Genomic DNA, 125,257 nt, shown 5'->3' with positions numbered 1-125,257 from the left:
TTTCATTTAATCCAGGATGTTTTATAGAAAATCAAACACTAAATTATTAAAACAAGTACTTCCAAATTAATGTAGTAGAGTATTTGTTGCATAAACGAGTCTATTGGTGAGAACGTAACTAAGGGAGTAATTTTTTAAGACGATTTATTCCTCCCTTTATACACATCGGACTCCAATACACTTTTAGCGCTTTTTAAAAGTTTGTATATACACACAAAAATTAATTAAAAATTTTATGAAATTTAAATGTATTTAGTTTAAATAATCGAAAGTCTTGAACGTAAAACAGAGTACTCGTATTTAACAATTATAAATGAAAAATAAATAATATATTTAGAAAACTCTTAAGTTAGTGTCTGTCTAAATTATTTCAATAATGTGGAATACAATTATAACCTTTTAATTAAGTAAGTATATATTTGAGTCGTTTTAACTATATACCTCCTTAAAACTACCACTGCTCTCTGATTCTCAGATATAATCGCTAGTAAAACTCTTACCATCTGAATTGTCGTGTGAGTTTGTTTTTGTTCCTCATTTCGTTTATATTCAGGTATGTGATGAAAATCGAACGATTTAAAAAAGTGTGATGAATTTCAATTGATTTTAAGAAAAGTTTTTGGACCATGTCTTCTAGGATATAGAAAAATCAAGGCTAGATAACAAATAGTAAATAATCTATATATATAAAAGAGTAACGTTACTGACTGAATGACTGACTGACTGATTCGTCATCCCACAGCCCAAACGACTGAAGCTAGAATCATGAAATTTTAACTGTGGGTTCTTCCCTCCCCAAAACGATCCACTAAAAAGGGATTTTTGGAAATTCGAACGTTTAGGGGGTAAAAAAGGGTAAAAACGGGTAAATCCGGTAATCTTATATCTTCAAAACTAATAAAGATACAAAAAAACTTGAAATTGCATGTTACTCCATTTAAAAAATAAGCTGACAGGTGTTTCGTACTTTTTCGAAATTCGAATCTTTTAGGTACTTTTTTGGCACCCTATGCATCTTTTAAACTAATAAGCATAGAAACAAAATTTAAATCGTATTCTTTACTTATTAAAAAATAAAAAATACAAGTTTGGTACTTTTTGGAAATTCGAACCCTTAAGGGATAAAAATTGTGTTTATTTTTGGTACTTTTTCATAAAATATGTTTTTCTATAATTTGACATAGACCTTCGAATATTTTACTATGAGCTCCCACCACGATACAGAAAATTATTTTAATAATATTTTTCCAACGCAATGGGGATAAAAAAGGTACCAAAAAGGGGATAAAATCAGGAAAATACATTTTATTATAAATTATTAAGCCGATTTTGATAATTTTTTTAACATTGGTTCCTGGATTCATACAAAATTTAACTAACAGGTTGTTATTTGGAACTCGAGTGCCAAGGTGTATATTGGGCCAAATCCGGGTAAACAATTTGGTACTTTTTTTAATACATATTTATTATTGGGTACATTAACACAGATTTTAATCGATTGAGACATGTCTGTAGCATAAACAACTTTTGCAAAATGGAATATTGGTATGGTTTAGGTTTAGGTTTATCGACATTAAAGTTAGCTGATATGTATCTGAGTGAAGTTAGTGTTAGAAATAAGGGATTATATTTAGGTACCAAAATCTGAGAACTGAACTATAAGTACTTTTTCATTCTTCTAATGGTACTTTTTGAATTTTCTATTACAATGGACTTAGAAACATGAAATTAAGCAAATATGGTCCTAAGTGAGTGAGAATTCTAGGGAGAGACTTTTTGGTACTTTTTCTTTATTCGAATGGTACTTTTTGTAATTTCTTCACCAATGAACCTAGAAACATGAAATAAAGCTTACATGGAACCGAGTGAGTGGGAAACCACAAGTGTGGACTTTGTGGTACTTTTTCTATATTCTAATGGTACTTTTTTGAAATTTCTATAACAATGGACTTAGAAACATGAAATTAAACATATATGGTCCTAAGTGAGTTAGGATTCTAGGGGTATACTTTTTGGTACTATTTCTTTTTTCGAATGGTACTTTTAGTAATTTCTTCACCAATGAATTTAGAAACATGAAATAAAGATTATATGGACCGGAGTGAGCGGGAGACTCAATAGTACTATTTCTTTCTTCTAATTGGGGTGGCGAAGCGCACCGGGTTAGCTAGTTTAATATAATTTAGGAAAGAAATCTTATATAAATTTGATCGAACTTACCAAAAATAAAGTTGAACAATTTACAAAACGAAATTAATTAACACATCACAACTCTTTTCGTTTTCAAATCGTTTCGTTTTCGAAATCAATTTCCATCACATACCTGATAGTCTTTTGAGATGGTGAAAACAGATCTTCTCATATATTGAAGATAAATCAGATCATTTTGACTTTTGAGAATATTACGACTTTTAACAATCAATTAAACTTCAAATTCAAAAATTAGTAGTGTCATCGTTTTCGATACTTTGAGGTCATTTATGATAGTTTTTGATAGTGGGAGAAATTCGAAAAAAAGTGGAAATCAATCTGTTACTTCTAAACGGACAGTCCTATTTTAATAAATCATTCAAATCGTATTGAGGGCAAAAATTTTTAATATTTCATAGGCCCATTTTGGGACCTTGATGCTCCTTCACCCTTGGTGTTTTAAGTCCAAATTTAAAACACTTATGGACAAATACACCTCCTCTATAGCCATGGGAAATTTTATTAAAATCGGACTATCCGTTTAGAAGTTAAACATTTTTTAACCACTCTACTCCAGTTTTTTGATAACATCGGGTCCAAATATTCCCGATTTTCTCCATTTCTCTTTTGTTGAACTAACAACAAATGTATATGACAAACAAAAAAGAATTGTTTATAAATCGTGACTATTTAAAAATTAAAAATGGCGATTTTTCCATAGTTTTTGGAAAAAAGTACTTTGTTTTCTTTTTAAGTTAACTTAAAAAATTTCTAAGAAATTCCTTATTTTTTTGCACTTTAACATAAGATATTTTTTTTGTATTTATTTTTCCGTTTCTATTCAAATTAAAATTAGTGAGTATAACAACTAGGTTCCTAATTTCGCGGACTTTTTTCATTCACGGGAGGAAATTAAAAAATCTTTTAATTCCCGGGAATTCCTGGGAATTTTTTAACAATAAATTAAACCAAAAACCAAAACATTTTTATCGAATAAATTGACTTATAATTTTACCAGGGTTTTAAAAGAAGTATAAAATAACTGTTTTTGGTTGTTGGTCCAGCCTTTATAAGGGTTTCTGATTTAATAGTGACATTTGATCGGTATTGCCACAGTCGTAGTTTTAATCAGTATAAAATCAATAAATTGTTTGTTTAATTAAAAAACTTAAGAATTTCGACCATGTTAAATCTACAAAACATGGGCAGTTAGAGAAATTTTTCAAATCTGATTGTAGATAAACTAATTTGAACCACTATTATTGTTATTATTTCTCTAAATATGAATAATGTGTCATTGAATATCCCTAAAAGATGTAATGTTAGGCATCTTAATAATTCGTTTAAGAGCATAAACTTTAAACTTGATTCATTCTTAATAACCAAATTTGTCTGCTATGGCTGGAGTTAAGTGAAAAAATTTGGTTATTTCATTTGGTATTACTTCTTTGCCAATATATAGAATAATTCAATTAGCAACAAATTGGGTCATCGAAACGTATCTGAATATAGTAACTTTTAGAAGAAAACTTATAAAGAAATTCCCAACAAACATTTCCCAAAAATTAACAAAAAAAAAGTATTCCGGAGAATTCCCGGGACATTTTTGCCGCGTAACAACTGACATATTTAATTTATATGTATTTGAAACTATGTTTGTGTTTACATATATAGACGAAACCTTTTTTTGAAATGAGTCTTTTGGTTATCAGAACTAAACTAAACTATTAAAAGTATTCAAAATCTAAAACAATCCAAAAAGGACTCCAATGGTATAACTAAGGATTTTATTCGCCAACATATACAATCAGCGAGGGAGTCGTTTTCCAAAAAAAATTTTATTAAATCTAAAGAAAAAAAATCGTTTAAAAGGAAAACATTTAAATCATATTCTTTATTTAAAAGATTTGTTCAGAAGATCACACTAAAACCCTAAAAAATACACATATCGTTCATTTGCTGCAACAACGTCATAATGTTTAAAAATGTTTTATGACATTTTTTGAATGTTTTATGACTTTTTACTATTTCTTAAATACATTTTCAACAAATCATGCGATTTTAGAAATATAAATAGTAGATGTTAATATTTTTCTAATTTGTATTTATCCCAAATTTTAACTTGTCAAATATGTATTTCATACAAAAAATAATATACTTTTTTGAAAACTGATAAAACTATATGAAAGACTATAGAACGGAGCATATTTTGTATTACTCAGTTCAAAAAACACGGATTTTGAGTTATGACGTTGTTGAAGCAAATGAGCGATATGTATGCAAAAATGATCTCAAATATCATATTTGCTGTTTTTTATGTTTTTGTACACAAAATTCGTTGTTGTATTTTCAATTTAAAATTAAAATAGAAATTATTCGGTTAATCGAATAATTTTAAATTAACCGATTATTAACCGAATAAATCTAAACCTCGATTAATTATTTGCTCGATTAACCGATTAAACCATAAATCCGATTAATTGAATACCCTAGTATCTACACAAGTTTTGCTCCAAATAAGTTTTATATATACGGAATTCATGTTAACAAATTTTATTATTATCGGTCCATAACACTATGCAACAAATGAAGACTTTTGGAAAAACACAAGATCATGACAGTATAGGTTCGACTCTACTACCAAAGGGTAGTAAAACCCTATACTCAGTTTGTCCATTTTGGTGACCGATTTTTTTTTATGGGCCTCCAAAGTTTCTGAAAATCAGTGGGGCCTCTAAAAAGGTGTCATCAGTTTTTGGTTAACAGCTAATTCAGACTTTGTGATACGGCTTAACTTTATATGGCAATAATATAGCTAAGAGTCCGCCAAATAAATTTTGTTAAAATTTGTTTCCAAAAAATAGCTTGTTCGTCCACTTTTGTTGAAAAAATATAGGAAGTTGTAGCTACGGTAAATCTGAATAACTCTTGTGAACATATCAATGTAATCCGAATATATCTAGGCATTCTAACTAGCTATCAAAAATCACTTTGTAGCTTAAAAATTTTAGTTTTTTACTATTTTTTGACTCTAAAACAAAAATTTTGTGTTAAAAATGTGTGTTCGAGTGTATACTTCTCTATTGTGCTGGAATAACGAAGAATGGGCAAATCGTTATTGGTATGATCCGGGCGCATCACTTTATACAATCTTGTTCACGCAAGACCGGCTTAATGCAAGATATGAAAAAACTTTAAAATTTTTGAAATTGGGCAAGGTTTGTGGAGCTTCTGAAGAGTAAATATAAGCTTTTCATATAAGTTTTTGATATCGGTGGAAACCTTATGACTTGGAGATTGACATTTTAGTGAAATGAATAAATTTTGTGTTTTTTCGGACGTATTTTACCTTAAAAACTAACTATATTATAAAAGAAAAATAAAAACTTTGAATTAATGTAAAATTTGAACAGTTACAGACATCACAATAAAATTTGGAAGTAATATAGATCTATATGTTCTTAAGTCAATGGCATCACTAATGTTGCCATTCTTTTTTTTTCAAACATCGAAATTCCTAAAACGTGGAAAATGTGTTCCAAAAACTGTGTTTTTTTTAGAAAATAGACCACTTTGACGTTATTTACAGCATGATAGTAAAAACGTTTTGTATGTAAATAAACAATATATTGGGCTATACAAATATGACCAGCTTTTGAGGATCGGTGCTTTGCGTTTTTAGAATTTTTTACTCAAACCTAAAATTTTGTTTAAAAATTGGACAAGTTTGGATAGGGCTTTACTTTATACGTTTTTGCATTAAGATCTCTTTCCAGATCATAAAAAAATGTATATAGCCACGAAGAAAATTAGTTTTTTATAAAAAAAAAAATATGGGGACTTTTTTGGGAAAAAATTCAGAGTATATTTATAATTATCTGGCATATAATATTCTGTATAGGTTTTACTTAAAATTCATAACACTAAGGAAATTCGACTCATTCGAGAAAATATGACCAATAAATTAGTTTTTCTCGAAAATCGAAAAATTTAAATCACAGGTACGGAAGAACTGTAGAAAATAATGACATATTTGTTTCATATTTTTATTGCCTATTATATTCTCAATAAATCTCAATGTGATGATTAAAAAATTCTGAAATATGTTTAACAAAATTTTAAAAAATTTAAAAATGGAGTTTTGAAACTGCCGTTAAAAAGAAATTAACGGTATCCTACGAAGACAAAAAGTCAAACCCATGAAATATGGATATATTTAAGTAAAACTTAGCTTTAATTTTAATATTTCTTAAAATATGTTCTAGTGCCCTGAGACACATTAATGGTCTGGGGAATTTTTAATAACTTTAACATTTTTTAACCAATTTTTGTCTTTGTATCTCATTTAAATTAAATTGCAAAATTAATTTTTTAATAGCAAAATGTTTACAAAAACTAAAAACAATTGCATTTTTCCCCGGCATGTCTTAGTCCCAGCCGATTAACCTGATATTTATCCAGAATGATTTTTTTTACCAAAATTCACCAAACTGGGACGTGAGAGTGCAAAGAATATGCAAAAAAATCCGCCATATAGCTAAGGGTCACGCTAATGTTCCTCAGTTTTCTCTTATTTTCTTATTATGGCCATATCTCATGATTTTTAGTCGATGTAATTGGTTTTTGCGCTAAAATATTAAAATTATACATTAGTATTTCATCTTGAATAAATGCTAAGCGATGTTAGTCAAACTCGATTCTAGCTCCCATCCAAATTTAAATGAAAGCTCTTATTTTCAGCTATAAGTTCTTTAACTTGGTTTTATCACAAAAAATCCTAGAAATTCCATTAATAAATTCAAACAATATACATTTCAAAGACACACATTTCAACAGCCAGTTTAAAGATTTTAATAATTCATTGTGTCTCAGCATTTGCATTGCAAAGATTTTCTTATGTCATCAAAGAAATCTATTCAATTTGTTAAGAAACGCTGGCATTCAAAGGATCAACCATAGTATCCTTTTTATGTGAACACAAATACACCACTAAATATGCATGTAGTTATTTCACTAGATACATATATGTATGTATATTTAAATGTGGTTTATGAATACATTTTATTCCATTTCAATAATTTAACCAAAATGTTTAATATTGTTGGAGATTTCATTCAAAAGGTAAAATTAAATTTCCTTAATAAATTATTGTCTTAAGTAATTGCAATAGAATTTTAGTTGTTTCTTGTTTCTTTTAAGGATTTAATATATTTGTTATTGTGGATCATTATTTATCCATTTGTACTCTAAGGATTAATTTCAATAAAATATATTTATTGTTTTATCACTTATAGTTGTATGTTTGTTGCACATTTTAGATAGAATAATGTTACTTGAGTGTTTATTGGAGTTGTAATGGATAAAGTTGCAATAAAATATTTCTAAAGTTCATTAAATCATTAATGAAATAAAGGAATTAAATTCTAGTTTAAGAAATAAATAAAATTAAGGTCATAGATGACAACTAGATATGTAGGAGTCAAAAATCGAAGCAGGGCACACTTAGAAAGGTGACTGCGATGAAACAGCTGATTATTTTTTTTATTCAGTTTGAACTGTCAATTCACTTGTGGTTGTTGTGGCGAAAAATACAACAAACCCAAAAGCAAAAACAACAACAGGCAACTTTGAAAGTTCACATACTTTTTAATAAAAACAAAGTACCTGTTGTTCTTGTATTGCTGTAGTGATGCAGTCACCTTACTAAGTGTGGCCTGAATCGAAGTATGTATTCAAAACCCTAATTCATGAGAATGTATAGCTATGCATGATTCAAATATACAAGGCTACTCCACTTCTCTCTCACAAAAATATTTTTGAAGTTTATTGGAATTATTTGAAATTAGTTTTTTTGTATTGATGCCACATATGGAAAAAGGGATATAACGTTTAAGAAATGTTTAATTTTAATGTGTAATTTATATTAATTCATAAAATATACATATTTAATGAAATTATTTGTTTCTTATGTTAACCATCCAGATTTTGTAAAATCAAATAGATTCGTCCATACATCTATGTCCATGTTGAAATAAACATTAAAAAATTAATTTTAACATATTGTTATGAAATTGTACTTGAATTCAAATATAACGATTTTAAGGGCTGATTTAAAAGTAGCATAATGCTTTCAAATAACAGTGCTGTAATAGCAAACTGTAACATATCTGTGGGCATTATTAAATAAAAGCTTTCAGTTGATTTGATCGTAAGTTGGCAACGCTGTATTCGAATTCGAATATTTAGTTAAAGAACATTGTAGAAAGTACACCACAGATGGCGTATGTATTAGTAAGATCTAGAATATTCGAATTTTGACAGTTAAAGAACAATCTAGAGTGCAGATGGCTGTGTTATAAATAGTGGCAGAGGTTGCAGTCGTGAGTGAGTTTATCAGAGACGCTTTTCGAATAAACATCAACTGAGTGCCTTAAAGTGTGTTGTGTTTTTTTTTTCAAGTAAATTCGTGTACATTATAAATTGTGTCTGTATTTCTGCGAATTTACAAACGTGTATAAAAAACATTGAGTGACTATTTAATTCTGTTGTTGTACATTTGAATAAATAAAGAGTTGTTACCATTTTCAAACTATTAAACGGCTTTTATTTGCAATCAAAAGTATACTTCAGAAAAAATGATACAAATTCATATATTAGAGATAATGTCATAAATAATGTGGTGCCAGCCCCACTAAAATTCCGGTTCTCTGCCGTGAGGACGACGGTCAAAGGTCTTAAGGCTGGAAAATCACCTGGTATAGATAAAATTACTACCACGATGATAAGTAATCTGCCCAACTCAGCACTGAGAATTATTTTGTTCATATTTAACTCAATACTACGTATTGGATATTTCCCATCCTCATGGAAAATATCTGATATAGTTATGATACCAAATTAGCCTATTGTCCCATTAGCCTATTGTCAATATTCTCAAAACTTTTTGAAAAGTTGTTACTTGAGAGACTTATAGTGCACCTTGACGAAAATTGCATTATTCCTGACCATCAATTTGGTTTCAGAAGGAAACATAGTACTATCGAAAAGGTACATCGGATAACTACACTTATTCGGAAAACCTTCGAGAGCAAGCAGTATTGTTCCGCATTATTTATTGACATATCTCAAGCCTTCGATAAAGTCTGGCACGATGGACTAATACGCAAAATTACTAGATTACTACCTGCGAACGTACATAAACTGCTTAAAAATTACATACAAGAAAGATCTTTCCAAATCAGATCAAAGGATGTGATCTCAACACGTCGAAAAATATCCGCTGGTGTACCACAGGGAAGTATTCTAGGGCCGTTCCTATATATTTTATATACTGCAGATATGCCCACGAGCGCACTGACTCACACATCTACATTTGCGGATGATACCGCTTTTTTAAGTACACATGAAAATCCCGTAATAGCTTCTGAACAACTCCAGTCTCACATCGGCGATTTGGAAAAATGGCTGGACAAATGGAAAATTAAGGTCAATGCAACAAAATGTATTCACGTTACATTTACTTTAAGACGAGAAAGTTGCCCTTCCATACAGATAAATAATATCAAAATCCCAGAACAGAGCCATGTGCGATATCTCGGTATCCATCTTGATCGCCGTTTAACATGGTCCCACCATATTGAAGCCAAGGTTACGCAAATAAAATTAAAGTCAGTCCAACTGTACTGGTTAATTGGCCCACGGTCTGCTCTAGACTTGGAATACAAAGTGCTTTTGTACAAAACAATTATAAAACCGATATGGCTATACGGCATTCAGCTATGGGGAACAGCCTCCTCATCTAACGTTGAAAAATTGCAAAGAAAGCAGTCAGCACTGTTAAGGACAATAACAGGTGCCCCATGGTACATTCGCAATAGTAATATCCATAGGGATCTCAATGTCCCCATAATACGCGAGGAGATCAAACTCTCCAGTCTAAAATACATTTCAAAACTAATGGATCATCCAAACCCCCTCGCCAGGGAGTTGCTGTCATTTGAGGGTCATAGACGACTGAGGCGATTGGAAACACTGGATCTGGCCAGATAATCATCGAGCACTCATGTTGGATATTGCAGCGGCAATAACAACTTTAGTTTTAGTTTAGGTTAAGATTTGAATACTTATTTGTAAATTTCTAAAAAGAAAGATTCAATAAAGAAAAAAGATACTGAAAAAAAAAAAAAAAAAAAAGTATACGGTTTATTTAAAGGAAATAAACTAACGTTTTGAAAAGGTTAAAACGTAACAATATCGTTAGCTTAGTACGCAAACGTGCCCATTTTTTGAATTTGACAGAAGAGACAAAAAACCTTCTATCTTTTTTTGCTTTCAATATTCATTAGATCTGTAAACGCAGTTCTCTACTATGATCTGTTGGCTTTAAGTATCAGTTGAACAAATAAAATAATTGAAATATCTTTAGAAACTGAAGCCATTTTTAGGGACTTAGCTCTTTTGATTTTTATGATTTTGTGTTTTTTGGCTGGCTGCACATTTTCTTATAATAAATTTTAATTTCTCGTTTTATTATTTTACAAATTGATTTTATTATTTTATGTTATTTAAATACATAACAAAAAAACAGTCTTATTTCATTGCTGTAAAACAAAATAACTCAAAATCTTAAATAAATTAGTTTTTTATTATTATTTCTTCAAAATTAAATTTTTTTTTATATTTTACAGTGAATTGTGTAACCATACTATAGTTATTACATCGAAAAATGATAATCTTCAAAGTATTATAGCATAGCATATAGTTTTCCTATTATTATTTTTTTTTGTGGAGTTAGCACTATTGCGTATCAATGAAAAATCATCAGTTAGAAACAAAATAACAAAATTTTTTATTGCAAAATATGTATCTTATGTTTTACTATCTTTCTGCATCAAAATCTTAATTTCAATCAAAAGTGGACTTGTTACGTTTGCGTACTAAGCTAACAATATACTTTTATAAATTTCAGTATACACTATATAAAAGTTTTATTGTACCCTTCACCATAAATAAGGTTTTACATAAGTTTGTTATTCGCTTGGTTATTTTATAATACATATTAATTTGTCTGAATAAGGGGAGGCGTATTCCGTCAGAGAGCTTGTACGTCCGTCTGTACAAATAAACTTGTATTTCTACAGTGAAAACGGGATTTCACCGAATCTTGCTGTCAGCTTTTTTGAGCCGTATTAGAACCAGAGAATGTATTCTTGGTCAAATCGCCGACGAACATTGTGATGGGGCATCCCACAGGCTTCGACGTGGTGATCTGTCCATAATTGGTCATAGCATCCATATAAGGCCCACTTCCGAAAATCACTCACAAATATTAATTTTTGATGTTTTTGAAACGAATTTTTTTTTCTCATTTACTTAGTGTAGGGTATTATGTGGTCGGGCTTTCTACAGTTTCCTATCCCTGTGAAAGTTCTAGTATATGTTTGCTAAAGAACCCATGAGAAAATGAACCAGGATCTCGATAGCTAAGTTCCAAAAGATGAATTAGTGGGCGTGATGTGTATTCAGTTGTACGCTTGGTTGTCGATTAATTTATTTTTTTATGACTGAAAGTAATGATGCGCCACTCCCATGTGAAAATATTCCTCAATCTAGGAGAATGTTAAGGTGAAATATTTTGATGTCGTTTAGTCGGGGCCTTCTTATAGTAGAAATTGGGGGTTAAGAGTTGTCATGAAATATATTATATCTCTGAACGAGCCATAATGAATGGAAATAGTGCTAGATACTGCATATGATGATGACACTGCACAGTGGGGTCAATCGCAAAAAAAATCTTAAAGCATACATATGTTCTCCTCTATGATTTGTCCATACATCATTTTGCAATCGGGCTAGTAGTTTAGAAGATCCAGATTTACTACCTCTTTTTTTGCGATTGATCTCACCCACAGGACGATTGTTTGGTCAACAGGGCCGCTCGACGTATCTTTGAAAGACCAGAACCAATCTTTGATATCTCTTATTGCTGTGATGGGGACAATTGCGGTTCCTGGGTTGAGTCAGAGTATGTTTGCCAGTCTTATTTGAACTCAGACAGATAAAATAAGAATGGCACCGTGTACTTTTTGATTGGCTCCCGTTGGTGTCTTGTAGAACGAGATTGATTTCCAACTCAAATAGATATTTTTAACACCTTACCGGACAGAATTTTAGGCTGCATTTATGAACTTTTAGGCTACATTGATTAACTTAACTAATTAGAAAATTTTGTGCAGTTCAGTGATATTTGCTCTTTTTAATAGATGATTAACGTACATACATATATGCATGAATTGTTTCCAAATTATTTTGATTCCGTAACAAAACGATAAATATTTAAATAAGGGGTTCCATTTTTCTACTCAAATAAAACAATGAACTTAATATTTAAATCAAATTTTATTGAATGAATATTTTTGCAATAAGAAAAATAAATTTATAAGATTATACTTAAAAACTAAATATGATATAATAAAAATAATACAAATTCAATAAATCTGTTAATGAATTTGTTTAAAAAATAATAATAATGAATACTTTACAAAATAAACTAAAAAAACTCTTTGTAAGCAGCATTTTGAAACAACTGCTCAACAGTAATGGAAGAACTTGGCTGGGATGTTTTTTTTTAAGATATAAAATCTATAATTAATTGGCACTTAATGGAAAATAAAGTCATTGTTTTGTTTAAAAAAAAAATAAAGGAGGATAAACTTGAACAACTGTTTAGATTCCAAGTAATAATACTTATTTAAAGATAAAATTTATACAAAACTAAAATGTTTTTTAACATTTAATGATACTTGTAAGTATGTGGTGTGTATTTTTAGCACTTAAAAATTAATTAGAATACACAATTTTTTCATGCATTTTAATTAAAATAGAAATGAAGAAAAAATGTGCATACATTTATAATGAAAAACGTTTAGTTATAAAATTTATAATTACGAATACGATTACAGTTACGAGTATATAATATTTACAGTCTTAATATATTCATGTCTATGAGCACAAGAATGGGTTTGTAGGTGCATCAGGGATTAATGCGTAAGTAGTTGTTTAATCATCAAAATGTCATGGGGTGGAACAGTGGAGTTAATTGAAATGTAAATGTTAATAGAGAACTTCTGAACTAATGATGATATTGTTGCTTAATTTGGTACATCAATAGATATGGTGTTAAATATTCAAAATATAGTGCAAAGTAAAGTTAAATTTAAATATTTGAAAATGCCAACCTAAAGTGAATTTCGAAATTCTAGAGAATTTTAATTCAATTTATTGATTGATTTTTTTCGTTTGTCCCTTCTAAGATTTTGTGTGACACTACAATTTGTGCCCACTGTGCACAGTGGGGCAGAATAAAAATTTGTTTGGAAATAAATCTGGGATTTCTAAATGCCTGTTCCGATGGGAATATCTCAATTAGTTTCAAAAATATACTTTAATACTCCGTTCTTCAAAAATATTGCATTTTCTTCATACTAATTTTTTTTTTTATAAATTTTCTTAATAATGTATTCAACATCAAATGAATGGTTGTGACTTTGTCACATTAAAATATAAAAAAGTGCAATATTTTTGAAGGACGGAGTTTTAAAGTGGCATATTTCCAATCCTATTAAAATTTTGATACAAATTTTAGTTTTAGAAACTGAATAAATATGTAATAAAATCTTTATTTATTAACAAAACTCAATGAAAATTTCAACTTTTTTATACCCTTCACCATCGTGAGAAGGGTATATATACGTTTGTCATTCCGTTTGTAATTTCCACAATATAAATCCGACCCTATAAAGTATATATATTCTGGAGATAGCGGAGTCGATTAAGCCATGTGCGTCTGTCTGTCTATCCATCTGTCTGTTGCAATCAATTTTCTGTAGACTCCAGATATCTTCTGGATCCAAACCTTAAATTCTGTCAGACATGCTTTCGAGAAGGACAACCTCGATTTTTGACCTATATCTGGATTACTAAGTCATTAATATAGACAATATGGATATCTAATGATAGATATTTCAAAGACCTTTGCAACGATGTATATAAAGCTATAGTATGTCGGACCTACAATGGATCAAAATTGGAAAAAATATTTTTTAACCCGAATTTTTTTTCACCAAAAAAAAAAAATTTAAATTTAAAAAGAAAAAATTTAAAATTTAAAAAAAAAATTTTAAATAACATTTCAAAAAAAAAAAAATTTTCCAAAAAATTAAAAAACAACTTTTGTTTACCTAAAAATATTTAAAATTTTTATTTTGAAGTATAATTTGGTGAAGGGTATATAAGATTCGGCACAGCCGAATATAGCTCTCTTACTTGTTTATATTTGCCATTCTAAATAATAATGTGTAAAAAAACATGACAAAAAGTCAAAAGGAATCCCGCAATTCCTAAAAATTGGAGCGAAAATTCCAAAAATGGGAATTTTTACAATTTTCCCCAGCTCCACGTTTCCCTCGGAGCTGGGAAAATACTTTAAGGATAAATAGGGAAGACATCAAGGTTTCAAAAGCTACTTTCCGTTTTCTGATCCCAGCTTTGGGATTTTAGAATATGTGGCCCAAATTTAAAATTTTGACAAAAAATAGGTCAAATTCTGAACTGCGTAGGGGCGACATATTCGAAAAATGGGACATGTTTTTTATAGCAAATTGTTTTCCATAAAGATACCTTACAGAAAAACACAAAATTGTTATATGTTCTTTAAGATAGTTTTTTTTAATAAAAAACAAGTAAGAAAGTATGGTCGGTCAAGCCCGACCATATAATACCATACACTAAGTAAAAGAGCAAAAAAAATTTTTCTTTTAAAATTTCATTCATTTATATTTTTGAGTGATTTTCGGAACTGGGCCTTATATGGGCGCTATGACCAATTATGGACCGATCACCATGAAATTAGGTCGTGTGATTTATGTCTATATTAAAGTTAACTATGATGAATTTTGTGTGTTTACCAACATTTTTAAGCGATTTATGCACGTTAAAGTGATTTTCGGAAGCGGGTCTATATGGGAGCTATGACTAATTATGGACCGATCGTAACAAAATTTGGTGACATGAGTTTTGTGTATATAAAACTTATTTGGAGCGGAATTTGTGGAGATACATATATAAATTAAACATTTATGACCGATAATGTCCAATTTCGGGAGGACATTTGTATGGGGGCTAGGTGAAATGATCAGCCAGTTTCAATAGGCTTGGTCCTTGAGCCGAAAAAATAATATGTGTCAAATTTCATCGAAATATCTTCAAAATTGCGACCTGTACTCTGCGCACAAGGTTTACATGGACAGCCAGCCAGCCAGCCGAATAGACGGACGGACATCGCTTAATCGACTCAGTGATTCTAAGTCGATCGGTATACTTTAAGGTGGGTGTTAGACTAATATTTTTGGACGTTACAAACATCTGCACAAACGCGTAATACCCTCCCCACTATGGTGGTGTAGGGTATAAAGAGTTAAGTCACCAATTCGCCAAAAAAAAACAGCAAAAATCTACTATGTTTGATATTTTTCATTGGAAATCTTTTTATTTTTTTATGATTTTCAGCTATAAAATGAAAAAATAGGCGCGAAATTGATTGCATGTAATACTTTAATATTAATGGATGTTTAATTATGTTTAATGACCTTTTTACCTTTCAGATTTTGTTGATTAATTTTGAAAGATTGGTCAATATATGTTTATAGGGCTATTACACTAAAATATTTGAACTAAATCATTACATAATGCAATTGCAATGCAATTTAATATAAAATATCATCAAATTTATGTAAAAAAGCAAAAAATTCCGTCATGTATAATTTTATAATATTTATGAACATGTTCAAATTCTGAATGAAAAAAGCTTGGGGAAAAAAAGTCATGTTCGAATAATATTTATGAAAAAATTCATTCCAATTATGAATTTTTTTTTCTGTGTATTTTTAGAAAAACGGACCAAGGCATAGAAAAATTTAAAAATTTAAATTTTGAAATGCTCAAAAATTATAAGAGTTAAGACCTAGCCAACTCTTGCAAGACCTAGCCAAGCTAGCCAATATAAAAATCTTTGAAATCAGATGGAAAACAAAAAAATGGCATGTGTTTAATTTTAAATATCGAAAATACGCCCCTGGAGCATTTATAGGGCCCATTTTAATAACTTAATCTCGAATACTCCTTGTCTACGCCCACATCAAATTTTATTCCGATCGAATCTGCCGTTTAGAAATGCCAGATTTATTTCCAAAAAATTTTGATTCTGCCCCACTGTGCTGTGGCACATATATTAAATGGTCAGATATTTCAGCTTCACATAGGCACACTCTCAAACAAAATCCATAAAAACAAAACAATATTCATGCCCTGTCATGTTATAGCATTCCCCTCATAGTCCTCTCTTCTTGTTTTCTCCCTTTTCTACTAATTTCTTGCATTTACTGGATATGGACTACTCATTGTCATAATGGTGTCGTTGGCGTTGTTGTTGTTACAATTGTTCCATTGTCCATTATATTTTGACAGCTGCACTTGTTGCAACATTATTACCATTGTTAGCACCATTATTGTTGGCGTTGTTGTTGTTGTTGCCACTGTTAACATTGTTATTATTGGCCAAATTGTTGCTGTTGCAATTGCTGCTGTTATTTGTATTTTGCTGTGTATTTGCATTCGCATTAGTGACATTAGCCGACTGATGATGGTGATGATGTTGCTGCTGCTGTTGCTGATGATGTCCCCTCACCAATTCCATGTACTGAAACGGTACATGGAAATTTTGTCCTTTGTGCTCGACTATCAAATGACCACGACATGTTGAGGCACCAACTACCGTTACACTTTCACCTTTTTTCAATTGTTCGGTGGGCGGATTTGTAATCGTGTCCTCAGGGAAATTCATTTTCATAATACGATTTTGTGGAAAACATAGTTTTGTATTGCCGGTGACAGTGTAGTTGCGTGACGGTGGCACAGGGGGTGGACGTTCCTGCAAATAGAGAACAAGTTTCAAGTTTATAAATAAAACAAATTTACATAACAAAGAAATTGTATTAAAATTGTATTAAATAGGAATATGAATTTGCAGAGTAAATTTTTTTGCAACTTTTATGATTAAATTTTAGTTGGCTGTATAAATTTGAGTGAAATAAATCGATTTCCTTAATATAAGACTTAATAAGCAGAGTGAGTCAATTAAGAGATGACAATTTGTCCAGGTTTTCAGTACCCTCACATATCATTATATCATATATAAATGGAGGAGACATAAGTAAAAATACGAATTTTTACCAAAAATGTTAACACAAAACTAAACTAAAATACACGAATCTGTCAGAAACATTTTCTGAATTGTCAGTGTTGAAAGAATTATCCAAAATAGATCCATAAATGGCCGAGAGATAAGGGAAACCCAGGTTTTAGGTTCTAGTAAATATTGTATGAAGTAATTGGTTATCATTAATACTACCATATTTATTTTTTAATATCTGGAGAATTGTCGTTGCGAGAGTCAACATTTTTATAAATCTTCACTACTTTATTATTGTAGGTAGTCGGTATCGATCTCTTATCGATGCCTCCAATAAAAATAAAAATTTAATATCTGTATTTTTCAAATAAATTTGTGGAAAATTCAGAGATCCGCTTGCATTGATATCGCGAGTCAACTACACATAAGTCCTTCACAGGCTCTGAACACTCTATTGATATATTGATCCTAAATGTAATAGGTATTCAGTTCGGCGAGACTTGCTACTTCTGGATACTAGAGATGTAGGATGTAAGATTGCTTATTCTTGAATCAAACATCTAACTCACTATTATGGACTTTGATAGGATGTTCAAAGTTATATCTTTTTTCAGGCGGGAATGGAAATAAATAGGTGAAAAGGTATACTCTCAAGGTTCTCCTGTGAGGAACTCTGGAGCCCTTATTCCGTCTTCCAGATAAAGCCAGTGCTTTTCAGGGTAAGATATTAGCGATCTGAAAGGCATGTATAATATGGCTCAGAATGGAAATGTGTAGGGTAGCCACAAAAATACAATAGAAAGCGCACTATAGGTATAAATAATCACTAGAAACTGGAAACACATATCTGTTATAATGGGATTACTCGTCAATTGGCTAACGGTAAACATTCGAACGGAAAGGAGACAATTGTTCATCTTGTCTGTGAATGCATACATTTCTTAAAGAGTACACTCGGAGAATATTAATGCCCTTTTTGAAAAATAATCGCGAATTTGTAACTCCTGTAGCATCCGTGAGACCCAACCAACTACTACTAAATTGTGTCAGACTAGTATGAAGAGATCTTTTTGACAGTCCAGTTCATAAAAGAGACTTGTATCAAGATATCTTAGCCTAGCTTGGGGCAGTCACATTGAAGATGTTGTTCCGATTCTTCCTTTTATTTAACTAAGCTTCTTCTGCAATATGTTCCATATATTCAATCTAAAGGACGCATTAATTCACTGTAAAAAGCCTAATCGAATTCCTACCAAGAGAGTCTTCGACCTTGCGCAATCATCAGCGGTTTTCTTTTACACAATGCCACCATGACCTAAAATTTTCAATCACGAAATCCCGGGAATTATTATACCCTTCACCTTCGTGAGAAGGGTATATATAAGTTTGTCATTCCGTTTGTAATTTGCACAATATAATTTTTCGACCCTATAAAGTATATATATTCTGGATCCTTATAGATAGCATAGTCGATTAAGCCATGTCCGTCCGTCTGTCTGTCTGTCTGTCCGACTGTCTGTTGAAATCAATTTTCTGAAGACCCCAGACATCTTCGGGATCCAAATCTTCAATAATTCTATCAGACATGCTTTCGAGAAGTTTTCAGTTTCAAGTTTTAATTAACATCTTTACTTAATTTTTGATTTAATAAGCAAAACATTGCCAATTCAGAATTAAAAAAATTAAAATAATTATTTTTTGCAAATTAACAGATTTAATTGGAATCAAAAGAGGTTAAAAAAAAATCTAATGGAAATTTAAGCCATTCCAATACTAATGACAAATGGTGACAGGATTGTATATAAACAAAATTAGCTTTTTAACGAAGTCTATATTCGTAAAATTTAATAATTTGTTCTAGGTGGGATTTCCTCGGAAATTTAAAAATTAATTCCGATATCCCGAGAATTGAAAAAGCGCGGAAAAAGTAAATCTCTACCTAGAACCCATATTAGCTATGCAAAGTGTTTTTTTAAATGGGCAAGTGAGTAAATGTAATCGAGAAGACATTTGGACCTTATTACGTTCAAATTGATTGCCTTGATGTAAGGTTGGCCACATTGATATTTATGTTTCAATTTTCGAGATTTAATTCTACAATTTTTATCGCGAATTTGTTAATGATGTAGGTCTGAGAGAGACCAATAGGGCAAGTTCATGCGTTGCCTTGAAGAATAGAGTTTCTTGACCAATCGTTCTTTGTCGGTATTCTAATCCTAAAGGCCCTAACAAAATTCAGAGTAGGTACTATATAATCGTTGCCCCATGATTGACTTGTATTAGTTGTTAGTACTAACTTAAATATTTTTTAAAAATTCCTTTATAATTATTAAAAAATAATACATAATTTTGATCACAATCACTTTATCCAATTACTAAAGTAATTTTGAAAGTCTATAAACCTTCACTAACCGTTCAATAAAAGAAAAATGTACATACATGCTCTACTTATAGTCCAACAAATTCTATGAACATAATTTAGTGGCGTATGTTTGCTTTAATATTTATTATCTCTTTAATCATCTTTAAATCCGTTGACATATTCACTGTTCTTTTATGATTATTAGTTATATTAAATGTCAATTTCTTACCATCATGGATTTAAGGCAACGTGCATCCATAGAATTCCAATGCAAGACATTTTTTTTTTTTTGTAAATAAATCATGAACTACATAAACTAAATATCAACTACACACAGTTTATATTAAAACAAAACAGTTGGGAAAAAAAGTAGATATACACTTGAATGATTAGATATTGTTACGAATTTACATTAACGATTCAAACGACTGCAACATTCATCATGTTTATAAACGTGTCCATCAGTAGAAGCTTCTAATTATCAACAATGTTGAAAGCTGCTAACATTAACAATGAATCTGCTAAAAGCAGCTATTCTAGTTTTGTCCGTTAAGATCATTCATGAAGCTACTAGAAGGAAGATGACGCTGTATAAATAGTCATAGCGGTTGTAGTCGATAGTCTGTTTATCATAGGCGCTGTAAGAGTTAACATCAACTACATTCTTGTACATTATAAAGTATAATTTAAGTGGGTGTAATATTGTGAATTATAAACGTGTATTTCTATAAAACACCTAGTGACTATTTAAACTGTTGTTGTGTAAATTTGAATAAATAAAGTTGTTACAATTTTAAACTATTAAACTGCTTTTATTTGCAATCAAAAGTATACGCTTTATTTAAAAGAAATAAACCACCGTTTTTAAAAGTTGAAAACGTAACAATATTTTAAACGAGCCTTAAATTTTCCAACTGACTGTTACTGTATAATACTCTAAATGTTTGCACATTGATGGAAAAATACTTCGCCTTTGTTAGCCGATGTTTGTAAAATACTAGCGCATACTAACAAACATATTTAGGGTAAACCCTAAGGCCAATAAGATAACAATTATACTCAAATTTTTTGGGATAATTGAACGATGAATTTATTAAAAATATTTAACTCAATTCCAAATTTAATTACTAGCCCATATTTTCTTAATGTATAACCTTACAGCACACCCTAATTAACTGTACAGTAAATTTACTTTCATTGGACTACAACCCACATCCCCTAAAACTGCTACTACTACTCCTACTTCAAACCATCATTACATTGTTGTACTTACCAAATCTAATCCAAAGAGGCTGCATGTTTGCTGTATTATCTTTGTGTCACATTTTTCATTGGGATCCGGTGGTGGAGTGCCCGCTATAGGCTGTGGTCTGGGCCTTGTAACTGTACCCAGATTTGTGGTTTTCGCCGACAAACGCGGTAGTGAAGTTGTTAAAGTAGCGGCGGCCGCCGCTGCTGCTGCAGCAGCAACAACTGCATTAGAAGCTGAAAATATACGTGCAACAGCAAAAGAGGAAACAGAAAGAACATTAAAAAAATAGAAAAATAATGAAAATTGAAGTTTTATTTCTTTTCGCTGCTTAAGCAATATATTACTTTTATGGCAAATGGAAATAATGAGTGAATAAATGAATGAATGAACGAACAAACGAAGAATGAAATTTAGCTAGGGATTAATAAAGAGTCCTCGGGGATTGAGTATGTTTTGTGTCTTTATTAAGTGACAATATGTGGCTAAATTTTCTATGATTAAGTGTGTTTTTGAATATTTATAGATAAGTAGATTATTAAGTATTAAGTAGGTAGAAGAGTTTATAGCAAAGTTGTTTGTTAAGGCTTGATTGTTTTCTAGTTATGATTAATATTCAAACATGAAACTGTGACACTAACTATATTTTTGAGAAATGTAGTTACATATGAATTTATAACCATACAAAAGTATATGAAAGTTGAAAATTTATTAAACGAATAATCATAAGAAAGTGTTTTTAAAGTCATATCTGTCATTTATTCTCACTTAGTTATTGAACATTATAGCGTAAACAATAGGGTATTCAATCGATTAACCGATTAATTTTGGAATAACCGATTAATCTTCGAATAATTTAAAATTGCCGATTTTCAAATATCAAATAAACCTATTAATTTGTGTCAATTAACCGATTAACCGAAATTCCTTATTTTGTCCCTTTAACATATCTTTTTGTATTTATTTTTCCATTTTAATTCAAATACAAATTTCAAATTAAAATTATTTATTTTTTCGAACATCCAAGAAAAATGTTTAGTGAGAATAACAACTGCCATATTTAATTTATATGTATTTGAAACTTTGTTTTCATTTACATGTACAGAACTTAACGAAACTATCAAAAGTATTCAATATCTAAAACAATCCAAAAATGACACCAATGGTATAACGAAAGATTTGATATGCTTAGAAAAAACTAAAAAAAAACTGAGATATTGGATATTCTTTATCATGCTTTCGATTTCTCCAACATCTACAATCAGCGAGAGAGTTTTTTTCCAAGTCAAGTTTTATTAAATCTAAAGAAAAAAATCGTTTAAAATGAAAAAGTAATTAAATTATATACTTTTTTTAAAGATCTCACTATAATCCTAAAAACTCAAATGTCTATACAAAAAGGATCTCAAATACGATATTTGCTATTATTTTTTGGTTGAATTGTTATGTTTTGCTTGTTTTTATGTTTTTGTACACAAAATTCGTGGTTGTATTCATAGAGAATAGACATAGAGCGGAAACTATCCTGTCAAAGACCTAACTAGTTGTCAGAAACCTAAGTGGTGAGAATGTATTAGTAGAAAAAAACTTTGTGAAAACAAAAACAACACTCGTATGTGTGATTATTTTGAGTAATTTTTTTGTTTGAGTTTTTTCTTAGTTTCCGCTCTATGTTTCTCTATGGTTGTATTTTCAATTTAAATTAGGTTAATCGAATAATTTTAAATTAACCGATTATTAACCGAATAAATCTAAACCCCGATTAATTATTTGCTCGGTTAACCGATTAAACCAGAAACCCGATTAATTGAATATCCCAGTAAACAACAAGGTTTTTTTGCTTTGAAAAAGTAAAATTTTTTCCCAACAAAGCGTCATATGTGGGAAGTTTTTCTTTACTTCTTTAACCCTCCGTTAGTCGCAATCATTTTCAATCGAGACTATTAGCAATGTATCAAATTGATATCAATAAAAAACGTGCGTTTCAAAAATAATCTCTTCACTTTTTATTTCGAAAACATAAAAACAATATTAAATGCAATTTATTTAAAAGAGTAATACAAAAAAAATTTCAGTAAAAATATTCATGGCTATTCCTGTTCTCACTTTCACCATTCACCGTATTTTTGGAAGCATATTACAACAATATTTATATTAAATAAAGTTTCTAAAATTATATAATTAAGGTTGGAACAATCGCGTCTAAACATTTATAATTAGAAATGCTGAAGAAATTACATAATATTGTTGTAATTATGCTTCCAAAAATACTTTGAATGGTGCAAGTGAGAACAGTAATAGCCATGATTGATTATTTTATCAAAAAATAGCTTAAAATGTAGGGTGTTTACAAAAATTTGCAATAAAAACGGAGCTTTAATTTGAAAAAAGTGCCGCTGAAGCACACCGATTGCTCACCAAAGCATCGGTGAGAGATGGTTTGTTCTGCTCGGAGTGGTGATTTTGATCCTGAAGACAAAGATCCCCTAGACCAGCCAAAAAAGTTTGAAGACCAAGAATGAGAGGCATTACTCCAAGAAGATTATTGTAAAACTCAACAAGAGCTTGCAATATTATTGGGAGCTACTCAATCAACAATTTCAAAACTTTTGCAAGCAGCAGAAATTCGGTACCATACGAATTCAAGCTGAGAGACCTTGAAAGACGATTTTGCAAGTCCGAAATGATGCTCGAACGCTATAAAACAAAATCATTTTTGCACCAAATAATCACATGCGATGAAAAATAGATCCATTACGAGATCGTATGTGAAGCCCGGCCAATCAGCCGAATCGACACAAAAGCCTATATCTATATTTGGTGGGAGCAAAAGGGTCCTATCTATTATGAGCTGCTGAAAGCTGGCCAGATCATCACAGGGAACCTGTACCGAACATAACTGATTCGTTTGAAGCGAACATTGGTCGAAATATGCCACGAATAGTCGGCCAGACATGAAACTGTAATATTTCATCATGACAAGACTCGGACAAATGTTGCAATATCTGTTAAAAAGTATAAAGAATAAAGTCGAGACCGCTTTGTAGTAAAGACATTGCTCGGACTACTATTTTCTTCGATCGATGCAGAACGCTCTATCTGGGATACTCTTCTCTTTAGTACATAATATACGATATTGGCTTGATTCGTTCTTGGCCTCAAAAGATGAGCAGTTAATTTGACTCGGAATCCATATGTTGCCAGAAAGATGGGAAAAGGTCATAGCTAATATTGTACGAGATAAATCCTACAAATCTTAAAAATCCCGCATTTATAAGTCATTCGGCCAATACATAAATTTCGAAAAACGCAAAACCATGTTGCACTATTAATTCTGCCAAAGAGCTATCTGAAGTAGAAGCCCAATAGAATAACAACAACAAATAAATATCTGGGGTTAAATTAAAAAAAGTCTTAAATTTGGAATGTCATGGTTTTCAATTCATAACATCACTTATGCAGTGGACAGTGGGGCAGAATCAAAATTGTTTGGAAATAAATCTGGCATTTCTAAACGGTTGGTCCGATCGGCATAAAATCTGAGCTGCTAGGTATTGAATATATAATTTCCGAGTTATAGGCATTTGAAAATTAAAATTTAAAAATTTCAATTACTTAATATACATTTTCGCCCAAAAAAACAGTAAAAATCTACTATTTTTTGAATTTTTATATTGAAAATCGTTTATTTTTGGATTCATAACTGATACTGCTCTGAAATCTTTTGTATATTAATGGTAATTTAGTTGTCTAACTAACAAAATAATTCGAGACAATTCCGTTCTTAAAAATGCACCATATTTTTAAAAAAGCGAACCAAGGTATGGAAAAATGTTTAAATTTCAACGCTTTTCAAAAATATAAAAATCTTTGAAATCGGATTGGAAAATTTTACGTGTTTAAAAATTGTACATATCTAAGGTACCCTACTTTGAGCCCCAATAGGGCCCCCTGGTCCCGATTGGACAAGCTGTTTAGAAATTTCAAATTTATTTCCAAAAGATTTTATTCTGTCCCAATGTGCAGTGGTGCAAAAGACTACAGATCTGTCTACCATTTTACTATTGCAAATGAGCTTTTTTCTGGATCATTATTATTTGATTAAGAGTTTTTTATGTTTTAATTCCATTCTCACTCTCAGTTAGACGGGCCATGATTCTTTTATATTTTACGAACAAACACTATAATTCTAACCATAGAGAAATATACATAGAGCGGAAACTCTTCTTTCAAAGACCTAACTCAGTTGGTGAGAATGTATTAGTAAAAAAACTATGTGAAAATAAAAACAACACTCATATATGTGATTATTTTGAGTAAAATTTTTGTTTGAGTTTTTTCTAGTTTCTGCTCTATGATTCCAACTTATTGTTAAACAATGGAGAAATAATAGTAAATCTTTTATTTTATTAAATACTTTGATAAAATAAACATATCATTAGGAATAAGGAGGTAAATTAATTGAATTAATTAATTAAATTGTTATGGCCAATCTCCATAAAAAATAATAATAAAATATATTTAAACTCACCTCCCACTCCAAGCGTGTTATTATTAGCATGTGCTTTTTGAAGTTTTGACGAGGACATCATTAATACTCCACCACCATTTGTACGCGTTCTCTGCTTAACTCCACCCATTTTCTTGCGCCACTGCCAACCACGCCAAGTGGCCTGTACCAAAGTGGCACTCTTATTACGAATCTCCGTGCGCAAATGTTCTAAATGCTGACGTATACCCTCGCTTAAGAACACATGACGTTTACCGGGAGCCCAAGCCAACGTAACGGAGCCCTCCACAACAGGCGGATTTTCCATGGCATATTGCAGAATGATATTGCAACATTCCTCCATTTTATCTTCATTACGGCGTATCAGATGGAAGGGAGCCAACATGCGATAACGAGCATTAAACTGTTTGAAACGCATGCGATGAGGAAAACCAGAAGCCATTAGATTTACAGTTTCCAGGACTTGTAAGGAGCGTATCTGTTTAACCACGGTCATACGCTCAAAACAGCCAGCCGCTTCGGAAGAATTACTGCGTATACAGCGCACAAAATGAGGACGAGCATGAACCAGTGTACGCAACAGATTATCCAAACGTGTATGGAAGTCTTGCGTCAAAGTAGAAACGGGTTCATCACCATTCAGCAGATCTGTATGAGAAGTGGGCGCAATGCGAAAACTCAAACCCCGCGGCACACTTTGTAGAGCATATAAAGCTTTTAATTCGGAACCAAATAGGTGTGTGGCAAAACCAAAATTGCAAGTATGTTTATAAAATACGGCCACTAAATCATCCGGCACCACATCACGATTGGTGTCCAAAAAATCAGTAGCATCATATTCCACACGACCAGCAAAATGGCGTATCATATACATGCGAGGATCATGAGGTTCGGTGGTATGTTTTATCTCCAAACGCGGTGAACTGCGATGTTGCACCTTGATTTTGGCCACATAACTTTCGGCGGTACCACGAGCTGCACATTCTGCATCCAGCATGCTAAGCAATCCCGTGCGCAGCGAGGATATTAAATCTATGCAGGGGACATTATCCACATAATCCACTTCGGTATCGCAGACAATGCCCTCATCACGACACGATTCCACCGAACTTTTAAATATATGAGTATTATAGAAATGCTGCATGGTTTCGGCACACAAATTAATGCATAAATGTTCCAATTGGGCATGCGGCGAAGGTTCCTCAAAGCCAAACATATCTAATATTCCAATGAAGCCATCTGTAGCATGACGCACGGCATTATTTAAGGCAGCCATGGATTTCGAGCCCGAGTTACCACCAATAGTAGAGGCATGCTGAGAAGCCACATCTCCTTGATTGTGTACCGATTCATTTGAGTCTGAACTCAATGTGCCCAACGTGGAACCCAAACGTTTTAAACTATTTGCTCGGCGCACAATTGTGGCCACTGTGCGACAGTACAAAGCTTTAGCCAAACAATCACGCGTCATATTTGACATGTTGGCATCACACACCGATTTAATTAATTGGCCACGAGCATTGTGTGTGCGTGTGGTTAGACCACGAAACAGTGCGGCTGGTGGTACACCAAGCAAACTGGCAACAGCATTTAATTCTGTTTCACCTTTAACATCCACTTCCAGGCTCTGTAAAGAAAATGAAATCGTTGTTTTAGTGAAGATAACAACCTTTTATGTAGTAGAAATTAATAGACTAGTTTAGACACTTTATAACAGGGTGATTGAGATACTACATATCATTGCTTGTACTGTAATAGGGTGACGTTTATTTAATGTAAACAAAATGTTAAATGAAAAGCTGTAATTTTATTAGGTTTGTGTCACTGATAACAAATGCAAAAATTATAAATTTTTCTTTTTATTATACTTTCAAATAGAAAAGATGTTGTGAAATATCAAACATGTGTACTATGCCTATGTTTACACCAATAAGAAACTACTGAATTTTTTTTAGTTTTTTCCATTCAAATCAAAAACATTTTTCAACTGGTTTTTAATAAAGCTAACAACTTTGTCTTTTCATAATATTGTATACACTTTAGCAGCCACAAACCTTCCCCCGACTACTCTCCAATAGATACCCTGCAGTTCATTGAACTAGTTCCGACACGTCGAATTAGTTAGCCACTGAGAACTACCACTAGTGAATTTTCAAACCACGCGTAATGTTATTAAGTGGTGAATTTAAATTGAGGATGTCATTGCAGGTGGCCGATTGACATAATCTGCATAAAACTTCACTATTAAATTCAATAGTACTAATTCTACTGCATTTGAGAAAAAATATAAAACAAATTTATCAGAGTGAGGTGTTGAACTCATAAACTCTTATTTTCTAGTCAAATGTTCTAACCACTAAGTAACAGAACTCTAATTTGTACTGCCCTATATTTGTTATTAAGAATTGCATGTGAGTCTACTCTCAATTTTTGCATTTTCTGCATCATCAGCGAGAACGAAAACACGATCGGCCACATTCAGCATTACATGTGGCCATCGAAGTATATTGTGGTGAATTTTATTTTTCTCAAATTTATTTTCAAAAACTTAAGACGAATATCTGACTATCAATTGATAATGAGAATTCTCATTTGAATTTCGGAAAAGAATAATTGATATTGAGAATTTTCATTAGAAAATCCGAAAACCCCAATTGATAATGGGAATTTCATTTATAATTCGGAAATGAAAAATTGAAAATGAGAATTTTCATTTAAAATTCGAAAAAGAACAATTGAAATTGAGAATTTTTACTTTAAATTCAGAGAAGCTCAATTGATAATGAGAATTTTCATTTATAATTCGAAAAATAAAAATTGAAAATGAGAATTTTCATTTGAAATTCGGAAAAGAACAATTGAAATTGAGAATTTTAATTTCAAATTCGGAAAAGAACAATTGATAATTAGAATATTCATTCACTTAATTGTGAATAAATTTGAAAAGAATGCATTGATTTTTATGATCGATATCTCATTTCAGTCCTATTACATGTGGCTTTGCGATAAAGCAATAAATCTGTACAATTTCTGTCGTTTTCTATTTTTTTAAAACAAAAAATTAGCTATTTTTACGTAAAAAATATATTTTTTGCTTCAATTTGTTATTATAACTCCGAAACTGAGCTGATTGAAACGCAAGATATATGTGAAAATTTGTATACAGCATGGTGAAAATGTTTTAACCCTTAAGTGCATGATTTTTATTTTTCTATAAAGTATCAAATATTTAGTTGATTTTTATTTATTATATTTCCTTTAGTTTTAGTTTGATTTAGAATATATTTAGCTGAAACTTTTCGTACTCCATTTGATTTTTCTGAATTAGAATCTGAATTAGTATCAAGCTTATATTCATCTAAAATTAAGTGGAACTGGAATGTAGACAATTGGCAACAATATGCATTAAAGGGTTAAATATTCCATCATTCGAAAGAAGAACATTAACTACTCAATTTAATATACATATATCAAACAAAAAACTAAAATTTTGTGAAAATGAGCGTATTCACTTAATTGTGAATAAATTCAAAAAAGAATCAATAGATTTTTATGATCGATATCTGGTTTTGTTGCTATTATATGTGGCTTTACGATTAAGCAATAGACTTGAAGAATTTCTGCCGTTTACGATTTTTCAAGAGTTTTTTAAAACAAAAAAAAATTTTATTTTCACGTAAAAAATTATGTTTTTCTTCAATTTGTTATTATAACTCCGAAACTACTAAGCGGATTGAAATGCAATATATTAAAGGATTAAAGGTGATGTAAAACTCTTTTTAATAAGAAAGGTCTAATACTTTTTGAGTTCTCATTAATTATGTGGTAAAATGCCTACCAAAGTTTATAATTTTACTTAAAATTTTTTTAAAAAAAATCTATCCATAGAATTGAAAAATTTTACTATTTATGTACTTAGGTAGCCATGATGCATTTAATCTATATAGTAGTTAGTCAAGCCTTGTTTTGCTGTTGACCTGTGTAATAAGCCAAATTAAAAATTTACTTCCAAATTATTTTACAAAAATACTTATTGTGTACATTTGAGAAATATTGAAAATGATTTTTTTCATTTTGAAATTTTCTTCTTTCGAATAAAGACAAAAACTATTAGTTTTTTGTCGGTGTAAACCGCATATTAAAATGAAAATATAAAACATGTGGTGCATACCTTTAGGAGCCTTAGATGAATATTTCTTCCATTGGCTGTGTATATTAAAAAATAGTTTAAAGTGGCTCCTTAAGGTATGCAAATTTTTTATTGCAGAACGTTTTAATGAGAATGTATTAAATCTGAAGAAGTTAAACCAAAATGTTACGAATTGGAACATACGATTAATTTCACTTTTCTACAGATTAAATGACCTGTTCCAATTGAACATAAAGCTCTTGATAAAACAAAAAATTTAAAAATAGTAAAACTAGCAAGCAAACGAATAGCTCAATTTTTATAAGATTTACAGTCTTTTTCTTATTCTTTTAAATAATGTTTTGGGAAATAAGTACCAAAAATATAAAAATAATCGTTTCGTTGATGGGCAGAAGTTTAATATTCCCAAATGCACATTGCTGGTGAATTGTTCTGCATTTAAATTACTATGTTAAAAGTGTATTTCATTACTGGTAAAGAGTCTAAGAGAGCTCAAAGTTTTATCAAAATTTCGTCGTTCCAAAGGTAATTTTTAAAATTTTTTTATTTGAAATTTCCCAAAAGAAAGTTTTTAATACTTAAAATTATAAGCAAGTAGATCATGTATTTCAAATGAAAACAATTTCCAATTTTTACTCTTTATTACTCTTACCCCCATTTTCTCAATAACTGGTTATCGTTTTTCGTAACGATAAACCATCAATTAACATTTTGTTTTGTATGAGAACTGTCAGTTTATCGTCACGATAAAAAATAACCAGAGATTGAGAAAGATTTATAAACAAATACTTTTTAATACAAGTTTTTTGTTCATTGCCTAAAGCTACAAAAGTACCAAATATGCAAAGGTTTAGTCTTTTTCACTCCTTTATGTTAGTTGTAGATGATGAACTTTTGTTGCCACAAACAAATTTATCTTAAACATTTTAGTTATGGAGATATTTTACTTAAAATAAAGTGATCATATTTTTCTTAAATGAATTTCTGTTACCATATAAATTTTATACGTTTTTTGTTTTGTAAACCTTTTGGTAAATTAATTTTTTTTTAATTTCTTTATATAAAACAGTCAAATTTTGGCCCGAATTATCGATCTATACAATTTCCATTTATATTTCCATTATAATATTATAAATTTTAATGACATTTGTTTCTTAAATACTTGTAAAAACTATCCTAAATTCTGCTCACTCACCTGCCCATCAATAAACTGTACATTTCCCAACAACAAAACGGCAGCCAAAACACGAACCACATCCAGAAAAGGTATGCCCAATATACCTAAACAAGTTTTCCAGGCCTGAAAACGAGCCGAATCTTCCTGATCGTTTTGTGAAATGTCACCATGTTGTAAGTAGCGTAAATTCAGGGGTGAATAACCCTCCAAATTCAATTTAACACGTTCTTCTCGACTCAAACCGGCCAACATTTGATAGAAAATATGATAGTTTTTCTCCTTGGGCAAAGGTCTTATAACACGCGTCTGATCCAGAAAATAACAATGGATTTTAGTGCGATATAGAGCACCATCGGTCACCTGGACCTCGATAAATTGGCCAATACGACTGGATTCCGAATTCGTAGAAGTTTTGGCCGAACCTAAGGAACGTAATACTGTAAAAGCGGCAGCTAAATGTTTAAAGGCATCTGTTTCAGGACCACCACCGGCCACAGCAAACAGTTGGCGCAACAACAGCATGGAGCAATGGGTTTTGCCAGCCCCCGAAGTGCCTGACAATATGATGGCCTGTGGATAACCCGTTTCGGCTTGTTGACGTACGGCTTCTTGAACGATTTTGCGCAGCTGAGGAGCCAAGGGAAATGAACGGGTGGATGATAATGTCAGGGGATTGCCCACATTTAGATATGGATTGATGGAGAGTAAAATGGGACCAACATTGGACTGTAAAAAGAACACAATAAGAAAAAACATGTTAAATTAACTAAATATGTAAACATTTATTAAATAAAATATGAAACACACTGTTAAAGACAAATTTCATAGGAAGCTGTTAGGAAAATAACAATTTATACTTAACAACTTCTTAGCATATTTGCATTAAACAGTACATTAGTAACACACCACTACTGTTCATACTTAAACTTGTACTGTTTCTAAAATTAAACAGAATGGATTTTATCATTATACAGTACTTTTAGTGTGGTGACTTGTTATCTCTGATTGGGTGTTGTCTCTGCTAAATTCTATTTATAGCCCTTGGTATTTGTTTATATTTTGTTAACATCTTCCGACCGCGTGTCGTGGCCGAATGCTTAGCGCGTTTGCTTGCTAAACGGAGGGTACCAAGTTCGATCCCACAGGCAACCAAAAACTTATAGTTTGAATTGTTTGTGTGAAGATCTTTCGTATCTTAATGATTAGACAAAAATAATTCTCGTGGTGATGGTCTAATGGGTAATTTACGCCTGAACTTTGAATGTTGAAAATTTGCAATGTTAGTGCTGAGCGAGAATTTTTTATTAGATTTGTTATTAAAAAAATGTATTAAAATGTTGCCATTTAAATATTGCGTTGTATTGATAATAAATTTTGTATATATGGATTTAAATATTTACTAATCAGCAGGGCAAGTCCAAATATGCACAAACATTAAAAAAAAACAGGTAATAGGGTCAACAAAACTGGAAAATATGCACGAGTGTTTAATTATGGTTACCAAGTCCACATTACTCCTGTACATGGCCAGTTCAACCTACTTCTATATAATTCAAAATTTTCACGATCAATACAGGAAATCATAATTGTGATTAAAATAGACTAAGGATTTTTTTAAATCTTCCTATATTGATTTCAAGAAAAAAATTGAATTTGAAATTATAAAATTTGAATTAAAAATTAAAAAATATAATTTTTTACTTTAAAAAATTTAGTTTGATTTGTAATTTGAACCAAAAAACCATTAATTTGAGCGTAAAACTTATTCGATGATTCGGTGTGAATAAAAAACTCAAAACTCATTGATTATAATTTAAGAAATTATAATCAATGATGTACGATCGAATCGTACAGGTGGACATACGATTTCAAAGAATAACCAACCTGTTAGAACTCAAGGTGTCAAAGTCTACCACCCACTGTTGGAACCACAGTCCGCTAGGTTTTGGAAAAACGAAGTTTTTTCGAAATTTGACAATCTGTTCTCCTCCAATAAAAATGGGTTTTTCAATTGGACATTTCGTTTTCTCTACAAAAAAATTTTGAATCATATTTTCGTTAGTTTATTTTTTATATTTTACTGCTTTACTAAATTACATATATCTCAATTGTTTTACCATATAGAAATTCATACTTCAAAACATAGATAAACATTGATATAGGCTTTTATTAAGTGTATATCTTATATTTATGGGCCTCTCCATTTTCCTGTTATAGTCCTTTAAACTTGGGTCTCAAATATACTGATATTCTTTTTTCTAAAAATGTTATATAGCTTGCAGAAAAAAATACCATCGAAGCCCGTCTAATGACTTATACATTATTTAAAGAAACTTTTAAACATTTTTTTTGGAATCGGAGAAACCAATTCTATATATAAAGAGCGCCAAATAATTTTGTCCACCTAGATTTTGATTTGGAACCACAGTACCACCGATGGTTTCAAAATATAACAAATCCTGTTTATCTATCTAAGTTATCTCTTATACCTTAAAAGATATTAAAGTTTAAATATTGCCACAAAATAACTTATGTAATAGTTGTCCAAAAATGTTTCTAAAAATACCATTTTGTATTAAATACAAAATCGGCTGAAAAATATATAACATTTTGCAATCTTTCCATGAGAAATTCCAAATATTGAAAAATTTGACATTTGGCCTTCACGATTTAAGGGTTAACGTTTTCCGATTTTAGTAAAACTTTCAGACTATATTTAAAATTACCTGGAATATAATATTCTGAATAGCTTTTGCTTAAAAATCATAACAGTAAAGAAATTCGGCTCATTCGCCAAAATATGGTCAAAAAAATAGTTTTTCTCGAAAATCTCAAAATTTAAATCGCAGGTTACGGAAAAACTTAGGTGGTATTTTCATAATTTTTTCATATTTTTATTCCTTATTATGTTCTCAATAAATCCCAATGTGTTGATCAAAAAATTTTGAAATTTGTTTAACAAAATTTTTAAAAATTAGAAATTGGAGTTTTGAAACTGCCGTAAAAAAAATAATTTTTTTTTCTTTTAAATCAAATTGCAAAAGTAATTATTTAATACCAAAATTTTTACAAAACTTCAGCGTCCTTGCGGCACCAGTTAACGTTAGCCTATCATCCTAATATTTTACACAACGAGTTTATACAATACATAGAACCAGTCTAGAGGGGGGGGGGGTTGTTGCACGGCCTGTACCTAGAACATTTTTTTCGTCCATACAATCTTGGAGCACTCTAATGTACACGCTAGTACGCATACACAATTTTCTGAAAATAAGCGAATTCACTTAATTGAGAATAAATTCGAAAATAATCCATCGATTTGTATGATCGATATCTCATATTGTTCCTATTACATGTGGCTCTGCCGTTTTCGATTTTTCTTGATTTTTTTAAAACAAAAAAATTGCTATTTTCATGTAAAAAATATATTTTTTGCTTAAATATGTTATTATAACTCCGAAACTACTGTGTCGATTAAAACGCAATATATAAACAGATTAAAGGTTATATAAATTTCAACTTTTCTAAGTTTACTTCAATAATATCGTACTAACCCTTTTTGAGTTATCATAAATTATGTGGAGAAACATATAAAAAAATTCACAATTTTAGAAAAAAAGATTTTAAAAAAATCTATCCGTAGAATTCAAAAATTTTACCATTTTTGTACTTAGGTAACCATGATGCATCAAATCTATATAGTGGTTTGTAATCAAAGTCACAATTTTGAAATGATTATGAAAAATGCTTAAATTTTTACGAAAAAATTGAGCTTAATTGATTTAAAGTGGTTTTAAAGGTGTTTAAAAATTTTTTAATATTTTTACATATTTGAAATTCAATTTTAATAAGGCTTACGTTTATTTATTATAATTACTCTGTAATAATTCAAATTACATAAAATAAAAAGTTCAAATAATTACCAAAAAATCTAGAAATTTGTACATATTTGTTAAGAATTAAAATTAATTAAGAACAATTTTTTTACAGATCAGCATCTTGATTTTCAAATAAAAAAAAAACAGTCAAGCATGTCGGTTCGATTCCAACACAGGGCTTCCAACATGGGTTTTAGCTACATAATCTTGTGAGTATTTTTTTGAAAGCATGATTTTTGTCAAACCGCGAACAAAAATAATTATAATTATTATATAGTGTTTCAGTCAAATAATCTCCAATATTACTTGCTTGCTTACTAGGTAAGTAAAGTTCTCCTAATTTATAATCTAATCTTCCAATTCTCTAAGATTATATTAAAATTTAAGTTGTATATTGTATAGTTTTTTTTTTTTTTAATATTTAAGAAGTAAATTGTTAAATTAAATAAACACTATGAATTTCATTTAAATCGGAAATTACAAAAAATTAGATAAAATTTTCTCTACATTTTGGGATGGATTCTTTCAAGAATTTTTTAATACATTATAGTTTAACGTGCAGCCAAAAAAAGTTGAATGCACGCTGGAATATGAAAAGTATTCCCATTTTCTGCCTTAAAACTAGTAACATTACATGAATCTTTCTTAATGAACAGTTCATTCATTCAATTAGTTACTGCGTGGTAATAAGTAGTTGTGAATTAATAACTGTTTTTTTTAATGAAACGTAAAAGTTTTATGAACAAATACAAAGTTATACACAATATATGCATTTTCAGCAGAGTTCAACAACTAAGGCGAATTTATGCAATATAAGGGGTCTTCCATTAGAGACTTCCGAACTTTGACAGTTGATAGCGACCATATTGTTGAAGATACATCTGTCGAATTGGCTGTCATTTATTCAGTTTGTTTTGCCAAATCTCTATGGATGGATATGGCGTTCAACGCCATGTATTCGTTGAATGAGCCTTGGAGCAGTTGGAAACAAAGTGTCACTGTTTGGTGTGAATTCTGGGTTGGCGTGGTCATTGGTCCATATTTCTTTGCGAATGACATTGACCGTCCACGGAGGTCGATGATTACCAACTTATTTTGGACTGAATTGGGTGATATGGACACCAACGATATGTGGTATCAACAGGACGGCGCTATGTGTCACACAGCTCATGTCACATTGGACAAGTGATTTGAGGGCATGGACATCTCACTTGGAGGTAATGTGAACTGGCTCCTGATATAGTAGATGGTTTAGATTGTATAAAAATGTATTTTAAAGGTATAGTAATGTTTTTTCCATGGTCCATGTTTTTTTTATGGTCTTAATGATGATCTATTCCTTTTAACTCTCGAAAAAATTACCCAAAAAAACCTACAGAAATTTCAAACTTTAGTCTTTTGTTTAATTCTCACAAGGTTCAAGTAAGCATGTGTAAAATAAAACTCAATTTTATCCCAAAAAATACATAAATAACAACGAAACAGAAATGTCCTCTAATTTATCCAAACTAACAATTTAAGGAAATTAAACTAACAAAATCGCCAAAACATGAAGTTGGTGGAGCTAAACTTCATCTAATATTTGTTGTTTAACCAGAGTTTAATGTAACAAACTTTTCAACATTTTGCACAATTATTTGAGATTGAAACAGAAAAACACATGCATCCATGATTCAAATGATTCAAGTTAAATATTGCTGACTGGTTGCGAGTGCTGGATGGAGTGTGTGTCTGCATAAGAAGTGGCTTAATTTTGGTTGGGTTAGTCGGTTGCTTGGTTTGTTGGCTAAAGTATGTAGTTGTAGTTATGATTTGTACGAGGGTGATATGATGATTGTGGTAAACAGTTTGTGTTTACTGTAAAGGTCGTTGCTTTTGCAGCCAATGAACAGTGGGAATCAACATTTTTTGGAAATATATCTGGCATTTCTAAACGGCTGGTATTTGAAGTGGACGTATCCAAGGAGTATTCGAGTTTAATTTATTAAAATGGACCCTACAACTGCTCAATCCAGGTGCGACGCTATGGGGGCGTTCAACATGGAAAATGTTGTTTCTCATCCGATTTCAAAGATTTTTATATTTTTGGAAAGCCGCCGGTAAGGGAAAGAAATGGAACATGGAGATGCAGTGAAAATTATAAGCTTCATATTTGCTGATGTAGTGCTTTTCAACTAAACCTCCCTATGAATGCGTTTGAATTGGAATAATCCTTTGAATGCCAACTAGGAACATTAAGCCACCGGTAAAGGAACAAAGTCCATTAAGGAAAGCCAATTGCATCTGGAAATGAAGTGCAATGGATGTATTTCAACCAAACCCCCATATGAAAGAGTTTGAATTGGAAGAACTGCTCATTCGTAAATTACCAGAATCTGAAATGATCACAGTCAGTCAAGTAGATGTTCAGAAAACTATAAATCAATCTTAGCGTATTAAATTAATTCAATTTGCCATACTATAGTGATACAAAGGACAGGAAATACTTTAACACTACCATCCTATAGCTATAGACCAATAAGCCTTCCAACTTGTTTGTGGAAACTATTTCAGAATGTAGTCCAAAGGATAACTTCATCGTTTTTGAATGTTAAAAACATTACTCAGTGAACCAATTTGATTTTTGTGAGCATCATAGAACTCTCGAGCAAGTAAACCGTTGGAACTTAACCATTTCAACATTTGCAATTTTTAGTTCAGTATAAATGGTGATACATTTACAGGGGACTGGTATCATACCCAGCAGCTAATTTCGCGTTCCGCACCAAGATTGTGTGTTATCACACCTTTGGATTTTTCACTTTGGCGTTGAGTAAAGTCAAATGTCTTTATCGATAAGCCAGCTACTATTCAAGACTTGGAAGCCAACATTACTAGAGTAAATCGTAAGCAGTGCTGGAAAGAGTAATCGAAAATTAATAGCGTAGTCACGGCCAACATTCGAAGGAAACTATCTTTAGAAAGGAAATTTCAGAGATTATTCTTTCGGGTCATAATAAAGATTCCAAATTCCAATTCTATTTTAATTGATTTGTATAAAATAAATAAAAAATAATTAAATGAATAACCTTTTAGCATATAAAGAGCTAGATAATTATCTCAGACGTGGTTGAAAACCTGAAGAATACGATTAAATTAACTCAAAAGTAATCATGATACGTTTACACTTAGGGGATAAAACTGTTCATCAGTCACACTTAACAACCTTAACATCCTTCAGTCTGATCATATCAAATACCTTGGATAGACGTTTTACTTGGCAAATCCATATCGAAATCATCAATCGAAATTAAACCTTGACTGCATAATCACCCTTTATAAAACTGGTTTAAAAACAATTTGGACGTACGGAATCAAGTTATGGAGAAAGCAAAGTGAAACCAGGCAAACTTCGGATGTGGGGCTTATATGGAAGCTATGATAGGTAACTGAGAGACAAAAACCTATGTTTGTTTTTTTAGTTTGTTATTAAAGGGTGTTTTTAATAAAAAAAGTGAATTTTAATCAAACAAATTCTTATAATAGAATGATGCATAGATGCCAATAACATTTGAAAATAATTTCGGGTATATAGCAACCACAACTGGCCTTGACGAAGCGCATTCTGGACGTCCAATTTTGAGCCACTTTTTCGAGCAATGTCACGAATAATACGAACAATGTTGGTTTCCAAGGCATCAATTGTTGTTGGTTTATCATCATAAAATAGTGACGTCTCGTGGCCCCACAGGAAATAATCGAGAGGTGTCAAATCGCACGACCTTAGAGGCCAATTCTCGAAATCAAATTTTGATTTCAGTAAATCGAAACGCTTACGGGTAGCGTATGGCTCGTAGCGCCATCCTATTGAAACCACATCTCTCCCGGAGCAATGTCATCCATATTTTCAGACAAAAAAATCATTGATCATGGTGCCTCACGATCTCCAATGACCGTAACGCGAGCTCCGGCTTCATGTTGGAAGAAATAAGGCCCGATAATGCCACCAGCGTGGAAACAGCACCAAAAGCATTTTTCTGGATATAATGGATCTGTTATGGATCGGTAGAGCGAAATGCAGCAATTTTCTTTACAAACAAACCCGTTAAGCCAAAAATGAGCCTTATCGCTGAACCATTTTTTCCGATAAAACATTGGGTCAGTTTCCAACTGCTCTATTGCCCAATCGGCGAAAGAACGTGGTTTTAATTTCTGCACCAGCTGGATCTTAAAGAGCGTACGGACAGAGCCACAATTCCTGCGACCGACGACGAATCGATAAATTTGGATCCTTCTACACACTTTCATTTACAACGACGATATTGGAATTTTTGCATCATTTATGAATGGTATGAAATCGATCCTTAAATATCACGAAGTCGTCTACAAGTTGCGTGAATCGATTACTGATTTTTATACCTTTCACCTTCGTGAGAAGGGTATATATAAGTTTGTCATTTGTAATTTTTAAATTTTTCATTTCCGACACTATAAAGTATATATATTTTGGATCCGTATAGATAGCGGAGTCGATTAAGCCATGTCCGTCTGTCTGTCTATTGAAATCAATTTTCTGAAGACCCCAGATATCTTCGGGATCCAAATCTTCAATAATTCTGTCAGACATGCTTTCGAAAAGTTTATTTAAAATCAGCAAAATCGGTCCACAAATGGCTGATATATGAGGAAAAAACCAGGACCTCGATTTTTGAGCTATATCTGGATTACTAATAACTTAATATAGACAATATGGATATCTAATGATGGATATTTCAAAGACATTTGCAACGACGTATATAAGACATAGTAAGTTGGACCTACAATGGGTCAAAATCGGAAAAATATTTTTTAACCCGAATTTTTTTTAGCAAAAAAAATAAAAAACAAAAAAAAATTTTTAGAATTTTAAAAAAAAAAAATTCTTTTAGAATTTAAAAAAAAAAAAATTAAATTTAAAAGAAAAATTTAAATAGCAATTTAAAAAAACATTTTTAACAAAAAATTATAAAAAACAACTGGAAAAAAAATTTGTTTACCTAAAAATAATTAAAATTTGTATTTTTAAGTATAATTTGGTGAAGGGTATATAAGATTCGGCACAGCCGAATATAGCTCTCTTACTTGTCAAAGAATATTTAGGATAATTTGGTAGGGTTGTTCAAGCGTCAATCTATTCAAAAGGTCAAAAAGTCAACTCTTTTTTCTATATTATCAATTTTTATACCCTTCACCTTCGTGAGAAGGGTATATATAAGTTTGTCATTCCGTTTGTAATTTCTACATTTTTCATTTCCGACCCTATAAAGTATATATATTCTGGATCCTTATAGATAGCGGAGTCGTCTGTCTGTCTGTTGAAATCAGTTTTCTGAAGACCCCAGATATCTTCGGGATCCAAATCTTCAATAATTCTGTCAGACATGCTTTCGAGAATTTTGCTATTTAAAATCAGCAAAATCGGTCCACAAATGGCTGAGATATGAGGAAAAAACCAAGACAACCTCGATTTTTGACCTATTTTTGACCTATATCTGGATTACTAAGACATTAATATAGACAATATGGATATATAATGATAGATATTTCAAAGACATTTGCAACGACGTATATAAGACCATAGTAAGTTGGACCTACAATGGGTCAAAATCGGGAGAAAAAAATTTTAACCCGAAAAAAAAATTTAAAAAACCAAAAAAAAATTTTTTAAAATAACAATCGAAAATTTTTTTTTCCAAAAAATGAAAAAAACAACTAAAGAAAATTAAATTTTGTTTACCTAAAAATATTAAAAATTTTGAAGTATAATTTGGTGAAGGCTATATAAGATTCGGCACAGCTGAATATATCACTCTCACTTGTTAAAATTGAAACTGCTGTTTTAAGTTCTTCGGTTATTTGGAAACTCTAACTTTAACCAATGCTAGAAGAAGTGTAGAAACAGAAATTTAAAAAAAAATTGCTGATAATGAAGCGTTGTAATATAATATGGTACCTTTTTCTTAGAGATTTACCAAACTTATTGCCCAACTCTCGTACTTCATTAATAACAAAACTCCAAACACGCTTTAAAAAATAAACAAAACAAACAAAAAAACACCACGCAAAAGGCGCCAAAACCTGTTTCCAAACAAAATTCAACGTTTAAAAACTTTAAAAATAACAAAAAGACACAAACGGACTGTGGGACGGACACGTGGAGAGGCCAAGAGACAGACATACGAAAACAAAAACAGCAAATAAATAATGAAAACAACAACGATAAATGCAACAAATACAACAACAACAACAAAAAATAAACGTACAACTCCAACTTTAATGGATTCTGTTTCGGTTTTTTCTTTGAAATTTGTGAATAAAAAAAAACAACAACAATAATAATAATAAACAACAGAATTTAAAGCTGCCTTACTAGGCCTGGCCTGGTACTATTAATGGCATGACTTGACTTCGCCTGAGACTGACTGGTCTGAACGGGCATTGTAAGTCTGTTTTCATGGCTGTTGGTTGGTTGGCTTGTGGCGGCTGCAGCAACAGACTCGTAACAAAATTTATTTTTCAAGTTTTTATTTTTGTGTTCGATTGGATTTCTCAGTGTATAGGTGAGTTTGTTGGTTTGTGGGTCTGACTGTTCCATTGTTTGATCCATCATAGTGTTTTGTTGTTGTTTTCGTCGTTTGTAAACATTGTGCCTTCGGGTTGCTGTTGGTTATTTTTTTTTGTTTTGTTTAGACGGAAAAAAATGAACTGTGCGTGTGGCACATACAAAACACTCTAAAATGCAACACTAAAGCTAAACAAGTTTGATTTTCAGTTTTATTTCTTTATTGTATTTCAGTTGTTTTCGTAGACAAAAAGCTTGACTTTTTTTATAACAGCCCGAGTTTAAAGTGACGATATGTCGATTGGTTTGTCTGATCTGACATTGTCTACATTTGGTTGGAGCTGTGATGTGAAGTTTTTTTTTGTTTGTTAGTCAGTTAATGGCAAATGCTACAGAGTTGACCAACATGGTATTTTTTTTTAACAGATTTAATTAAAATTTCAAAAGAAATTCGAGTACATACTATGAAACATTTGAATTGAAGCAGAGAACTGTGTGTTCGTTCTTAGTGTTTGAAATTTTGAACTTCAATAGATCCACGAAAAATATGGTAACAATAATACGACTATCCCCGAATTATTGATTTGGGTTACCATGTAGGATCATCACTGGTTAGCGTATAATTTGTTTGACTAATTATGTTAAATTGTGCTTGTTTAAGGAGGAACCTATATATATTACAAGAGTAAGTCTAGTAGACGATCCAAAATAGCCATTTTATGACAATACATTTTCTTGTTCCTAAGAGTTAGATAACTGACTAGCTCTCTAACATCCTATTACTTTTTTTTACATTAAACATCCCTAATAGTGATTATAAAGACGGCTCATGGTATTTCATATTTTAAAATATATCGAATTTCCAAGTGGTTTGCATGGTCTGACCGATCACCTTTTATTTATTTAATCTGTCTTATTTTCTTAGGCCTAACAATAAGTATTAAAATCATGGGAGCCTTGAGAGACAAATGGGCCACATCTTAGAGAGGTGGTAGATCGGCTCTACGAAGCCTTGATCGTGTTTGGCTCTGTGCGAGAAGTCTTGCAAGCGGGTTCGGGAAGTTTTGTAATTTTATTATGAATTTTTCGCGGACATTCTTGAACTCATGCTTAACTAAAGGTACGTGTAAGTCCCTATGGATGTTCTCATTTCATATGTACCATGTAGCATGGGGAAGTGATGAGCAATTCATAGCCACTCCTTCTCAACAGACAACCTCAGCCACTGTCTTCACAGACTTGGTGCTCCCTGTTATTCGCAAACGAGGCTATGTCGACCGACCACGGGCGGTATAACCCCTATAGCATGTCTGCGGTTGATTGGACCACTGCGTCCTAAACCCAACGATTATTGAAACCGAAACAAATATAACAAACTGAAGCATGAATCACGAATTGGAACATGGAATGTACGCACACTACGGGAAACATCAAAGTTAGAGCAGCTTAGCAACATATTCCACAAATACAGACTCCTACTTCTTGAAACAGCTGATGCTGAGGCCCGATACTAGTGAATTCTCTGCCCGAACGGTTTAAAATTGCTATTTTCAGGAAAACGAGAGGACCAAAGAAGAGATAGTGGTATTGAACTTCTACTATCAAACGAAGCATATGTATGGAGCTCTGACAGAATGGAAAGCACACACAGACCGTATCATATCGGCCAGATTTTGAACGCGTGAGGAACACAACAGTTATCCAATTCTACGCCCCTACGGACTCTGCGGAGTACGAACAGAAAGAGGAGTTTTACAACAGTCTCTCCCAAGCGCTTAATGATGTCAGAAGAGGCGACATTGTAATCCTTTTTGGTGACTTCAATGCTCAACTGGGCGATAACAACTCTGGCATAGAATCGATTCATTGGATTCTTTACCGAGAACGGCGAACTCCTGTCGGGCCTCTGTCTCAATCACAGTCTTGTTATTGGTGGCACTTTCTGCGGTTTAATAAGGAGACGTGGGTATCACCCGATCAGGTAACTGAAAATCAAATTGACCACATCGCCATCATCATAAAATTAAGTGGATCTCTGCTGGATGTGCGTATTAGACGTGGTGCCGATATACCGAGTGATCACCACCTCTTAATAGCCACCATACGCCCTAAAGTTGCTGCCATAAAGAATGATAAAAAAGGGTTTCCAAAAGAAATTTAACACCTACAGACTAGAAGACGTTTTACCAATGCCGTCAGGAACTCCTATCAAGAAGAACAAAACAGTAAGGGGATCACAATCCACCAGGATTCACACGAATGTTCAATGATAAGATGGAGCTTATCCAAACGGCAGTTTTGTATAAAGTTATGCACCTCCTCCTGAGATAAGCCTCAATGATTCGTCACATATTCAGTACTATCAGGAAGGGCAGAATGATCCATATGTAATTGGTGTGCTTGAAAGAGTCTTGAGTAGAAGGTTAAGGAGTGCAAGAATGCTTGTGATATCGGAAAGTCAGGCTTTGCTCATGTTCTTATTGTAGCATGTAAAAAAATCGAGAGTTATGAAGGACTGTATTACATCGCTGAACGAACTAGGGAGGCATAATGAATTCTCAGTGTACTGGATGATGCGTTTTGCCACCTGTCTTGGGAAAAATCCCCATTATCACTAGGATACTTAAGGATTGCTTATTGTTGTTGCATTCTACAGAGTCATGTAGAACAAAGTTTCTGGGTGGTGCCATACTGGATCCAGGGAATATTATTAACCTTTCACCCAACAGGATTTTAGACGTCATTCCCGCACTTGGCTTGCTATGTTGAACTGCACAGCTGCACAAAAAATACTTTCGGAACGTGGTGTTTGGAATCTTTTTAATCGTATATATACAATGTATGTTGAACCAGGGCAAGGCATTAAAATAATGGTATTTCCAAGATCTATTAATTAAGTCTATGAAAATATTTTTATTTTAAAGACCCGAAATATCCTAATGATTGAAAAAATTATTCTAACCCCAGTAACACGAAGTCTGGTTATATTTTAACTAATAGTTATACTGACAGTTTTCGTACAAAAAATAATTTTAACCGACAGTATAACTATTAGTTAACACCTAACCAGGTTTCGTGTTAATGGGGGTACAAGTATAAAATGTTTTTCCAAAATATAATTTAAATTCAATTATTTGTCGCAGACCCGCATTTGAATATCTATTCTGGATCCTCATAAGATTCTCGGACGAGCTAGCTATGTCCGACCGTCTGTAGACACGATAGGGCACAGGCATTTATTAAATTAAACTAAATGGATCAGTTTTCATAGCGCTATCTGGAGAGTACTTACTCTCCCGTGGTATTCGCTGGAATTTAAATGAATACCTTAACGATATAGATTATGCGGATGATTTGTGCTTAATGGCCCATCGTTTCTCCGATATCGAAGACAAACTGAAGAAACTGGCAGCTAACGCAACAGCAGTGGGCTTGAAAATTAATATCGGGAAGCCCAAAATAATGCGTATCGGTTCAACGAACTCATCTCCCCTCACATTGTATAATGAGACAATCGGAGATGTCAAAACATTGTGTTACTTTGGAAGTATTCTAAGCAAAGATGGGGGTTCTGAAGACGATATAAACAACCGGATAAATAAGGCGAGAGTAGCATTAAATAGCTTATACAAGGTCTGGCGTTCTAGCCATACATCTACATAGACAGAAATACGCTGCAGAGTCATATCAATTCTTCTATACGGCTGCACTACCTGGGTTACAACACAACGTCATATAGCCAGACTACAAACATTCATCAATCGTTGCCTCCTTCAAATAAACGGAATATTCTGGACCAATTGGGTGACAAACGATCAAATGGATTGGCCACATACTCCGAAGACCAATATATGACATCGCAAGAAATGCCCTGGAATGGAATCCCCAAGGCCATCGACGACCCGGTCGCCCACGAAACACCTGGCAGCGGACAACACTCAAAGAATGTCAAAAGGAAAATAAATCTTGGAACCAAATCAAAGCACTTGCAGCTGATCGTGTAAATTGGAGTGAATTTGTTGGTGCCCTATATATTACTATAAGAACTTTCTATTAATTATACTACAAATTTTGAATAAAGGCTTTAATATAAATGGATCAGTTCACGAAAAAAGTGGACATTGCTGCATTTGCTTCTATAATCCTCTTTTAAGGTGCCCACAGTTTGCCACCTCCGATCCCACAATGTTTTTTTTTGTTCTCAAAGTGTGCAGCATAAACAAGGCATTGGAAAATACGCCAACGAAAAAAAACAAAATAAAATCTTTTGAAAAAAAAAAACAACCAACTACCAATTACCATTTTGGTCATAAAATAATAAATAATAAATGTATTTACGAGTGACTGAGTTAAAGCGAAAGACTGTGAGAGAGTGTGTGTCTATCACGAAGTAGATTTCAGATTATGATCTGGCAATAATTGTTAGTGATTAGAGCCAAATATAAACATTAAACGAAACAACAGCAACAAAAAAAAAACCTCTCTAATTGCAACAAAATGACTGCTGATGAACAGATTTAACCAATTATGGCCAATAATATCGGTTGCCAGTTGTTACTTGGTTTATATAACTAAACAAATCTATCTATAAGTTTACTTACAAAATAGCAGTTCTCATTAAATCTCGCCTGCAGAGTTCGCATTACAGCATCTTCAGTCAGTGGTCCCGATAGATGTATTAGATCTTCCAATTCGTAGGGTTGTTTGTGTTGCGAGTTGCCATTGGTTGAGTGATTCAATTGATTTGCATACTGATTCGAACGATTGACATTGTGTATGCTGCCAACAATGTTGGAATTGGTGAAACCCATGGGGAGAGTATTGATGCCATGACATGGATTCAAGTGCTTTTGTATGGGTATGAAGGGCAATTGGTTGGGCTGATGTTGATATTGATGTTGCTGGTGTTGATGCTGTTGTGTCTGTTGATGATACGATGGCTGGTGGTGGTGATGATGGTGTTGTTGTTGTTGTTGCTGCTGCTGTTGTTGTTGGTGGTGTAGATGTGATGAATGTGTCGATGATCGCATAGGTAGAGTGTTCGAGGAGTGTGTCATCGATGTCGGTGGTGGTATGACAGGCATTACAATTGAACCCATAAAATGATGGGCGGCTGAAGAAACTGTTGGGAAGATTGAGAGAAAAATTATAAGATTGTGTGTAGAATTGGAAAATGTAAGAAACATATTTGGGAAATTATGAATTAATAAAATATAGATGGGAGCGAATACAATACATTTGACCTTTATAATTTATCATTTTCTCTAGATGATGAGTCATCACTGGAGAATCTCACAAACGAAATATTTTTTGATAGTTTGGAATAATATAATAAATAAGAGAGAGAAATATTAAATATCTGTGGTTTGTTGGATTTTCAATGTATTTTTTTTATTTAAATACTATAATACAAATAAAACTACAAGGACTGCAAAGTAAGGATGCATTAGAGTTGAATTTATTGGAGGAAGTTATAATTTTTGCACAAAATCCTTAAGTAATCGCATTGCCGATCTGAATATTTCATTTTCTTCTCCAGTTGACCTATTCTTAAATACGTCTTATATAAATGACTTAATGACACTTTCATATATTTGGTCAGATTTCAACAAGACAAAATCAGCATATTGTCAAACGTGTTAAAAAATATTTAGATATTTCTAAACAAAAATTGATGATATATTATAGAGTCACATTTACAAGATCCTTGTCTCCATAATAATTTGACTTCCTAACTTTTCAGTCCAATCAAATGCATGGATATCAATTTATTCCAAAATATAAAAGTAAATTAAATAATAGCATTGGAATCCTTCAGCAAATCGTTTCAGAGACTGACTATTAAAACTTGATTTTAAAATTTTTTAAATTCTTCTCTCTATAATTTTTGGAGACAGGGAAGTTGGTGAATCGTTCATGGTTTAAAGTAGTATTGATCTTAGTACCAAACCTTATGATCAAACATAAAAAACTTTGTTTGAATGTTGGTTGAAGGATGAACAATATTAATATCTCTACATCAAAATTGGCTCAGAATCCTTCTGACTCCTGCGTCCCTGTTAAGTTGTCTTCAAATATGGGTTTAAATTTGTTCGGGTGATTTTGCAAAAGATAAATTCAGTTCCAAGGCGTGAATGTGGTCCAGATTATTCAGCATCACTCCAAAGACGTTAATTAATGAACCCTTTCATGTAGCTAGTAAGGTTAAGTAGACATATAAAACTCACGAAGGTGAAGTAGTTTTTCTAATTATAACTTGTGTGACTTAACGATGGCAGAGCTAAAACGATGAGAGTTACCAATCCTTATAATATCATCATCGCATCTATCGAGGAGGACAACAACAGACACATCTTTAATACTTTCAAAAGAAAAAGTATTAAAGGAATCATGGAAGCGGTTTGAAAGTGCTATGAAATGAACTCCCTACGAAAGTAATATCAATTCGAAAAGAAAATCATTCGAGTTTCTATCGAATCGAATTACACAATAACCCCCTTGGATATGGAATGATGATGTCCATGTCAGGCTACAACATGCATCGATTTTATTGAAAACACTGGTTGATATCCTTGTCAGAATATCCTCACTCCGGATAATTTGGCAATGCCACAACACATATAGTTCGAAGGATTTGTACTCCACTTTTGAGAAACTTTGTAGTGAATAAAAACCTTTTTAGTCTCTATGGAATGGGTGCCAAGATAGTTGAGCTATCTCTTAGTCGCCTCTAATAATCACAGAGCTAGGCGGACTTAATCATGTATTGGGCATGGCAATCCTTATTCTAAGTATGCAAGATAGTGGAGTCGGGTTAGAATGAGCACTTGATAATATGAACTACTGGATAGTATGAACACACAAATTTTTACATTGGAGACCCTAAAGAGTGAACATCGCCTACCTCTATAGAGTGAACTTCATTTTTTTTTGCCAAAAAATTTCAAATCAAAAGTTTTTCTTTATTATTTTTTTCTACAGACAGTTTTGACTCTCATTAGTATTTTTTGTTCTCATTAGTTTCATTATTTGTTTACACACATTTTGTATACAACACCGTTATTTTTGTTTTGGTTTTTCTGAGATTTTTGCCTTTTTTTTGACTCTACTATTTGTATTGCTATATAAACCAAAAAAAATTCTTTCTATAAAAGTTTAGCAAGAAATAAATAAAGATAAGGACAATGGAGTGGGAGTTACAGTTCTAGCAAATAAATTTGGTGTAGCAAAGTCCACAATATGTGGCATTACAAAGTGAAATTCTATGCCACAATAAAAGTGCTATAAATAGAAAAACTTTGCGAAAAGCGGAAAAAAATATTCCATAATTGACTTTTAAAGCAGCGATATAAAAAATTGCCTGTCAGTGGAGATATGCTTAAGGCAAAATCAAAAAAAAATACACAAGCAGTTACACGATCAGGAGGTTTCAATTCAAGCGCAGGCAGGCTTCAAGGGTATAAAGCAGCAACTCAAGCTGTTAACATTTTTTAAAATGCCATTGACTGGGCTGAGAACAATACTAAAGATTATGAAAATATCTTAGTTTTGTACTTAGTTGATTTAGCAGTACAAAAAGCCAAAAGTACATGTACAAAACATGCAGCCATTAATGATTTATTTGTTCCTTTATAAAAATATAATAAAATGTACATTTTTGATATAAAATTTTATGAATTTTTTATAATTTTTTCAGTCTCGATAAAGTGAATTTATTGGATAAAATGAACAGGCATTGCATTAATTAGTTCACTCTATCCCGACTCCACTATAGTTTATTCAACGTACATTGTTAGGATCTTTTGAATAAGAATAACGACAGGAGATGACTGTGCTCTGTCCTATAGTGACAGTTCAAAGATGGATATGAGCGCATGGTCGGAAATTTTCGATAGTACTTCGTTTCATTCAGTTCAGATGGACGAAAGGCTATTTGGCGGAACTTCGATATATAAGGAGAGGATAATACTAATAACTAATGTCAATAAAATTCTTATTATAGATGCGAACGGGAATTGCTTAAGAGTTCAAAACGGAAAGAATAGGTACAATATCAAAGAAATTACTTTATTGGATTTGTCGCAAAGATGTCTTTAAGATACAGTTTGGGTTTTAGTATATATTAGGTGTTGAAATTAGGATTCTTATTGTATATATCTCCACTAGAACGTAGTAGCTCTAAAAATTCAGCTTAAGATCCAGGAAGGATTTTTATGACATATTTGTGATAAATTAAAACATGAAATTTTCTTGATTTGATTTGAAAAAGTTAGGAAATCTTAATGAATTAGATGTAATTTTAAACTAACCGATATACACTGATGGACAAAATTCACCGCCATTTCCTCTTTAGGATGTGTAAAGGATCGCCACGGTACGTATTTGTAAATTATGTTAAGTTAAAATGACTTGTTTTAACTGAAGTATAATTAAATTGAATTATTGTTTTTGTTGAAAAAATTAAATTTTGTGTTTCAATTATATTTATAACGTGGTAGTCCTTTAAACATTCTGAATGGAAATGGCGGTAACTTTCGTCCATCAGTGTAGGTCTCTATGGACTAAATATTTAAACATGTTTGAAATAGAATATAAATAAAATCAGGTAAAGAAAAATACTTTTATTTAGAGGGCATAAATAGGTAGATGCGAGAATGAGATTATAGAGAAGTAATACAATAAAGCAAAATTTTGTAAACGTAATCGGAATGGACCGGGAAATAAATAAAACATTTTTTTAAAATTAAACATAATTTTATAATTTATAACAACATATAACATAATCGAAAATAATAACAGCCAAATACAACAATTTTATTCATGAAAAATATTTTTATTTTTGGATTATAAACAGAGTTTCAAGACACAACAGCAATAAAAACAAGCAAATGGAAACAACATTTTTAGTAAAGATAAAATAACATGTTTTTTTAATACAAATCAGATGAAAACCAAAAACCCAAATTAGTTATTTAACATTACAATTAAAAAATAAAAAGCAATTTACCTTTTTCATTGATCTGATGGGGCAGTGGATGTGGTATGGATGTATTTCGTGATGAAACAATACCCGATGTGGTTGTCGAATTATGTGGCAAGGTATGACTAAACAAATGATGTGAATTCTACAAAAATAAAAACAAAAAAAAAAACAACAACAAAAGAAAAGAACAAGAATTAGTAACTACAAATAAACTACAATACAATAATGTGATTAAAACCAATTAAGAAAATCAACTGGCTACTCTAATACATTAGGATATTCACTAAGTCCAGTGCTTCAGAGTATTTTTAGTATTTAGATAACCAACGAGATTTTATATGAATTACAAGATTTTGACAAAATTTTAATACAAATAATATTCTTAGTATTTACTGTTGTTAGAATACTGGAGTTAGTGAATACTAGAGCTGTAAGTGGATGATTCATGTTTGATTTTTAATTCACCATGAATTACCAAAATGGAAATGCATTAATTTTGACCAAAATATGAATTGAATTGAAATTTGAATGAAGAATTTTTGAATGCATTCGATTCATGCAAAATAGATTTTTAATTCAATGGACAGATTTTTGTAAAAAAAAAATGTTTAAGTAAAATAAACTACGAATTTTGTCAGACGTTTGACCACACAATTAATGATAACTTAAAAACGGTTAGTCCGATTATTTAACTAAACTTAGAAAAATTGAATTTTACATAATCTTTAATCCGTTTATATATTGGGGTTTAATCGGATCAGAAGTTTCGGAGTTATAATAACAAATTGAAACAAAAAATATATTTTTCACATGAAAATAGCTAATTTTTTTGTTTGAAAAAAATCATAAAAAATCGATAATGGCTGAAATTGTTGAGATTTATTGCTTTATCGCAAAGCCACATGTAATAGAAACAAAATGAAATATTCATCATAAAAAGTGGTGGATTGTTTTTGATTTTATTCATAATTCAGTGAATTCACTCACTTTCACAAAATTTTAGTTTTGTGTTTGATATACATAAAATTGAGTAGTTAATGTTCTCCTTACGATTGATTGAACTTTGAAAACATTTTCCCCATGCTATGTAGAAATTTTCATATATACATTGCGTTTCAATCGGCTCAGTAGTTTAGGAGTTATAATAACAAATTGAAGCAAAAAAAATATTTTTTACGTGAAAATATCAAATTTTTTTGTTTTCAAAAAATCATGAAAAATCGAAAACGACAGAAATTGTTCAGATTTATTCCTTTATCGCAAAGCCACATGTAATAGGAACAAAATGAGATATTGCTTATAAATATTAATAGATTATTTTCGAATTTATTCACAATTAAGTGAATTCGCTCATTTTCAAAAAATTTCAGTTTTTTGTTTGATATAAATAAAATTGAGTGGTAAATGTTCTTCTTTCGATTGATTGAATTTTGAAAACATTTCCCCCATGCTATGTAAAAATTTTCACATATACATTGCGTTTTAATCGGCTCAGTAGTTTCGGAGTTATAAGAACAAATTGAAGCAAAAAATATATTTTTTACGTGAAAATACAAAATTTTTGTGTTTTAAAAAAATCATGAAAAATCGAAAACGGCAGAAATTCTTCAGACTTATTGCTTTATCGCAAAGCCACATGTAATAGGAACAAAATGAGATATTGCTCATAAATATCGATAAATTCTTTTCGAATTTATTCTCAATTAAATGAATTCGCTCGTGAAACTAGCAAATTTTTTGAAAATGAGCGAATTCACTTAATTGTGAATTATTTCGAAAATAATCAATAGATTTTCATAATCTATATCTCATTTTGTTCCTATTACATGTGGCTTTGCGATAAAGTAATAAATCTGAATCATTTCTTCCGTTTATGATTTTTCATGATTTTTTTAAAACAAAAAATTGCAATTTTTACGTAAAAAATATATTTTATGCTTCAATTTGTTGTTATAACTCCGAAACTACTGAGCCGATTAAAATGCAATATATGTGTGAAAATTTGTACATAGTAAAATGTTTCCAAAATTCAATGAGTGCGAAAATGAGTGAATTCACTTAATTGTGAATAAATTCGAAAAGAATCCATAAATTTTTACGATCAATATCTCATTTTATTTTTATTATATGTAGCTTTGTGATAAAGCAATAAATCTTAGCAATTTTTAAAGTTTTTATTTTTTCATAATTTTTTTGAAACAAAAAAATTTTTTATTTTCACGTTAAAAATATATTTTTTGCTTCAATTTGTTATTATAACTCCGAAACTACTGAGCCGATTGAAACGCAATATATAAACGGACTAAAGTTTATGTAAATTTAATTTTTTTTAATTTTATTTTTATAATATCGGACTTACCGTTTTTGAGTTATCATTAATTATGTGGAGAAACGTCTAAAAAAATTTATAATTTTACTTAAAAATTAAAAAAGAAAATTTAGACCATATTTGTACTTCTGGAACCACAATATATAAAAATTGTGTAGTGCTTTAAAAAGCCTTTAACATTTTTGTCGATTTTGTTGCCTTGTGTTATTGAATGCATTATTCAGTTTGCTCAAAATATGAATTAAGTTTTAAATGAATTAATCATGAATAAAAAATTCTTGATGTATTAGTTTCATCCAAAAATAGAATTGAATTAAAATTTTAATGAATTCATAGACGTTTAAAAGGAAAGAAATTTTAATTAATTTTTCCATTGAATTTTTTAATTAGAATGAAAAATAAAGAACGAAAATCCTTGTGAGATTTAACAAATTGCTCAGAAGTATTTTTAAATCAATTTAATACCATGATTACGAAATAGTTTAGAATCGCGATGAGCATAATTTTATTAAAGAATCGGAGTTTAATTTTTGTCATCTGTATCTGAGCTGAAAAGTGAATTAAGAAATGAAAGTCAATAACTAATTGAATACATTTGAATATTAATACAATTATTTTTGTATGATGAATTCATTCATATTGTTACGAACAGCCTTAACGATTTGAATTTAATGGTATGTAACGGCTGCTTGCAACATTTAATGTTTATAAACATTTCCAGTGCTCGAAACTTCTACTTATCAACAATGTTGATAACACTCTGTTATTAACAATGTTTGTGGTTACGGCAACATTAACTGTTAAAGCTGCTAACATTAACATTAAAGCTGCTAAAAGCTCTAGAAATAGAACATTCTAGTTTTGTCCATTATAAGTTAATTCATGAAACTACTATTTAGAAGATGGCACTGTGAATTATAAACGTGTATTTGTATAAAAACACAGAGTGACTATTTAAACTGTTGTTGTGTAAATTTGAACAAATAAACTGCTTTTATTTGCAATTAAAAAATACGGTTAAAGGTAATAAACCACCGTTTTTAAAAGGTAAAAACGTAACAATCTTTTGGGGCGAAATGGATGCATTCAAAAAATTACAATTCATAGCCCAAATGGTTCAAAAATTCATTTATAAATGAATCATTCCTTTACAGCTCTGATGAATACCCCTATGGGTGAGACAGTTGCGTACTTACTTTATGATTGTTGTTATTATTATTTAGAATAGATGTGGCAGAATTGGTATTTATAACAGATGATGAAGTATGATTATTATTATGATGTTGTTGCTGTTGTTGTGATGGTGGTTGATGATGTGATTGCTGTTGTTGTTGCTGTTGGTGATGATTATGATGTTGGGCGGTATTAGTGGTTGTTAAATTAACATTATTACTACAATTATTGTTATTATTATTGTTATTGGTGGTAGTGGTATTGTTGTTGTTGCTGTTGCTATTGTTGCTGTTGTTACTATTACTATTATTTAATGTGGGATATATTGAACCATGTTGTATTTGTGATTGCTGTTGTTGATGTAATTGCTGCTGTTGTTGTTGCTGCTGCTGTTGTTGTTGTTGTACTAAGTTATTGCCATTTGTGGCAAAGTTGTTAAATTGATTATTACTATTGTTATTGCTGTTGTTGTTATGGCTTAAATTATTATTGCTATTACTATTGTTATTGTTATTAATATTTAGATTTGGACTTGATGCATTCAGTTCTAGACCCGTTGTTAGGGGGCCCAATTGCTGTTGTTGCTGCTGCTGCTGTGATAAATTTGTTGCATTGCCATTTGTTAATGTTCCTGTTCCAGTTGCTGTTGTACTTTGGCCTTGGCCCACATGCAAACGATTTCGCAATGTAACTAATTCGGTACTGAGACTCTTGAGTCGTTGTTGTAGGTGTACAGCCTCATTGGATGATGAGGCGTCTGTAAAAGAAGTTTAGTTTAAATAATTTTAAATTGCTGAGATAAAAAATATGTTTATAATGTATCTTTTTATACCCTACACCAATATATTGGGGAGGGTATTATGCGTTGGTGCTAGTGTTTGTAACGCTCAAAAATGTTAGTGTAATGGTCACCTTAAAGTAAACTCATCGACTTATAATCACTTTCTGAGACAATTAAATGATGTCCGTCCGTCTGACTTAAAAATTTGTGCTCAAAGTGCAGGTCGCAATTTTGAAGATACTTCGATAAAATTTCACTTATTTCTGTTCCACTGAAATTGGTTAAATTCGGTCGTTTATTTCACAAAGCCCTCTACAAATGTCCTCACGAAATAGAACTTTATCGGTCATACATATTTAATTTATATAGGTATCTACCCAAATTTCTCTATAACACATTGACTGCCACGTCGGACACATATGTGTGACACTGCACTATGCGGTTTACGCCACGTCGGACACATATGTCCGACACGACTTTTATTCTCTCTAGCCATGTCAGACAATAGTGCTGGAATTTAAGAATTTTTTCCATGTTGTCTGGAAGTTCCTCATCAAAACTGTAATCTTCACATTCTTCATCACTTTCTGAACTTGTACTGAGTATGTTTTCTAACTCAGTATCCCATAAAAAATTATTTTTCGCCATTTCGTGAGACCCTCTTATTTATAAAAAAAAATCTGTTTCTAAGCAGTAAATATATCTGACAGTAGCCTAAATTCCAATATTGACGTTTTCGATGAGATTAAGCGAAGAAAATGCTGTGGCCCCCAGCATCTTATTTGCTGAAAGTGCCTTGGCAGTCAATGTGATAAATAAGTTTTATATACTTGGAAGTCATGTCGCCTAATTTTCGTAGCTCACATATAAGATCCTTTCCAAAAATCGCTTTAACAAGCATAAAAGTGGTGGAGATTACAAATTATTCAAATAAATGTTTGTATCCCAAGACATTCTGCTGAAGCACAACCAAACTTTTCTAATCAGGATGCAACAGTATGCTTTTAACAAAATGTATAATGCTAAGAACTCTGTTGGACTTTTCTGGCTTAGGGGATTCGAATCCAATCTATATTAATAAGAAGAATGACTTCGGGGGTAAGTACTCAGCAGAATGACTTGAATGACTTATGTAGCATAAGACTGACTTCCAAGGGTGTTAGTGAAAGTAGGACTCTATCCAGAATCGATGAAAACATTGGCCCTAATTTTGTAAATCACGTCACCAAAGTGATATTTATATGGAAAACAAAAACAAAATTTCAAAAATTTTAAAAATTTGTTTTTGTTTTATATACAAAATTTTCAAGTTATGAAAGGCAAACCAACGCTTGAATTTTGGTGCGTTTGTTCTGTTAAGAATTTGTATATAAAACAAAAACAAATTTTTAAAATTTTTGAAATTTTGTTTTTGTTTTCCATATAAATATCACTTTGGTGAAGTGATTTACAAAATTAGGGCCATTATCTCCTATGTTATAATATCATGGGCGAAAAATAGTTCATTCAAGTAACTGAAATCCTCATAAGACTGACTGATGTTGCTAAGGAGATTGAGACTCTATCCAGAATATCATGGTAATTTGCCAAGAATGCAGCAAAGTGCCAAGAGGTATATTATCCCCTGGCTTCGCAGAATATTTATGATGTGCCTCTCTCTTTGGCATGTTCCGACTAACTGTAGGCGGATTATGATCGTTTTTATTCCCAAAATCGGTAAAAGAAGCGAAGGAATTTCATCCAATAAGTCTTTCATTCTTCTAACTTAAAACGTTGGAAAGATTCACCTACTTTCATATAAGGAAACGACTACAAGACATCTCGCGACTTTGAAGTAATCAACTGACATACAAACTCAAAGCCATGTGGTGGTGAGTTATAGAGAGATCTCTCGAATTTAAACAATATACAATAGCAGCATTCTTGGACATCGAAGCCTTCAATAACGTGACTATTCCTGTAATTCAACAAGCTCTTATTAACGTAGATGTTGAAGAGTGCATCATCAACTGGTTATTATCCATGCTTAAATCAATAATAGTAGAAAATACCAAGATTCCAAGCTTCAGACTACCGTAGTTAAGAAACTGTTCCCTTATCGGATAATGTGAAATGTCAAGATATTGTTCTGTACTCTCTAAATTTTCATGGAAACTGAATGCTCAACATGGAGTCAAAAATGTAACGGAAGCCTTCCTGTCGTAAGATATTTAGTTTAAAATGCGAACTAAATCGTAAAATTGATGTATTATTATATAAGGATGTCTGGTATGGGCAACTATGAGAAAAGAGATCTGCATGCATCAGAGTCACTGAACACCGATCCACATAAGGAGTTTGATAGAGTGTTCTACGTTTTAGTCCCCTTCAGAAGTGAGCGATGTAATGGTAATCTCATGGACGACTATGACAACAGGATACAGATGGCTTTGAAATGAGATGTGGTATTGGATCTGGTGTATTCACTTCAATCAACCTTCTTTCCACAAACGTCCATCTGGCTTATTCTCTTACAAATTTGAGATAAGTACCACATATCGTTTTCCGAATGAATGTAGTGTATTGCTATCTTTCAACTCATATACTACTACGTCTTTATTGGTCAGTTAATGTAAGATAGAGTTGTCGAGGCTGGGTCGTCTTCCTGAAATTACTTTAGTTTGGGTCGCAGTTCATATAGACTACAATGATACTGAACATGTGGACAAGTTAGCTAGAATCTACTTTAAATAGCTTTAATCCGGTGTGGACTATTAAATGTAGTATCCTACAACACTTTTTTAAAAGTGTTTTGGCCAAGTTCATTTGATGCAAAATGTATTATGTCGTAAACGAAGGCACATATAAGGATTGCTGACAGTCGCTGGGTCACTGGGTGTTAGGTAAGTAAGTAAGTAGACTCAAACTACCCTTCAACGACCATTGTCTCAGTTGTAAGGACAACGAAAAGGTTGAAACGGTTTTCCACCTTCTCTTACATACTAAATAAACTTGGTGAGTTATCTGGGTCCAGACTTAATGACTTACTCAGATATCTCACGCGTACTGATTGTACTGTAAACTAGCACATATAACCAAACAACAAATTATTTATAGAGGTTATTCCAAACTTATTGTAAAAATCCTATCACATCAGATTCATTATTGCTATCATTTCAGCACGGATTTAGAAAATCTAATCTATTGGAATTTACAACTTCAGTGATAACAAGTTTTTATTCCGGCATATATTTTAATCGATAAAATGAATTATGACTTTCTACTGCATAAATTACTCAAACATGGACTGTGTTTTGTTCAGGGATTATAAATCGAAAACTATTCTAGTTTTATCTGGAATCCCTCAGTTAGCCATTTGGTTACATTATTATTTCTAAATTCCAAAGTATGCCGATGACGTAAATCTCTTCCTTAGCTTAAACCACTCCAACTAATGTTCTCTACTTAAAACTGATCTGAATAATATTAGGCAACGCTGTAATTTGAATTACAAAAAAATTTAAGTATATGACATTCCTCAGACGAAGTCCAGTAGATAATCGAATGAGTATCAACTTGATGCATTTCTTGATCTAGGCATATTACTTGATAATAAATAATGTTTTAATTATCATATTTGCCAAACTATTTATAGACCAAAGGGGAATTAGGTTTCATAAAAATCCATATAAAGAATTGAATACGCCCAAAAACAATTTATTTTCATTTGTCTCGGCAAACTCCCATGGAATCCTAACATTAATCTACCATTATATGAAAGTCGGTTAGCACTTATTAAACTCCCTTCTCTAAAAAAGTAGCAGAATATACATATATATATATATGAACATCTCATTCATGAATAATTTAATAAATGGTGTCATTAATTCGGAATTCCTAGTTCCAAATCATCAAACAATAAATTATATTCCTCCTAAACTACAATATTCCTTTTCAAATTATTCCAACTTTGATCCTATGCGTAGGATTTTTGTTGAATTCAACTACTTATATCATTTTATTGATGATTCGGCTGAACATAGTGTAATTAAAAGGAGTATTCTACATTTAGTAAACCAATAACTAGCGGATTGCATTAACATTATTATTGAATTTATTTTTAATTAAGATTTAAGAACTAAGTTAGACTGTAAGAAATTCTAATTTCATTGGATAATTAAACAATAAAAAAAACTCTTTAAGGAGGGGGTTAGCTGAACAGTTTTCTTAACGAAACGGAACAGCTGATTTAATATCTATCTTGAAAACTATGACTGGCTATAAATAAAGCTATTTTAAGATCATAATCATTCCAACTACTTTCATAAATAAACCACAATTACATACATAAACCGGGATTTAGCTGTGTGATCAAAACTAATAAAGTTTTCTTAATTGATATGTTCTGTAAAAGCTTCATAGAAACGTTAATTAAAAAATAAAACTCCGCAACTAACAATTACCACTCTATGTATAAACACAATATAATTAACTTATTTCATGTAAGTAATCGTAAATAACTAACATTTTGTCTAAATAATTTAATTCAAAACAGCAACAAAGTATATAAATATTAAATACTCACTAAATGCGTTTCTAATTATACCATAATTTTGATTTGTTTGATTTAATTTCATTTTAATAGGAATGGTTCGCATGATTAACTGAATTTAAAGCGGTTAAATACAGTTTTCTGTTTGAAATTAAATTTGTATTTTTTTTTGCCTACAGCTTGTATACATATCTTAATTAGCAATAAAATGTTAATTTTATTAATTTATTTTCTTTTACTAGTTTCTTAAGCTTGTGCCGATTCTAAGGAGCGAAAAACAACAGCTGAAACTTGTATTTTGTAACAGAAATTGGAAATTAAATAAGAGAGAGAAAAAATAATAAAAACCGAAATGTAAATAAAATAAAAATAGTGAATAAATAAAAGACTTCACAAGTTAATGACTGGTTTTAGCTTTTGAGACGTCAAACTTAAAACATGAATTTAAATTCAAAAGCAATAAAATACAGACAAAAGCAGGTGTAAAATCTACCAATGTGCTGGAATGAAAAATGATCTGAACAATTTGAAGATGAAGGGTAAATAAATACTATTTATATGGCTACAAAGAATACGAGGTTTGCTTGAAAAGTTTATGTTAAGTTAGTGATAATATATACTATAATAATGGTATTTTCCAAAATTTGTTACATCAGAATCAACCTAATCATGTCATCGTCTCTGAACGTCTTAATTACATCAATCGGAAGAAAGTAGACTGGCACGTCTTCATGGAATTGAACGATTGCATTTTCAATGCTCTTCGAATACCCTTCAACAAACACGAAGCAGAAAGAAACTTCCGAGAAACTGTTACCTCAGCAAGCGATGTGTTCTTTCCCAGCATAAACAGCAGAACTCGTAAAGGATCGCGATGATATTCGAAGTATCAACCCTAAAGACCCAATAATCGCGATATAAGTAAGTTGGTAGATTAGTACATGAGAAAAAAATACTTAGATCACTTAAAGAACAGCAACTTGAGTTCAGGATTTACCAAATTGTCTTATTCCAGATCAGTGTCTCCGCAACCCCATGAGAAATGATAATAGTATTGCGATTAAGCTTTCGGACACCTCCATTCCTAAGAGAGACAACCAGAAACCAGAAACAAAGTGTTGTTCGCAAACTGTGGATTCTTGAAGTCAACTGAAATTGCAGTGTCCATCAGCAGAGTACAACCATCCAAACCTATTGGCCGTTATATCCATGCTGATGTTAAAACACCAGACAGTTGAGAACATTTCAAGTTTTTTTAACCTTTCATAAGCATGGATTCCGTAAGACCTCGCAGGTATTAAATTAGCAGATGGCTTGTGCTAAGACGGTCCTTGTGGCACTACTCAGAAGTCAGATCAGAAGTTCCTCAGAAACAGTTCTGTCACCACTCTTGTCCAACTTCTACTTCTTTAAACTCCCTGTTCATCTAAAGTGAGTAAAAGTGATATCATAAGCGGATGACTTTACAACTGTTTCGATGTGACGTAACATTCAGATGTCATCGGCAACACTCTTGTTCACCGAGACGAAGAAGAATCTTGGCGTCGTACTCGATCCAAATTCCGCTTGTTATCCAACCAATGAATGTTCTCCCAGTCATGGAACATAATTCTATGTTGTTAAGTTTCACCTGGAATGTCATCTGAGGAGTCATCCTAGGTTACGTTAGATTATGAAGGCCATTATTAACCAGCTCACTTTGGGTCCATGAATTGGACCCTTTGTGATACCTCAGGTCCTCAAGAGGTTCTTTACAAGTCGAAAAGGGGTTCAGTGCCGAATCAACTTGATGCACGAATGAACGAATTCATCTGATGTCCACAGAAGATAGATCCTTTAGGCCGTCGTAGTGCGAGCCCCTGATAGAGCAGAGGAGATTTTCAACCATTTCCTCCTCGTCTTCATCATAGCAACTTCTACAGATGTCAGTGTATGGAGTGTTCAGTCTCCTATCATGCGCACTAATCAAGCAGTGCCCAGTGAGCATAGATATCAAAACTTGCAGCCTAGCCCCGTGATGGACATTTAACTATGATGGTCAAAAACGGGCCATGTTAGCCTCAATATTGAGCAATTTGTCAGACTAGACCATCTGAGCTGAGCAGACTCCCCCTTCACCGATACAGAGAAGCGTTTGTCAATGAAAAGGTACCGACCGACCTCCAAGCTCCTATAGTGCTTAGCCTGACCGCCGAATTTATGGCCAATTGTTTGGCCATGACTTTGCCGCTAGCCAGTGCAGCATAACGAATAAAGCTGGAGACAGAGTGCTACGCTGCGCACCCGTAATCATTAGTCCAAAAATTAGCAGGATTCACTCAATCTTCCCGCAGTAGGTGGATTTAAATACTTAGAGCCTTCCACCATATTAGTGCTCCATGCATTAGTATGAGCTTTACCACCATATCAAAAAGCCATTTTGCATTCCTAGGCTAATTCCTCAGGTCTTCCCGATGGCTCTTCTGCAGGCATAAATAGCGATTGCCACCTTGGATGCTCTCACTTGGATATTCGGCTACAATCTCTAACGAGGCATGTCAGAACGAACCTTCGTGTATACGAGAAGAACATTCAGAGGTATGTGTATGATACATTGGATTGGAGATCGTATACAGAAGCTGTGAACGAAATTCATGGAGAGGCGATAAAATCTGTCACAGCATATCAGATGGATGTTGAACTGGTAGGCACCCACCATCCATAGCAGATGCAGGGAGTATCCGGCCGCGAATAACAAGAATAGTTCTGGTATTCAACTACCCATACAGCCCGACTTCATTTCTTTTATTGATCAATTCTTCTTGTGACTTCTTAAACAAATAGTTCACATAAAACATTCAGTTTTATGCAGATTGACTCATGGAAATGAAGCTTTGTTGAATATATTATACAACATATAACTAGTGAACGCAGATATGTCGAACAAAATCATCTGATGAGACTGACATTCAACTTGATTGATCATTGATTATCAAAATAAAGGAATTTGGCGGATTCAGGAAGTAGTAGCTAAATTGCTAAAAATGGATGTGAATGACATGGAATTTTAATACGACAACGCCTCACTATGCCATCCCAAGAAGGATTTCAATATAAATGGTCAAGTATATCATGAAATTAAAAGACATAGATAAAAACCTTTAGTGAATTAAAATCTTAAGGATATATAAGTATATAGTTTAGTTTTTCTTTACATCAAAAATTAGATCGAATCATGAATAGTTTTCAAAACAAATTTTGCAACTGTTAGAAACAACATTTTCTCACATGTTTCTTCACATTTCTAAATTCACCTAAGACTTCATAGATACCTCAAAATGATAGACGTGCCCTACAAATGATTTATTTTTATACCCTTCAGCTTCGTGAGAAGGGTATATATAAGTTTGTCATTCCGTTTGTAATTTCTACATTTTTCATTTCCGACCCTATAAAGTATATATATTCTGGATCCTTATAGATAGCGGAGTCGATTAAGCCATGTCCGTCTGTCTGTCTGTCTGTCTGTCTGTCTGTCTGTCTGTCCGTCTGTCTGTCTGTCTGTTGAAATCAATTTTCTGAAGGCCCCAGATATCTCCGGGATCCAAATCTTCAACAATTCTGTCAGACATACTTTCGAGAATTTTGCTATTTAAAATCAGCAAAATCCGTCCATAAATAACGGAGATATGAGCAAAAATCCGAGACAACCTCTGAAAATTTCATCAAAAAACACAATGTATTGCATGCTTTGACAAAAAAACAACAAAACGTATGGTTGGATGGGCAAGCTTTGCGTATTTTGTTTTTTTGTGTTTTGTTTCTTTTGGCGTTGTTGTTGTTTTTTATACAACTAAACTTTTGTTTGGTTGTGTGTTGGTTTTTTTTACAAAAAATCAACAAATCGTATGTTTGAATGTGCATGCTTTGCGTATTTTGTTTCTTTTGGCGTTGTTGTTGTTTTTTATACAATTAAACGTATGTTTGGATGTGTGTTGGTTTCATTGCCTTGCGTATTTTGTTTTTTCTTTTGGTGTTTTGTTTCGTTTGGCGTTGTTGTTGTTTTTTGTGTTCTTGATAAATTTAGGATGCTGTACGCTGAAAGTGGGCAATGTACATACATACCTATATACTAATTATAAAAAATAATAATGCATCCACAACAAAGGTGAAGGGTATATAAGATTCGGCATAGCCGAATATAGCACTCTTACTTGTTATTTTTAAATTCTTATTCTTCTTACAAATCTCATTTCAACTTCCTCATTCTTCTAGCTTCTAAACCAGTCTTGTCTTGATTTAAATGGCCACATGTTTACAACTACTACAAACATTTGGGTGAAATTTGATAACGAAATTCTTAAGAAAACAATCAATTATAAAACTTTAATAACTTTCTATTTATAAAAACTATAAACAAATCATAAAAAACACATTAAAAATACAATTTAAATTTAAAATCAAATTCTTAAAACTGAAAAAATCACAACAAAAATTGCACAAAAATTCTTTCATACTAAAATCTTTGTTTTAGAACTTTTTTTATGAATTTTATGAATTTCAGATGGTTGGTTAGTTGGCTGTAAGAAAAAGGCCAACAGAACTGATAGGAAAAAGAAATAAAAGATTTCGGTTGTTTCTGCACAAAAATAAGACAAACCAGTTTTTGTGTCAGTTTCTGTATCTGAAAACAACATTCAGTCAGTGGCTTAGAGACTTGCGGCCAAATGTACTCGCAAGTGAGAACAGCATCCAAAACAACAATTTAACTTTTAACTTGTTGCTGCTAATGTTATTTTTTTTTTCATTTGTTGTCGTTTTGTTTTGGTATCCAAAAGATACACTTAACTCCAGCTTGAGCACATGATACATACAGATTTTGTTCAAATACTGAAACTAACATTCCCGAAACTATTAAAAAAGAGTCTTAACTTCAATTCAGTTTTGTTTTTTTAGCACAAATATCCACATACATATACAAATATTAAGTTTTCATATAAATCTTGTTGATTGTTGGAACACGTAGATACTACAACAATAATAGTAGTAACAACAACTAAGATTTAAGTAAGCCAATTATTATGGTCGACCAAATTATACCCATTTAATGCTATACAGCTGATAGAAAAACATACATAAATATGTTTGTAAAGAAAGTTTTAGTTTAATCTGTAGTTTAAATGCAAATCCAAGATCCTGGTTCGGTTGCCATCAATCGTTTATGGAGCAAGGCCCACTGATTTCCAATATCTGGACCTTTTGACGATTTACCTGTCATTTCACACTCTTTTCTATCATAATGGAGTCTACAAACCCTTGCAAAAGAACATTTTTGAGTTAAATTTGGACAACTGCCTTACTCTTAATTATTTTCTTAAATATTGCCTGTAACTCCTCGTGAAATGATAGTTATTATACTCAGTGAAACCTAGTGAAAAAATATTACTAAAAGTTGCTAAAACTCAATCCTAAGGATCCTAATAAGGTTGTTCATGACGACCCTTAGTTTTTTGATCTGCAGAACATCATATTCCTGGAATGTTTTCAGAAGGCCTGTGAATCGCTTGAATCCAAAAGAAATGCAATAACATATATTTGCAATATTCTTTAAAATATACAGTTAAATATTATATACTATTCCATAAATTTACTTTACCATAAAGTAAATATATGCTGGATCCTTTTCGATATAGGAATCGATTTAGCGATGTCCGTGTGTTGGTGATTTCGGAAGCCTCCAGATATTCTATGGATCCAGATAATCGGATTTTTCCAAGGAACGCATTGTCAAGAAAAATATTTGATAACCTAACTCTTTGAAGAAAATCTCAGCAATATTGAAACTATGTATAGGTATATAGATAAATATAGCCAATACATTAATTTAACCATTTTTCCCAAAAAACCGGAATGATTACACTGTGCAACAAGAAAATCTTTCCCGAATGAGACCAACGGGAAATGAAAGTAGATAATTAGTATACTGAAACCCCCAAAGGGTTTTTAAAAGTTAGCTCGTGTTTTAAAGTTATTCACCTTTAAAGTTCAGCTTTTTTGAGTAAAAATTTGGTCTCATTCGGGAAAGATTTAATGACCCGAAATTTGATGCAAAGAGTTATTTAACGGCTATTCGTCGCCTTTTTTAATTCCTGGCTCTACTTGATTCTCATAATGATGGTTAATACAAAGTATCGATAAGTCAGTCTAACATCACCTGACCTCAGAAGTTTCATAACAAATTAAACAGAACAATGAATTGATTGTATGGCATAATCCTCCTACAAAAGATATTTGTATAGGTAATATACCCAAAGAAAAAATGTAATGAGACACAAATCAAAAGGGTTTAATTAACTAGAAGTTTTTATTATTACTAGACTTCAGAGTAAAAGTATGAGCTTATCGCTGCCAATGGTCAAATCCATCAGCATCATACTCAGTCAAAGATGCAGCAGTTGATCAGTTAACACCATAATAAAATTCCGAACTAAGTAGCAAAGTACCTACAGCTACTGTTTTGGTATTTATTCTACTAAATGTTCTATACGAGCAATGTCTTCATTATAAAGTTCTTTCTGCTCCCCGGGGTAGTAAAAACTTTTGGTCATTCGTTAAAAGTGTCAAGGATAATGCTAGTTCGTCAATTCCGACTCTTTTAAAGGAAAACATTCACTTACTCGGTCGATAAAGCTAACCTTTTAGCTGGATTATTCCCAAGTAATTCTCACTTGCCGGAAATTCTCACTGCCCGAACTCAAAAGAGTATTAGTAACTATGTCAAAAATATATTCTTTCGTGCTCGTGCTGTAAAAATGGTTTTATTGGATCTCAAGATAAATAAGTCTCCTGGGCCAGATGGCATACCAGTCTTGAATCTTCGACGTTAGCTCGTCTATTAGCCAACTTTTTCAGTATTTCATACCGTCTCGGCGTATTTCCTGTATGTTGGAAGGTTGCTAATGTCACGCCAATTCCTAAAAGGGAGAGGCTAATAACCCTGACAATTATTACTGTATAATAGCAATTTGTTCTGCACTTTCCAAAGTTATGGAAAGTATGGTAAATATTTGGAGTCCTACAATTAACTTAACGACCGCCAGTATGGCTTCCGTAGAGGACGCTCTACGTGAGCGTCTTTACTTTCACCATTTTGGCGAAGTGGTGGCTCCAGATATTTCCAAGACGTTCGATAGAGTGTGGCACTCATACTAAACTTATTGCTTTTGGTGTCGGTATTAACCTCACTCGATTTATATCGAGCTTTCACAGAGATCATTAAAATAATTCAGTTCAAAATAATTCAGTCTCAGTCTCGCAAGTCTCAGTTCTTTCTAAATGACCTTCTACATAAAACTTCCAACCCTATCTATTCTTTTGCAGATGACAGCAACATTTGCCATTCATATTCATTCAGTTACAGACCAAGCCTGTCGGAGATTGGGACAATGAGGCTAAACATGAATGATTCCCTTAATCGGGACCTTCTGACAATCTCTAAATGGGGTTGTTCGAAAAGGGTCGCTTTCAACGATCGCAAGACATAAGCGAACGACAGACCATGGCGCTTCATATGTACTTATTATGAAATCAGGTGTAAATATTACGAAACCAGAAGCTCTTGATGTTCTGGGCATAAGAATACGATGTGATGTCAGCAGGTCTAAACACTTTTTTCAAGTGTCGAAAGAAGCATTCAAGTGTCTCGGATTTCTGAAACGGTATAGGAATTACTTAACTCCATCTGATCTCCTCACTAATAACACCACCTAGTATATCCGACTGAAAATAGAATGCAACTTCCATGTATGGGCTCGTGTTTCAAAGTCTATTTTGGAGCTTCTCGACCGCGTACAGGATAGGGCGAAGGTGATTATTAGTGACATTCTAATATCCAACTCTATTGATTCGCTGGAGCACCGTAGAAATATGGGCTGCGTTTCAATGTTCTATCGATATTACAATGGAATATGTTCTGATGAAATTAGGGAACTTGTTCCTGATACCCGCAGATTTGTACGTAATACACGTTTTTCATCAAGAAACATCCCTTTGTGGTCGATTGGCCAGTGAACCGCACAACATACTACAGGGAAAATTCGTTCTTTAGCCGTACTGTACGTATGTAGAACAAACTACCCGCAGAAGTGTTTCCTGTCATTTTCAATTTAAGAAAGTTCAAATCGAATGTCCACAAACACTACTTCCTCTTTACTCCCTCCCATAACCTATTTTCCTAGATCTAACACAATACTTTGCATGAGTAGGGGTCATACCCTGATTGCTGGTCCAAGAAAAAAATATTCATTGATACATAGAGCAACTGCATTGTATACAGTTATTAACAACGTGTATTACACTAGTCAAAAGTGGAAATGTGTCCGAAATAATTTTAGAAAGTATGTAATTGTTTGCCATTAAATCATGTTATGTTTTAATGGCCTGTGCTGTATCTTTAGGTAAACGAGGATGACGAACACCAACAGCGAATCTATATAATTAATAGGCAAGGCGATTTCTTTCCTGATATGAAAGACAAAACAAATTTTGTTCGCTTTATTTGCGAATGGGACAGTCGTGAAAACAATGGAATGAAAATTATCTCTTGAAAGTGTTACTTTCGCCTCATAAAAAAAGCAATGAATAAAAATTAACCTGCTTTAAGTCTTCGCCAAAAAATGTAATGATTACTCTAGTGATCATAGAACTTGCAAGGACGGGTGCAAGTTTCCCTCCCCTATACATAATATTCCAATGCATAAGGAGTGAACAAATCGATGAAAAGGGTCTGACGTATTCTTACAAATAAAATTCTTATTGAATGGAACGAATATCAAATATAGTAATAAACTTTTGGAAATGTATTAAAGGCAACAAAGGATGATCATTAATCCTGTTACAGGTCATAAAACCTGATCTTACCATATGCTTACCAAGAGGCATATGGTAAGATCAAGTATAATAGGAGATATTACTTGTATATTATTCAGGGAGGATTGTTGGATCAACTTTTATATCAATTGACCATAAAACAATCATATAGAGTTTTAATATAACTGAACTTGTCTCATTTCGGAGGCTTTTACCCATGGATACTTTTAGAATATGCGTAGAATTGGAATGTATAGAATATACAGGATAATAAAATATATATTACAATATAGGGAAGTGGAAAAGGAATTCACTAATATTGGTTCCAAAATGGATTAGTATCGTCCTTATAATCTAACTTAACATAGGTTAGGTTAGGTTCCATGGGTAGCCACTCTTCAAGCAGCTCACTTGGGTCCATTCAAAACTGATCCCATTGTGATACCCAAGGGGTAAACATCTTGGTATTAATTATACGTCCGTTGTTTCCAGGCTAAACCAACCAGATTCTCTGATGAAAGAGTAGATTCGTCTAAGACTTATCCTTGATAGCTCATCTAAGCATGATAGGAATGGTGTTCCGAAGATGCGTTCCCTCAGATTTATCAGAGCCGGGCATTGACAGAATAGGTGTGACACCGTCTCATCCTCTTCTTCATTATGGCAGCTCCTACAGTAGTCATTATACCGTAGGCCCAATCTCCTAGCATGTGTCCCAATTATACAGTGTCCTGTAATGAAGGAGACAATTAGCCTTATTTGCTCACGACGAAATTCCATAAGTAGATTCGTCCTGCTGGCATCATATACGGGCCAAGTAGACCTCGTTGTAACACAGGAAGACTCATTGGTCCACCTGCTTTGTGCAGATTCATATAGTGTCCGCTGAACAGCCATCTTGCATATAGCAAGGGAAATACCAGAAAAGGGGTCGATCTCATCATCATCCATCATCGCCCCCATTTTGGCCAGTTCGTCAGCTATACAATTACCCTGATTACCATCGTGGCCAGGGACCCATATAAGCGTTATCCTAGAATGTCTCGCTATCTCATTAAGGGATACCCGGCATTCCTCGGTTAACCTAGATGTCGTAAAGACACCCGCTATTCCTTTAACGGCAGCCTTGCTATCGGTAAATATACATATATCCCCAGATATTTGATAAAACCTCAGCCAGTTGGATGCACGTTTAATGGCCGTAATTTCCGCCTGAAGAGCCGTACAGAAGTTAGGTAGCCTGAAATAGGATTTAATCCCATAGTTCTCAATAAAGAAACCACCACCGACCCTATTGCCCCTCTTTGAGCCATCAGTAAATACCCTTATGACATCATCAGGGGGTAAGAGTCCGCGCTGCCATGAATCCCTATTCGGGATCTTAATATAGAAATGCATATCGAAAAATGGTTTTGCGATGCAGTAATCGACATTACTATGTAAGTACCCATAGTAGTTCAGTATCTTAGAGTGCCCATGATCTTTACCATACCACGAACATCCAGCATTTAGTCTCACAGCAGAGTTGAGAGCCATTTGTATCATCATCAAATCAACTGGTAACCAGTTCAGGATAGTAAAAAGTGCCTTAGAGGGGGTAGTCCTTATAGCGCCTGTAATCAGTATCGCAATAGTCCTGAGAACTCGTTCCACAGCCTTACGGTGAGTAGCATTATCCAAGGCGTGCCACCACACCAACACTCCATAGAACAAGATGGGTTTAACAACTGCTTTGAAGATCCAACTGATACCCTTCGGCATAATACCCCAGTTTGTACCAATTGCCTTCTTACAGGAGTAGATGGCTACATAAGCCTTGTTAATCCTGTTTTGAATATTCAAATTCCAGGACAATCTTTTATCTAGAATGATGCCAAGATACTTCGCATTATCTCTAATCTCAAGACTGATTCCATTCAGTCTAGGTGGTCTGAAGTCATCGATCTTATACCTCCTAGTGAAGAGAACCAGTTCCGTTTTTTGTGGGTTCACACTAAGTCCACATGAAATACTCCACTCACTCAGTGTACTTAATGCTGATTCCATACAACTGGATATTGTATCCAGAAATTTACCAGATATAAAAACTGCAACATCGTCAGCATATGTGACTGTCTTGATCCTTCTGTTGTCCATCCTGATCAACAGGGAATTCATAGCCAAATTCCACAGAAGTGGTGATAAAACACCCCCCTGCGGGGTTCCACGATTGGCCACTTTTAAAACACTTACACCACCTAAAGTAGCACAAATGACTCTATAACCGAGTATCTTTTCGACTAGTCGGCGAACACATAGATCAATTCCCAGTTCATCCATCGCAGATAGGATGGCATCGGGCCTGCCATTATTAAAAGCTCCTTCAATATCGAGAAAGGCAACAAGTGAATACTCCTTATGTATTAGCGACTCCTCAATGGAGCCAACTAGCGAATGTAGAGCTGTTTCCACAGATCTGCCTTTGGTGTAGGCATGTTGGGATTTAGAGATGAGTTCCGACGGAATGGTCATTCTCAGATATACGTCAATCACCCTTTCTAGGGTTTTCAGCAGGAAGGATGCAAGGCTAATTGGCCTATAATCCTTTGGTTTAGTGTGAGTCGCCTTACCACCTTTAGGAATGAAGACTACTCTGCATCTCGTCCACCATGTGGGGATATAGGTCCATCTAATACACGCTGTGTATATGCTAATGAGCCATGGTGCAACTATTTCTTCGTTCTTTTGAAGATCAGCAGGAATAATGCCATCCGGCCCAGGAGATTTAAACGGGTCGAAGCTTTTGATTGCCCATTGGATTCTATCCCTGTTTATCGGAACATTCATAGTCTCATCATCGACTGGAAGGCAACCTGGAAAATGAGTATCTAATAGGACCTCAACTTAACATAAGATCAAGTTATATTCTTTTTTAGAAGGAAATGAAAAAAAGCTTGGGACAATTCTGTAATAAAAATATTTTTGGGAAAATGAGAGTAGTGACAGCTATACCGAACTCATCAAATATATATCACCATTCCCAGAACAGGGTAGTACTTTAACAATTTTTTTTAAGTCAAGCTTTGTTGACTTGTGTTATCAATATGGAATTAATATGGAGTCTGTTCCAATTTTTTATGGCTGTTGTCAAATGTATCCCGAATTATCCTCGATACTCAGAAGGTGGAAGTTGTTACTTAATCAGTGGAAACACTCAATATCTGTTATATAAAACATTTGCTATATTTGAATCAATATAATACAAAATTCATGCTTTTAACAGCAAATACCAAAGTTCTAAGATTTACTCCGCGGTAAGAGTTCATAGGGACTCATCTAGTCTACAGAAGAAGAAGACTTATTGCACTTATAGTAGGATGTTTGAGTAAAGACTAAACAAATCACAATTTGCTATCAATAAAGGTTCGTAAATACTTGGCTCCCCCAGATAAAATCAGTTCAACGCCGACTAATTTCTGCAAATTGAAGCCCCACCCTGTATTTCCTAGTAAAGAGCATCGGTTACACCCAACCCGATAGTTGTTGTACAGGACGAGAGATCACGAAGCGCTTCCGGCATGATGTCACTGATAGTGGAGAGAAACTTTCCTTTAATCAGAATCACCACGTCATCCGCATAAGCGACTATCTTCCTACCTAAGAGTAGAAAAAACTCCAGTATGAGATGTGCCCCTGGTAACTCATCTTCTGATCCTTTCGTCCCCTAGGGTTGAGTTGATAATTCTGCTATCTACCATTGAGACTATCCGACTCACCAGCAAGTCTTTAACCCTCAGTTCTACTAACCAAAAATGCAGCTAAAGATATTCCCTATGCTTCAATCTGTGCTCTATACAATCCACCACATCATGAAGAGCACTCTCAACAGACGTACCCTTAATATAGCCATGCTGATCGTAGCTAATGAGGTGAATAACTATATTGCTCCTTAGATGTAGATCTATCAGTCGTTCTAGTGTCTTCAGGAGAAAATACGATTCGCTAATAGGTCTGAAATCATTGGGTTTCTAGATCCAGCATGGAGTTGCTATGGTTATTATATTCCTATATTCACCATAATTACAAGTCTTGTGAAATATTTAGTTCTTCTTAATCATTGGTTATAGGAGTTATTAAAAGTGAAAGTGAAAATTCGGATTTCTCCGAACTTCCTGATATTAAAGGTTGTTAATTATATTTATTTCTTTCGAATGTTTAATAAAACATTTTCTCATTAACAGCAAAAGGAATTGACAAATGATTACACCATGTAATAGAACTAAAGCCTAACTTTATTGATTTGTACTATGGTCTAATGTAGGGTATTTTAAGTTGTTCGTTGTTATTTTTATTTTGTTGTACCTAAACATTAAGCAAGTTTGGCATCCATCCCAGTTTTATTTGAGCTTTATCTGCCTCAGGGACTTTTTTTAACGAAGAAAAAAAATAATAAAACCCAGCAATAACAAAAAACCCATTTCACCAAAAAATTTACCAGTTTGTTGGGTTTTATAAACTGACTACCTTTTATTTCTAGTATGTAAGTGTGTGTATTTGGTTGGAGTATCTACTTTAAGCGCTGTATTTCAGCGTTATAGCCAGCTAACAACTAATCAAACATGAAACAAATGTTGCAAACAAACACAATACAAAACTGAAATAAAAAAACAGCAAAAAAGGAAAGAATGTTTTGGCATCATAATAAATACACAAAAAAATGCATGTTTAAAAAATGTTTAAACCAAGAAGAAAAAAAAAAAGAAATTGAAAATCATGAACATGAACGAAATATTTTGGTCGTTTGCTCCGCCAGTATGCGATTTATATCAGAGATGATCATTAATTTAAGAGTTTGGGTTGCCGCCGCAATTGGGTTGAGTGAATTTCATCTTAATTAGAAAAAATATTTTGTAACATTCAAAGGTTGTTCGTAACAGTTTTTGGTAGTAGAGATGCTGTTTGGTGAATTCAAGATGACTTGCAAAGATTTCGAAACGAAGTGGTTAATACACATTGGAGATAATTTGATGTTATGTAAGCTAATGTTACACTATCTGAATTGAATAAGTGAGACACGCTGGGATAGTGTAACAGTTCATTAACTGATTCAAATTAGCTTCTATATACATATATGTAATAAAGTATCTAAAGTGGTTTTTAGATATCCAGTTATGTTATCTTTATGGTCAGATGAAAAAAGAGAGTTTCGGAGTTTCTTGAATTGACTAGTAATTCAGATATAATTTCATTGTTCTCCAAAAAATTCTATTCTTTGAAGTTCGTCGATAGAAAATGGGCGTAATATTTACTTATTACCGAATCCATATTTGACAATAACATTTGTTTAATCCATTTCAGTGTATTTTTTCCAATAAACCTCATGAAGGTACTTTAAATGTTTTTAAAGGTTCTGTCAAAATTCGGTGTACACTTCAAACTTTAAATAGACTTTCATTAGGAGATACATACGAATCCGAAAATATGTAATGATCTGTGTTACTAAAGATCCATAAGGTACTGTGGTCGGTCGTATAATTAAATTTAAATAAAATTAATAGAAACTCAATAGCACTGGGCCAAACATATTCATGATATAAAGTCATACAATGCCATCTGCAGAAGCTGGTACACTGAAACTACGGAGTATCTCCTCAATGAATCTCTTTGTAATATCTGAAATGATAATTGTTCACAGAAATATATGTAGATTGAATGAGAAGTAGAAGTCAACCGCTCTATGACAGCCATAGATAGAGCGTACGACAAGCGGAGAATATTAGTTAAAGATTCCTCATCATTAGGACAGCTCATATAACCACCTATCCTGATTTGTCTACTTGAGTCATAGAATAGACGTCATGTGAGCGACTTGAAATAAGAGGAATACCACAGAAGTGATCACCCTTCTAATTTATTGCATCTGGGACATTATCGTCCTCAATATTCCCTTTTCCATTCACCCTTATTAATGTTATTGTTTAAACCTTAAACAACTCATTTAGAGACTTCCGGTATTCCCGGTCCCGTTTTGATGTGATATACACATCAATCAGGGATTTAATACCAGCCTGACTATCAGCCTTAGTTAGTTGTCAAAATGAAGAGCAGGATGAGACCATTTTTCATCTTCTTTATCTTTGCCCGGCATTAGGAGATCTAAGCATCAGGTTTCTGGGACATCATTGCTTAAATAGTCTTTCTGAGCTATCGGACATGAAGTTAGAATGCATCAATGCCTTCATTAGGAATATCAATTGGCTGCTGAAGCCAGACGAGGAAATCTCCACGGAGTGACCCAGTACCCGTCAATGACTGGTGCAACTATTCTCCTCACTTCTCCTGTTCTGACCACCTTCCTCTTCATTTCACCTACTTCTTATTCTATCTGATTTTCACCTTCTCTTTTCATCTCTATCTGGCCTTCTACTATTTATATTTTCAGGTTACATAAAGGGACCTAATGTTTGGACCCAAGTGAGCTGCTCTCTTTCTTGATCCTACCATGCGGCTGCCTCTCAACCTAACCTAACTTAGTTTGTCGCCAGTTTAATAGCTGACATCTCAACCTGAATAATACTACATACATTCAGCATTAAGTCTAAAGGAATTCTAATTGCAAACTCTTCAATAAAGATGTCAGCACCAACTGTTCCTCTTATTTTGGAACCATACCAAACCAGTGAAAATATAAATTGCGATCCCGTTCGAGGAGGAGAGCTTGAATATGGACTACAGTTATCAACTTTGTCATAAGGGATAGTTGGAATCCCAAGTATCCGAGCATATCCCTTCAATACTTTATTCTGCCTGCAATAGCACTGAGATTGTTTGCAGTATTTTTTTTTTTCATTACCCCACTTGGGGGCATTTGGCTTCCACAAAGCATCTCCATCTTATACGAATTGTTGAAGTAGTTGTTTTTTTTCGCGTATTTCCCATGTAGATTGCACTGTCCTTCCTAATTATTGGAGTATCGTCCATAGACGGTGTTGCCAGTAAATCGATTGTTATTATTTGTATCAGTTTAAACGGTTGTTGTTCCGGCTAATTAGATGATGATTGGTCTGCTGTAGCGGGTCTTCGGATACATGTATGATGTTGCCATAGGGATTCAATCGATTGTTATTATTGCCTTGTGTCAGTTTCGTTAATCGGTTATTGATCCAGCTAAGTAGATGATTGGTCTGCTGTAGCTGGTCTAGGATAATGGTGCTGCCATCTGTCGTTGCCTAGAAACAACGCCCTCTGTATATTTGCTGATCTTTGATTTCTACCTTTTTCTCCTAGGGGGTGGGTGGCGGTCTGCCTCACCTTTTCCATGATGTTATTCCTCTTTTCCAGGTGGTGGAGTATTCAGGGAGCTTCTTGGATGGATTGTTTAGAGGGAGGCTAATTTTTAAAAACTCGAAAACCATGATTTAAATTTTTCGTCCTCTGCCAGGGATCGAACCTGGGGTGCTTGGTTTTGTAGGCAAGCACTTTAACCACTACACCAAGCCGTCATATGTTTGCAGTATATATCGCCTAATATTTTCACTGAAGATCAGCGATAACCAGATCAGAATGGTTATAAGTAGACGTTGTCCCCATAGCATCCGTGATCGATTTATGGCTCTAATCAGTAACTGTCACGAGGCAATGACTCCAAAGAATTCAAGAAAAACTATTTAATATTGATATTCTTATTTATAGTTCAAATTGATACCTATGACTTTTCTATAGAGACTTTCGATATTCTATACTAAGTTCGACTTGAAGTGACATCTTGGCTGTTTTAGAACTGTAGTAAATATATAGAACCGACCTTTGATGAAGCTTGTTTATAATGATATCTGAGTAGTTCTATCTTAGGTAAGCAACTTTGTGAAATAAGAAGCTATGGAGTAGTTTCTCAAAATTTATCAAAATTGTAATTGAAGTTATACATCTAAATAGTTCTTGTGCTGTTAATTCGTTTTACAAATGTTGCTGTCATAAGCAACTTTGTAAACCAAATGTTTGCCTCAAACCCATTCTTTTTTTGCTTTTTACAACGTCCCATTACAATTTTCTTTGTATCTATTTTTTCTTTACATAAATTATATATTTGCATATGTTTTGCTTTTTTTACATAATTATTGTTCAACTTAAAATAAATAAAAGCAGAAAAAATGTTAATTAATACATAAAAAAGTGTCATTATCATATTATTCTCTTGTGTTTTTTTATTGTTTCGATGATAAATGATCACTTGAGTATTTAAATGAATCAGGGTCATTGTAATTTTGAGATGAGTCTCTTCAACATGACAGGAAGATTTTGTATTTTTGTTTTGTTTGTGATTTTTTTTTGTCAAAGTCAAGGTTGATCGTATTCATAGAATTACCATAATTAGTATTGTTGTGAGCACAACTGATATTCAACAAATGAAGCAGATTAATTTTGTCATTCAAAAGAAAAAGCTAAAAAATAATTTATGAAGAGAGGAGGAAAGAGATTTTGCAGTACAGGTCATTAGTCTCTGGGGTGTGGGATGCCTTAACGTTCAGTTCAATTAATGTCCATGGAGTTTATGATGTACCAAAAAGTGTTATGAGATCCAATTAGTTATGATATTCATAGAAATCTTTATTTAGCAAAGTCGTTACTCGAAATCTTCCAGGACAAACCTAAACCTATGGTGATACAAAATATCGAAGTTATTTTAATTCAATAGTAAGTGAAAACATTTTGTATATTATTTAGCTTCTTTCCTCATTAAGCAGTAGGAATGTCAAGGTTAAAAATTACTGTGCTTATCAATTGAAAGGGTCCGATAGTTGTTGTTCTGCCTTCGAAAGTTCTTCGTTAGAGAAAAACTTGCAGTTGATAAGGTGTCACCGAGTTGACAAGGTGTAGATAATTCTGTAGCAACTGATAATATAAGATAGGCTCTTGAGATATAAGTAAAGTTCCACAGATTCTCAATTCTTCGCAATTGATGAAAGCATATCCTCAATCGAATGTAAGATGTGGAAACATCCATAAAATCCTAGAATGTCTCCATTATAAATCAGATATTTGTATAAGAATCTGCGGTAATTGTGACCGTAATCACACCACAAGTATTCCTACGTATTACGGAAACTCATTAGAAGACCAAATAGAAGATCAATATCATTCTTCTAACCTTCCAATAAATGCTAATTCTAGAATGTAATATTCAGTTTTAGATTCAGTGACCTAAACGAAACTGAATAATGGATTATTTTTATATACACACATCCGGTTACTTATTGTCTTACATAACTCAATAAGATTCCCGATATAATTGACTTTGCTGAAACCATGAACTTGACACGTGAATTTATATCAATGATTGACCTCTCAACAGAACATTCGCCTACAATATTAACGTTACTAAACATTCCCACTACAATCGGACCTTTGCTACCAACGAATCGTCATATGCGGGTAGTTTTTCTTTACTTCTTTAATTTGAAAAAAAGTGCAGCTGAAGCTCACCAAAGCTAATGGTGAATGTGCTTTATCGGTTCCAACGTGCGAGATATGGTTTTTGCGTTTCAAATGTGGTGATTTGGACATGGAAGACAAAGATCGCCCAGGACGGTCAAACAATTTTAAGACCATGAATTTGTGGCATTACTCCATGAAGATTGTTGTCAAACTCAACAAGAGCTTGCAGAATTATTTGGAGCTCCTTATGCAGTAATTTTAAAATGTTTGCGAGTAGAAGAATTCATCCAAAAGCAGGGAAATTGTGTACCATACGAATTGAAGCCTAGATACCTTAAAAGATGTGTTAGAGTGAAAATCATGTTTTGCACCGAATCATACTTGGATTCATTACAATAACTCGAAGCGTAAGATATCGTATGTGAAGCCTGGACAACACCAAAGCCAAATATCCATGGCTCTAAGGTAATTCTCTATATTTGGTTGGAGCAAAAGGGTAATTATGAGCTGCTGAAATCAGACCATCACAGGGAACCTGTACCGAACACAACTGATACATTTGAAGGGGGAGTTGGCTGAAAAACGCCCAGAATATGCGGCCAGGCATGAAAAAGAAATATTCCATCATGACATGAAGTTTTGCCTCACCCGCTTTATAGTCCAGACCGTGCATAACGCTCTCTCTGGGATACGCTTCACTTTAGAACAGAGTATCCGATATTGGCTTGATTCGTTCTTAGCCTCAAAAGTTGAGCACTTTCTTTTGCTCGGAATCCATATGTTGCCAGAAAAATGGGAAAAGGTCAACATCCAATATATACGGAAGATATGCCCACGAGCGTACTGACTCACACATCCAAATTTGTGAACTATACCGCTTTTGCATTCACTAAAACTCCTCGAACAACTGCAGTCTCACCACACTCAAACATATGCTCACAATACTCAATATAATTGGGTCTTATCAATTGGCCCACGCACAGTGGTATGAGAATAAAAAAAAATGGAAATAAATCTGTAACTTTTAAACCCTTACGCCGATTTGAATGAAATTTCACATGCGCAAAGAGGAAGTGTAGTCGAGTTTAGGGCAAAAGTTCTCAAATCGCATACTCGATATCAAAATATAGTAACCTATTCACCAAAAAACTGGTTGAAAATTAAATTTTCAAATGCGAATATCTCCTAAGCTATAAGAGATAATTGATCGGAACACAAACGAAGAAATAGGTTCATTTTAAAAATTGAACATACCCGAGGTGTCCTACTTTGGGAACCCCTGGTCCCGCTCCTGGTGTGCTCATAAGGTCCAAATTCAAAACTTAAACTCGACTACACTTCCTCTTTGCGCATGTGAAATTTCATTCAAATCAGCGTAAGGGTTTAGAATTTACAGATTTATTTCCCTCCTTTTTATTCTCATACCACTGTGCCACGGTTTGCCATAGAATTGAACTTCAATGTGAACCCAACTAAATTGGATGCAGTTTCAACAAGATGGTAAAAACCAATTCTCTCGCTTCGGTGATCTGAATTGGCCCCTAGTCGAGGGATTTCACATAATTTGATTTCTTTGTATGTGGTTATTTAAAGTCAAAGGTCTATGTCAATAAGCCCGTCGTACATTGAAAGAAATTCAGCCAAATTTATGCAAAATTGTTCATAAATTACGCTATTCTTATTGAATAATATGATTCAAACAAAAAATAAATATAAAAAAACTGTGTTTTCTCTTTAATTCAAATCTAGCGGAAATTTTGAGACACACTTATAGAAAAAAAATTAAAAAATTGTGACTGATTTTTTCTATATTTTATCAACATTTTGCTCTACATCACAGGGATTCCTTGTATCTGGCATATGTGCCCCAGGAGGAGTTTTGAGGTTTAATATAAAGTTTTTTTATACTTCAAATTAAATGACCGAAAAAACTATTGTCACTTATAGTTCACTACTATTGACTTTTTATCATTATTTATTTTCACAGCTTGTTGAAAAACCATTAATCGCGTCTGGCTCACATCATATGTAAAATTAAACTTTCAAACTTTCAGGGATGATAAATAATCGATAAACGATTACATAACTTGATAATGCAACAAAATCGATTACAGTGCACTCGCGATGATATGAACATCCCAAAATATGAACACATTTTACTTCCATAGGGTACTCTAAAATATGAACTTAGTGACCTAAGCTGTTCATATTTTAAAGCTTTTTAAAATATGAACAGCTTATTTTTGTTTTTTTAACGTATTTTATCTATCTACACAGAGTTGAAATCTAAATCAACAGGGTAGTGGCTAAATTCTAATTCAAGTGCTTAATAACACTGTACAACACCAAAAAAAATTACGAGGTCCGACCAATAAATTTTGATAGAATTTTCCGTTTCTGGTTGAATTTTCCGTTTTGATGGACTTATAGTAAAATTTTACGGATAATTTTTTTGCAGAACATTTTAACCCCTTAAATCCCTGTTTCAATGGTGGTTTTTGCACTTTTTTAAAAGAAGGACAAAAAAACCCATGCCTTGAGGATTTAGTGGGTTAACATATTCTACAAAAATATTCTACGTAACATTTTACATAACTTTTCTGAACACATTTTATACCTAAAATGTAAGGATCATATCAAGGCGAATTCATACAAGGTGGTGTCAGTTCTACAACAACAACGATTGGTCTTAACAAATGTCAAAAAACTAAAATGGAAAATTAAACAAATATGTATTTAAACTTAATATAGTGTAGATAATTGAATAGTGAGGGCTTTACTTATTTATGTAAACAATAAACATTTTGTTAATAAGCTTAAAGTATGTAGATATTTAAATATAAAAACAGGCTTTGACAGTTGTTAGAACCAAAAAGCGAAAAAAAATGATCAGCTGTTTGACTGACTCCACCTTGTATAAATTCGCCTTGGATTATATGGTTTCTTATGACGATTAACAATAAGAATGTGCCAGAGTTGGGAATCTCTAACCCCCCTCAAATGAAATTCAGATGTAAACTTTCAAAAAGCCGGTACACGTGACTTTTTTTTGTCTCCTCTATCAAAATTTATTGGTCGGACCTTGTAATTTTGGAAAAAAAATTGATTTTGTTGTATAGTGTAATTTTTTAACTTCCCTAGCTGTTGATGGGAATTAGATGCCATTTGCCAATATGAACAATCTTGCAAAAGTGAACTAACTAGCCAGGTTTTAATTAGTTCATATTATCGCGAGTGCACTGTACTTGGCTTTTAAGTTATTCGGTGTTGACAGATGTGCCCCTATGGCGAATGATCCCCCTTCTATAAATAAGATATTACTTTAATGTCATCAAAACTACTTGAATAACTCATTGATCGTAAGAACTCACAGCATCCGTTGTCACTTAAAACGGTAAATATTTACACATCAGTTAATAAAGAAGTCATTATTCGACTACTTCTTAGTAATGCAGATGGTATGTAATAGCCATTAAAAAGTATGTCGTTGAGTAATTTTCAAAGCTGGGAGGCTGGATAATCTGACACCTTTGGTTGGATATTGCATTGCCAATAACATCTTTGTTTACACTTTAGCTTAAGATAATAATATTTATTTAGAATTTCTAAAAACAATGATTCAATAACGATAAATAAATTCTAGTACAGGTTTAACATTTAAATTAAGTTTAATAAACTATAATCCTAGTTAAACCAAGGTTCATTTACTCTTATAATTTATTTATGTTATACTTAGACCTTTTATTTTTTTGCCATTTACAAAACTTACCCTGCAACTTCTTCTCCGTCTCCCAAAATTTTTGTAATTCCGTAAAATATTTATCCAGTATGAAGACTTTTGAAAGGCCTAATGTGGCCATCGTTAATCAACATTTGTATTTAAAAAATCGTATTGATAAATTGTGAAACATTGGAAACTCCTTTTTATTAACAAATTCTTTTAAAAAAAACCGCAGCAATAAAATATAAAAATTTCTTAAGACATTTTTATATTAAAACAAATGAACTTTTTTGCAATAATTGTCGTTGGTTAAAACAGAAAATCCATTTCATTTTATTATTATTTTTTTTATAAATATTTTTAAAAACAAAATTATTTGTTTTAAATAAGATTCTTATAAGAATTTTATTAGTGTTTGTTGGCTTAAAAAAAACAAAATTCATATTAATATGCTAAAGAATACAACTCTACTTTAATTGAATTAAAACGAACAACAGGTTTAGAATATTTTTGTGGCAAGTAAAGAATCCTTTTTCTTTTTTTTTGTTCTTTAACATTTCAAATTATTTATTCATTATTATTTAAGGCCTGCAACAAGTTATATGGATGCATTTATTTGGTGGCAGCTTAAACCGAAAAAACCAGTAAGAAAAGATGAACAAGAAACGCGTTTTTCAATTTTGAAATTCTGTCGTTTGTGTGTTTTTTTGGCAACTAAAGATTGCACCACCACACCACTAAACCACTTCAAACTAAACTTAACAAAACCACAATTATTTTTTTTCTTCTTGTTGCTCACTTTTTTTATTATTTATTTTATTATAGATTTTTTAGTTTCAAATTCTTTTGGTATTTTTTTTTTGGTCATTTTTTCTTTAACGAAATTCGGAAATGCTTTTGTTTGAGATATTGTGTTGAGTTAGAAATGATCATTTGTATGTTTGTTGTTGCTGTTTATTATTATTTGTTGTTGCTGTTTGTAGTCTCTGCATCTCTTATTTACGAGTATTTCTCAATTGTTATTGTAGTTGTTGCTGGTATTGTATTGTACGAAAAACAAGTTACCAATTCCATTCCATCATCATCACTTACACCACCACTACCACCGTCACTATTATAGTGTGGTTCAGTTGTGTGGTGTAGTATGGTGTATTTTGAACTTACACCACCACCAGCCACCACACCACCTCTCTCTCAATCAACTACTTCAAAAATACTAACGACCAAAACAAAAATATTTTATTGTTTTTTTTTTTCTTCTTTTGCACTCATACTTCAACACCAAAAAAAAACCAAAATGATCATTTAGATGGAGTTGGTCTCACTTATTTCTATAAGTCCCTAGTTTGAAAATATAACCACTTAATATCTAAAGCTTACTCCCAGTAGTGGGGAGAATAATGCCCAAAATGGGCATACATAAGATATTTAGGTCTTAAAAGTAGTTAACAAATCGAAAACCAAAACTGGGCTGATAAAGATGATCAGCTAGGATACCATTATTCTTATTTGACATTTCTGTATTATGTATGTACCCATTTATGTATCATGTAGACATATTCCGGGAGGAAATATGTCATGAAACGATTCTTACCATTTTCAATATATACTGTTCTTTTATAATAGGATAACGCGTGCAAATTTTCAATGTGTAGGGTGTTTTTTAAGCCCGATAAAACTTGAAAATGTAAAAATATCAACAAGTAAATTTTAATCAACAATTTTTTTTATTCGAATGATCATTCAAATGGCATTAACATATGATAATGATTTCGGTCATATGGCAACAATTCTTGACGAAGCGCATTCTAGGTATTCAATTTTTCGAGCATTGCTGGCCATATGTCACGAATAACACGGACAACGTTGGCCTAACAGGCGTCAATTGTTGCTGGTTAATCAGCATAAATCTGTGATTTCACGTGGCCCCACAGGAAATAATCGAGAGGCATCAAATAGCACGACCTTGTAGCCCAATTGACAGGTCTATTTCTCGAAATCATGTTATCGAAAAATTTTATTTCAATAAATCGATTGCTGGGGTTGCCGATAGGCACATAGCGCCAGCCACATCTCTTCCGGATCAATGTCATCCATATTTTCAAACAAAAAAAATATTGATCATGGTGCGGAACGATCTTCATTGACAGTAACGCAAGCTGCAGCATCATTTTTGGAGAAAAATTTTTCGATGATGCCACCAGCGTGTAAACCGCACCAAAAGCTTAATTTTTCTGGATGTAATGTAGTCTGTTGGGTCTGTTGTGGATGGGTCTCACTCCATATGCGGACATTTTGTTTATAACAAACTCTTTAAGCCTAAAATTAGCGTCATCGCTGAACACAGTCGTCATTTAGTTTGTTTATTCTTTAATCCATTTCGTTAATTTTTTTATCCGTTGCTTTATTGTTCTCACTGAGTTCAGTGAATTGATCGGCAAGGACTTGATTACTATTTACTATTTACCTTTTACTATTTACTATTTAAAAACAGTCGTCTATAAGCTGCGCAAATCGATGACTGATTTTCAAAGTAAATTTGGATAATTTGGTAGTGTTGTTCAAGCGTCAATCTATTCATGATGATTTGCCAGAAAAGTGAGCACAGTATGACAGTTCGTTTGGCAGTTAACCCTTTCATAAGTTTTATCGGGCTTACAGAAAAACTTCCTTTATTATGAAGGTTGTCTCATATTTTTGTTCGTAACTCTTGTTATTCTTGACCGATTTTATTCATTTTCAATAACAAACATTTCTGACCAACAACGAATATTTCAATACATTTTCAACTAAGACCTATCCTATCCTATCGTGTCTTCAATAGACGGCCAGACGGGCACAGCTAGATCGTCTTAGAATTATATGTATATACCCCCAGAATATATGAGGAGCCGCAGAACAAAAGGTACTTTTTCGAATTTTTTTACAAATTGATTTTTTGGTATTTTTATAATATTTTAAAATTTTAAAAAAAGTAGCTTTTGTTCTGCGGCTCATCATATATAATTTTGTGGGTCTGCGATGAATATTTCGATGTCTCGAAACATTCATCTCGTAATAGAGCGCTAGGCGCTAGACTGATCGGTTTGTAAGCGATTTTCTTGAAAATATGTTAAAATGACAAACTTTTTTTTTATCTATTTATTCAGCAATTGTTTTCCCAAATACACAACTTAACAAAATCTTTGTGGTTCTAAAAGGTTCCAGTTTAATTGTTATGTGATTTATAAAATACAGTTGTACGTTCATAAAGTTTTGGACGACCATTCACTCCGCTGAGCTTATCCATGGACTAGCCGAAACCTATCGTTACATTGGCGAACGATCAGGAAAATAATAATGATCAACTACATGAAATAATTAAGTAAAAGAACTAAAGTGTATGTTCAATTTTCAATCAATGTAGGATTCTTTTCCCATGTGATGGATGGTCCCCTTAAGTCTTCTGGCAAGGTGCATGAACTTAAGCATCGTATTAATGCGATCTAAGAACCACCCACCCTATAACTTACAGCATCTATACTGTGAGGTATATGACGACTTTTTTGTTTGCCTTGCTGAGGCATCGACCTTAACTCAGTAGCGTTTGTTGTTACTAGTAACAAGAGTAACATGAGTACTCATGTGGAGGTCACGATACGAATACGGTGCACAGTTGCAGGAGCAGCCATATCACATAGTGATTTTTGAGGGTAACGAGGGTAAAATCTGCTTCCGAAGTCTGGCAAAGTCTGGCCCAACAGCTTCCTATTCGGTTTTATATGATATTTGATAGGGTGTTCCTCATCACATCATCGATGATGAGGCCACCTATTACTAACACCTCCTAAGCGAACGAGGTAGAAGATAAAGATCACAGCATAATAATCACGAAATAACTTGAGAAATCAAAGATAACTTATTTATTAATCTGCAATACTCCGAAGTAGTAACGGACCACTAGTGCAATTTGATGGAGTAGGAAGTTATTCACATGTTCTTAATCCTTATATTATTATAAAAACTGAAACATGATAGTGATATTTGTTAACGAGAAGGTCCTAAACATTCTTAAAATCTGCATTAGAAGGAGTAGGCAAACACTGGTCCCACGTTCGGAACAGGTTTCTTTTCGGTATTATATGATAGGCCACAGTAACTCCTATAAAACGACCGAGGACGTGTGAGGAAGATCTCTGTATTAACATCGAGAAACACCGTGAAAAATCAAAGATACCATTTTTATTAATCTGCAATACTCCGAAGTAGTAACGGACCACTTGCTGCGGTTTGATGGATGAGAAAGTTATCCACATGTTCTTAATCCATGAACCCATGGTTGTATCTTGTAAACTAAGTTGACCCGCCCGGCTTCGCCCGGTAGCATTTACTAATGTTAGTTCTTCTAGTTTCTGCAACCCACTGTTCTTATTTGTTTGCAAATAAAATATCTAAATTTGTACTGCATACTTTAGGGATCTTTTTTATTACAGTTGACTGGACTAAAAAAAAATTTTTTATTTTTTTTTTCTTTACAAACCATCTCATAAAAATTTCGAATCGAATAAAAAAAAATCAGCCAAATCGCTCCAGCCGTTCTCACGTGATGACATTACATACATAAACCATTTCATTTTTATATATATAAACACTGAAACTTGAAAAATCAGAAGAAGAGACCTGTGACAATCTCCAAGTATAACTTTAAACCAAAAACCTTTGTAATTATTTTAAATTTTTAGTAAATCTCGGGGTAGTCGTATATGTTAGGGATGATATTCAGATGGGAATATACTTGGGTAGTTCATGAACGAACTAGTTCAATTGAACGATTCCTTTATTTGAACTAAATGAACTAGTTGAAATCGTTTGCTCATCTAGTTCAGTACTGAACTATGAACTAAAATGGTTCTTGTCGTTGTTTTTCAAGCATCTTTTTATACGAATTCTGACATAATGACGAATAAATGATCGTCATATTGGATAGAATCCGTTCTCAGAATTATACGGCAACTGACAGCAAATTAAAAAGCCAAGGAGCTCTAGTATAATATCACCTTTATAATATGCACCTTTGATAACCACGCTAGGAGACTTGGTTTGCCGTACCACGACTTCTGCAGAAGTTGGAGGAGGATGAGACTATTTTTCATCTGCTTTGTCATTGTCCGGCATTAAGAGAGCTACGCCTAAGGTTTTTGGGACATCGTTCCCTAAATAGTCTTTCTGAGCTCTCGAATATGAGGCTTGAGGGCATTAATGCCTTTATGGGAAGTAGTAATTGTTTAAAAAGACCAGACACGGGGATCTCTTTAGAGCGACCTAATAACCGCCGACTCATTGGCAAGTAACTTTTAAGATCTCATCCCTCTCTCTTTCTTCAGACATCTCCTTCTTAACTTTTTCAATCTTCTCCTTCTCTCTTTTCACTTATATCTGTCCCTCTTTCTTCTGTTTTCGTCTACTTTCAATTAACAAAAAGGGACCATTACTTGGACCCATGTGAGCTGTTCTTCTTTTTCATCATTTCGTGGCTGCGTGGAAATCTTACCTTAGTATAATATCAGTTATTTTAGTTCAGAACAGAAAGACAAATTTAATATTTTATTATATGAAATTTATCACTCGTTTCTTGTTCTTTTATAAATATAGGTAGTTCAAAAGTCAAAAAGGAGAACCTAGTTGAACCTAGTTTTGAACTATGAACTAAAATGAGCGGTCATTGAAATGAACTGTTAAGTACAAGTCTAGATTGGAATGTACTGTACAATTTTTTGAATGATTACCATGTTACTGTTGCTATCCTTGACATATTCTTTATTCCAGCACCTTTAACATTGCTGTTTTCGACTTCAGCAAATACGCCAACGTTGCCAAGTGGCCTTGTATCCCACTTTGTGTTCTAACAAGGTTGTCGCAAATTTAAATTTTTCTTGAATCATACGTTCATACATCATTTTGCAATCGGAGTTTAGAAGGTTCAGATTTATTACCACCTTTTTCTGAATAAAATGTCTCTATATTTCCGAATTTTCTCTTCAATAGATAAATTGTTTGACCAGCTGTGGTTCATCCTGTTGGAACCACATTTCACATAAATAATCCTATAGTTGGCCCCCAAAAAGTATTACTTCCATCATTGCACATTAAACATGGGACTCATGAAACATTTCTAAAAGACTATGGATGGAAAAACGATGTTAGGTCAAGAGGTACGTTTCAGTGTTAGAATATTATTGCTGAACTGTGAGGACAGCGAAAAAGCACCATCGTATTTCTGCTTATGAATAGAAAAAAGTAGTGAAATCTGTAAAATTTTGCATAAAACGTATAACTTTTGTCATACAATTGGATTCGAAACGGCTTAAATGTAGCGGTTACAATAATTTTGATTATTTTGCAACGGTATTTCAGCGAAAATGCAAATACCATTTCCGCTATTGCATGTGAACTTCTGTAGCTTTTAATAAACACAACTTAAAACAAAAATTTGGCTGTTATTTTTAGATATTTTATCTTCTTATTTTAAAGAATATTTTGCCTTGTTACCATTTCTATACACTTCTCAACACATTTAATAATTTTCTTTTTTTGTTTTTTTCAGTTTTTTCTCTTTTTGGTAGAAAACGATATTAATTTTGTATTCTTTTAGTTTAATTTATCGTTTTTTAATGACTTTTTGTAGCAAAAATAAGTTGCGTTCCCAATTAAAAGGAAATTCAACGATTTTGTTTTTTTAAATAATTTGAGCATATTTTTAATTTTGAAAGCATATTTTTCTTGAAAACACTTTTTTCGATACAAATTTGATCTGATACAAAACTTATTGATTTAATTACATTTTTTTTTAATTACCACCACAATTTTCCCATTACATATATGGAAAAATGGTTTTCATTACAATTTATAATTGGAACTATTTCCCCACACATTCACTTCTTTATATGGCAACACTGGTAATACAACTTTAAAACCAACAACAATAACAACGAGTGGTAAATAGCAGGGAGTGTGAGTGTGTGTTGTTGGTACTTTCAAACAAACAAACCGTCAGATACATACAGATTCAAACATTCAACACCACACAATACCAGCAACAACAAAACAAATGTATAAAGACCAACAACTACAATTACAAAAGATACCTTTAAGGTATCCACATAAAACAAGATTTGAACTTTTTTCCTTTTGTTTTTTCTTATTAAACATTTTTTCGCTTAAATAAGATTAAGAAAACGAATTCTTTTAAATATTTTTTTCACTTTAAATACATTTCTTTGTACTTATAATAATATTTTACTTGTTAACACGCTTTTTCACTTAATTAATTATTTTAAACACATTGTAAATATTAAACAAATAACTAATTAGAAAATTAGTTTATCTAAAACTTTAACACTTAATCTTGTGAAAAAATCTGTTTTTTTTAATTTTTTTCTTTATTTTATTTAAATCTCCCGCTTTTTTAACCGTTTACAACGTCTCTACACTTTGAAGGTTCTGCACGAACTGAACGTTGTTTTTGAAAATAGAAGTGTGTGCCGTCTCAAACTCCAACTAAGCAAAAAATTCTCATTCCGTTTTCTTCTCTACTCTTCTGCATACTTTTCTCTGATTGAAACCCGGCTTAAACTCTCTGTTTATTTGTTTTTGTTTAAAGACAAAAACAAACAGGTGAGTTTCTGTGGCAGACAAAATCTGATTGGAATTAAATGTGTTGAGTTTAGTTTACTGTAGTGCCACATGAGTTTAGCTTCAACATTTGTCGTAACGGTTTTTTATTTAGTTTTATTAAAGACGTGATTTGTTGCCTTGCAAAACAGTTTGGGAATTACAGCCTTAATTTTTATACTGCCATAAAGTATGCTTTAGTTTTGTTCGTTTTTCGGCATTTTTTTGTTGTATTTCAGCCTAAACTCAACTTTGTGGAAGATCATTTGATTTTTGTTGCTTCTTGGTTTCAAAAGGGCAAAATGAATGATCACTTTTTAAATAGTGAACGATATTTAGGATTTTTGTCTATTAGGGTGGAGCAAAAGAATAAATTTTTATTGTAACTCTTTTATAATTGAAATTTCTTCTGAATTCGGAAATTAATTTTAAAAAAATTATAAAGAAAATTTACGCAAGATTTCAATTAACTACACGAAAAAACAATTTATTCTAGCAATATTCAAGACAAACATTTGAAATCGGACTTAGTTTCATTAAACTTTTGCTAACCTAGGAGAAAAACGTAGGTCTTCTAGAGACAAAAAACATTGTTATATCAGCTCATTGCAGAGGTATCGCCTCATAACATTCCTGCAAGATCTTGGCATTTGTCCTTAATCATATTAAGAGCATTTAACTCCGTATACAATTCTTCTTCGTTCTTTTGTTTGTGCTCAACATAATTCTTGCCAAGTAAACAGTTACCAGCTGTTAGCACACTTAATCATGCCTTGCAAGTTTTATTCCTGTACTACTTATATAAACCCTTCTCACGAAGGTATACCCTTCACTTTCGTGAGAAGCGTATATATAAGTTTGTCATTCCGTTTGTAATTTCCACAATATAATTTTCCGACCCTATAAAGTATGTACAGTACGGGCTCGATTTGTGCAACTACCATTATTCCAACTGATCGATTAGCGCAATATATATTCTGAATCCTTATAGATAGCGGAGTCGATTAAGCCATATCCGTCTGTCTGTTGAAATCAATTTTCTGAAGACCCCAGATATCTTCGGGATCCAAATCTTCAATAATTCTGTCAGACATGCTTTCGAGAAGTTTCCTATTTAAAATCAGCAAAATCGGTCCACGAATGGCTGAGATATGAGGAAAAAAAACAGGACAACCTCGAGGTCTAACACCCAAGTATACCGATCGACTTAGAATCACTTTCTGAATCGATTAAACGATGTCCGTCTGGCTGGCTGTCCATGTAAACCTTGTGCGCAAACTACAGGTCGCAATTTTGAAGATGTTTCGATCAAATTTGGTACATATCATTTTTTCGGCCCAAATCGGCTGAAATCGATCCATTATTTCACCTAGCCCCCATACAAATGTCCTCCCGAAATTGGACTTTATCGGTCATAAATGATTAATTTATAAATGTATCTCCACAAATTTAGCTCCAAATAAGTTTTATATATACGAAATTCATGTCACCAAATTTTTCAGCAATATGAAGTAAAATAGATTGCAAAGAAACTTTGGCAAGAGTCTCATTTGCTTTTAAAATTTCAATAATTTATATTCGTGAGTGATTTTCGGAAGTGGGTTCTATGGGAGCTATGACCAATTATGGAGCGATCGTCATGAAATTAGGTTGTGTGATTATTATTTAAACATGCAATTGAAAATTTGAAAGCAATACAGGCTTTTCAACAAAATTTATTAAGTAATTACGATACAATGTCTTTGACTGCGTGTTGTCAAATGGAATTTAATATTTACCAAAAACAAAAAGCTGATTTAGTTAATTTGGAGTATTGGTTACAAAATGGCATTAAAAAAAGTGCAATATTTGCATTTGAAAAATTGGACTTTAGCACAGTTTTGGTAACCGTTTAACCTATAGTGCAATGGGTCAAAATCACAAAAAAAAAAATTAAAATTTAAAAAAAAAAATTTAAATTGGACCTACAATGGGTCAAAATCGGAAAAAATATTTTTTCAAAAAAATTAAAAAAAAACTTAAAAAAAAAAATTTTGTTTACCTAAAAATATTTAAAATTTGTATTTGGATGTATAATTTGGTGAAGGGTATATAAGATTCGGCACAGTCGAATATAGCTCTCTTGCTTGTTTACTTGTACTATTGTATACCGACTTTTTGACATTCTGAACCACTGCGAAATTATCACGATCTTAACTCTGCGAAATTATCCTTTCAACTGATATCAAGTTGTTAATATATCGGGACATAATTTACAGATTTTACGTTTTCTTTATAAATTAAAAAATGAAATTATCCCCCAAAATTTAAATGGGGACATATTTCATTTTATTTTTGGGGGATTATTTCGTGGGGGTTATTTCATGGCTCCTAAATTTCATGTTACTAGGTCCATTATTATAGGCAATTTAAAAGGTACAATTAGAAGGAAAAAAGTACCACTAAGTACACCTTTTGCGGATTCTTACTTATTCAGGATCATATGTAGCTAATTTCATGATTTCAGGTTCATTATTATAAATATATTCAAAAAGTACCTTAAAGTCTTTTCATTGTATTCCTATTCACTCAGAATCATATGTGCGAAAATTTAAAAAGTAAAATTAGAAGAACGAAGAAGTACCTATAGTTCAGTTCTAATATTTTTGTTGGTACCTATATATTATCATCTATTCCTAACTCTAACTTCTCTCAGATACATATCAGCTAACTTTAATGTCGTATATTATTATAGCACCAATTTTTCTTTTCTTTTTTAAACACCAGTCAATTTTGAAATTTAAATACTTCATTTGCCAAAATTGTTTATGCTACAGACATGTCTCAACTAGGGTTGCCAGCCTGGCTGGACTTGGCTGGATTGTTCAGCTTTTTTGATGCCTGTCCAGTTTCAAGCTAAAATTTCATTTGTCCAGCTAAATTGAAATTTTCGACAATAATATCTATATTATTTATTACTTCAAATTTACTTACTAATAATTAGTAGACAGTAATAACTTATGCAAAAAAGTGTACGTATTTTTTGCAGAAAGGAAAAAATAAATACCAAAATGTTTTATGGGAATACGTGTCGTGTGGAATTTCTGTTAATGATGTCAATGAAGAAGAATGTAAAAGTTAAGGATTATCGGAAGCATATTTATATTTTATGCAAAACATAATGCAGGAATTTACAGCTTTTGAGAATAACTCGTGTACAGTTGCTCCATATAATGACCGTACTTTTCTACTGGCTACTTATGAGGCTATTTATAAGCCGCAAAAGTAGAATAAATGACAAATTTTTTGGCTCCAAAGTTAACAGCATTTTGAAAAAAATTTCGCCTAATGAACAAAAAACTTTTAAGACTGACGTAGAAAACTTTTTAAAAACAGCGGTCAGCTATTTAGAACATTGTTTTTTTAAAAAATAGCATTTTTAAATTTAACCTTGAAATATCTGAAGAAATAGATAACGATAAACTATACATATATTGATTACTGCAGCATTCGTGAAGTTTATAAATAAATACCAAGAGATTTGTCAAATGATATGGTCCTATTTTTTTACCAAAGGTGAAACGAATGAATTCGAAAATTTAAGAAAAACTGCTTGTTTCGTATTTTTAATACCAGTAAGCAAAGCTTTTCATTTTATTTATTGTAATATTTGTGCTTTTTGTGAAAGATTTTTTCTATTTTAAACAATCTTTATACTAAAGAAAGAAACCGAATGTCATTCGACCTGAAATATTAATACAAAAAAATTTATAGGAGGTTTGTAAAAATTTTCAAAATGGTTTACAAACCTCTAGGTTTGGAATTGGCCAAAATGCGTAAGCTCAAAAACGAAATAAAGTCGCAGTGTTTTTAGTATTTAATAATATAAATATGTACAGTGGTGGCCACCTAATAAAGACAAATACTTGAATTTTTTTCATCAACTGAATTTTAAGTGCGATAGAGCCTAAGGGTATGAAATTTATTATTAATGTTTCTAGTTTCTGAAAAATGTTTGGAAAAATCGGTAAAACATATATGGACAAAGATATGTGGAAATACGTTGACCCACCTCAGCGAATATCCGCAGTTAATAACATGATATGACCGAAACTAATGGAACTATAATAATAAAATTATAATGATATAAATGTGAGAAAATATGTTTATTTAAAAAAAAAATTGTTGGTCAAGTTGTAGAAAAATTGTATGTGTTCATGGTGAATATGTATGAATTGACACAGTCGAATAAAACACACTTGTGTGTTAAAACAGTCCTCATGCATACATATTTGTGGAAATATTTGAAAAAATAATTGACAATTACATGGAATTTAGCAAACAATTTTTGTCTTAAATTCCTGGCCACCACTGTATATGACGCACTTAACCGAACAAATTTAAGTTTAGTTAAATAAATTTTAAGGAATGAAATGAAAATATTTAATTGTGATTCTAAATTTCTTAATATTAACATACTGCTAAAAAACACTTTTTGTATGAACTTGAAAAGCGACCCAGTGGGGGTTGTAGGCCCAAAGATTTTAAAACACACTCAAAATTTTTAGTTAATTTGAAAAAACTGTTTTACGATAGGTCGTAGTACTTTAGTTCCTCTAACTCACACATTTTTAGACCGAAAAATTGTAAACAGTTATGGAAAGGCAAAGAATTAAGCTTTCATAAAATGTATACATAAAATATATTTTCTATTAAAAACTATTTTTTTGTACAATGTTATAAACAAATTTGTATATAGAAAAAAACGAGACATTACTTGTTAAAATCGGTTTAAATTTGCTAAAGTTTGTAAATTTTTTCGAAAAAGTTGGAAAAAATTTACTTGTAAATTAAAAACTACAATTATTTTACTAAAAAACGTATTAATGAAAAGTTGAATAAAACCATGTTTTGTTAAGAACTAAATTTTCTTTATACATTGCTATAAATTTGCATAAGCTTTCATAGCAAAATAAGCAATGAAAAGCCACTTAAAATAAAAAAGTTGATGAATTTTGTTTTTTTTAGATATTCTTAACAAAAACAATACTTATATCTTACAAATATATCAAAAAATGCACGACATTTTAAAGCGTAATCAATTTTCTTTCTAAACCCGTTAAAAAATTAAAATCAGACAAAAACTGACTGGTCGATAAGTTGACGAACATCACTTAAAACGGTTTTTTAGAATAACTTCTGAAATTGAGTGTTCTGAAATTTTCTGACACAATTTGCAATGTACATATAACCCACGCTTTGCCGTTTTCCAAGTTTTTTTCTCACAGTAGCATAGATTACACAAAACCAAAATTAACATTTTCTCAGTAATTTTTGTAATGTCCAGTTTTTTTGTTGATTTGTCCAGCTTTTTAGACCACAATGTCCAGCTTTTTGCAAATCTGAACCTGGCAACCCTAGTCTCAACCGATTCAAATCTGTGTTAATGTGCACAAGAAAAAATATGTATGTTTAAAAAAAAAAGTACCAAACTGTTTACTCTGATAGCACTTTGTTACTTAATTATACCCTACACCACCATAGTGTACCCACCTTAAAGCATACCGATCGACATAGAATCACTTTCTGAGTCGATTAAACGATGTCCGTCCGTCTGGCTGCCTCGCTGTAAATGTAAACCTTGTGCAATTTTTGAAGATATTTCAATAAAATTTGGTACATATTATTTTTTCGGCCCTAGGACCAAGCCTATTGAAACTGGCTGAAATCGGTCCATTATGTCCTTCCAATATTGGACTTTATCCGTCATAAATGTTTAATTTATATATGTATCTCCACAAATTCCGCTCCAAATAAGTTTTATATATACAAAATTCATGTCACCAAATTTTGTTACGATCGGTCCATAATTAGTTATAGCTCCCATATAGACCCGCTTCCAAAAATCACTTCAAAGTGCATAAATCACTTAAAAATGTTGGTATACTCACAAAATTCAACATAGTAAACTTTCATATAGAGATAAATCACACGACCTAATTTCATGGTGATCGGTCCATAATTGGTCATAGCCCTCATATAAGGCCCACTTCCGAAAATCACTCAAAAATATAAATTATTGAAATTTTAAAAGAAAAATGTTTTTGCTCTTTTACTTAGTGTAGGGTATTATATTGTCGGGCTTGACAGACCATACTTTCTTACTTGTTTTTTTATGAATCCAGGAACCAATGTTAAAAATTTTATCAAATTTTTCTTAATAATTTCAAATAAAATGTATTTTCCCGTTTTTATCCCCTCTTTGGTACTTTTTTGTACCCATTCCAGTGTTTAAAAATTATTCAAACAAAGTTCTGTATCGTGGCTCATAATAAAATATTCATATGTCTTTGTCAATTTATAGAAAAACATATTTTATGAAAAAGTACCAAAAAGAAACACAATTTTTATCCCTTAAGGATAAAAGTACCAAATTACCATTTGTTATTTTTTGATAAGTAAAGAATACGATCTAAAATTTGTTTCTATATTTATTAGTTTAAAAGATACATAGGGTCCCAAAAAAAGTACTAAAATACAGCTTTTACCCGTTTACTCACCTAAAAAGTTCGAATTTCGAAAAAGTACCAAACAAATGTCAACTTTTTGTTTTAAATGGAGTAACATGGTTTAAGTTTCTTTGTTTCTTTATTAGTTTTGAAGAGGGTTACCGAATTTTCCCGTTTTTCCCTTTTCCAAAAATTTCTTCTTAGTGGATCGTTTAGTGAATCGGTACAGTTAAAATTGTATTTCTAGCTTCAGTCGTTTGGGTTGTGAGATAATGAATCAGTCAGTCAGTCACTAACGTTACTCCTTTATTTGTATAATTTAAAATGTAGGATAAATGGTTCGCTTACCTTTCACTATAGCTGCTATATGATCTGAATTTTCAAGTCTTCTTTTCGGCAGAGTATAAATAGCCGATCGTTTGGTAAAACGTTGAACTTCTTCAGACGAAGTTGTATTCGGCGTGGTAGCCACTGGCAAAACAGGTAAACTGTGAGTAGAATTTTGCAGCAACCTTGAAGAAGACTTTGTAGAAGCTTTATCACAGGAATTATGAACACTTTTCTTCTTTGGAATACTCTTTGTTTGAGAGGGCTGGGCCGAGGAGGAAGGCGAGGTAGAATTGCTACTGGAAATATTAATTGAAGTTGTTTATTTGTGAATAGATTTGCAAAATTTTGTAAAAATTACCTGACAGCTTTGTAATACTGACAAAAGAAATCCGGTCGTATGCGATACTGACGTATGAGAGCCTCGCATGTACGCAAGAATATAGGATTTGTAGATAGATCTTCGTTGACAGTATCGTTGGGATTTGTGTGGTCATCTGGTGACTGGTTTGTTGCTTCTTTAGTGGCAGCAACATCTTTGGATGAATGTATTTTAAGAATCTGCTCTTGTTTGCTGTATGAATTATTAGTGGCAGCTTGTTGTTCCGCTTGTGCTTTGGCCTCTGGTATGTTATCAAAAAAATCTGTGGTAAGCTTGTAGCCACCACTACTGTTACTTGTGCTCGTTGCACTTTCTCTTCCGCTACTATCCTGTGTCTTTGAGAATTCTGTTAAGTTGGTATTCCTCTGTTGTTTACCAGAAACACTTTGTTGCAATGCAGTTGGACGACAACCTTCGTACGGGGTTTGAGTTGGATTTAAATTTGAAATGGTTTTTATGCGCTGTTTATAATCTTCATATGTTTCATCAGGGAACAACATATCATGTTGATTAATTTTATGACTCTGCCCAATAATAATCTCTCTCTAAGATGCCTTGACTACATGGTTGACTGGACTACTGGCATAACGGTGTTGGTTGGTCTCAACTGCAAACAAAAATAGGAAAGAAATGGTCAGTTAGAGTTTTGCGTTATTAATGTTTCAGGTGGTTTTACATTTTAGGTGGTCCCAATTAATTTTATTTCATTTTCTTTTATCCGATGAACAACAGACATATTCATTGTAACAATTCTAAGATTTTCATAAACATGTCATGACTTTAAATTACTTGGTCATGTCTTTGGCAATTGCCCAACGTTGTTGCAGTTGGAGTCATGTGATTATTAATCTATATTTACAGTGTAACAAATGAAAATAATATTTTTTGCAGTTTGCAATACTAGAATGGGAAATGTATGTGCTCTAATTTATACATATGTACATTACATTCTTTGAAATAATGTAGAAACAGGTGCCTTGAATTTAAAAAAAGAATTCGAATTTAGGCTACATTTGTTTATTAGGAGTATTGGTGTGGTGGTATGTCTTGTAGAATGCTTCTCACCGGAAGGACGTTGAACGGGTTCGAAGGACTATTGCAATACGGATAACAGGCGATGTAAGGTCTACTTCTAAAGCACTTTTTACTTTTTTAATCTAGCTAACAGTTGATTTGATGGTGATACAAATGGCTATCAACTCTGCTGTGAGACTGAGTGCTGGCTGCCCATGGTCTGGCAAGCACTACTATGGGAACGTCCAAAGCAATATCCATTATAGCATCGCAAAACCATTTTTTGACATGTAATTCCATATAATAATTCCGAATTATATCCTGACTTTACCTAACTGATAGTGGGCAACAGAGTCGGTGGTGGTTTCTTTATCAAGAAATATGAGATAAAATCCCATAACTCGTGCATCCAACTGGCTGAGGTATCATCGAATATCTGGAGATATATGTATGTTTACTGATAGCAAGGCAGCAGTTAACGGAATAGCACGACATCTAGGTTAACCGATGAATGCCGCGTATCCCTAAATGAGATAGTAAGATATTCTAGGATAACATTTATATGAGTCCCTGGACACGATGGAAATCAGGGTAATTGTATAGCAGACGGATTGGCCAAAAGGGGAACGATGATGGCTGCATAGGCGATTGATCACTTTTCTGGTATTTCCCTTGCAAAATTTAAGATGGCTGTGTAGCAGAAACTATATGAGACTGCACAGAACATATAGACTTGTTACGAAATTGTACTTGAATTCAAATATAACGATTTTAACGGCTGATTTAAAAGTAGCATAATGCTTTCAAATAGCAGTGCTGTAATAGCAAACTGTAACATATCTGTGGGCATCATTATTAACATTGAATAAAAGCTTTCAGTTGAATATTGATCGTAAGTTGGCAACGCTGTTTGCTGCGACCGTATATTCAAATTCGAATATTCAGTTAAAGAACATTGTTTAAAGTACTAGACAGCTCTAGACAGTTAAAGAGCAATCTAGAGTGCAGATGGCAGTGTTATAAATAGTGGCAGAGGTTGCAGTCGTTAGTGAGTTTATCAGAGACGCTATTTGAATAAACATCTACTGAGTGCTTGTATTTTCAAGTGAATTCGTGTACATTATAAAGTGTGTCTGTATTTCTGCGAATTTATAAACTTGTATAAAAAAAAAACATTGAGTGACTATTTAATTCTGTTGTTGTACATTTTAAATAAATAAAGAGTTGTTACAATTTTCAAACTACTAAACCCCTTTTATTTGCAATCAAAAGTATCCGGTTTATTTGAAGGAAATAAACCAACGTTTTGAAAAGGTTAAAACTTAACAGACTGATGAATGCACCAAAGTTATCGCGAGGTCGACCTGGTCCATATACGATGCCGTTAGGACGTACATATCTACTTATAGAATTCGTCGTGAACAAATAAGGCTAATTGTTTCTTTCATTAAAGGACACTGTATAATTGGAACATATGCTAGTGGAATGGGCCTAACGATGACTGGCTCTGACAAAGTTGAGAGTACGTATTTTTGGAACCCCATTCCCCTCGTGTTTAGATGAGTTATCAAGGACGAATTTAAGATGAAAGATAAATACATGACATTAACGTTTGAAAGTGATTTGGAGTATAACGAACGTCCAATGTTGATCTCCAAGGGGTCAATTGTTGCTGGTTTATCAGCATAAACCAGTGACTTCACGTGACCCCACAGAAAATGATCAAGTTGTATCAAATCGCACGACCTTCGAGGCCAATTGACAAGTTCATTTCTCGAAATCAAGTTATCGCCAAATTTTGATTTCAATAAATCGATGGTAGGGATCGCCGTATGGCACGTAGCGCCATCCTGTTGAAACCATATCTCGGCCGGTTCAATGTTATCCATATTTTCAAAAAAAAAAATGGTGCGGTAACGATCTCCATTGACCATTTTTGAAGAAATAAGGTCCGATGAATGGTGAATATTTCTGAATGTAATGGATTCTGTTGAGACAATTTTGTTTACTAACAAACCGTGAGGCCAAAAATGTGCCTCATCTTTATGTGCGCCATAAAACTCACGAAGTCATCTATAAGTTGCGAGAATCGATGACTGATTTGCATGGTAAGTTTGTATAAATTGGTAGTGTTGTTCAAGCGTCAATCTATTCATGATGATTTGCCAGAGTATATTGCTCACAAATTTAAAAAAGTGAGCGCAATAGTACAATTCGTTTAACAGTTAACACTTTCGTACATTTTAATGGGCTTAAAAAAACACCCTTTACATATAACTTTATTGGGTCTCAAATTCAAATTTTAGAAATTAAATTTGAAATGACAAATATGGAGGTGAAAATTGACTGGCATTGGATCGTATAGAGAGGAGGTTTAATTCCATAATAATGCCTTAGGTCGAATGTTAAATGCACCATTAAGAAAAGATGGGGATGAAATTTCACACTGAATGTAAACTGGGTCATAAGACATTCTAATTAAACGGCTAACTGAAGTATCAAGCAGGTTAATCTTAGGGCAAGGAACGGACTTTGATAAGACCTTTAAGATTAAAATACTGACAACTAATAAACTTATCGCATTAACGACCTCGGATAAAATAGGCCATGTTGTTTCGATATTGAAGTTTTCGTTGCGTGATATACAATTGCACATTAATTGTGCAATGACAGTGCTAGGTGCAAGAATATCAGAGTAAAATTATTCCAATTAACTTGGTGTTTACACATGCAAGTAACAGTGCAAGTAAGTGAACATATTCATACGTTTGCACTAACACAATCACCATGCATGTGTAAATTTACATAACTGTGTTGAGTTTTTGCAACTGTTACTTGCATGTGTAAACGCTAGGTAAACCACTTGATCGTTAACAGAGGTAATTAGGTCGCCATTGTTATTTTTGGGACAGTTTCTTAACAGCTATATATAAGTCACTAGATTTGAGGGTGTCAGCTGCGATTTGTGTCTCCAATTCAATTTCGTTAGTCCAGTTGCTCTTGTCACGTCTCGCACTCCATTTGACCAAGCGATCTACAGAATTATGTTGTCCCTTGAGATCGTTCTTAGCATTTCGGGTTCTATCCATATTTACAGCAGCTTTCAGCGCTTTTCGTGATTCGATTAGACTTCACGTTTCATCGGAGATCCATTCTTTACGTGTTCGCTCAGTATGGAAAACTATATTAATTGGTGGTTCCATAAAAATGTTTTTGATTGCGTTCCACAGGGTACATTGTTCCTTCAGGTACTGTGTTCAGCGAAGATGTTAAGGCTTCATTATAGCTTGTGGAAATAGCAGAATTTTTCATTCAGAGTTCGTCGATTCTTCATTGGATTTGGGAGTAGTTTTCATTTATAGCAGCAAATTGAATCCTATAGTAGATGGTGATCGTTTACCATATCTGCCCCTCTGCGGTTGCGCATATCGAGCAAAGAACCTCTCCATTTTCTGGAATTTGTGATTTGGTCGATTTGGTTTTCTGTTACAAGTTTTGGAGATTCTCATGTTATCTTGTGTATTCGATTGTGGGGGAATAATGAACCTTGTTTGCAGCGTACATTCCCAGAAACAGTTCGCCATTCATGCCCCAGTGCCTTTGTACCCATTATACCTTCGAAATTTGTGTTAACTGGTCCAATTTAAACATTGAAATCTCCCATCACCACTAATACATCACCACGATTAGTTGTTGTTATCGCTTTGTCAAGAATTTTATAAAATTCATCTTTAATGCCAGGATCGGCTGCTTCCATGGAGGCATATCATTGAATGCAAGTAAGGTTGCGAAGTCTGATAGATATGACTCTATCTGAATTGGGTTTCCAGCTTATTAGGGCATCGAACGCACTTTTAGACAGTAAGAAATCCACGCCGCTTGATCTTGGCAAATTATTGGGTTTACTGGAGTAAATAATTGTATAGCCATCATATGTGGCAACCTAACCATTATCAGGCCATTTGATTTCACAAAATCCAAGGAATAACAACTTTGCAACTTTGTATTTCCATATCTTTACCAAGAAATGAATATTTTAATAGTCACATTTGCATGCATTATACTCCCTCAAATTACGTACAAACATATTTACCATGTTCTCCCATCTTAATATTCCGTCATTGATACATTGAACAAATATAAAATGCTGTATTTCCATGGAAAATCTTTAAATGGTAAATCATACCAGCATGACTCATACAGTGATCAAGTTTATATGGAATAGCCCATACATTGACCCTCTTGTTTGAGACACAAAAGAACATACTAATTAACACTTGCTGCTTATTTACATGTTGCATGAAGTTATATGAAACTATGCAAGAGTTAGCCACTTTAACAAAGTAACTGAGAGCAAAAACTGAGGAGAATGAAAGAATATTTCTTTGGCTACTTGAAGTTTAATGTTGCAACAAGTATAATGTTGTCATTATGTATTTTTGTTTCAGTTGAAAGATTCGCATGTTGATAGTTTGTAGTTTTTTCAGCTGGGTTTTGTTCACAACCTGGCCGCATGCATGTTGAGTGGAGTATTCATGTAGCTAACTAGATGATAAAACATTAATATGTAAAGAAATATACGTGGTAGGATTTATAATTATGTTGTTTTAAAGATTCTTATAATTCTAAAAATCTTTTATCAATGTCTCGTTCTGCGCTTTGGTGGCTCTGAATATTTGTTAAAGTTCGTTATTCAAAGTATTGGCCATTGTTAGCTATGACATTTTCCCATCTTTCTGACAACATATGAATTCCGAGCCAAGAACGAATCAAGCCAATATAGGATACTCTCTTCCAAAGAGAAGCATATCCCAGAGAACGCATCGATCGAAAAAAATAATAGTCGGAAGGGGCAAGGTCTGAACTATTAAGCGGGTGAGGCACAACCTCCCAACCACTTCATTCTAAATACTTTTTAACAGGTATTGCAACATGTGGCCGAGCGTTGTCATGATGGAATATTACAGTTTCATGTCTGGCCGCATATTCTGTACGTTTTTCGGCCAATGGTCAGATTTCAGCAGCTCATAATAGATAGGAGCTGCTGAAATATAGATAATTACCTTAACGCCATGGATATTTGGCTTTTGTTTCGATTCGGTTGGTTGGCTGGGCTTCACATACGATTTCTAACGCCTCGGGTTAGAGTAATGGATACATTTTTCATCACAAGTAATAATTCAGTGCAAAAATTATATTCTTTTATAGCGTTCAAGTAACATTTCAGACATGCAAAATCGTCTTTCCCTGCTTTTGGATGAATCCTGCTGTTCGCAAACGTTTTAAAATTGCTTCTTGAGTAGTTCCTTTATGATTTTGCAAGCTCTTGTTGAGTTTTACAACAATCCTCATGAAGTAATGCCTCCAATTCTGGGTCTTCAAACATTTTTCGGCTGGGCTGGGCAATATTTACCTTTCGTGTGACAATCATCACTTCTGAACCGCACAAACTATCTCTCGCTCGTTGAAACCGATGGAACACATTCACCATAAACTTCTTGATTTGAAAAATGACCTCTGACCTTTTTATACCCTACACCACCATAGTGGGGAGGGTATTATGCGTTTGTGCAGATGTGTGTAACGCCCAAAAATATTAGTCTAACACCCACCTTAAAGTATACCGATCGACTTAGAATCACTTTCTGAGTCGATTAAGCGATGTCCGTCCGTCCGTCTGGTCGGCTGGCTGGCTGTCCATGTAAACCTTGTGCGCAGAGTACAGGTCGCAATTTTGAAGATATTTCGATGAAATTTGATACATATTATTTTTTCGGCTCAAGGACCAAACCTATTGAAACTGGCTGAAATCGGTCCATTATTTCACCTAGCCCCCATACAAATGTCCTCCCGAAATTGGACTTTATCGGTCATAAATGTTTAATTTATACATGTATCTCCACAAATTCCGCTCCAAATAAGTTTTATATACACAAAATTCATGTCACCAAATTTTGCTACGATCGGTCCATAATTAGTCATAGCTCCCATATATACCCGCTTCCGAAAATCACTTTAACGCGCATAAATCGCTTAAAAATGTTGGTAAACACACAAAATTCAACACAGTTAACTTTAATATAGACATAAATCACATGACCTAATTTCATGGTGATCGGTCCATAATTGGTCATAGCCCCCATATAAGGTCCACTTCCGAAAATCACTCAAAAATATAAATTATTGAAATTTTAAAAGAAAAATTTTTTTTCTCTTTTACTTAGTGTAGGGTATTATATGGTCGGGCTTGACCGACCATACTTTCTTACTTGTTTAATCTAATTTTGTGCCGAATGCCGTAAAATAATCATCAAACTTATAAAATTAGTTTCGATGAATTCTGATATATATTTCCACAGATTATTACAGATCCGTAATAATCTATATAAAAATTAATATCGAACCGTATTGTTATTTTGACGTTCCACAACCATTTCTCAATGGTTGTGGTTTATAGAGGGAGAGAAAAGAATACAATTTTCAATAGGCAACGAGTGTGATACATATATATCTGTCCCTCTTTCCAAACCTCAATCATTTTGACATTTTCTTTATGTCATAGTTTACTCTAATGACTTCAATACTATAAGTTGTGAAAAAGTCAAATAAAACGGGAGGTGAAAAAACATCTCCCTATTAAATATAGTCATTAAAAATGTTCATCATTTATATCTGTGTATTTTACTGTAATGAGAATTCTTTTTAATGTTTCTAGCATACTACAATTAAAATTTTAATAACATCTTTAAATTCGTATAAATTACAATTTTGCAGAAGATTGCAAAAATGTCGTTAAGTTTTCTTATCTCTACACAAACTTTATAGAAGCTGTTGGTGGCAAGAGCAAAAACTTTGTTAATAATTTGTTTTTTTAATGTTTACAATGATGTTATCTTGGTAATTAATCTTACTAGATTTCATGTCTTTATTAGTAGAAATTGTCGTATATACTGCTATGAAAAAATCTAAAATGTTGCGTATCACGTGTATCCATCAAAAAAGGTCAAAGTTATAATTGTAGAACAAGTTTTTAATTAATTGCAATATTCATAACTTTCATATACACTATGAAGTAAGACAGTCTGTTTACATAAAATTATCACTTTGAAGTATCCAATTTTCTGAAAAAGTTTGAAGAATATCGTAATTTTAGTTATCCGGATATTCTATGTATGGGAGTTGCCACACCCACATTCTGCACAGTGATAAGAAATCGATTCATTTAAAGTTTAAATACTTTACAATCATACTAATCCAATACCCCAATTTTTCTGCCAAACTATGTAAAATGATAGGACAAAGTTTGAAGAATATTGAAATTGTATTGTAGTTTTCAAGATATTCGAAATTAACTATTTACTTTGTGTGTGATGACCAGGGAAACCAAAATATGCAAATGCATGTTTTTTCTGGTGAGTCTAATGAGCACATGGATAAGATATTTACACGTTTCAGAACTATTTAAGAATTTTGGCATCGATTTGTTAGTGCATATTTTTGCATATTTTACCCTCAAATACATATTTTTGCATATATTTGTTTTAAGAGCATATTTATGTCATATTTTGCGTTTTTAGAGCATATTTTACTGTTTAATTGCATATTTTGAGTTTATCAAAAACAAATTTTGTCTTACTTATTTTTCGCTGTTGTGTTACAGGTTTTTACTTCCTTTGTTTAAAATTCAAAATTGAAAAATAGATGGCTTTACACCAAAAAAAAAAAAAAATTAAAAAACAGAATTTTTTTTTTTTAAATTTAAAATAACAATTTGAAAAAAATTTTTATCCAAAAAATTAAAAAACTGAAAAAAATGTTCACCTACAAAAAAAAATATTTTTTTTCCAAAAAATTAAAAAACTGAAAAAAAAATTTTGTTCACCTAAAAATATTTAAATTTTTTATTTTGATGTATAATTAGGTGAAGGGTATATAAGATTCGGCACAGCCGAATATAGCTCTCTTACTTGTTTTAATATAAAATAAGCACTATTTTAATAATAGCTCCATCTAAATATAAAATTTTAGTTCTAATTCAAACTTAACCGTTCTAAGTGTTAAAGAAATATTGTCTTTTAAATTTGCTCCTAACATCAGTTGATGTCGAAAGAACATTTTCTATGTATAAAAATGTTTTCAGATCCAATAGACAACGAATTTTATTTGAAAATTTAAGTAAATTTTTTTTGGTTAAAAATTATGTAAAAGTTTGTTTTTGTAAGAGCATATTTTTTAAATTTTAAGAGCATATTTTAAAGTTTTTACTGCATATTTAAAGCGCCTAAAACGCTTTTTTTAGAGCATATTTCCGGTTTCCCTGGTGATGACTCATCTCATCACTGATGAGACACACCGAATAATCTAATCCCGAAAAATTTCAGCGAAACTATGTAAAATGATAAGGGAGCCATTCGGCCAATGTTTGAAAAATATTTAAATTATAGTTCCTTAAATATTTAGAAATAATTGGGAGGGGACTCACCCCCTGTTCCGATCCCACCCATGCCAAGTTTTGCTTCTTTTGCAGATATTCCATAATAGCTTATTACTTTCTATGAAAGTTACCACACCCACTTGAAATTTAAAAATAAAAAGTAGCTTATTGTTCGTTCCTTCCAGATATATTTTAAATTTTTTTCTAAAACGTGCTCTCAAATTTCATTTTCTCAAAGCTCCTGCACGATTTGATTGTACCTGAGTTTGCAATTGTAGCAGTTGTTTAGAATATATAGATTTATTACCACTTTTTTTCGATCCAATCCACTGTGTAACAGTCATGTTTGTGTTACCAATTTGAAAGAAAAGAATCTCATTTTTCCGGTCGCCTTACAATTGTAACATGCACAAGTATGTACATTAAAATATCAGAAATTCACACATGTTTTTATGGTTTTACGGTGGAGGTAACTGAATGTTACATTTGTTAAACCAAAAATAAAACAAACTTTAACCCATTTTAAGTGGAAGCTGACATTTCGGACCTTTTAAACTAGACAAAATAGAAAAAGTGCAAATGAGTATGTCCAATAGCCATAATAAAGTATTATTGATTAGATAACTCAGGTAGTAAAAATATAAATTGATCTTATGTATAAATTGGAAATCGAAAGGTCTATTTGAGTCAGACAGACCACAGCATATACAGGTCTTTCATTAAGCGCAACCTATCTTTAAATTTAAATAAAACAAAGTGTGTGTGTCATGTCAGGAACATCCTCTCCTGTATAAATTTATGTAGGGCACAACACGCATACCTTAAAGGGGTCGGTGGAGACAGCAGGGCAGTAAACTCTAATATGGGTATTGGTAGGACAAGGGCACATCACAAGGTGGTGTCATCTCTCCACTTCTGTGGAATATTATCATAAATAACCAATAGATGCTGGCGATGTTGTTCTTCTTATTCAAGAGAATTGCTTTCCACAATAAGTGAACTCTTGGAATCAGCTCTCAGCGTTCTGCTATCATGGGCCAGGGAAAACGGTCTAGGTGCCAACCCTGCCAAAACCGAACTGCTTCTTTTGACCAGGAGATATAAAATTCCGGAATTCAGACCTCCACGACTAGATGCTACTTTTCTGAAGACTTCAAGCGAAGCCAAATATCTTGACTTAATTTTGGAATCTATGCTTTCGTGGAAACGTAATTCTGTGCCTTCTATATGTAACAAAACCTTTGGAAGGAGATGGGGTCTTAAACTATACACTGGATGTACACCGCGGTCAGAAGACCTATTTTGACCTATGGGGCTCTTGTATGGTGGTGAGCAGTGACTCTAAGACTCACCTTTCTATTCTAGTATGTCTTGCAATTACTGGCTCTATGAATTCCATTCCTAGAGATGATGCTAAAATATAAACTCCCCTTGATATATATATCAAATCAATATCTGATAAGTATGCTCTATGACTTAAACAGTCGAGCGGACCATCCTACAAAAGATAAGCAGGCAGAATTTTGATGGAACATTAGGATCAGAATACCGACAGGAGATGATTTGGCCGCGAATTCTGTCCTAAGGGTAGACGTGATCTCAATCTACAGTGATGTTTCAAAGATGAACTGGACCTTTTGTTGTCTCTTCGATTACCGGATACCTGCACGGTTTTCCAGGCAGAGATCTATGCCATTGATACAGCCGCGAGAAGAATTCGAGAACTGAATCTCGAATATTCGACTATACATATCAACTTGGACAGCCTTGCATCAATCAAGGCTCTTGATATCGACCTAACTATTATTAGACCAAAGTTATTAGGTCGAAATGTCTTCTTAATTGTATCCAATCACTGGCACAACTGACACAACATCACGTCGAGTTGATATGGGTTCCAGGGCATGAGGGTATTCGGGAAAATGACGTAACACAAAGGGATATTCACGCAAAGGGATATTCACACTCCCTTGGTGACCGTATCGAAATTGATAGAAGGATGGGCTTTGAGTGTAAAATAGCCAGAATGCTCTGGTCCACTCCGACAGAGGAAAGGATCAGCACTCTTTTGCCTCTTAGTAGGAATTCGATTAGGATTCTTACGGGTATAATCACTGGGCACTGTATGATTGGATACATGTCGGAACGTATGGGTTACCCGCGTTATAGCTATTGTAGAAGTTGTTTGGATGAAGAGGAGGAGGAATCGGTACAACACCTTCTATGTGACTGCCCATCATGTCTCTGAAATGTATCACTAGTAAATATGATCAGATTTATTAGAAGAACCGGTTGGTTCTCACGAGGACCACAGAAACTATTCTCCCTTCATGTGTGAATTCTCAGCACAAGGGGAATAGTATTTCTAAGTGTACCAAAATGGGCCTGAAAGGCCTCCGAGTAAAATCTCTAATTTGGAAGTGCGCATTCGAAATATAAAAGTTTTCATGAGTGAATTTCACCGATGGCATGGGTTAGTTGGCTTTGAGGATCGCTGTGGCTTATTCGGATAGAACAGCGGCTTAAGAAAACCCCACAAGAAAAAGTATACTGAGGACAAGTACGATATCGGTGACCAGTTCACGTGAAATGACATTGTCCTCAATCGCTCGTGCAGAATGTTCAATGTGGCTAATGTGTGTTCATATCATTCAATTCAGGCCAAAACGAGTTAGTAATCATTGAAGGTTGAAGGTACGTTCCCAAAGAAATATGGACCGATGACGCCGCCAGCCGAAAATCCACACCAAACAGTGATTTTTTACGATGCATTCCCATGCAGTCCCAAATTTTGTCCAGCTATGGACCTTATCTCTGAAGATGATTTTTTGATGAATATTTGGGTCAGTTTCCAACAGCTCCACGGTCCATTCAGCGAACACTTGACTTTGGTGTTGTACTCTATAGCCATCCATGAATGTGAAAAGCCAGGTTGACAGACGTAGCTTCAACAATAAGAGTGTGAATATCAACTATGTAAGTTAGGAAGTACCTATTAGAAGACCCTTAAATTGAAGAGTATATTCGAGAAGTTTAGTTTATTTTAGAGGATTTGATTCATTGCCTAAACATCTATTAATGTAACAAACTATTTATAATATTTCTAAAACCTGCTTAACATTCATCTTTGCTCTAGCATTATTCATAAGTTTTATTGGCCGGCCTACAAAGGTTAATTAAAACACTTTTCTTTCGAAAACAATTTTAATTATAGCTTCTTTTTCAACACTTGTCTTAATTGTCATTCCACTGTTGGCTGCAATTATTTTCAAAAGATGGGTGAGAACAATTGTTGCATCCAACTGAAAACATACATGCTTTGTTAAGGAAGTATAGTTTTTACTGATCATAGAGTTTGTTGAGAAGATAAACTTTTTGCAGGTGTGAACGAATGAGAAATTATTACACAGACACTTGTTACTGAAGTTTTTATTCTTATTTCAATTGTTTTAAGTTAAATCCTATTTATAAACTTGAAATGTTTTATTCATAAGTGGAAGTTACAAAGTCAACAAAGATATAGGACAGTTAAAAATACATTCTTCTTATTAAACTTTAATTCACAATCTCATCTCTCTAACACCAATATTTGAAAGCTTTGGTGGCAACTCAGGAAATCTAAATCTGAATTTCAACAAATTTCTATTTAATTATATCCACTTCGAACAAAATATTGCCCAACTGACATACAAACCATTTAAATCAGCCTTGTAACGTCTGGTCTTCCACTGTTTCAATGAAAGTAAAAAAAACTGAACTTATTCGTAACTGAAGACATTGACAGTTTGTCTTAAACAAGTTTCAAACAAGATGTTGATATATTCTTAACCTGGAATAAAAACTTTTCCTTTCATTACGGCCATGATATTGCATCTACAAATAATGGAATTTTAACATGCAATCTTGTGATAAGCTGAAAATAGCTACAATAGAACGTATTTAATCTTGCTGATCAAAATGATAGTAATTTTCCAACAGTATTTTTTTATAATTCTAAGTATTTTGTAGAGAATTTTAATATGTGCTATTAATTATGAAGTTTTCTTAATTCTTTGATGATTTGATATCAGAGTAATGTGAAGAATACAAGTCATTAAGCATGTAATATTGTTTTCTATTTACTTAATGTAGTGTGAATTATGTTCTTGATGTAATATTTTTCTAAATAAATATCAGTTAACAGTGGAGCAAATTATAAAATAAATATGTTACAAGAGCTTTTTTGACAGAAGCAATGGAGAGATCACTGTTGAAAGGGTATCCCCAGTTTGTTTATAGATATGATCGAGGAGGTTATTTAACTTCCGATTCTGGGTAACAACAATATGGCTGTGATTTGTTCCATGCTGAAATTTCTATGGGAAGTGACTTCCAATCTTCCTTCAATGATGGAGGAAAATAGTGTAGTTTATCCATATAATTCTCAATATTTTAAAACGGTATAGTTGCTTTTCGTGAGTTTAAGTAATTTACAGACAAAGATGAAGGTATATTAAGAGAGCTCGTTTTTATCTTTTAGCTTTATCTAGTTCCAAAACTGTGGCGACCCATTGAATGTCAATTCATCGGTCATATTCGATTATGAAACCAAAGTGATGCGAATGTCGCTATGTGCCACAGAAGATAACTCGTTTATTGCACATTCGTCAGCATTTTCATTCCCACGAATGCATTAATACTGCGGAAGCTATTTGAGTTCAACATAAGTCCATATTGTTCACTTAAGTTAGGGAATGTATATAACCTAGTAGATATTTCGACTTCGCCATGTTGGAACTAAGTGCATTGATTGTTAAAAGACTGTGCACGTAGTTATCAATGCACTATAGGTTAAATGACTACTTTTTCTGTGCAAAATTAATAACGACTACAAAATCATGGTATTCAAACCAAAACCTTAAAAAATTTCGAAAGTAAGAATAATTCTATTAAAAAATGGAAATTAACCCACTAACGACCAAAAATTAACCCATTTACAATCATTAATGCAAACTTAATACATTAATTTATTTTAATTATACTAAAACTTTTAGTAATTGCTTAAATCTAATTCATTCTGTAAATTTAAATCAAAAAGGTCCTCTTCGCTTTCATTAATTTCATTGTCTTGGTGGCTAAAGTGAAATTCGTCCATGGGTTCACTGCAACATAATAGTTGAATTACTTCTGGTAGAAGTGTGGAACGTTTCCGGTTTGGTAAGCGCCTATATACAAATTATGTGGAAATTAATGGATCTGAGGTACAGCTTAATATTAATTCGGAGCTTAAAAAATATGTCTTCTCCGCTTCCATTACAGCGTCTCAGCATCTCAAACATTTTTCAGCAATATGAAGTAAAATAGATTGCAAAGAAACTTTGGCAAGAGTCTCATTTGCTTTTCAAATTTCAATAATTTATATTCGTGAGTGATTTTCGGAAGTGGGTTATATGGGAGATATGACCAATTATGGACCGATCGTCTTGAAATTAGGTCGTGTGATTATTTTCTTTATGAGAGTTGAATTTTCTGTTGAATTTTATGTGTATACCAAAATTTTTAAGAGATTTATGCACGTTAAAGTTATTTTCGGAAGCGGATATTATATGGGAGCTATGACTAATTAAGGACCGATCATCATAAAATTAGCTGACATGAATTCCGTATATATAAAATTTATTTGGAGCAAAATTTGTGTAGATACCTATATAAATTAAACATTTATGACCGATAAAGTTCAATTACGGGAGGAAATTTATATGGGGGCTAGGTGGTATAATGGACCGATTTCACCCAATTTAAATAGGCTTCGTCCTTGGGCCGAAAAAATTATATCTACCATATTAAGGTTGGTGTTAGACTAATATTCTTGGACATTACAAACATCTGCACAAACGCATTATACCCTCCCCACTATGGTGGTGTAGGGTAAAACAAATAAATTGTTTTCGATATACGCTTCTCCACTTCATCAGAAAATATGTTTACTTCAATTTTGTCAACTACATGTTTGAAAACGACATAAAATTTTTCTTTTTTTGAATTTTCCTTAAGCCAAATTTCAAACAATAACCTAAAAAAGATAGTATTATTCGAAAACGGCTAAAAGTGGCTATTATATGTAAATGAAAATTGGTTTATAACATTTCAATATATTCATTTCTGATTTAATTTAATCTGCCTAACTTTGCCGAAATTTTAAAAGCTTCCACGAAGTTACATTTTGAAAACAATCGCAGCACTTTTAAGGTTATGTTAAAAAGTGGATTTATTTCAAGCAAGTTAAACAATTTTATCACATTTTTTAACAAAAAATATTACTTACTTACTTAGTTTATTGTTCTCCATTTTCACTTTCTTGTTTATAACTCGCGAAATTATTTAAACATGCAATTGAACATTTGAAAGCAACACAGGCTTTTCAACAAAATTTATTAAGTAATTACGATGCAATATCTTTGACTGCGTGTTGTCAAATGGAATTTAATATTTACCAAAAACAAAAAGCTGATTTAGTTAATTTGGAGTATTCGTTACAAAATGGCATTAAAAAAAGTGCAGTATTTGCATTTGAAAAATTGGACTTTTGCACAGTTTTGGTAGCCGTTTAACCTATAGTGCAATGGTAGATGACTCCAGATTGAATTCCTTTACGCTTAGAAATCGGTGCAGTTATTAGGCAGTCTGACCATTAAATCAAAAAGGACGTAGTTTGCATATCAGTCTTCTCTGGTCTGTATTCTTGCCTTAAAAGTTCTGTTAAAATTCGGTGTGGAGATAATGGAACGATTGGAATAACGTTATCCAATGTTCCATTTCTAGGACCAGAATTATAATCTTCAATTTTCTGAGAAAAATATTAAGGAAATATGTCCAGCATCCCGCAAGTTTTTCATAAATAAGGGTAGGTATAATAATGACCGCTGAATAATTTTAGGTTTGATACCCTATTCGAAAATTCCAGTGAAAATTTTAGCTTCGGTCTTCATCGGATTGACACCCAAACCAATCTCCTTAGCCCATAACAGTAATACACGCAAACCTTATTAGATGGGTTTACTTTTTGTGGGGAGAAACTTCCCAATTATTAAGGGCACTACATCATCAGCCAAATATGGGCAATTCCACGAGAATGACTACCACGACAGAAAACCCAAAAACCCTTGAAACTTTTTTTCAATATGATTTGAATAGGAGAAAATACTAAAATATTACTATGTGTAAGTATTAGGGTATTCAATTGATTAACCGTTAATCAGTTAACAGATTAATTCCGTTCGGTTAACTGTTCGAATAATTCAGAATTGACGATTTTCAAATAACAAATAAACCGATTAATTTGTGTCGATTAACCGAATTTTTTTTTTTTTTTAACTTTATATAGAAATATAGTTTTAAACACACACAATTTATTTCTGAACTCGTAAACATTCCCTTCTAGCAATAGTTTTTTGAAGCATAGTACGAAAACTGACGCTAAGGAATTTGCAAATATCCCTTTTTTCTAGAATGTTCTATGATGAACTTTGTCCTAATGAGTCGGAGAACGATATGGTAATAGGCGAAACTGAAGACATTACTGAAACGAGTCTTTTATCACAGCCTAAAGAAACTATTAAAGCATTCAAAATCTAAAAAAATGCAAAAAGGACTCACATGGTATGATAAAGGATTTTATATGCTTGCAAAAAACTAAAAAATGAACTGAGAAATTGGATATTCTTTATCATGCCTTACTATCGATTTCTCCATCATCTACAATCAGTGAGAGAGTTTATCCAATTCAAGTTTTATTAAAACTAAAAAAAGTCGTTTAAAAAGAAATTAATTAAATTATATTCTTTTTTTAAAAGATTATTTCAGAAGATCTCCCTAAAATCCTAAAAAAACTCACATGTTTATTTATTGTTTTGTTAAAATGTTATGTTTTTTTTTTGTTTTTTATGTTTTTATACCCTACACCACCATAGTGGGGAGGGTATAATGCGTTTGTGCAGATGTGTGTAACGCCCAAAAATATTGGTCTAACACCCACCTTAAAGTATGCCGATCAACTTAGAATCACTTTCTGAGTCGATTAATTCATATGTCCATTATTTCACTTAGCCCCCATACAAATGTCCTCTCGAAATTGGACTTTATCGGTCATAAATCTTTAATTTATATATATGTATCTACACAATTTCGCTCCAAATAAGTTTTATATGTACAAAATTCATGTCACCAAATTTTGTTACGATCGGTCCATAATTAGTCATAGCTCCCATATGGTATATACTAGGGTATTCGAATTATTCGATATTTCTCTTATTCGAATAAAACGAATAACTCGAATAAGAGATTTTAACTTATTCGAATAATTCGATCACACGTTTAAAATTAATCGAATTATTCGAATAACTTAAATTTTTTTAAAAAAGTAAAGAATGAAGTTTTGGTGACGGTTTTTTAATATTTTATTGTTAAAGAAAAACAAAAAATAACGTTAGTTAAAGTTAACAACTCAAGTATTGATAGTGTTAAAAAACATTCGAAAACAAAGTCCATCATTAAATTTTCAACAGAAATATTCTGATCAGATTAACTCCCGAACAATCTACAAAACAATTGACTAGTTTCCGTTTTGGAGCTATCTATATAAATATATAAATGTCTTTGTAAGTTTGTTTGTTTGTTTGATCATCACGCTTAAACGGCTGAACCGATTTTATTGAAATTTGGAACGTAGATATATCCTTACTGGGAAGCGTCAATAGGCTATATATTTTCAAGCTAGTGCTTTAATAAATTTGAGCTAGTTGGACATGATCCTGAATTCAAATACAATATAAATGTATTAAGAACTTGTTTATGTCGTTCATTAATTCTGGTTTTAAATTGAGTAACTAATTCTTTAGTAAATTAATTATTCACTATTTCTAAACTATTTATAACAAATTGTATTATACATCAAGCTCTATCAACGTTGCCGAATCTTTGCTTAATAAAGTGGTCTTAGGGAATTCCACAATAAAGGGAATCTGTCCAAAGTTTGATATCATTGTCAGTGAACGTGGCTAATTCGAAGTCAGGCAGTGCATGATTGACGCATTTACAAATACGAAAAAAGTTTATTACCATGTTAGACAAGGATGTTCAACGGTGTTGAAAATCATGTAGAAGACGAATTCCATGCTTTTCTTGTAACAAAACGTTGGTTTGCAATATTTGTGTTTATCATTCGATTTATTAAATATTTTGCAACACTTACGTACGCGGTTAATAACATCATTTATATACATATATTTTAAGATCAAGCCATTCATCTATTTCAATGTAATCATTATAAATGTCATCCTCAATATCACTTTCGACGACCGTTTCAAAATCACATTCTCCATTACATTCAACTCCAATTTAATCTAAAACAAAATTCTTGTTTTTCTTTTCAATTTAAAATTAAAATGGAAATTATTCGGTTAGTCGAATAATTTAAAATTAACCTATTATTAATCGATTAAATCTAAACCTCGATTAATTATTTGCTCGATTAACCGATTAAATCAGAAACCGGATTAATTGAATACCCTAGTAAGTATTTAAAGCTTATTACATTTTGTTGGCATAATAATAGTTTAAACTGACTATATTTAATTTTTTAATTTAATTGGCATGTTTTTGGCTAAAATTGCGGTTAAACTAAGTTCCGAATTAGCATATATCTAGTATGAAATGAATTTGACTCTGATTGTTTATTTGCTATTATATAATTGTTTATTGAAACCGAATGTATATTTTCTATTCACTTTTTTTAGTTTTTGTATACATATATTTACAGAATATATATTGTTTTATTATAAGAGAAAAATCTGTCACGTACGATATTAAATTTTATGTATTATAAAATCATCCAAAGATTATTTTTATTTAAATATAACGTCTCTCACGATTTTTCGCATATTTCTACATGACTTCCGTTTTATGTCACGTACGTTATACCCTTATTTCGCTCGATATTTTGGACAACAATGTTTCGAAGGAACTTTTTATTATTTTCAAATATAGTACCCTCCGAATGGAACATAAAGAACAAATTATTTTGCAGATACTCTTATTTTTGCAAAATCTATTCCACTCTATAGGCGTACAAATGTCACGTACGATGATATGGAACTATACACAATAGATCATTACTTCTAATGTGACGGACTCGATGATGACTTCAAAGCTTACTATTCGACGTTTAACCATGTTAAATTTGATGGACGCAACTATTAAATAGTTTTTCAATATTATCTTGATTTGTTCTTAGATGAGTTAAGTTTTTCGGTTTAAAAATCATTTGTTTATCATTACAAAAGTTCTATACCCTTAATAAATCATTGTAAGTATTCTAATGAATGACTTAAATATTACTGATTTATTTCAATTTGAAAATGTCTATTAACTACCTCTCAGATTTAAGATGTCCTACATTATAATAATTATAATTTTAGTCATAACATAAACTGTATTTGGGCATTACATGTAGATGTTATTTTATAAGGTTGGTGTATCCATATTTATTCCAAGTATTTTTCTATTTATCCCTTGTCATGATTTTTACAATAGGTTTTTGTTTATAAAAATAGCAACAAGAAATTATTTTTGCAGTACTGGAGAGGAATGATTTGAATAAATAGTGATTCGATTTTTATATTGCAAATATAATACGAAGTTATTAACGATTTAAGATATTTGTGTTTTTTATAAAATCGATTTCTTGTATGAGATATTAGTAATGAAATATTAATCTTATTTTCCCTAAAATCACAGTATTTACTAAGTTATAAACGATTTGAAATATTTTAGTTTATTATACTAAAAAAAGATTGATTTGATAAAAAAAGGGATCAAAAATAATTTAAATTGTTACTCCTTGTTCGAATTTCCAAACTATTATTGTTATAAAAAATTTAGAATTTATTTCTGTTTATTGGTTTGGAAGATATATGGGTAGCAAAACAGCTATAAGGTAAGATCCATTTCTAGTCTCTACTAGTAGATATATTGGGTGTATGGCTTAAAAATGCGGGATTTTTCAAAATTTAGATTTTATTTTGAAACATTTCTACAATATAAAGTTATATACAAAGTCTTTTTAGTCCACGAACGACTCTTTCCCAAAGTTAGAAGTACTCCAGAGGGAGCGTTCTGCATCGAACGAGCCAAATTGTAGTCGGGCGGCGCATGGTCTAGAATATAAAGCGGGTGAGGCAAAGCTTCCCAACCACTTCATTCTAAATACTATTTAATATGTATTGCATAATGTGGCCTAGCATTGGTTTGATGGAATATTACGGTTTCATGTCTGGCCTCATATTTTGGGCATTTTTCTGCCAATACTCGCTTAAATTATTCTCCCACCAAATACAGAGAATTACCTTAGCGCCATAGATATATGGCTTTGGTGTCGATTAAGCTGGTTGGTCAGGCTTCACATACAATCTCTTAATAAAAATATTTCAAATCGTATCGAGAGTAAGAGTTTGGCATAATTTTTAATTTTTTATATACCCGAGGTACAATTTAAATCCGAATTTTCTCGGCAAGATTGAAATGTTCCAGATTAGATTTTGTCTTTTGATCATTTTTTTTTTGCATTTGGTCGTAAATACTGGAATCTGTCATAAATACTGATTAAATTAGTCAATCTCTAACTCACGAGCCCAAAAGACAATTATATGAGAAGCTGCTCGAATGGCCGCCTAAGGAAAAGTCTTAGGCTGCTCATTAGAGAAACATAAGTCCATAGATCGATTTTACCAATAAGAACAAGCTTCTTACATCGTGGATGTTAAATTTCAAAGTGTCTTGCAAAGTTATATTTTAAACATAATTTTCTCCAGATTAAACTTATTTCCAAATCAAAGCAAAGATTAAAAAGGTGAGTGTTTAAGTTTGTATTCAGCTTAAATAAATGAAAGTTAAGTTAAATTTTTCTAAAATATTTAATACCTTCAATATTCTGCTAGCCTTCAGCTACAATGACCAATCGCTTGCACTAGAAATTCTTTTAAGTATCACTGAACAACCATCAATTATAAAACACTTAAAATGTTTCACAGACATCTATGATCACTGAACGTGCGAAAAATAAGCAAATACTAGTACGACCAATAAAAACTATTATTAGAGTAACGCAAGCTAGACATCGATGTTACAAAAAATGGTCTACATCTTTGTAATCGTTACATTGGCCTGATGACCAAGAATAGAAGACGCTATAAAAAACATTGTTAAAAAAATATTGAACAAGTTTTTCAAAGTTTCTTACCTTTTATAAATTCACACGACTACTAACAAGTAGATGTTGATGATAATAAAGGAAAAAGAGCGCATCTGAGATACTTGACTGCATTCGATTTGTTGGAACAAAAAATAGATCCTTCTACCATTTAAACATCTTTTAATCGAATTATAATTGAATACCTTTTTTGGAACGTTCAATGATTTTTGTAAAACATTTATATGGAATACAGTGAGCACTGGTAAGTAGTAAAGGGGATATAATTTAGATAGAAGTTAAAGTTTTTATTCAAAAAATGTAGCTCTTTTAAATAATTGTTCCCTTTATAACCAAGTTTTAAAAGGGATTACTTTATGCTCATTCCTTCATTGTCACAATAATGATCAATTGTATACATATCTGCATATTTTAGAGATATGCTAGATATTGATTTGTCGTTTTTTGTGGGGTACCATTTTGAAAGGTTATTCTTGATAAATGAATTTGAACATTTTTGTGACAGTTTATATAGGTAATAATTTTACTACATCTAAATGAAAGAAAAAAACTATAACAAGTTAAAAACAAAAATATTTTTTTTCCAAATTTTTTTAAGTTCTTACGATTAAATTTGTTTTAAACGATTAGTTTTGTTTTGTCAACCTTGATAGTAAATTTTTAAAACACTCGTATACATTCACCAAATATAAAACACCATCTTCAAAAGTTTTAAGAAATAAGTACTTTTGGGTAAAGAGCCTTTTCTAAAAATCAAATAAAGATACACAGGTAATATTCGATACCCTGATTCTAACTGTATACTTATTTTTTTATTGCAACTTGTAGTTTTCAAGAAATTGCATGGATGATCGGCCCGGTTTTTAAAAACCGGTTATAACCGGTTTTATTGTTTAAATCAAAAGCTCACATTTTGAATATCGAAGAAACCGGGTTTTTTTCTTCAAATAGACGGTTTTTGCTAAGAGTGTGCTTTTATGATGGTCTGTTCAGATTTCAGCAGCTCATAATATATAGGATCCTTTTGCTCCCACCAAATACAGAGAATTACATTAGTGCAATGGATATTTTGCTTAGGTGTCAATTCGGATGGTTGGATGGGCTTCATATACGATCTCTTACGTTTATCCATTTTTTCATCGCCAGCAATGATTTGGTGCAAAAATAATTTTCTTTTTCAAGCATTATTTCGGACAAGGTCTCTCGACTTCAATTTGTATGTTACCCAATTTCCCCGCCTTTCGATGAATCCTGCTGATCACAGACATTTTGAAATTGCAGTTTTTTGTTCTCCAGTACCCCTCTTTGGAGAATATGGCTTCCACAAAGCATCTCCATCTTACACAATTTGTTGCATTTGTTTTCGGGTCTTCAAATGTCAGATTGCACTGTCCTAGTTCTTGGAGTATCGTGCGTCTCCATGTATTCTTTAGCCGACTACGGCTTATTGAACCTTGAGGGTTCCACTCCAGCGCCATCTTTGTTATATTGTCTGGATTCTTTCCGATAGTATGGCCGATCCACCTCAATTTCCTACGTTTTATTTGTGTTAGTATGGGTTCTTCGTTGGTAAGGTTCCAGATATCCGTGTTGCTGATGTTGTTAGGAAAGAATATTCTGCATATGATTCTGAGGCATGAATACCATTCATTTTTCCGTGATGGTGTTCGATACTAATCAAGTTTCACTTCCATACAATAGAGTAGAATTTACACATGCGTTGAATATTCTAAGCTTGGTTTGTCTGGTTATTTGTGAATTTCTCCATACTGTTATTTACGTTTGTTTCAGTGCCGCCATTCGTTGATACTGTATTGCCTAGATAGCAGAAGCTTTCTACGTTGGCCTTCCAGCATGATGTTATCGATGCTAACGTTGTTGATTCTAATAACTTTAGTGAAGTAAAGCAAAACCTGAAGTAAAAAAAACATAATTGGACAAAATTCGAAAAAAACTTTGTTTTTTGAGAATAAATAACAGATATGTACCCTTCCAAATGAAATATCATCTATTTTTAAGTCATACACCCAATAGTTTTTCAATACTCAAACCTAGAAATTTGATTGAAAGAAAAGACGGATCAATTTTATTTAATGCCTTCACATACTGCTTCGTAAGTGATCTTATTTCTGGAAACCAAAATATGGTTTATAACATTTTGTTTTCCAACCGTCATGTTCTAGAATTTCTTGATACAAAGGACATATATTGCTCAGCTATCTCATAAACAAATGTGGACATAAAGTGTACATTAGAGTGCTCCAAAAAAATAAAATTGCGAATTTTGACCGCCCCCCTCTAGAATTGTTCTATGTATTGTAGAAACACATTGTGTAAAATATTAGGATGATAGGATAACGTTAACTGGTGGCGCAACGACGCTGAAGTTTTGAGGTGCATTTTACAAGGGGAAAATATGCAATTTTTTCAGTTTTTGTAAAAATTTTGCCATTAAATAATGACTTTTACAATTTAATTTAAAAGAATCGAAATGTGTACGTAATTGTCGTTATAATAAGATATAAAAGACAAAAATTGGTGAAAAAATGTTAAAGTTATTAAAACATCGCCAGGCCATTAACGTGTCTCAGGCCACTAAAACAAGAAATTTATGAACAAAATTAACATATTTTGAGATATATTAAAATAAAAGCTTATTTTTACTTAAAATATATCCATATTTACTTGTATATGAGTTTTTGTCCTCGTAGGATACCGTTAACCTATTCGCAGTTATGACCAAAAAAATTATTTTTTTTAACGGCAGTTTCAAAACTCCAATTTCAAATTTTTAAAAATTTTGTTAAACAAATTTCAGAGTTTTTTGATCATCACATGGGGATTTATTTACAACATAATAGGGAATAAATATATGAAAAAATTATGTCAATACCTCTTACAGTTTTTCCGTACCTGCGATTTAAATTTTGCGATTTTCAAGAAAAACTAATTTTTTGTCCATATTTAGGCGAATCAGCCCAATTTCCTTAATGTTATAAATTTTAAGTAAAACCTATTCATAATATTATAGTCCTTGTAATTTTAAATATGGTCTGAAAGTTTTACTAAAATCGGAAAACGATAACCTTAAATCGTGATGGTCAAAGGTAAAATTTTTCAATATTTGGAATTACGATTTTAGTAAAACTTTCAGACTATTTTTTAGTAAAACTTTCAGACTATATTTAAAATTACCTGGACTATATTAGTCTGAATAGCTTTTACTTAAAAATCATTACACTAAGGAAATTCTGGTCATTCCCCAAAATATGGCCAAAAAATTAGTTTTTCTCGAAAATCGCAAAATTTATATCGCAGGTACGGAATAACTATAGGAGGTATTGACATACTTTTTTCACATTTTTATTCCCTATTATGTTGTCAATAAATCCCCATGTGATGATCAAAAAATTCTGAAATTTGTTTAACAAAATTTTTAAAAATTTGAAATTGGAGTTATGAAACTGCCGTTAAAAAATTTTTTTGGTCATACCTGCGAATAGGTTAACGGTATCCTACGAGGACAAAAACTCATATACAAGTAAATATGGATATATTTTAAGTAAAAATAAGCTTTTATTTTAATATTTCTCAAAATATGTTAATTTTTTTCATAAATTTCTTGTTCTATTGGCCTGAGACTCGTTAATGGCCTGGCGATTTTTTAATAACTTTAACATTTTTTCACCAATTTTTGTCTTTTATATCTTATTATAACGACAATTACGTACACATTTCGATTCTTTTAAATTAAATTGTAAAAGTCATTATTTAATGGCAAAATTTTTACAAAAACTGAAAAAATTGCATATTTTCCCCTTGTAAATGCACCTCAAAACTTCAGCGTCGTTGCGCCACCAGTTAACGTAATCCTATCATCCTAATATTTTACACAATGTGTTTCTACAATATATAGAACAATTCTAGAGGGGGGGGACGGCCTGTACCTAGAAAGTTTTTTTCGTCCATACAATCTTGGAGCACTCTAGTGTACATACTCTATTTTTCGGATCTGCCCAAATCATCACCAAAATGTCTTATAGTTCATTACACATTTTACACACAATGTTTAGAACCCACCGGTTATTCAGGGCCTTAATCTGCATCTTAAAGTAATTGAAATGCATGTTTTTCACTAAGTCTATTGTAACAAAACACTTTTTGGTCATTCGTACAACTTTTTCACCTTGAGAACATAATGTTTATCTTTAAAAGGTTATTCGGAAAATTAGTATTTTAGTAAAATTGTTTTATGCTAAATTCCCAATTTTTAATTTGATAAATTTATTTTTATACCCTACACCACCATAGTGGGGAGGGTATTATGCGTTTGTGCAGATGTTTGTAACGCCCAAAAATATTAGTCTATCACCCACCTTAAAGTATACGATCGACTTAGAATCACTTTCAGAGTCGATTAAGCGATGTCCGTCTGGTCGGCTGGCTGTCTGTCCATGTAAACCTTGTGCGCAGAGTACAGGTCGCAATTTTCAAGATATTTCGATGAAATTTGATACATATTATTTTTTCGGCTCAAGGACCAAGCCTATTGAAACTGGCTGAAATCGGTCCATTATTTCACCTAGCCCCCATACAAATGTCCTCCCGAAATTGGACATTATCGGTCATAAATGTTTAATTTATATATGTATCTCCACAAATTCAGCTCCAAATAAGTTTTATATACACAAAATTCATATCACCAAATTTTGTTACGATCGGTCCATAATTAGTCATAGCTCCCATATAGACCCGCTTCCAAAAATCACTTTAACGTGCATAAATCGCTTAAAAATGTTGGTAAACACACAAAATTCAACATAGTTAACTTTAATAAAGACATAAATCACACGACCTAATTTCATGGTGATCGGTCCATAATTGGTCATAGCCCCCATATAAACTCACTTTCAAAAATCACTCAAAAATATAAATTATTGAAATTTTAAAAGAAAAATTTTTTTGCTCTTTTACTTAGTGTAGGGTATTATATGGTCGACCATACTTTCTTACTTGTTTTGACCTGTGTTATCAATTGGAATATGATGTGACAATTGTTTAATTGCAGAAGAATCTATGTAACTGAAAGTGCGAGATGGCAAAAGTCTACTCAGTGATCAAAGTATTAAAAATAGAATTTAGAGATTATTACTTAATTATGTATCGTTAAAACCTTATGATCTTAACTTTATTTTCATAACTTATAATGTAATATTGATCAAAATTGTCCAATTTATAATGATGACGTTGTCTTAATAATCAATCCCAGGTTCAAGTTCAAATCAATACGCCTTTAAATCATTCACGAATGTTTGTTTTCGTTGTTCTTTCGACAGACACATGATAAACAACTATAATTTGTTGAAATGCAGTGTAATAGTAAAAGGTTGTTCGGTCCATAATGTGACCAACTATTTAAAGTTAGTTGAAAGTATGAATATGGACGAAATTGTAATTACACTAATTAATGAAACTAATTAAATCGCAAGGCATCATCTGTTCCAATATAGAGTTATAATGAACTTAAAGACCTGCCAGACAAAAACCTTAAATCTCATTTATAATCCCACATTCTGAATGATCTCAATATATAATATCACAAAGACTTTATAAGTAGAGGCGCGGACAATGTCTCAAGAAATGGTAAATATGGAAAACTTAAATGGCCGTTTTCTATGGAGCAGCAAACGGCTATCCGTAATGAGTTCTTCAAAAAAAGTGAATCGATCCTCTACCTTAACCTTCATATCTCTATCCAAAGTTTACACTTTCTGGATCTTAATCTCATAATCTCAAAGACTTTCTATATTGCGGCGTATATAAAGTAAGTAAAAAATACATTCTTATTAAATAGCCGCCTTCTATTGAGCTGCAATCGGTACTCCGTACTCAAATGCGTTGATAAAAAGCTCTGACGATAAAATCATAGACAAAGTTCAAAAACTTTTCCGGTAGTGTTTCGGATGTAGTCTTTCCCCAAGGATTATAAGAGCTTTGTGGACTTTAAACTAAACTTTTTTTTTTACATTAGCGTGTCTCTACTTTTTACTGCTGTAATCCGCGAGTCCTATAATTACTCCCATTATAAGAGGAAATCTGTGGTCTAGCAAAACTCTGTCAAATTCTTATCAAGCTATATTTTTAGTTCAATTTCAATAAGAATTTCGTAGTATGGTGGAAGAAGGCAACATATAGGTTTGTAGTAAGATATTGGATACCAAGTTCATTCGCATTCGCAATAGTTCGCCAAATTTTTCTCAGATTGTTTCTAAAGTTACTGATCCCGTCGTAGTTTACCTAAGGATGAGCTTTTTATATTCCTATACCTACTTACGACCCCTGGATGATGCAAAACTCGGAAAACAAGCAGCTATGAATTACACAATAAGGCGGGAATAAATATGGTGGCGCTACGAACCAAAACTGAAAATGAATTAAAGCCCCATAGTTGGGGACTTAATTCAATATGAATTAGAGCCCAAGACTTCTAAATTAAATAAGGCACCAACGAAGCCAACTAAAATTAAAATTAACTAAGTCCATAACTTTGAAAATATTTATCATAACGACAAAAAATCAAATCTTGAAATAAAATACCACTGCATTTATTACCACCAGAGTTGATAAGGAATTCCTTTGGGGATATAAAATCTAAAATTTTTTGATGAATATCAAATAACTCCCAACAAAAGTGAAGTAATTTCCAATTCGGAAGCAAAAACGATAAAAGTTTTCTCCTCTGGGATGTATAAAAACCGGCTTCGCTCAGTATAAACTTCTTGCGTAGGTTTTCTTGATACCGTGAAATAACTCCCCACGAAAAAATGAAATAACACCCAATAAATTTTTAATACAACTTGGGAATTATTTCATTATGAAACAACTCCTAACGCATAGGGAGTTATTTCATATTTTTTAGCTGGGAGTTATTTCATAATGCAATAACTGCCAATGAAATTTTTGTTTGGTTTTATTTCATTTTATTTTGAGAATTAGGAGTTATTTCACTGTATTGGGAGTTATTTAATTTTTGTTAGGTTCTACTTTGCAAAATCAAAATATTAAAAACTGGCTTCGCTCAGAAAATTTGATTTGCATGGCCGGCCATTGGCCGAGCGCTAAGGTTTTCTCCTCTGGGGTGTATCAAAAACTGGCTTCGCTCAGAAAAGATTCTTTTTACATTGTCGGCCTTCGTCAGGTCGTAACGATATCTTAATCTGGTGCGAAATGAAAATAGGCTGTCTGAAGTATTATAAAACCTTTCTGCAATGAAAAAAATCTTTTCTGAGCGAAGCCAGATTTTGATACAACTCAGAGGAGAAAACCTTAGCGCAAAAAACTTTTCTGAGCGAAGCCAGTTTTTAATATATCCCAGAGGAGAACATCTTAGTGGCCGGCCAAGGGCCGTCAATGCCAAAAAAAATTTTTGTGAGCGAAGCCGGTTTTTGATACACCCCAGAGGAGGAAAACTTTGCGCTACGCCATAGGTCCGCAATGAAAAAAATTTTTGGTAAGCGAATAATAATTTCACTTTTGTAGTTCTTTATTTCATTGGGAGTTAGTTTACACAAATAAATTGCTTCGGATTGGGAATTA

The 125,257-nt window shown here is 32.5% G+C and overlaps 2 protein-coding genes across 2 annotated transcripts; both read right to left on the bottom strand.

The window, feature by feature from the left end:
* Positions 1-16,932: 16,932 nt before the first annotated feature.
* Positions 16,933-81,343, bottom strand: LOC135951983 (myosin-G heavy chain-like). Its single transcript, XM_065501749.1, has 8 exons — positions 81,171-81,343; positions 53,852-54,585; positions 50,351-50,468; positions 45,945-46,465; positions 30,904-31,611; positions 25,580-27,185; positions 21,098-21,284; positions 16,933-17,193 (listed from the first exon to the last, which is right to left on the bottom strand). The coding sequence occupies exons 1-8, from the start codon at positions 81,259-81,261 to the stop codon at positions 17,076-17,078; spliced, it is 4,083 nt and encodes a 1,360-aa protein (XP_065357821.1). The 5' UTR covers positions 81,262-81,343; the 3' UTR covers positions 16,933-17,075.
* A 778-nt stretch (positions 81,344-82,121) lies between these two features.
* On the bottom strand, positions 82,122-96,561 carry LOC135950768 (uncharacterized). The gene is made up of 3 exons (XM_065500298.1): positions 95,949-96,561; positions 95,609-95,886; positions 82,122-82,315 (listed from the first exon to the last, which is right to left on the bottom strand). Exons 1-3 carry the CDS (start codon positions 96,467-96,469, stop codon positions 82,122-82,124), a joined length of 993 nt encoding a protein of 330 aa, XP_065356370.1. The 5' UTR covers positions 96,470-96,561.
* Between the last annotated feature and the right edge of the window lie 28,696 nt (positions 96,562-125,257).

Source organism: Calliphora vicina, chromosome 2, assembly GCF_958450345.1.
Source record: "Calliphora vicina chromosome 2, idCalVici1.1, whole genome shotgun sequence".
Lineage (NCBI taxonomy): Eukaryota > Metazoa > Arthropoda > Insecta > Diptera > Calliphoridae > Calliphora > Calliphora vicina.
Note: the sequence above shows the minus strand (reverse complement) of the source record. Positions and strands in the feature narration are given on the sequence as shown.

Excerpts from the sequence above, each read along its gene's own strand:
- LOC135951983 (XM_065501749.1), bottom strand. The coding sequence starts at position 81,261 with ATGGCCACATTAGGCCTTTCAAAAGTCTTCATACTGGATAAATATTTT. Across the intron at positions 50,469-53,851 it reads ATAATAACAACAATCATAAA|AATTCACATCATTTGTTTAG; the intron begins GTAAGTACGCAA and ends TTATTTTTGTAG. Across the intron at positions 17,194-21,097 it reads ACAAAGATAATACAGCAAAC|TTGTTCTCTATTTGCAGGAA; the intron begins ATGCAGCCTCTT and ends TAAACTTGAAAC.
- LOC135950768 (XM_065500298.1), bottom strand. The coding sequence starts at position 96,469 with ATGTTGTTCCCTGATGAAACATATGAAGATTATAAACAGCGCATAAAA. Across the intron at positions 95,887-95,948 it reads CAGTATTACAAAGCTGTCAG|TAGCAATTCTACCTCGCCTT; the intron begins GTAATTTTTACA and ends TAATATTTCCAG. Across the intron at positions 82,316-95,608 it reads TATAGCAGCTATAGTGAAAG|AGAGAGGTGGTGTGGTGGCT; the intron begins GTAAGCGAACCA and ends TAGTTGATTGAG.